General features: G+C 45.1%; 5 protein-coding genes and 3 pseudogenes across 12 annotated transcripts; 5 read left to right on the forward strand and 3 right to left on the reverse strand.

The window, feature by feature from the left end:
* Positions 1 to 652: 652 nt before the first annotated feature.
* On the forward strand, positions 653 to 14193 carry ZNF441 (zinc finger protein 441). Its single transcript, XM_008987323.4, has 4 exons — positions 653 to 850; positions 8229 to 8355; positions 8949 to 9012; positions 10176 to 14193. Exons 1-4 carry the CDS (start codon positions 848 to 850, stop codon positions 12061 to 12063), a joined length of 2082 nt encoding a protein of 693 aa, XP_008985571.2. The 5' UTR covers positions 653 to 847; the 3' UTR covers positions 12064 to 14193.
* Positions 14194 to 23915: 9722 nt separating this feature from the next.
* LOC103789795 (uncharacterized) lies at positions 23916 to 48008 on the forward strand. Of its 6 annotated transcripts, none has more exons than XM_035286503.3 (5): positions 23916 to 24954; positions 27479 to 27597; positions 42847 to 42973; positions 43178 to 43238; positions 44708 to 48008. In XM_035286503.3, exons 3-5 carry the CDS (start codon positions 42940 to 42942, stop codon positions 47316 to 47318), a joined length of 2706 nt encoding a protein of 901 aa, XP_035142394.1. In that variant the 5' UTR covers positions 23916 to 24954; positions 27479 to 27597; positions 42847 to 42939; the 3' UTR covers positions 47319 to 48008. The 6 variants fall into 6 exon arrangements, with proteins under 6 accessions (XP_035142394.1, XP_035142391.1, XP_035142390.1 ...); XM_035286500.3 differs by lacking the exon at positions 27479 to 27597 and having other exon boundaries at positions 23916 to 24077; positions 24746 to 24954; XM_035286499.3 differs by lacking the exon at positions 27479 to 27597 and having other exon boundaries at positions 23916 to 24077; positions 24765 to 24954.
* A 5812-nt stretch (positions 48009 to 53820) lies between these two features.
* On the forward strand, positions 53821 to 53933 carry LOC118150323 (U6 spliceosomal RNA; annotated as a pseudogene).
* Positions 53934 to 57395: 3462 nt separating this feature from the next.
* On the reverse strand, positions 57396 to 58620 carry LOC100411396 (large ribosomal subunit protein eL19 pseudogene; annotated as a pseudogene).
* A 2150-nt stretch (positions 58621 to 60770) lies between these two features.
* On the forward strand, positions 60771 to 115892 carry LOC144576525 (uncharacterized). Of its 2 annotated transcripts, none has more exons than XR_013531072.1 (4): positions 60771 to 60960; positions 88418 to 88506; positions 92751 to 92920; positions 110746 to 115892. XR_013531072.1 is itself a non-coding variant. In XM_078360663.1 (4 exons), exons 1-4 carry the CDS (start codon positions 83068 to 83070, stop codon positions 110891 to 110893), a joined length of 414 nt encoding a protein of 137 aa, XP_078216789.1. In that variant the 5' UTR covers positions 82645 to 83067; the 3' UTR covers positions 110894 to 115892. The 2 variants fall into 2 exon arrangements, 1 of the variants encoding a protein (XP_078216789.1); XM_078360663.1 differs by lacking the exon at positions 60771 to 60960 and adding an exon at positions 82645 to 83074.
* Positions 71228 to 92929, reverse strand: LOC103789773 (uncharacterized). Its single transcript, XM_017967322.4, is given in 6 exon segments — positions 71228 to 71432; positions 71434 to 72812; positions 72814 to 73150; positions 74629 to 74689; positions 74914 to 75040; positions 92734 to 92929. Coding segments are annotated over 6 exon segments (2013 nt in total). The 5' UTR covers positions 92737 to 92929; the 3' UTR covers positions 71228 to 71326.
* Positions 95084 to 96949, forward strand: LOC128928106 (polyadenylate-binding protein 1 pseudogene; annotated as a pseudogene).
* On the reverse strand, positions 101818 to 110891 carry LOC103789771 (uncharacterized). Of its 2 annotated transcripts, none has more exons than XM_008987327.5 (4): positions 110729 to 110855; positions 106356 to 106482; positions 105806 to 105866; positions 101818 to 104647 (listed from the first exon to the last, which is right to left on the reverse strand). In XM_008987327.5, the coding sequence occupies exons 1-4, from the start codon at positions 110729 to 110731 to the stop codon at positions 103324 to 103326; spliced, it is 1515 nt and encodes a 504-aa protein (XP_008985575.1). In that variant the 5' UTR covers positions 110732 to 110855; the 3' UTR covers positions 101818 to 103323. The 2 variants fall into 2 exon arrangements, with proteins under 2 accessions (XP_008985575.1, XP_017822812.1); XM_017967323.4 differs by having other exon boundaries at positions 101819 to 104644; positions 110729 to 110891.
* Positions 115893 to 116099: the final 207 nt, after the last annotated feature.

The following is a 116099-nucleotide window of genomic DNA, read 5'->3' on the forward strand; positions in this document are numbered from 1 at the left end:
CCATTTCAGGAATTATCGTCTGCCCTCCAAGCTTTGGAATGTGTGTGGTCTCCTGAAAGGGGTTACTTGTGAACTGTGGCTGCAGCAGGCTGCTTATCTGAGCTAGTTTAAGTTTTTGCCTTATAGAATATTGCCGCCATATAATTCCAGTTTTTCCACACATTTAACTATTTTATTTTGTCGGAGTGTTTTTATCTTCTGCACTGAAAATTAGTAGATTGAGAGATAAGGTGGTAGAAAGGCTTGGCCAATGCAGCCAACAGCCTCATCCAAAACTCCTGATCCCTGGAGGACATCAGGCCCTCTTTGCTGCTGCAGTGTGTCCTCAGCTCCCTTCCTGCTCTCAAATCAGGGGACAGCTCCACTTGACAGTGAGTCAGGAATTTCCTGCATAGACTTGTGAGTCCCTGTCCAGGAGGAAGGAGAAAGGCCCCTTTGAGTACAGTCAGGACATACTGCCTAAATGCAAATGTCCCCTGGGAGGGGGTCAGGTCACAGCGCAGGGAGGAAGCTGGTCCTGTCAAAGCTTCGGTCTAGAACCTGTTTATCAGACTACTCCGCAGCGGGAGATCGCTTCTTCCCTTACTCAGTCCCCGGGGGAGGGACCTGGCGCACTATCCAATCAGGGCCGCGGGGCGGGGTCGTGGGAACTGTCAATCAGGCGCGCTACCCGGAGGAGGGTGCAAGGTTCAAAGAGCCCGCCGAGTCTTCTCCACGCCCCTGCGCTGGGCCCCGGGTTCCGTCGTTGAGAAACGCCCTGGAACGTCTGTGGCAGCCTTTGTTGCGCTGGGACCCGCACTGACAGCGGGGAGGTAGAGGGAGGAACCTGGACACCGGAAGCCGGGAAATGGTGAGTGTGTGAGGTCCGGTGTCCCGACGCGTGAGAAAAGAGACTGGTTGGAACCGGCCGGGACCGGCTGTGGTGGCACCGGGGCTTCCCCGCCGGCGACACCCTGGCGCAGCTCGGCCCTCGGTCCCTTCGGCCGTTGGGTGGGGCTGGGCTGGCAGCCGGGACCCCGGGCGTCCTGTTCTGTCCCTTCGCGGCGACTGCGGCCCTGGTCCCCGCGCCCGTAGCCCCGCGTCTCCCCAGATTGCCCGGCTGTAACCAACAGGTTCGCGGCCCGGGTCACTGTACCGAGACGCTGAGGGCTGCAGCAGAAACAATAGGGGGAGAGGGAGGGCACCCCAGATCCGCCTCCCTGAGAGATTTGGGGATGGGGTGTTTAGAGGTCTGGACGGGGGCGGCTGGGGTGTGGGGTCGCAGATTGGTGGGGAATGAGGGGTGAATCCTGGGACGGGAGGTGAAGAAACCGCATTCTCCTGCTGAGTGGGCTTCCTCGTGGGGTCTTCAGCCTGCTTCGCGCCACCCTTTCCGCTGGAATTCAGGTTCTCAGAAAGAACTCAGGCGACTCTTGAGCAACTGTCAGAGACCTTATGAAGCCGGTGGTCAGCGTCTGCTGTGACCTGACACTCAGGGAGGCGGCCCAGTGAGGTAGCGGGGCTGAGGGCACCTGGTTAATACCTAACTGCAATCTCGCCTCCCGCCTGTGAACCCAGTGAGGAGGCTGCACGGTGACGATGGTAGGGTCGCCAGGCAGAATCCAGACTCCTGTGTGGGGTTTGTGGGTGGGAGGAGCTGTGGTTTGTGTGGTCCCTTGTCCCTTCTTTCGTACGAAGGGCGATCGGTTCCCCTCCAAGTCTTCCAAAGATATGAGCAGCAGGGTCTCAAATCTATCACTGTGTTCTCTCATTCTGACTCCTCCTAGGGCCGACAGTAAATCCCTTGGCTTCCAGAGCCTTCCTCAGGCTAACTTTCTCTCCTCAATCCACAGCAACTTTATGAACTATTTGTCCCCCAGTTTATATTTCAAACAGAGGCTAGTATTTTCATTGTCATTTTGTTTATGCATAGCAATATGTGGCTCTTTATAAAAGGTTCTGTGTTTGTGAACATTTCACATGTGAGGAAGCAGAGAAAAACCACCTGACACTTTGCTGTAAAAATAAATAAATAAATAAACAAAACTTTTGTGACTGTCCTCCCTTCCTCATCCCTAGACAGAGATTCTTTTTGAGAATGTTTTTAGATTAAGGTTGTTCCTCTTTGGAAACATTACAGGGTGAAGAGTCCTCAGCCCATCCTCTGTGGCTTCCTGGTCCTGGGTTTCAGAACGGCCTGAGGCTACCCCAGGATGCCCACAGCTGCCAAGTCTCTTTTGTCAAGTGAATATCAGTCCCTGTGTCACTCCTCCCAGAGGACAGCTTCAGGTGGAGATGATGGGACCTTGTAGGGAAGCAGCATGATGCTCTGTGGTGGGAGGAGTCTCCTGGTATACTCTTCCTCAAGAAGCTACTTCCTTAGGACACTCAGCTTTTCTTCCCCCATCCCTTCCTTGGGGATATATGGCTGGTCAGCCAGTTGGATGGCAGTATTAATGGGAGAAGACTGAAATGATTCTTCCCTTCTGATGCTCTCAGACTAATGAAGGGAGAAAACTATTCCTAAAGACAGGAAAACCAGCCCCATTGAGGTGGTACAAGAATCTGAAAAGCAAACAATGTAGTGTCGCTTGGGATCATGGTTACTGAGCACTTCAGTGAGCAGCATGGGGATGGGGGATGTTCTAGGTGACAGGAGGACCTCACTTGACACACTGTGCACCCATAGGGAGATGGTGAAAGGAGATGATGCAATAAGGAATGCATATGGATCAACCAAATTGAAGAATTGGGAGAAAATAGAGAACTCGAAACTGTGTCAAGGGTCATAAAACCCCTTTTTGGTATGAAAAACATAAAACCACATTCAAAGTGGAAGCTTAGATAGCAAACTGAGTAAAAATTAATGAAAACTGGAAGGTCTGTAGTTAGTTGATCGTTGTATATGGAAATGCTAGGCAGAAGATGGATTATTCTCCTGTAGATAACCATTTGTCCCTGTCATTTTTGTTGAAGTGTCTCTCATTAGTATCACTGCCTGGCAATACCTGCTATGTCATAGGTTCTTGTACCTTCTTTTCTTCTTCTTCTTCTTCTTTTTTTTTTTTTTTTATTGAGACGGAGTTTTACGATCTTGGCTCACCGCAACCTCCACCGCCTGGGTTCAAGCAATTCTCCTGCCTCAGCCTCCAGAGTAGCTGGGACTACAGGCGCGCACCAACATGCCCAGCTAATTTTTGTATTTTTAGTAGAGACGGGGTTTCACCTTGTTGATCAGGATGGTCTCAATCTCTTGACCTCATAATCCACCCACCTTGGCCTCCCAAAGTGCTGGGATTATAGGCATGAGCCATTGTGCCTGGCCCTTCTATTTTTTTTTTAAATTAAAGCTATCCAAATGGTTCTTGTACCTTAAGTAGATGCTCTTGTTCCAGAATTTGCTGTTTTCCAATGGTTTATGGATCCATCAGTCTGCTGATATCATACTCTCCTGATTGTTACAGTCTTCAAAGGCTTGGCATGTGGTAGAGAAAGACCCTTCCTAACCTAGTCACTTTGGGCTGCTATAACAAATTACTATAAACTGAATGCCTTATACAACAGATATTAATTTCTCAAAGGTGTAAAGGCTGGAAATCCACTTTCAAGCAGATCTGTTGTCTAGTAAGGGCGTCTGTCTTGATTTGCAGATGGCAGTCTTCCCCTTATGCCCTCACATGGTGGAGATAATGTCTATAATGCCTGTTTAGTTTTGGTATTAAGGCAGTTGTATTAGTCCATTTTCACACCACTATAAAGAGCTGCCAGAAAAGATGTTTAATTGACTCACAATTCCTTGTGGCTGGGGAGGCCTCAGGAAACTTACAAATATGGCAGAAGGGGAAGCAGACTCTTCTTACCTGGTGGCAGGCGAGAGAGCATGTGAAGGAAGAACTGTCAAACACTTCTAAAGCCATCAGATTTCATGAGAACCCACTATTTTTTTTTTTTTTTTGAGACGGAGTTTTGCTCGTTACCCAGGCTGGAGTGCAATGGCACGATCTTGGCTCACCGCAACCTCCGCCTCCTGGGTTCAGGCAATTCTCCTGCCTCAGCCTCCTGAGTAGCTGGGATTACAGGCACACGCCACTGTGCCCAGCTAATTTTTTGTATTTTTAGTAGAGACGGGGTTTCACCATGTTGACCAGGATGGTCTCGATCTCTTGACCTCGTGATCCACCCACCTCGGCCTCCCAAAGTGCTGGGATTACAGGCTTGAGCCACCGCGCCCGGCAAAATGGTTTTCTTATGCACATTGATGGGCCTTCTTTTTCATTATACTCTGCCAGTCCCTGCCTTTTTACTGTTGAATATGGGTAATATACATTCTATGTCATAACTGATGTAACTGGATTAATGTCACATATATATTATTGTTTTTATTATACATTATCTGTTTTTTCAACTTTCTCCTTTCTGCCTTCTTTCATTTTGACTGAGCATTTATATGATACCATCTTCTTGCTTCTATGAGTATAGTTAATCTATTTGTTTCTTACGTTTTATTCATGAATTCACTAGAGTTGGTAAAATATCATTCACAACTAATGAGCCTTTAGTTTCAAATAACACTATCCTGGCTTTGGGGTAATGCTGGTGTAAGAAACTGTTCTGAATTCCTTTATTGTATTGCCCAGTACATTGCTGATATTATTATGTTGAACAAACCTGTGTCTATCAGATCAGATCAGATAGGTATAAGAAAACTAAAGAACTTCAAATATCTTCATTTCGTTCAAAGACTCTTCATGTATGTGTGTGTGATCCAAATTTCTAATCTATATAATTTTTTTTCTCTCTGATGAATTTCTTTTGATATCACTGGCAAGGCAGTTATTATCCATCATACATTCTCTGGATTTCATTCCTTTTTCTTTTTTTCTCCTCAGTCTAAATAACTTCAATTGTTCTATCTACATTTTAGCTGATTTTTTACTTTGGTTGCTCACATCTGTTGAACATCTATAGAGAAATTTTTATTTTAGATGTTGTCCTTTGCAGTTTCATAGATTAAATATGGTCCGATTTCTAATTTTTTATTGACATGATTTTATCTGTACATCATTTTTCTGATTTTCTTTTAGTTCTTTGTTCAGCCTTGCCTTTACCTCATTGAGCACATTTAAGACAGTTTTCTTTTCTTTTCTTTTGAGATAGAGTTTTACTCTTGTTGCCCAGGCTGGAGTGCAGTGGCACAATGTTGGCTCATGGCAACCTCCACCTCCTGGCTTGAAGCAATTCTCTTGCCTCAGCCTCCGGAGTAGTTGGGATTACAGGCATGCACCATGACGCCTGGCTAATTTTGTATTTTTAGTAGAGATGGGGTTTCTCCACGTTGGTCAGGCTAGTCTCAAACTCCCGACCTCAGGTGATCCAGCTTCCTTGGCCTCCCAAAGTGCTGGGATTACAGGCGTGAGCCACCGCGCCCGGCCAAGACAATTGCTTTAAAGCTTTCATCCAGGAAGTGTAATGTCCGAGGTTCTCAGAAGGGGTTTATCTAAATTAAACTTTTTTCATTGATGAGCCATATTTTCATGCTCTTTTATTGTCTTTGTGAATGTTTTGTGTTGTGAAGCAGACATATGAATGCTATAATCTGAAAATCAGATTCCCCTTCACTGTTTGCTCTTCTGGTTTGTGGAAGGTTTTAATGATTCCTTTGTTTAGTGACATTTTGGAGTATGTTTGCAGAGACTGTTCTCTGTCCAGTGTAGTCACTGAAGTCTCTGTTCCCTTTGCTTGTGTTCATCCAGCACTCTGATAGATTTCCTGAGTGCCAGCACTAAAAGCCAAAAAGACATGCCAAACACAAACCTGACCTCTTCCAGTCTCTGTGGGTGGCTCTGTGATGCAGTATTTCTTTTTTTTCTCTCTTTTTTTTTATATTTTCATTTTTTCTTTGTGTTTTGAAAAAATATCTGTGATGTAGTATTTCTTGAACACTTAGCTAGACTGTTTAAAATTCTGCTTTAGCCTTCCTTTTCCGTTTTACTAAATCGAAAGATGATGCAAAGCTGAAAATGAGGGCCTCCCCAGGTCTTTTGTGAAAATGTGTTCTTTCCAGTGCATTCTCAATTCCCCAAAACACCTGAGTGCTTTTGAATGCTCTAATTCCTTTTTTTTTTCCTTTTGAGACGGAGTCTCGTTCTGTCACGTAGACTGGAGTGCAATTGCTCGATCTTGGCTCACTGCAACCTCCGATTCCCAGGTTCAAACAATTCTCGTCCCTCAGCCTCCTCAGTAACTGGAACTACAGGTGCCCGCCACCACACCTGGCTAATTTTTGTATTTTTAGTAGAGACAGGATTTCACCATGTTGGCCAGGCTGGTCTGGAACTCCTGACCTCAAGTGATCCGCCCTCCTCAGCCTCCCAAAGTGCTGAGATTACAAGCATGAGCCACCGTGCTCAGCCTGAATGCCCTAATTTCTGAGGCAATTGTTCTCTCCTTTTTTATTCCCAGGACTTAGATATTCTACCACATCTTTTTTTTTTTTAAATAAAGACAGGGTTTCACCATATTGGTCAGGCTGGTCTTAAACTCCCGACCTCAGGTGATCCACCCGCCTTGGCCTCCAAAATGCCTGGATTACAGGCATGAGCTACCACGCCCAGCCTCTACCACATGTCTTAATCATAATTTGTTGTCCCAGTTGTTTGAAGGTTTTTTATGTATTTTGCAATATTTGGAAGCAGTTCCTGCCAAGCTTGGCCTAATTAGGCACCATCATTGATGAAATAAAAAAGAGCTTTCTTTCAGACCTTTGGATAGTCCACAGATGTATGAAAAATACAAAGGTGCAATAACTTTCAAAGAAGATCTGATCTGCTCTCTCTAGGGATTCACATTGGAAACTTGGTCTGCTGTCTTCAAGACTGGCTCTGATGTGAGGACGGATTGGGACAAGGACAAATAAAAACTCCACAAAGCCTTCCTACTGTTTTTTGCCTTCCTTATTCTATTTGTTTATCTCTGTGTTAATAGTACAAGGTGCTGAATGCTGAATATTATATATTTACAATCCTTTATCTGTTTTTGGAAAGCTGTTGCTTTCTTGGTTAGAAGGTTTTTAGCATTTTTAGATGTTTGTGACTTCTGTTAGATTTGGTCATATAATTTTTAATGATGACAAAAAGATCTGTTTCGGGATTTAGGGACTATTATAGATATTCATGAGAGGTGACATTGAGGTTTTTTCTAAGAACATATGCAATCGTTGCCCTTCTTGTTCTTTGACATTATTTAATAGAGCTTAAAATTTTTCCATTGGGATGGTAAAATATCCTTATTAGTCTTTTGTCATACTTAACTACATTTGTTCTACAGTTGCTACCTTCCAAATACTCTCTCTTAGTATAGTCCCATAGCACAGTCTAAATCCCCCAAGGCACAAGGGTCACTCATTACAGATACAGTGACCACAGTGTTTTTTTCATGGCTGTCTGGCTGTCTTAGTCTTTTATTGTTGTTGTCACTTATAACACAATACTTTAACCTGGGTAATTTATAAGAAATGATATTTATTTTTTACATTTCTGGAGGGTGGGAAGCCCAGCATCAAGGCTGGGCATCTGGTGAGAGCCTTTGTGCTGGTAAGTCTCTTCTGCACAATAGGGAGTAAGACTTTGTCATGACAAGAACTACAGACTCACTGTAGAAATAGAAAGTAGGAGTGATTCAGGCAGTAAGACTCACTTTGTTAACTCACCAACAAGAGCTGTGTTCCTATTCAACTGTTACTTTATAAAACATGCTCAATTCTAGCATCAGAATTGTTGCATGGGATAAAATGAGTGTAAAGAAAGAATAAGAGTCTGGGCGCGGTGGCTCAAGCCTGTAATCCCAGCACGTTGGGAGGCTGAGGCGGGTGGATCACAACGTCAAGAGATCGAGACCATCCTGGTCAACATGGTGAAATCCTGTCTCTACTAAAAATACAAAAAATTAGCTGGGCATGGTGGTGGGTGCCTGTAATCCCAGCTACTCAGGAGGCTGAGGCAGGAGAATTGCCTGAACCCAGGAGGCGGAGGTTGTGGTGAGCCGAGATCACACTATTGCACTCCAGCCTGGGTAACAAGAGCGAAACTCCACCTCAAAAAAAAAAAAGTAAGAAAGAATAAGAATGGGTTTACTATGTCCTTGAATAAATGCTTGGAAATCACACCATCATGTGAAGGTTATGAAGTGAATATCAATTCCCAGTGCCTTCAGTTTCAATCTTCCTCCTTTGCACATGTGGAATGTTTCAGGACTCAGTGGCGTTTGAGGATGTGGCTATAAACTTCACCTGTGAGGAGTGGGCTTTGCTGGGTCCATCACAGAAGAGTCTCTACAGGGATGTGATGCAGGAAACCATCAGAAACCTGGACTGTATAGGTAAGGATGATGTCATGCCTTCACTTAGTCAATTAGAGGCATTTGCTTCTTGGTCATCAATGCTGTCCAGTGATTCGAAATATGGAAAGGGGGATATAGTTAACCCTTGAACCAGCCACCCAAGCAGTCATACATCTTCTCCCCCACAACTTAACCCCTAGTAGCCTACTGTTTATTGGTAGCGTTATTGGTGACATAAACAGTTGATTAGTATGTGTTACATGCCATATGTATTACATGCTATACTATACTATTCTCACAGTAAAGTAAGCTAGAAAAAGAAAATATTCATTATAGGGAAGTAGAACATTATTTAGTATTCATGGAAAGTGCATCATAACAAAATTTTCATTCTCATTGTCTTTACATTGAGTAGACTGAGTAAGAGGAGGGGTTAGTTTTACTGTCTCAGGTGTAGCAGAGACTGAAGAAATTTATATGTAAGTGGACCTGTGCAGTTCAAACCTGTGTTGTTGAAGAGTCAACTCTAGTTTGGTGTGTGAATCATGCATTCTTGCACTGTACATAAAATCTTACAGTCTTTCTGTAATTTTGTAATCACCTATACACATTTTTCTGGTTCTAACTTTTAGGAATGAAATGGCAAAACCTTGATATAGAGGAAGATAAATACAGAAATCCTGGGAGAAATCTAAGGTAATTTGCACTCACCAGAGAAAGCTGTGTCCTTGGAGTGATTCACAGTATGCCAGAAATTTTATTTTATTTTGTTTGTTTTAGAGACAGTGTCTCACTTTGTTGCTCAGGCTAGAATACAGTGATGTGATCATAGCTTACTGTAGCCTCAGACTCCTGTGCTCAGTGGTCCTCCCATTTCAGCCTCCTGAGTAGCTAGGTTATAGGCATGCTGGAACCACTACATGTGGCTAAATATTTAGTTTTTGTAGAGATAGGGTCTTGCTATGTTTGACCAGGCTCATCTCAAGCTCCTGCCCTTAAGCATTCATCCCACCTTGGCCTCTCAAAAGGCAGGTATTGCAGGCATGAGCCACTGTGCCCAGCCCAAAATTTTAAAAAGAAGCAAGGAAAACTAACAAGCCCACCTTAAATTTATTCTTAAAAAATTTTCTTCAGGCAGGGCGTGGTGGCTTACGCCTATAATCCCAGCACTTTGGGAGGCCAAGGCGGGTGGATCACGAGGTCAAGAGATCCAGACCATGCTGGTCAACATGGTGAAACCCCGTCTCTACTAAAAATACAAAAAAATAATTTTTTTCAAAAACGTATACTTAAATACTTAAAATCTGACATAGCTATTCAGTGCTTGCAAAATAGTTCCCTTGGAAACAGTATTAAGAATCCCCATATGAATGTCACTATCTTCAAAACAGCTGGGATTGAATTATCTTACACATCATTCTGTCCATTCATGTTCAAAGGGACATGAAGCCAACACTTTGCATGATAATGTTAGAAATGTAAATCCAGGCCAGGTGCCATAGCTCATACCTATAATCCCAACTATTTAGGAGGCTGAGGCAGAAGACTGCTTGAGTCCAGGTGTTTAAGCAGCCTGGGCAATATGGCAAGACCCCTCTCTACAAAAAATACAAAAATGAGCTGGGCATGGTGGCATGTACCTGTAGTCCTAGCTATTAGGGAGACTGAGGTGGGAGCATGGTTTGAGCCCAACAGGTGGAGGCTGCAGTGATCTGAGATCGTGCTGCTGCACTCCAGCCTGGGCAACAGAGTGAGACCCTGTCTCAAAAAAAAAGAAGAAAGAAAGAAGTCTGAATTTAATACTTATTAATACAAAATCATTAATAAACCTTTACTAATGTACTTCTTATTTTTTACAGATATTATATGGTAAAGAGAGCCCGTGAAATTAAAGATAATAGTCAATGTGGAGGACCCTTTACCCAGATCCAAGATGATATTGTGAATGAGAAAATGCCTGGAGTAGATCTATGGGAAAGCAGTGAGCATACAGAAGTCCTCCTGGGTCGTTCATCTCTTAATTGCTACATTAGAGTTGACAGTGGACACAAACCATGTGAGTATCAAGAATATGGAGAGAAACCATATACACATAAACAATATGGGAAAGCCTTCAGTTATCAGCCCTACTTTCAAATACATGAAAGGCCTCAGCATGGAAAGAAACTCTATGATTGTAAGGAATGTGCAACCTTTAGTTCTCTTGAAAACCTTCAAAGACACATGGCAGCACACCATGGAGATGGACCTTGTATATATAAGTTATATGGAAAAGCCTTCATTTGGCCTAGTTTATTTCATATGCTTAAAATAACTCACACTGAAGAGAAACCATATGAATTTAAGCAGTGTTCTGCAGCTTTTCCTGCTTACAGTTCCTCTCTAAGACATGAAAGAACACACAGTGGAGAGAAACCCTATCAATGTGAACAATGTGGGAAGGGCTTTAGTTGTTCCTGTTACACTCAACTATATGAAAGGATCCACACTGGAGAACAATCCTATGAATGTAAGCAATGTGGGAAAGCATTTTATCATCTTGGAAGCTTTCAGAGACACATGATAATACACACTGGAGATGGACCTCATAAATGTATGATATGTGGAAAAGGCTTTCTTTCTCCCAGTTCAGTTCGAAGACATAAAAGAACTCACACTGGAGAGAAACCCTACGAATGTAAGCATTGTGGGAAAGCATTCTCTGATTGCACAGGTTTTCGAAGACACATGATAACACACACTGGAGATGGACCTCATAAATGCAAGGTATGTGGGAAAGCCTTTGATTCTCCCAGTTTATGTCGAAGGCATGAAACAACTCATACAGGGGAGAAACCCTATAAATGTGAATGTGGGAAAGCCTTTAGTGATTTCTATTATTTTCGAAATCATGAAAGTACTCACACTGGAGAGAAGCCATATAAATGTAAACAATGTGGAAAAGCCTTCATTTGTTGCACTTACCTTCAAATACATGAAAGAATTCACACTGGGGAGAGACCCTATAAATGTAAACAATGTGGAAAAGCCTTCAGGTCTTCCAATTACACTCGAGTACATGAAAAGACTCACACTGGAGAAAAGCCCTATCAGTGTAAGCAGTGTGGAAAAGCACTTTCTCATCTGAAAAGCTTTCAGAGACACATGATAATGCACACTGGAGATGGACCTCATAAATGTAAGATATGTGGGAAAAGCTTTGATTCTCCCAGTTCATTTCGAAGACACGAAAGAATTCACACTGGGGAGAGACCCTATAAATGTAAACAATGTGGGAAAGCCTTCAGGTCTTCCAGTTACATTCAACTACATGAAAGGACTCACACTGGAGAAAAACCCTATGGTTGTAACCAATGTGGGAAAGCATTATCTGATCTCTCCAGCTTTCGAAGACACATGATAACGCACACTGGAAGTGGACCTCATAAATGTAAGATATGTGGGAAAGGCTTTGATTATCCCAGTTCAGTGCAAAGACATGAAAGAACTCACACTGGAGAGAAACCCTATGAATGCAAGGAATGTGGTAAAGCCTTCAGTCATTCAAGTTACTTACGAATACATGAAAGAGTTCATACTGGAGAGAAGCCCTATAAATGTAAGGAATGTGGGAAACCATTCCATTGTCCCAGTGCCTTTCATAAACATGAAAGGACCCACAGTATAGAGAAACCCTATAAGTGTAAAGAATGTGGGGAAGCATTTCATTGTATCAGTTCCTTTCATAAACATGAAAGCACTCACTAGAGAAAACCCCTGTGAGTGCTGGACATGTGGGAAAGCCTTAAGTACTTTCAGCTTCTTACAGATACACAAAAAGACTCATGCTGAAAAAAGTTAGATGAATATAAAAATGTACTAAAATCTTACATTTTTTTCAGTATCTTTTGAAAACATGACCAAATTCATACTTCAAAAATAATACAGTGAATGTGAGGAATATGAAACAGCCTTTCTTTCTCTAGCAAACTTTCAAAGGTGCATGTTATGACATACTAGCAATGGATACTACTGTAGGTAATGTAGAAACGCATTTACTAGTCCTATTCATTTCAGTTACATGAAAGATTTCAAACTGCAGAGAACCACTATGAAAGTAAACAATGTGGTAAAGCATTTAGTAGCTTCAGTTTCTTTTGAATACAGACCTCTCTAGCTTCTGAGGTGAATTGATTCCAGCGCCCTCAGGAGTACCTATATTCAGAGATACTCAAGTCTCCGACATTAACGGCATGTTTGCATAGAACCTAGGTGCATTTTTCTGTATATTTTAAATCATTTCTATACCTCTATAATACACAATGCATTGTAAATTCTGTTTTTTATTGTTTAAGGAATCATAACAAGAAAAAAGTCTACATGTTCAGTACAGACACAACTGTCATTGTCCCAAGAACATGTACATGTCAGCAGCAATGTTAGCATCTGTGGAGTTTGTGAGTATTAGACCTTTAAGTGTTGAAGGTCCCGTCTCTATAATTGCAGCTGCTTTAGCTACAAATATTATAGGAAGCTGTTTCTTCGTTCCCTTTACATCGCCAAATCTTCCGGTGGTTGTAGGCATTTTGTTATCCTTCAAGTGACCTAGAGCCTTTGTTGTATGACAGGATTGTATCTGAAGATCACATCATTTAACAATTGTAGCTATTGAATCTGTAAAACTCCTAGAAGAAAACATTGAAAATACTTCAGGACATTGGTCTAGGTAAATATTTTATGGCTAATACCTCAAAGCATAGACAACAAAGACAAAAATAGACAAATGAGACTATATTAAACTAAAAAGCAGCTGCAAAGTAAGGGGAGTTTGCAACAAGAGTGCAGAGAAAACCTGTTGAATGTGAGAAAACATTTGCAAACTATGTGACAAGGGACTAATATGCAGAATATACAAGGAACTCAAACATCTCAACAGGAAAAAATATAAATAATCCCATTAAAAGTGGGAAAAGGACATGAACAGACAGTTCTCAGAAGACATACGAATGGCCAAAAGGTATATGGAAATATGCTTGACATCAGTAACGATTAGTAAAATGCAAATTGAAACCACAACAAGATACCCTGCTTAGAATTGTTCGTACTAAAAAATATTTTTTAAAAAAATGCTAATGAGGATGTGGAGAAAAGAAAATTTTCACTATTGGTGAAAGTGTAAATTAGTACAACCACTGTGGAAAACAGTATGTAGATTTCTCAAAAACCTAAAAATAGAACCCCCATATGATCCAGCAAACCCAGTGTCTATCAACAGGAAAAAAAATCAGCATATCAAAGAGATACTTGCTCTTGCATATTTTTCACAGCACTATTCACGATAGCAAAGATATGGAATCAACCTAAGTGTCCATCAGTGGACTCATGGATAAAGAAAATATGGTTTATGTACACAGTGGAATAGTATTTGGCCATAAAAAGAATAAAATGTTATTTCTAACAACATGGATGGAACTTGAGGTCATTATGGTAAGTGAAATAAGCCAGGTACAGAAAGACAAACACCACATGTTCTCACTTATATGTGGGAGGTGAAAAACTTGATCTCATGGAGATAGGGAATAGAATAACAGATATCAGAGGCTGAGAAGGGAAAATGAAGAAAAGTTGGTAAACAGGTCCAAATTTCCATTTAGAGCAAAGGAATAAATTCTGATGTTAGCAAGCAGACTAGAGTGACTATAGTTAGCAACAATATATTGCATATTTCAAAGTAGTTAGAAGAGAGGACTTGAAATGTTACCAACACATAGAAATGATAAATACTCAAGATCATGGATACCCCAAATACCCTGACTTGACCATTACACATTCTATGCATGCAACACATACTCATGTGTACCTATATATATATATATAATATGTATCAATAAAAGAAAATATATAAAATAGTTTTTAAGTAACATTATTGTCAGGTGTCTGTGGGCTGAGAAACAGCCCAAGGTGTAAATTTAAGTTCTTCTCAGGTCTTTTCTTAGTTGCACTTGTCCCTGGACATGTGTAATAACTTTCTAATTTTCTCTGTATGTATGGTTATTTTTCTACAACCTAATCTTCAGTGGCTCTCAACAGGAGAGAAATAAAAACATTAAGGGAAAAAAGGCATCAGCCTGGAAGTCACTTCAGATGGAGGGGAAGGGCCTTCAAAAAATGGGGAGAGATGCAGTAGCAACCATCACCACCCAATTCTTTGTAACTCTGTGATCAGAAGCAGCAATTATCAAGCAGTGCACAGATCCCCAATATTTGGAAGACAGGTCCTTTTTGCTCACCCTGGCCCCCCAAAACTGCATGCAAACTGCTGTTAGAACTTCTGCATAGCCACCTGTCATGGAGCTGAGGAGGTGAATGAGTCAAGGCTGCTGACTCAACTAAGAGTTGAAATTGACCAAAATTAACCACATTTTATTATCCTATCATTCCCTGGAACCTGCAAGCTTTTAATAGTATCTACAGTTTCAAAATAGCCCCATCAGTTGGATTCTGCCAGTGCAATTGTCTAGGTGGGGATACAGATTCTCCGTGATTTTTATCCTGCCATCTTCCCTGAATCCTCTGACCTGACTTTTTATACTAATGCATTAATTCAGGTCCCATCCCACATGTCATCTCCTCAGCAAGTCTTTCTGTCACCTCAGCTACTCCTTTCTGTTATGTACATTTTTTTCAATGCACTTTTCATAATCAGGGAAATCCAATGTAGGTTTACAGAATTTACTGCTTTCTTAACAACCTATGAAAGCCAAATTATATAAATGAACCAAATTGAATAGTGTCACTGTTACTTTTATGAAGTGTTATCCCTTAGATTCAAACAACCAAAAAAACTGCTTTGCACCGATTTGCAGAAAACGAATGACAATGAATTCCCTTTTGTGGTGAGGATGGCATTAGCATCCACACATACTCCTTTAGGGTGTGGATTTCTGAGTTGTGCTGAGATCTTCAGTATTTACAGCAAGTGATGGTCAATTTAAAATATTCTGTGCCTTCAATGAGCAGGTAGTATAGCAGGTTAAAGAGAAAAGAAGCAAATAAAATGGATGAGGTCCTCAGGGTATCACAATCTCTCCTGGAAGACAATTTTAAATGAATAAATCAAGGAACATGAGAGAGCCACAAGGGGGTCTAACCTGGGTCCAGATAGACTCCTTGAAAGGGAAAGCTATTTACACAGTTCTTAGGATTTAGCAGCAGAGATGATTGGATGGGTCAGTGGTGAAATAGGGTTGAGACAGTTTCAAATAGGTGACCTAAACATGTAAAACCTCAGACACAGAGCCCTTGGTGTTAACCATGATCTGTTGAAAGTCAGAGAGAATGAAGCAGAGAATTGTCAAAAGCTTACATTTGATTAGCTCTTTTACTATAACAATGTGTTAACCTAGAAGTAATTATATATTGACATCTTTTTATCAAAATAATAGTTATTTGGAAGAGTTTTTTTTCCTACCGTGTAAACATAACCAACTCCTAGGAGCTTCCATGTGTATATTTAAATGTATAATATGTGTAAAAGATCTATCAGGCTTATATCATTCATTTATCACACTTTAAACACCTATGAATGACCAACCTGGGCAACATACCAAGACCTCATTTCTACCCCCCAAAAATTTTTTTCTTAATTATCTAGGCATAGTGACATGCACCTGTAGTCCTAGGTACTCCAGAGGCTGAGGTAGGAGGATTGCTTGAGCCTAGGAGGTTGAGGCTGCAGTGATCCATGATGCTGCCACTGCACTCACTCCAGCCTGGGTGACACAATGACACCCTCTCTCAAATTTTTAAAAATGTCAGGCCGGGTGCAGTGGCTCATGCTGGTAATCCAAGCACTTTGGGAGGCTAAGGTGGGCAGATCATGAGGTCAGGAGTCGAGACCATCCTGGCTAACACCGTGAAATCCCATCTCTACTAAAAATACAAAAAATTGGCTGGGCGTGGTGGTGCGTGCCTATAGTCCTAGCTACTTGGGAGGCTGAGGCAGGTGAATCACTTGAACCTGGGAGGCAGAGGTTGCAGTGAGCCAAGATCGCACTATTGCAACTCCAGCATAGGCAACAGAGTGAGACTCCGTCTCAATATATATATATATATATATATATATATATATATATATATATATATATGTCAAATAAGATGAATGTCATTGCTTAAACTCTTCCACACAGAAGAATTTATCAAGATGGTCTTCGGAGGTAATGTCATGAAGAAGCAGTACAGTGCAATGAAGAAAAAACAACAAAAAAACAAGTGAAGGGGGTAGAAAAACTCAGTTCTACTCCTTACTCTTCCTAGACGTGAAACAGCCTTGGGCAAGTCACTGCACCTCTTTGAGCCTGTTATTTCAGTTGTAAAAAGCTGAGATAATTAATATATCCTAGATAATGCAGTGCTCTCAGTAGAAACTGAAACCACACCCTGAAATCAAAAAGCCAATATATAGCCTCTTCCTTTTTGTTTTTTGAGACAATGTCTTGCTCTGTCCCCTGGCTGGTGAGGTAGTGGTGGCACATGCCTGTTGCAGTGGCACGATCTTGGCTCACTGCAACCTCCACCTCCTGGGTTCAAGCAACTCTTCTGCCTCAGCCTCCCAAGTAGATGGAATTACAGGCATGCACCACTATGCCCAGCTAATTTTTTGTATTTTAGTAGAGATGGGGTTTCATCATGTTGGCCAGAATGGTCTCGATATCTTGACCTTGTGATCCACCCACCTTGGCCTCCCAAAGTGCTAGGATTACAGATGTAAGCCACCACACCCAGCCCAGCCTCTTATTTCTTGATGTCAGATTTGTGCCCACCTTACAAAAAAAGTTTTCAGAGCTTTTCCATTCTTAGAACTGAAAAGGGACTGTAGACTTACGGAAGTGTCTAAAGACAGAAAGTCAGACTTGTCAAAGATGAATTTCTGAAAACATTTTATTTGGGAAGAAATACTTGAAGTTAGGGCATACACACAGACCAAGTGGTCTTTGGTATGTCTGAAAAACAAAGAGAACATTGAACATTTCATGAAAAAGAGTTACATATGACTCTTCAAGAAAGTTCATTGGCACTAGTAAGATTCTTGGGAGTTGGAAAGTTCTGATCTGTAAGTGACAGCAATGAGTAAAACTATTCTTAGAATCACAACAAGTTGTTTCAGTAACTTTTAGATAAAACTGGTTTCAGGATACAGCTGGCAATTACAGTAGCTTGACAGAGAATGACATGCTTGGAGCATTGGTGTGTGCCCTGAGTGTTTTTCCCCCTTGATCTATTGACTCTCTTGTAGTTGAGTTTGACAAGACTGACCCAATTTATATGATCAACATTCAGTTTGCTAATACACTACAAAACAATTTTCTGCCACTTCACAACTAATGTTTTTAAATAGCCTTCAGCCTTTGACTTGAACTTACCAAAGGACTTTTCAAACCAAACAATGTCCACTCTTTTTTTTTTTTTTTTTGGTAACAGTCTCGCTCTGTCACCCAGGCTGGAGTGCAGTTGTACAATCATGGCTCATTGAAGCCTTGACCTCCCAGGCTCAGGTGATCCTCCTGCCTCAGCCTCCTGAGTAGCTGAGACCACAGGTGCATACCACCATGTCGAGCTGATTTTTATAGATACAGGGTTTTGCAATGTTGACCAGCCTGGTCTCAAACTACTGGGCTCAAGCAATCCACCCACCTCAGCCTCCCAAAGTGCTAGTATTATAGGCGTGATCCAAACATTTAAAGAACTAATACCAATTCTACTCAAATAATTCTGAAAAATAGAGGAGGAAGGAATATTTTCAAACTCATTCTATGAGGCCATTATTACCCTGATACCAAAACCAGGCAAAGACACATTAAGAAAACTATTGATCAGCTGGTCCGAAGGTAGTGAGTTACCACAATTGATTGTTCACAGTCAGTTACAGATTGAACTCCTTGTTCTACTCTTTCCCTCCTTCTCACTACTGCACTTGACTAGTCTTTAAAAGAAAAAAAAGAAAACTATAGGTCAATATCCCTGATGAATATTCATGCAAACATCTTCAACAAAATACCAGCAACCAAATTCTATAACGCATCAAAAGATAATTCATCATGACCAAGTGGGATTTATCCCAGGGATGCAAGGATGGTTTGACATATGCAAATCAATCAAGGGGATACATCATATCAACAGAACAAAGGACAAAAACTATATGATTATTTCAATGATACTGAAACATATTTGATAAAATTTAACATCCCTTCATGATAAAAAAAAAGTCTTCAAAAAAACAGTATACAAAGAACATACCTCAACATAATAAAAAGCCATATATGACAGACCTACAACTAGTATACTGAATGGAGAAAAAAAGCCTTTCCTCTAAAATCTGGAGCAGGACAACAATGCCCACTGTCACCACTATTATTCAACATAGTACTTGAATTCCTAGGTAGAGCAGTCAGACGAGAAAGAAATAAAGGGCATCCAAACTGGAAAGGAAGAAGTTAAATTATCCTTCTTTGCAGATTACATGATCTTATATTTGGGAAAAACTTAAAGGCTTCACCAAAAAACTATTAGAACTAATAAATTCAATAAAGTTGCAGGAGACAAAAATCAACATATAAAAATCAGTAGCATTTCTTCGGAACAAGGATCACTGGAAGAAAAAAATAAAAAGCCAAAAATTTGTAGCATTTTTATACGCTAACAGTGAACAATCTGAAAAAGAAATCAAGAAAGTCTTGATTTTCAAGACTTTAGCTGTTTACAATAGCTACAAATAAAATAAAATACCTAGGAATTAATTTAACCAACGAAGTAAAAGATCTCTATAATGAAAACTATAAACCATGGATGCAAGAAATTGAAAAGGACAAAAAATGAAAAGATATTTCCTGTTCATGGATTGAAAGAATAAATATAGTTAAAATGTACATACTACCCAAAGCAACCTACAGATTAAATGCAATCCCTATCAAAATACCAATGACATTCTTCATAGAAATAGAAAAAATAATTCTAAAATTTATATGGAACCACAAAAGACCTGGAATAGCCAACACTATCCTGAGCAAAAAGAACAAAACTGGAGGAATCACATTACTTGACTTCAGATTATACTACAGAGCTCTAGTAACCAAAACAGCATGGTCCTGGCATAAAAACAGATACATAGACCACTGGGACAGAATAGAGAACCCAGAAATAAATCTATACATTTACAGTGAACTCATTTTTGACAAAAGTGCCAAGAATGTATATTAGAGAAAGGACAGTCACTTCAGTAAAAGGTGCTGGCAAAACTGAATATTCACATACAGGAAAAAGAACCTAGACCCTATCTCTCACCATATGCAAAAATCAAATCAAAATGATTAAAGATTTAAACCCAAGATGTCAAACTATGAAACTACTAAAATAAAACATTAAGGAAAGTCTCCAGGACATTGGAGTAGGCAAATATTTTTTAGGTGTTACCCTACAAGCATAGGCAATGAAAGCAAAAATGGACAAATGGGATCACATGAAGTTAAAAAGGAAAAAACACAGCAAAGGAAACTATCAACAAAGTAAAGAGCCAAGCCACAGAATGGGAGAAAACATTTGCAAACTATTAATCTGACAATAGATTAATATACAGAATATATAAGGAGTTCAAACAACTCTGTGGGGAAAAATCTAATATTCTAATTTTAAAATAGGCAAAAGATCTGAATAGACATTTCTTTTTTTTTTTTGAGATGAAGTTTCACACTTGTTACCTAGGCTGGAGTGCAATGGTGCGATCTCGGCTCACTGCAACCTCCGCCTCCTGGGTTCAGGCAATTCTCCTGCCTCAGCCTCCTGAGTAGCTGGGATTATAGGCGCGCACCACCATGCCCAGCTAATTTTTTGTATTTTTAGTAGAGACGGGGTTTCACCATGTTGACCAGGATGGTCTCGATCTCTTGACCTCGTGATCCACCCGCCTTGGCCTCCCAAAGTGCTGGGATTACAGGCGTGAGCCACCGTGCCCGGCCCTGAATAGACATTTCTTAAAAGAGACATACAAATGGCAAACAGACATAAAAAGTGCTCAACATTGCTAATCATCAGAGAAATGCAAATCAAAACTACAATAAGATATCTCACCTTAATTAAAATAGCATTCACCCAAAAGACAGGCAGTAACAAATGCTGGTGAGGATACAGAGAAAAGAGAACACTTGTACACTGTTAGTGGGAATGTAAATTAGTACAACCACTATGGAGAACACTTTGGAAGTTTCTCATAAAACGAAAATAGAGCTATCATATGATCCAGCAATCCCACAACTGGGTGGGATTGGAAATCAGTATATCAAAGAGATATCTGCACTCCCATATTTATTTATTATAACGCTATTCACAATAGCAAACATATGGAACCAATTTAAGTGTCCATCAACACATGGTTGGATAAGGAAAATGTGTTGTTATATATACACAATACAATGATATTCAGTTATAAGGCCGGGCACGATGGCTCATGCCTATAATTCCAGCACTTTGGGAGGCCAAGGCGGGTGGATCACGAGGTCGAGAGATCGAGACCATACTGGTCAACATGGTGAAACCCCATCTCTACTAAAAATACAAAAACTTAGCTGGGCATGGTGGCAGGTGCCTGTAATCCCAGCTACTCAGGAGGCTGAGGCAGGAGAATTGCCTGAACACAGGAGCCGGAGGTTGCGGTGAGCCGAGATGGCACCATTGCACTCCAGCCTGGGTAACAAGAGCAAAACTCTGTCTCAAAAAAAAAAAAAAAAAATCAATCTATGAAAAGTAAAATTGGCCATGCATGGTGCCTCACACCTGTAATCCTAGCACTTTAGGAGGTTGAAGGAGGAGGATAGCTTGAGGCCAGGAGTTGGAGAGCAGCCTGGGCAACATGGTGAAACCCCAGCTGTACAAAATACAAAAATTAGCTGGGTGTGGTGGTGCACACCTGTGGTCCCAGCTACTTGAGAGGCTGAGGTGGGATTATTGCTTTAGTCTGGAAGATCAAGGCTGTCGTGAGCCCTGTTTGCCCCACTGTACTCCAACCTGGGTGACAGAGCAAGACCTTGTTAAAAAAAAAAAAAAAAGGAATCATGTAAATGAAACCAAATTCACTGGTGTTACCTTAACCTTTTTCTTTTTCTGGTAGAGACAGGGTCCCACTATGTTGCCCAGACTGGTCTCAAACTCCTGGCCTCAAGGGATCCTCCTACCTTGGCTTTCCAAAGTGCTAGGATTGCTGGTGTGAGCCACCACACCTGGCCTATCTTTATTTCTAACAGCTGTTATACCTTACATGAAAAAATCCTTGAGAAAACAGCTTTGAGACATTTTCCAGAAAGGGGAAGTCAATGAAGCTCCCTCCTTGTGAGGGCGATATTAACATCCACACACCCTGTCTGGGATTGGATTTCTGAGCTGCGCTGAGACCTGAGAGTGGAAAATAAGTCACTGTTTTTCCTCTGCTCTCACACAACAGGGAATACTTCTGTGACCAAATGAAAATAGTTGAGGCGTGTTCTCCACATACCAAGCAAAGTATGTATTCTGCAACTGACTCCAGCTGGATGTCTTCTAACACTTCCTACCTTTATATAAGGTATGAAACTACTTCAGAAATCATCTGTCCATGTCTCCTGATTTGCGAACAATAATTCTCGATTGTATCTGTTGTCCCAACATAATTTTTCGTAGCACCTCATTTCCTTGCCATAATTATCCGTGTCTGAACAACGAATATATGTGAGTACTTTCACACATAGCGAAATTAGGTTTATTAAGTGAAGCTTCTGGCCGGGCACGGTGGCTCACGCCTATAATCCCAGCACTTTGGGAGGCCGAGGGGTGTGGATCACGAGGTCAAGAGATCAAGACCATCCTGGTCAACAAGGTGAAACCCCGTCTCTACTAAAAAAAAACAATACAAAAATTAGCTGGGCATGGTGGTGCGTGCCTTAGTCCCAGCTACTCAGGAGGCTGAGGCAGGAGAATTGCTTGAACCCAGGAGGTGGAGGTTGCGGTGAGCCGGGATCGCACCATTGCACTCCACTCTGGGTAACAACAACGAAACTCCATCTAAAAAAAAAAAAAAAAAAAAGTGAAGCTTCTAGGAATGCTCAAATCTCAACACCTGATTTGCCTTATCACTAGTTATGGCTGTGCTTATTTCTTCAGGCAATATTCGCTGAATATTGAATTACCCATTGTAAGGTGTGAAGCAATGAAGATGCCCAAGAGGCCGGGCTCACACCTGTAATTTCAACACTTTGGGAGGCTGAGACTGGAGGATCATTTAAGCACAGGAGTGCTTAACCTGAACAACCAAAGGAGACTCCCACCTCCACAAAAAATAAAAAACTAGTCAGGCATGCTGGCACGCACCTGTAGTCTCACCTACTTGGGAGGCTGAGGTGGGAGGATTGCTTGAGCCTGGGAGGTTGAGGTTGCAGTGAGCAGTGATCGTATCAGTGCACTCCAGCCTAGGTGACAAAGTGAGACCCTGTCTCAAAAAGAGATGCCTACGACATAATTTCTATGACAGAATTTCTGATTTACAGCTTCCCCTGAGACCATCTTTCATTTCAGTTAACCCTGCTCTTTGGGGGTTAGATGTGAGATGACAGTGCCATGTTGGCCGAGCGCGGTGGCTCACGCCTATAATCCCAGCACTTTGGGAGGCCGAGGCTGGTGGATCACGAGGTCAAGAGATCGAGACCATCCTGGTCAACGAGGTGAAACCCCGTCTCTACTAAAAATACAAAAATTAGCTGGGCATGGTGATGCACGCCTGTAGTCCCAGCTACTCGGGAGGCTGAGGCAGGAGAATTGCTTGAACCCAGAAGGCGGAGGTTGCGGTGAGCCGAGATCGTGCCATTGCACTCCAGCCTCGGTAACAAGAGCAAAACTCCGTCTCAAAAAAAAGAAAAAGAAAAAAAAAAAGAAAGTGCTATGCTATATAATAATGTTCCCTGGCTCAGACCTACACAGCGTGTCCTGAAAAATGGGTCTTCAGTCACTGTCAGTGTACCAGGGATAGATATACATAGTACTGAGAGACGCTAAATATTTACTAAGTTCTGGCTTGGTTAGCTCCCTTACAAGGAAAACCTTGCAGCAGTCCATAGCAGTGTGAGGAAGCCTTGGCCATGCCTCATCCTATTTTCCGCCCCCTAGAGGACATCTGCCTCTCTCTTCTGGTGCAGTTGTGCCTGGCCGTGTCTGGGCTCCCCTCCTGCTCTGAGGCAAGCGCATGTCCCCATTGAACACTGCGTCTGAAATTCCCTGCACACGCTTGTGATCCCGTGCAGAAGGAAGGAGCAGGGACAGCCCCTTGACTGAGGAAGCTAACAGTGCCCCATCTAACAATAAGGAACAAGTCTGGCTTAAATGCAAATATCCAATGAACAGGGGGCAAGGAGGGCGCTTGCTTAGAGAGGCTGTTCGCTTAGAGACGCTGTGGCCATAACAGGTCCGACTTGATCTGCAGAGCCCCGTTACCCGGGGCTTCTGCTGTCACTCAGGATGGGGAGGCGGGGCCTGGTGCCCCATCCAATCAGGAGCGCTTGGGCGGGGCCCTGTCTATTGTCCGTCCCAGAAAGGAGGAGGGGTCCACTCCGCTGTTGCTGCGCAAGCTGGTGTTGGGCTCTCGGCTTTCTTACTCCGAGAGGGTCCCTTCTGCCAGGGCTTCTGTTGCTCTCTATCCTACACTGTGACCTACACTAGTCGCAGGAGACACACAGAGGACGCCGGAACGTTCTGGAAGCCGAAAAATGGTGCGTGTGAGGGACCTGGCGCCCGGGCGACTGGGAGGAGGGGCTGGAACCGGCGGTGGCGGGTCCCGGGCCTCCACGCGGTGACACCGGGGTCTGGGACCGAGTTCCGCGGCGCAGCTAGGCCCTAGGTCCCCTCGGCCGCAGGGTTTGGCTGGGCCGGCAGCTGGGACCCCTGGCGTACTGTCCCGTACCTGCGCAGCGACTGCAGCCCCGGCCCCAGAGCCCTCTCTGGGCAGCTCCGCGCCCGCAGCCCCTAGTCTCCCCACATTATGCCGGGGCCATGGGGGGAATCCCGCCTCGGGTGTGGGGTTCGTGTGGGAGGAGCAGAGGTCTGTGGGGCTCCCATCCCCCACTTTCTTCTGTTAAACATTAAACTGGCCGGGCGTGGTGGCTCACCCCTGTAATCCCAGCACTTTGGGAGGCCTAGGCGGGTGGATCACGAAGTCAGGAGATCGAGACCATCCTGACTAACACGGTGAAACCCCGTCTCTACTAAAAATAGAAAAATTGGCGGGGCATAGTGAGGCAGGAGAATCGCTTGAACTCGGGAGGCGGAGGTTGCAGTGAACCGAGATCGCGTCACTGCACTCCAGCCCGGGCGACAAAGCGAGACTCCCATCTCAAAAAATAATAACTATATATATATAAACTGAGATATGATAACAAAGATTTGATTTGAGCAAACAGCGATTCACGAATGAGAAACACCCAGTCCTGGCTTGTGGTTTGTCAACGGAAAAAGCCAAACTATGTAAAATAAAGAAGTTTATTCAGACCTTGTTGGAAATAAGAGCTGGAGTTGGAAATAAGAGCTCGGAGTCGCAAAGAAAACTAGCGCTCAGCAAGGCAAATGTACTTCTGCAGGCGGATGCTACTCGTAAGTCTGGCCACCACGAGAGCACCCCAAACAAAGGAGGGAAGGGGTTCTTACACTAACACAGTCAGTGCATGCTACCGTGTACTGTCTCCACTGGCTGGAGTCAGAAGACACAATCTAAGCTGATCCCGATTGGCTATTTCAAAGAGAGCACTCGGGTTGTGGGTCACAGCGGCCGGAACGGCAGTTTCGGCAGAAGGAGCTCTTTCAGAGGCAGTAACTAAGGGCAGAGGGGACTCTTTCCCAATAAGAAACAGGTGTAGGTTACAGATTAGGACTGGTGGGAAGGTTGTTTACTGTAACTAGGGGCGAAGAGGAACAAAGAACAAGGAAGTTAGGCTTTGAAAATAAAAAACGAAGAACAGGGAAGTGGAACGAGCTGAACCTTTGAAGAGGAATTTACTATATCTAACAGCCAAATAGAAGAGACCTTGGACCAGGGAAACACAACCCCAAGAAGCCTGGAGTAAGTGGTCCCTAGGCAGCTCATGATAGTTTGGTTTTATTCATTTCAGGGAGACAGGACTTGTAGGAAAATCATTAATCAATGCCTGGAAGGTGTAAGTTACTTACACCAGCCTGGGTGACAGGAGACTTTCAAACAAAAGCAAAAGTACTGGCCGGGCTCGGTGGCTCAAGCCTGTAATCCCAGCACTTTGGGAGGCCGAGGCGGGTGGATCACGAGGTCAAGAGATCAAGGCCATTCTGGTTAACATGGTGAAACCCTGTCTCTACTAAAAATACAAAAAATTAACTGGGCATGGTGGCGCGTGCCTGTAATCCCAGCTACTCAGGAGGCTGAGGCAGGAGAATTGCCTGAACCCAGGAGGCGGAGGTTGCGGTGAGCCGAGATCGCGCCATTGCACTCCAGCCTGGGTAACAAGAGCAAAACTCCGTCTCAAAAAAAAAAAAAAAAAGCAAAAGTACCTTCCCAGCTAAGTGAGGTGACAGGCTCTTGGCCAAGGAGATCTCCACGAAACCCTGAAAATTGAGTTCCTCTGTATGACAGGCTGGGAGGTGAGACAGGCCTTCTTATACCCTCTCCCTTTAGGAGTTTAGATGCAGCAACTGATTCATTCATGTAAAGATAGACATCATCAGACTGGAAAAACAGACTCCTTGGGGCAATAAGATATCAAATTACAAGTAAGACCTAAGTCAAGCCTTAGAATTCTGTTTTTGTTTGTTTGTTTGTTTTGAGACGGCGTTTCACTCTTGTTACCCAGGCTGGAGTGCAATGGCGCCATCTCTGCTCACCGTAACCTCCGCCTCCTGGGTTCAAGCAATTCTCCTGCCTCAGCCTCCTGAGTAGCTGGGACTACAGGCGCGTGCCACCATGCCCAGCTAATTTTTGTATTTTTAGTAGAGACGGGGTTTCACCATGTTGACCAGGATGGTCTCGGTCTCTTTACTTTGTGATCCACCCGTCTCGGCCTCCCAAAGTGCTGGGATTATAGGCATGAGCCACCACGCCTGGCCCCAGAATTATAAAATCTAGAGAAACAGATCTGGTTTTTGGCTGGGATGGAATCACGTGGCAGATAACAGACCCCCTTCACCACTCCTTCCTACTTCTTCCAAATTTTATTAAAATATATACATTTAGGCCAGGCGTGGTGGCTCACACCTGTAATCCCAGCACTTTGGAGATCAAGGCGGGTGGATCACCTTAGGTCGGGAGTTCAAGACCAGCCTGACCAACATGATGAAACCCCATCTTTAAATATATACATACATATATATATATATATATATATATTAAACTTTTTAAAAAATAAAAATAGAGACTAGGTCTCACCATGTTGCCCAGGGTAGACATAGCCCAAACTTTTGGGCTCAAGTGATCTACCCGCTTCGGCCATCCAAAGTGCTGGGATTAAGGTGTTAGAAACTGTGCTATCCAAAGAAAAGAAATTTAGTCGGAGTTCAGGCATGGTTGCTCACACCTGTAATCCCAGCACTTTGGGAAGCTGAGGCAGGCAGATCACCTGAACTCAGGAGTTCAAGACCAGCCTGGACAACATGGTGAAACCCTGTCTCTACCAAAAATAAAAAAAAAAATTATCCAGGCATGGTAGCCCCGTTCTCACAGTCACAGGAAGGTTCTTTCTTGTGGATTCCACCTGCTGGAAAGGATAATACACTGCTAGCATTTGTTCAATTTCAAGAGTGTCTGGTTTCATCTCCATGTCATCATTACAACTAAAATCCTAAAGGGACTAATTTGCCACAGTGTGGTTGCCATAGGGCCCAATTTGTACCCTCAGCAGCAGCTGTAACATCCCAAGTCACAGATCTACCCTCTAAAGGTGTGCCTGAGGCTTGTGCCTGCCATACTAACACATTAACCTGTCCAAAGCTTCCTGCAGAGCTGTGTTTCAGTCCCAAAGTGCTCCTTTCTAATAAGTCTATATATTGGGCTTAGACGTTGGGCTGTCAGATAAATGCTTTCCAATAATCCAAAGACCAACAAATGTCTGGATTTCTTTTTCTTTGTTTCTTTCTTTCTTTTTTTTTTTTTAAGACACATAGTACGGCTCTGTTTCCCAGGCTGGAGTGCAGTGGTGGGATCACAGCTCACTGCAGAAACTCCTGGGCTCAAGAGATCCTCTGCCTCAGCCTCCCAAGTAGCTGGGAATAAAGGTACATGCCACCATGCCTGACTGTTTTTAAATTTTTTGTACAGATGGAATCTCACTCTATTGCCCAGGCTGTTCTTGAACTCCCAGGCCCAAGTGATCCCCCCACCTGAGCCTCCCAAAGTGCTGAGATTACAGTCATGAACTAATGCACCCAGCCCTGAAAAGGATGGGAACTATCATTAGGGTCTATGGGATTTTAGGACACTAGGTGTGAAATAAATATGAGGAAGGCCAGAGAACAAGCTGACATAATGATTAATGCCAAAGGCGCTGCAAGCTTGGTTGAAGTTTTGCTCCTCCATTCCTCCCTGATGAATTTGATAAAGTTTAAAGGGATGGCTTCACCAGGGGCCTTTTCCGTTGACTGCAAGAAGGTCGTCCCTCCTGGTAAATCCTCAGTCGGCCAAGCGTCTTACGTGGTTAGAATGATCCAGTCCATAAAGAAATATCACCACCCTCTGTGTTTCACAATTAGACCATCCAGGGGGGTCAGCATTTCCCCAGGCAGTTTGGTGGGATTTTTATGTTTTTTTGACAGTGTCAGCCTGATCATAGCTCACAGCAACTTCAAACTTTGGGACTCAAGTAATCCTCTACCTCAGCCTCCTGGCTAATTAAAAAAAAAAAATTACAGAGATGGGAGGGTCTCACTTCACTGCTCAGGGTGGTCTCCAACTTCTGGCTTCAAGTGATCCTCCAACTTTGGCCTCCCAGAATGTTGGGATTATAGGCATGAGCCATGGCACCCGGCCTCCCAGGCTGTTGTTGAAAGGTCTTTGCAATCTCTAAGAGTTCTGCAGCAGTCTGTTCCCTGACACCGAGAGTCTCATCCTTTAAACCCATTTTGCCACAGTAGTTGAGCATTCACTTTTCTTTCCATAAGGGGGCGAGCTTGCCAGTGATCCTCATCTGCCTCCTCATCAATGACTTCTTTGTCATCGAAGCCTTTCTCTTCATAAATTGCCATGGAATCCAAGTTTTGACGTCCCAGTTGGGCTAGGTTATGATACTTATGATAGCCACTGGCCCACACCAGCTGCCACAGCACCCCCTCCCCATGGAAGCTACCAGACTCTACTCTATCCTCCCCAAGCGTCCTGTCCTGGGAGCCCCCATCTCTGCTCTCCAGGGCTCCAGGCTTTAGAGCCCAGTTATCAGGGCTGCTCCCTCCACCTATCCACATCCAGCTCCAGCTTTCCACCCTCTCTCCGACCAGCCAGGCCTGGCGGTGCTGCAGCATCTCTGAACGCAGGTCCCTGAACTGCCACCTCCACCACGATCTAGAATTATTTTAAATGCACTTATCTTAGAATTTTCCTCCCCCACTTTATACATAAACATAGGAGGAGAGCAGGGACTCTGCTGGTGTCTTATTCCCACAGAGGGTCTGAGGGTGTTTGTCTCGTGGAACTGATTGAAGGGGTGAGAAGTAGCTGAATAACCTGCAGGGGGCAGCAGAGCCCGAGGCTAGTGACTCCTCACTGAGGCCGGTGGAGCCTGCAAAGGGAGGAAAAAGGAGCTCCCCTGGGGGCTTGGTGGGTAGCCCGCCCTCCCCCAGAGATGACCTCCAGCTGCTCAGAGCAGCTCTAGGAGTGTGGATTCCAAGAAGCTGCAGAGCCCTGGAAAGCAGAAGACCAGGTGCAGATGCATTTGTGGGGTTCTGTTCTTTCGGGTGCTCTACCTCGGGAGCCTGGAGTTGTGTTTTGGGCAGGGTTTGGGATTTGACATCCATGGGGTCTCCGGGATCAGAGTTCTTTGTATATATAAAGAAAATAAATGAAGATCAGGCAAGAGATAGAATTGTTTGGGGGCGTCACCTGGACAAAGGGTTAATGAAGTTGACTATTTAGAAGAAGAAGCTTAAATAATCCTAGGTGAGAGTTTCGTGCTGTTGAAAATAAAGATATAGAAGGAGGGAACATTTTACACAGTGAGGCGGGGATGGTGGTGTGTGAGCAAGGCTTGGCCATGCCTCATCCCCAATTCGGGCCCGCTCCGGGACATATGCCTCTGCTACTGGTGCAGCCGTGCCTGGCCTGGTCTCGGTTCCCCTGCTGCTCGGAGGCCAGCAGATGGCTCCTATGGACACTGAGTCTGAAATTCCCTGCACAGTCCTGTGACCCCCGTGCAGAATGAAGGAGCAGGGATAATCCCTTGAGTGAGGAAGCGCTAGTGTTCTCTTCTATCAATAGCAAGTTGGGCTAAAATGCAAATATCCAATAACAAGGGTGCAGGAAGTAGCTCGTCCTTAGAAAAGCTGTGGCTAGGATCTGTCAGTCTGGCTCTGCAGGGCCTGATACCCAAGGCTTCAGCTGTGACTCAGACGTGGGGGGCAGGGGCTAGCATTCCATCCAATCAGAGGCGCTAGGGCGGGGCCCGCCCATTGTTCATCCGGGCACGGAAAGGATCCCATTCCTTCCCTCACCTTGTCGTTGTGCGGGCGGCCGTTGGTATCCAGTTTTTCCAACCCCGAGAGAGACCTGGTGCCTCTACCCAGGCTTCTGTCGTTCTGTCACCTGCGCTGTGCCCTGCTGTAGTCACAGAAGCTGTAGAGAGGACTCTGGGACATCTGAAAACTGGGAAATGGTGCGTGTGCGGGACAGCGGGGGGGGGTCCCAAGAGGGGGGAGGGGGCTGCCTGAAACCGTCCGGAACCGACTGTGGCGGGACCCGGGCTTCCCTGCGGGCGACTCTGAGGTCTAGGACCGAGTCCTCCTGGAGCAGCTCGGCCCTCTGTCCCCTTGGCCACTGGGCGGGGCGGGGCGGGCAGCCAAGATCCCGGGCGTCCTGTCACGTCCTTGGGCGGCGCCTGCAGCCTCGGCCCCCGAGCCCTCTCTGGGCAGTCCGTGCCGCAGCACCGCGTCTCCCCAGATTATGCGGGGGCCACGGTAGGGTCATGGGGGAATCACGACTCCGGCGTGGGCTTCGTGTGGGAGGAGCAGCGGTCTGTGGGGTCCCCAGTTCCGCCTTTCTCCTGTTAAAAATTAACCTGAGTCACGTTAGCCTAGAGTTCATTTGAGGAAACAATGATTCATGAAAGAAATACGCAGTCCTAGGTTTGTCTATGGAAAAAGCCAGTCTGTAAAATAACTTAAAAGTTTATTCAGAGACGAATGTGAGAGACCGAGGCCAAGGAAGAAAACACAATCCCACGAGGCCTGGAGTTAGAGGTCCCGAGGTGGCTAATGGCATTTTGGTTTTATTCATTTCAAGGAGACAGGAATTGTAGGAAAATCATGAATCCGTGCCTGGAGGGTGTACAAGTTCCTTCGGCCAAAAGGCGGGAGCTGTGGGAGCGGGGTTAGAAGGCGCAGGAGGTTTAGGGATTCTGTAGGTGGCGGTTGAGAGTGTGAAGCTTTGTCAAAAGTTTGGAGGAGATAGGAATGAATGGTGAGGGAAGGGAGTCTGTTATCTGCCATGTGATTCCATTCCAGCCAAAAAACAGACCTGTTTCTCTGGATTTTATGGATTCTGAGGCTTGACTTAACCGTTGCCTTGTATGGCCTCGGGTCTTGTTTGTAATTTGGTGTCTTATTGCTCTGTTTTTCCAGTCTGATGTCTATCTTTGCACGAGTCTCAGTTGCTGCATCTTAACTCCTAAAGGGAGAGGGCAAGAGGAGGCCTGTCTCACCCCCCAGCCTGTCATACAGAGGAACTCAATTTTCAGGGTGTTTTGGGGGTCGTCTTTCCCAAAAGCTGCTCACGTCACTTAGCTGGGACGGTACTTTTGCTTGTTTTTGTTTTTCTTTGAGACAGAGCCTCCTTCTGCCGCCCAGGCTGGAGTGCAAGGGCTCGGTGTTAGAAATAAAGCTGGAGATGTGTGGAAAAAGGAGTGCGTAAAGGATTTTTTTAGCAAAATAAATTTACTTTTGAAGAAGGGTGTGTTTGGTGTATGGAGGAATGGTGAGAGCATACAGAATAAAGGAAAATAGGATGTTTTATTTTGTTTTTTATTTTTTGAGATAGAGTCTCACTCTGTAGCCCAGACTGGAGTGCAGGGGCGCCATCCCAGCTCACTGCAAACCTCCCATCCACCTCGGATTCAAGTGTTTCTCCTGCCTCAGCCTCCTGAGTAGCTGGGATTACAGGTGCGACCATGCCTGGCTAATTTTTGTATTTTTGGTAGAGATGGGGTTTCATCATGTGAAACCAGTCAGGCTGGTTTCAAACTCCTGACCTCATGATCTCACCTCAGCCTTCCAAAGTGCTGGGATTACAGGCGTGAGCCACTGCACCCTACCCGGTTTTTATTATTTTTAATGTAACTTGTTTGTGTGTGTGTGTGTGTGTGTGTCTGGTTTTTTTTATTGGTTAGGGTTGGATTGTATAATTTAAACTAGACCTGGTTAGCTAAATATTTAAACTTTTTAAGATAAGGTGGATGCATGATGAGAGAGAGGGGAGAGGAGGAAGGGATTGTTTGTGTTGGATTAGAGAGCTAGTCCTTTCCTAAATAAGTAAAGGAATGTGAGCTGGTGCTGTGGCATGCCTGGGCATGTAGCAAAATAAGAAAGAAGAAAAGGAGATGGAAGAAAGTGGGGGTACTTGGAATTAAGTGATAAAAGGTTGAGCAAGCTGTTTGAAGAGAAACTTTGTTATACTTTTAACTTTTTTTATTTTTTATAATTCTTTTTTTAAACTTTTTAAGTATATTTTGACTGTGCTGTTTGGCTTGATTTTTTAGAAGAAAAAGTTTATTTGAATGGGGGGGGAGGGTTGAGGAAAGTTTTGATGAGAATTGTTTTAACAAGTTTTTCTATTATTCCTTTTTTTTTTTGAGATGGAGTTTCACTTCTGTTGCCCAGGCTACAGTGCAGTTTTTTTATTATTTATTTATCATTATTATTTTATTTATTTTTTTTTTTTGAGATGGAGTTTCGCTCTTGTTACCCAGGCTGGAGTGCAATGGCGTGATCTCGGCTCACCGCAACCTCTGCCTCCTGGGTTCAGGCAATTCTCCTGCCTCAGCTTCCTGAGTATCTGGGATTACAGGCACGCACCAGCATGCCCAGCTAATTTTTGTATTTTTAGTAGAGACGGGGTTTCACCATGTTGACCAAGATGGTCTCGATCTCTTGACCTTGTGATCCACCCGCCTCGGCCTCCCAAAGTGCTGGGATTTCAGGCGTGAGCCACCGCGCCCAGCCCTTATTTATTATTTTGTAGTTATCTACTGGAACAATGTGGATTGAAACCTTGTAGCTAATTGGTTTTGGGCTTTGAATTTATTTGTCACTCCTTGTGGAACTTTGATGGTATTTATATAAACTTCAGGATTAGAGGACTTATTAGTGGGGCTTTTTTGAGGGGTGTTGTTGAAATGTTAAGGTGAAAGGGATGGCTAATTGGACTAGAACACGAGTTTTGCTCTAGTTGCTTTGTAGTGTTTAGTAAAAGTCTGCTGCAATACTGTTACATATGTGTTCTGGGATGACTAAGGGCACATTGCTGGGTAAGCTTTCGGTGCGGGGAGAGAGAGCTCGAGTGCTTGTGAGTGCACTTGGCATGATTTATTATTCTAGGCTGTGGGATTTTGGAAAAGAGTCATTATATAGATTATATAGCTTATATAAGATAATTATATTATATAAGCTATAGGATTGTATAGTTTATGCCCTGTCGCCAGAGACCATTTAAGTGGAAAGGAGAGTCTGGGCCTCTGGCCTCCTGTGCACATAGTGTAACCGTTGCTTTTGTTTGACGTGTGGATGGAATATTTGTTTTAGCCAGGTCTTTGTATTTTGGTATTGGCTTTGATTGCTAAGGTTTGTTTTAGGTTATTTACTTTGATAACGGACACTTTTTCAGGTTCAGGAATAACAGGTGTTTGGTTTAAAGCTGAAACTTGGAGGAGGAGAAGGAATCATGTGCATTTTAAAAATACTTCCAGGATTTTTCCCATTGGCCCAGGCTTAGGGTCAGTGGAGGTAGAGGTGGTCATAGAAATAAGGATAGGGGTGTATTGGTGAGATTGGTAATTGGGGGAGTAGGTTTTTTTTTTTGGTAAATTGGAGGTGGGGTTTTATTTTATTTATTTATTTATTTATTTATTTATTTATTTATTTATTTTGAGACGCAGTTTTGCTCTTGTTACCCAGGCTGGAGTGCAATGGCGTGATCTCAGCTCACCGCAACCTCCGCCTCCCGGGTTCAGGCAATTCTCCTGCCTCAGCCTCCCGAGTAGCTGGGATTACAGGCACGCGCCACCATGGCCAGCTAATTTTTTGTATTTTTAGTAGAGACGGGGTTTTACCATCTTGACCAGGATGGTCTCGATCTCTTGACCTCGTGATCCACCCGCCTCGGCCTCCCAAAGTGCTGGGATTACAGGCTTGAGCCACCGCGCCGGGCTGGAGGCGGGGTTTTAAATGGACATAAACTCTATTTGTAGAGGTTTAATTTTGGTATTGGGTGGTTTAAAGGACATAGCCCCAATTACTACAAGGTTGTTAGCCTGTGGGAGTAAAGGAATGTGTTTTGACTGTAGGTGATTATAACGGTGAGAACTAGGGGTAACTGTGGAGATTAGAGGGACAGAGATACAGGACAGAGAAACTGGTTGTTTTTGGGTCTTCACATTTCCCCAAGGTATAAGAAGACAAGCATTAAAAACAATGGTTTGGGGCGAGTCAGACCTGGTTATGTAATAACGAAATAGCTAGCAACAGAGTGAGGAAAGAGGGAGAAATAATATAAAAGTTATAGAAGAGTTAAGCTTTTTTTAACTTTAATTTCATAGGGCTTCATCCTGAAATAACGGCCCAGGATTTTGGAGGTGGCAGTGCTCTTTGGACTTGGGTGTGGACTTTCTGCTGTTTGGACTGCACTTTCAGTAGTTAGGAGCTCTAAAGTCCTTCCCAAGCTGGTTTCAGGTTTTTTTCTTTCTGCTTTTTTTTTTAGGCTAGTCAAGTGAAGCAGTGGGAGTGGAGAAGGAACAAAGAAATCTGTAACTGGTTGTGGTCAATTAGTTGTAAACACCACTACACTGGGACCAGCCTCTTTCAGTCTTTTGATGAGGGCTCTATCTCTAGGTTGGTGTTGATGTGTCGGGAACTTTAGGGACAGTGCCTGTGCTGGGAGACTTTTGGTTTTAAGAGGAGAAAGTAGAAGATAGACTCAGTATATAGTTTTTTAGGAACTGATTTTTGGTTTGTTTTGAGACAGAGTTTCGCTGTTGTTACCCAGACTGGAGTGCAATGGCACGATCTCAGCTCACTGCAACCTCTGCCTTCTGGGTTCAAGCAATTCTCCTGCCTCAGCCTCCCGAGTAGCTGGGACTACAGGCACGTACCACCATGCCCAGCTAATTTTTGTATTTTTAGTAGAGACGGGGTTTCACCTCATTAACCAGGATGGTCTCGATCTCTTTTTTTTTTTTTTTTTTTGAGATCGAGTTTCGCTCTTGTTACCCAGGCTAGAGTGCAATGACGTGATCTCAGCTCACCGAAACCTCCGCCCCCTGGGTTCAGGCAGTTCTCCCGCCTCAGCCTCCTGAGTAGCTGGGATTACAGGCATGCGCCACCATGCCCAGCTAATTTTTTATATTTTTAGTAGAGACGGGCTTTCAACATGTTGACCAGGATGGTCTCGATCTCTTGACCTCGTGACGCACCCGCCTCAGCCTCCCAAAGTGCTGGGATTACAGGCGTGAGCCACCGCGCCCAGCCACATAATTATTTTATATCCTTCCTGAGACTTTTTTAGACTTCCAGAAAATTTGTTTTAATAGAAATTAGTCCAGCCTGGGCGGCATGGCAAACCTTGTCTATACAAAAAATTACCTGGTCATTGTGATGTGTGTCTGTAGTCCCAGCTACTCAGGATCTGTTGAGTCTAGGAGTTCGAGGCTGCAGTGAGCTATGATTGCACCACTACACTCCAGCCTGGGCAATAGAGTGAGACTTTCAAAAAAAAAAAAAAGAAAAAAAAGAAAAAAATAGTTTCAATAGGCTGTGCTGTCTTTTAAAAATTACATTCAACAGGTTGTTGCTGATAATTAAAATTCACTGAGATTTATTTCTGTATAAAGTGTGTATTCTAGGTCAGGCACAGTGGCTCACCCCTATGATCCCATCACTTTGACAGGCCAAAGCAGGCAGATCACAAAGTCAGGAGTTCGAGACCAGCCTGACCAACATGGTGAAACCCCATCTTCTAACAATATAGTAATTAGCCAGGCTAATAGTGTGCACCTATAATCCCAGCTACTCAGGAGGCTGAGGCAGGAGAATTGCTTCAACCAAGGAGGTGGAGGTTGCAGTGAGCTGAAATCATGCCACTGCACTCCAGCCTGGGTGATAGAGTGAGACTGTATCTGGAAAAATTTTTTAAATGTGCATTCTAGAAATTTACTAAAAATATTACATCTGCTGGGTGCGGTGGCTCAAGCCTGTACTTTCAGCTCTTTGGGAGGCCGAGGCGGGTGGGTCACGAGGTCAAGAGATCGAGACCATCCTGGTCAACATGGCGAAACCCTGTCTCTACTAAAAATACAAAAAAAATTAGCTGGGTATGGTGGCACGTGCCTGTAATCCCAGCTACTCAGGAGGCTGAGGCAGGCGAATTGCCTGAATCCAGGAGGCAGAGGTTGTGGTGAGCCGAGATCAAGCCATTGCACTCCAGCCTGGGTAACAAGAGCGAAACTGTCTTAAAAAAAAAAAAAAAAAATTACATCTGCACAAAATACTTAAAACAATTGCACAGTGACTCCAAATATTGATGGAGCCAGTATTGCGAAGAAGATAATTGCCATACTTTCACAACCTGGGTATGCATCCCCATCAGTATATTTTATTTTTGCATGTTTTTTATGCAAATGATAACTAATATGTGATATTTTACATCAGATTTTATTTTAACTCAGTTATGAATCTTAATTGACTTTCTTATTTAATGTATTTTATTATTTAGAACAGTGGTTTTTTGCCCAAAACATTGAGCAGATAATCCACAGAGTTCCCACATTTTTCTTCCAAGCTCATAGTTCCCCCTGTTTTAAACGTCTTGACTGGCCAGGTGCTGTGCCTCATACATGTAATCCTACCACTTAGGACACCGAAACAGGAGGATAGCTTGAACTCAGGAGTTGGAGGCCAGCCGAGGCACAATAGCAAGACCCTATTTCAAAAAAAAAAAAAACTGTTTTAAACATATGAAACCATATTGACTGCGTGTAGTATATCCTACAGTTGATGGCAGAATATATTACACTTGAACATGATGGAAATTGAAGAAGCCAGTATTATTACCTAAAGTCCATCTTTTACATTAACCTTTACTCTTTGTGTTCTGTGGTTTAAGACAACTAAATGTGTTATGTATCCACCATCACAGTCTTACACAGAAGCATTTCATTGTCCTCAAAATCCCCCCGTGCTCCTCCTAATCATAGCTCTCCCCTTCCTCTTTTGCCACCCCTGTTTATCCCTGGCAACAAATGATGATGTTCCTACCTCTAGAGTTTTGCATTTCCCAGAATATCAGTATTTGGAATGATGCTGTAAGTGGCCATTTCAGACTTGCTTCTTTCATGTAAAATATGCACCGAAGAGGCCGGGTGTGGTGGCTCACGCCTGTAATCCCAGCACTTTGGGAGGCCTAGGTGGGCAGATCCCGAGGTCAAGAGATTGAGACCATCTTGGCCAACATAGTGAAACTGCGTCTCCACTGAAATACAAAAATTAGCTGGGCATGGTGGCCCGCGCCTGTAGTCCCAGCTACTTGGGAGGCTGAGGCAAGCAGAACCCAGGAGGCTGAGGTTGCAGTGAGACGAGATCGCACCACTGCACTCCAGCCTGGCGCTTGGCGACAGAGCAAGACTCTGTCTCAAAAAATATATATATATGCATTTAAGGTCTCTCAATACCTTTGTTGATTGACAACTCATTATTTTTATTTTTGTTTTTATTTATTTATATTTAAAAAACTTGTTTTGGGGCGCAGTGGATCAAGCCTGTAATCCCAGCGCTTTGAGAGTCCGAGGCGGGTGGATCACGAGGTCAAGAGATCAAGACCATCCTGGTCAACATGGTGAAACCCTGTCTCTACTAAAAATACAAAAAATTAGCTGGGCATTGGTGGCATGTGCCTGTAATCCCAGCTACTCAGGAGACTGAGGCAGGAGAATTGCCTGAACTCAGGAGGCGGAGATTGCAGTGAGCCAAGATCACACCATTGCACTCCAGCCTGGGTAACAAGAGTGAAACTCCGTCTCAAAAAAAAAAAAAAAAAATTATTTTGTTAGAGACGGGATTTCAAGCTACCAAGTTCAGATGATCCTCCCACTTCAGCTTCCCAAAGTGCTGGGATTCCACTTGTGAGCCACCATGTCTGGACACTCATTTCCTTACATCCCTGAATAACATTCCATTCTATGGGCGTACAATAGTTCATTTTGTTATTCACCTATTGAAAGGCTTACCTTGAGCCTGGTGTGGTGCCTCATCCCTGAATTCCCACCTACATGGCAGACCGAGATGAGAAGATTGCTTGAGCCCAGGAGTTAGAGACTAGCCTGGTAAATACGATGTGAATCCTTGTCTATTTAAAAAAAAAAAAAGAGAGACAGACTCACCTTGTTTGGTTCTAATTTTTGGCAGTTATGAGTAAAGCTGCTAAAAACGTTTATGGGAGGACTTTTGTGTAGACACCAGATTTCAGAACATTTGGGTTAATATGTAGGAATGAGACTACTGAATCAGTAAGACCATGCTCATTTTCTTCAGCAGACTGTCTTCTAAATTGGCTGTAGAATTTTCCATGCACATCAAGAGTGAATGAGAGTTCACTGTCACCAGCATTTGGAAGTGTCAGTATTTTGGATTTTAACTACTCCAAGTATTTGCTGGTGCCTCATTGTTGTTTTCTCTTTTTTTCCTTTTTTCGTTTTTTTTCGGAGATGGAGTTTCGGTCTTGTTGCCCAGGCTGGAGTGCAATGGCGCGATCTTGACTTACTGCAGCCCCTGCCTCCCGGGTTCAATCGATTCTTCTGACTCAGCTCTCCAAGTAACTGATTACAGGCGTGCACCACCACATCTGGCTAAGTTTTGTATTATTAGTACAGATGATGTTTCACCATGTTGGCCAGACTGGTCTTGAACTCCTAACCTCAGGTGATCCACCTACCTTGGCCTCCCAAAGTGCTGGGATTATGGGCGTGAGCCACCGCACCTGGCCTTTTGATTGGTTGGTTGCTTTCCTATAGAACTTTAGGAGTTCTAGCTGGGCGTGATGGCTCATGCCTATAATCCCAGCACTTTGGGAGGCCGAGGCAGGTGGATCACGAGGTCAAGAGATCGAGACCATCCTGGTCAACATGGTGAAACCCCATCTCTATTAAAAATACAAAAAATTAGCTGGGCATGGTGGCACGTGCCTGTAATCCCAGCTACTCAGGAGGCTGAGGCAGGAGAATTGCCTGAACCCAGGAGGTGGAGGTTGCGGTGAGCTGAGATCGCACCATTGCACTCCAGCCTGGGTAACAAGAGGGAAACTCCATCTCAAAAAAAAAAAAAAAACAAAACAAAAACTTTAGGAGTTCGTTCTTCATACCTTTTGGGTACCAGTCCTTGATCAGATGGGTGTTCTGCAAATGTTGTCCCAGTCTGCAGCCTGTCTTTTGATACTGTTAACAGAGTCTTTTCCAAAATAGTTATACTTAAAATAAAGTCCAGTTTATCGATTTTCTCATTCACATATCATGCCTTTTGTGTTGTGTGTGAACACTTATTGTCAAATCCAAGGTTATCTTTGTTTTCACAAGTGTTATTTTTAGAAGTTGAGAGTTTTGCATTTTCCATTTAAGTAAATGATTCATTAGGAGTTAGTTTTGTAAAAGGTGAACTTCTATATCTAATTCATTTCTTTGCATTTGCTAATCCAGGTGTTTCAGTACCATTTGTTTTGTACTACCATGCCTAATTTTTGGTTTTATTATAGAAACAGGGTCTCCCTATGTTGCCTATGCTGGTCTCAAATTGCTAGGTTCAAATGATCTGTCTGCCTTGGCCTGGGCCTTTGGTTTTGCTTTTTTTTTTTTTTTTTTGAGACAGAGTCTCACTCTGTCACCAGGCTAGAGTGCAGTGGTGCAATCTTGGCTCACTGCAACCTCCAACTCCCTGATTCAAGCTATTCTCCTGCTTCAGCCTCCTGAGTAGCTGGGATTACAGGCGTCTGCCACCACACCCAGTTAATTTTTTTTTTTTTTTGAGACAGAGTTTCGCTTGTTACCCAGGCTGGAGTGCAATGGCGCGATCTCGGCTCACCGCAACCTCCACCTCCTGGGCTCAGGCATTCTCCTGCCTCAGCCTCCTGAGTAGCTGGGATTACAGGCACGCGCTACCACGCCCAGCTAATTTTTTGTATTTTTAATAGAAACGGGGTTTCACCATGTTGACCAGGATGGTCTCGATCTCTTGACCTCGTGATCCACCTGCCTCAGCCTCCCAAAGTGTTGGCATTACAGGCTTGAGCCACCGCGCCTGGCAATTTTTGTATTTTTAGTAGAGACAGCGTTTCACCACATTGGCCAGGATGGTCTTGATCTCCTGACCTTGTGATCCGCCTGCCTTGGCCTCCCAAAGTGCTGGGATTACAGGCGTGAGCCACTGCGCCCAGCCCAGTTTTGCCTTTTTAATACGTGTCTTTATAGTAGATTTTTCTTTTTTTTTTGTTTTTTGTTTTTTGTTTTTGAGACGGAGTTTTGTGCTTGTTACCCAGGCTGGAGTGCAATGGCGCGATCTCGGCTCACGGCAACCTCCGCCTCCTGGGTTCAGGCAATTCTTCTGCCTCAGCCTCCTGAGTAGCTGGGATTACAGGCACGCGCCACCATGCCCAGCTAATTTTTTGTGTATTTTTTAGTAGAGACGGGGTTTCACCATGTTGACCAGGATGGTCTCGATCTCTTGACCTTGTGATCCACCTGCCTCGGCCTCCCAAAGTGCTGGGATTACAGGTTTGAGCCACCGCGCCCGGCCTATAGTAGATTTTTCTATGTTCCTAGTGCCTCTCTTGTCACCTTATGGAATCTTCTCTTCTACATTTAGTTTATTGAGTGTTTTTAATTAGGAGGAGATATTAACGTAGTTATGCCAGTGGTTGCAGTTTTTTGAATTGCAGACGTGAAAAATCAGACTTGGCAATCACCTTGAGCAGTTGGATGTAAATAACTTCCACATGCTTAGCGTTCCAAAAATGGAACATCAGGCAAACATAGGTTACAACTTGTCACATGCCTTTTCTACCTCTATTAGGACATTCTTGTGGCTTGTTTGTTTGTATAATTGTTTGTTTGTTTAGAGATGGAGTCTCACTCTGTTGCCCAGGCTGGAGTGCAGTGTCACAATCTCGACTCACTGCAACCTCCACCTCCCAGGTTCAAACAGTTCTCCTGCCTCAGCCTCCCAGGTAACTAGGACTCCAGACATGTGCCACCACACCCAGCTAAGTTTTGTATTTTTAGTAGAGATGGGGTTCCACCACGTTGGCCAGGCTGGTCTCAAACTGCTGACCTCAAGTGATCCACCTGTCTCTGCCTTGCAAAGTACTGGGATTACAGACATGAGCCACCACACCCAGCCCCATCATGATTTATTATCATTACTTATTGTAAAACCAAAAACTTACCAGTTTAAGGAATTTTACATGTACAGTTGAGATAGCTTGACAAATCTATATAACTTCTCTAAGATGAATCGTATTGTATTTTGCTTTTTGCAATTATCCTGAGGTTTTGTGCATGCTGTAGTATGAGCCAAGATGTTTTTTCCTAAAACTAAATAATATCCCATTGTATCTATATGCTTACCACATTTTTTTAATCCAGGCAGCCATTAATGGATATATGGGTGGCTGCATTGCTCATTACTGCTACCCCAGGAAGGTCGTACAGTGGTTAACTCTGTGCTTATTACACCTTGACATCTCTTAGGAGTTTCTTGTTTGCCCTTTTGCCTACCTACAGTGCCAGGTTTTTCTTAGGAATGTCCCCTTTGCCCTTCTTATCAGCATTTGTCTAGCTTGTCTAGCTACATTCTGGCAGGATAACTGCAAAGCAAATGATTCCTGGTCATCATCATGGATGTTTCTTTTACCTACGTGTTTCCCCTCCTCTCTGCTTATATCTAGTATGCATGTTTTGGGTGGTTCCTGGGGGTGTGGGATTTCCCAGGGGCTCCCCTCCTGCTCTTGGCCAGCTGTCTGCCTTCTCTAACAATGTTATAAAAGATTATACTTTGGGAACAGGCATTTTCAAGGATAAACAGTCTCAGGACTGTTTCTTTTTTCTTTTCTTTTTTTTTTTGAGACAGAGTCTTGCTCTGTTGCCAGATGCCAGGCTGGAGTGCAGTGGCACAATCTTGGCTCACTAGAACCTTCACCTCCCAGGTTCAAGCAATTCTCCTGCCTCAGCCTTCCCAAGTAGCTGGGACTACAGGTGCACACCAGCACACCAGCTACTTTTTGTATTTTTTTTTAGTATGGACGGGGTTTCACCATGTTGGCCAGGATGGTCTCGATCTCTTGACCTGGTGATCCTCCCACCTCGGCCTCCCAAAGTGCTAGGATTACAGGCTTGAGCCACCGCACCAGGCCTTTTTTTTTTTTTTTTTTAATAGAGACATGGTTTCATCATGTTGGCCAGGCTGGTCTCGAACTCCTGACCTCAGGTGATCCACCCGCCTCGGCCTCCTTAAGTGCTGGGATTACAGGCATGGGCCACCGCGCCCAGCCTCAGGACTGTTTATTTAATCATCTATTGAAAGGCTTATGTTAACTTTTTTCTGTGTATTAGTTCATAGGACTTTATCATGACAAGTGCTACAGACCCACAATCCCAAGAGAGCCCAGGCAGCTCAATTTTCACCCTGGATTCACTGAAAACACACATTTTCCTATCCCGCTGTTGCTTTACCCCTTGTTCAGTTCTAGCATCACAATTGCTTTATTAATTAGCTAGGTGTGGTGGCACATGCCTGTGGTCTCAGCTACTTGGGAGGCTGAGGCATGAGAATTGCTTGAAACCAGGAGGCAGAGGTTGTAGTGAGCAAAGATCATGCTACTACACTACAGCCTGGGCAACAGAGTGGGACTGTCTCAAACAAACAAAAAACTATAGGCAGAGAGAAGGGGTCTGATGACCAAAGCAGAGAATAGACGTTTGAAGTTTACAGCATCATGGGAACTTCTTGGGAATATAATCTAGGCTCCTAGTGCTGTCACTCTCACCCGTCCTCCACACACGTGGAATGTTTCAGGACCCAGTGGCCTTTGAGGATGTGGCTGTGAACTTCACCCAGGAGGAGTGGGCTTTGCTGGATATTTCCCAGAAGAATCTCTACAGGGAAGTGATGCTGGAAACTTTCAGGAACCTGACTTCTATAGGTAAGAATGACAATATTACTTCCCTCACTGTATTAGCAAAGCAATGTTTCTAGCTCATCAGTGCTGTTGAGTAGACACACATAGACAGGAAACACTTTGATGAATAAATGAGGCATGGCCACAGCAAATAACGAACATAGAATCTAATAGTTTTTTCACAATTTTATACTGCTTCAGGATTATTTTTCTTTGTCTGTGTTTTAGGAAAAAAGTGGAAAGACAAGAGCATTGAAGATGAGTGCCAAATCCATAGGAGAAACTTAAGGTAATTTGCACTTATAAGATAAAACACTGTCTCTCTACGTGATCTTAGAATATGAGAATATGTTAAAAAAGAAGGAAAACAAAGAATAAGCCCAGGATCAAATTCATTTATTCTTAGAATATTTTCTCAAAAAACATACTTCAATGTGACCTAGGCTGAGGGCTTACTCCTGTAATCCCAATCCTTTGAGAAAGGAGATGGGAGGATAGCTTGAGGCCAGCAGTTCAAAAACAGCTTGGGCAACATAAAAAGACCACATTATCAGGCCGGGTGTGGTGGCTCTTGCCTGTAATCCCAGCACTTTGGGAGGCCGAGGTGGGTGGATCACGAGGTCAAGAAATTGAGACCATCCTGGCCAACATGGTGAAACCCCGTCTCTACTAAAAATACAAAAATTAGCTGGGAATGGTGGCATGCACCTGTAGTCCCAGCTACTCGGGAGGCTGAGGCAGGAGAATTGCTTGAACCCAGGAGGCAGAGGTTGCAGTGAGTCGAAATCGCGCCACTGCACTCCAGCCTTGCACCTGGCAACAGAGCAAGACTCTGTCTCAAAAAAAAAAAAGACCACATGTCAACAACAGCAAAAATTAGCTGGGCATTGTGGTATGCATATTTAGTCCCAGCTGCTCAGGAGACTGAGGCAGGAGGATCACTTGAGCCCCCAGGAATTAAAGGCTGCAGTGAGCTATGATGATATCACTGCATTCCAGCATGGGCAACAGGGTGAAACTCTGACTCAAAAGAAAAATGTCAGAGAGTATTTGTAAAATAGTTTCATGGGAATAGTATTAAGATGCCTCATATGCATATTTTTTTAAATAATAGGTATGCCTGGTCTCCTTGTAGAACATGTTATGCGGTCACCTTCAAACAATTCTGACAGGGTAGAAAGCCTACATTTTGATGGACAATATTAAAAATGCAAGTGCAGGCCGGGCGCGGTGGCTCTCGCCTATAATCCCAGCACTTTGGGAGGCTGAGGCGGGCGGATCACAAGGTCAAGATATCGAGACCATCCTGGCCATGGTGAAACCCCGTCTCTACTAAAAAAACAAAAATTAGCCAGGTGTGGTGGCATGCGCCTGTGGTCCCAGCTACTCGGGAGGCTGAGGCGGAAGAATCGCTTGAACCCAGGCGGAGGTTGCAGTAAGCCGAAATTGCGCCACTGCACTCCAGCCTGGCAACAGAGTAAGACTCTGTCTCAAAAAATTAAAATAAAATTAAAAAATGCAAGTGCAAGAAAGAAAAAAAAGGAAGAAAAAGGCCGGGTGTGGTGGCTCACACCTATAATTCAGGCACTTTGGAGGCCAAGGCAGGCAGATCACCTGAAGTCGGGAGTTCAAGACCAGCCTGACCAACATGGTGAAACCCCGTCTTTATTTAAAAAAAAAAAAATGCAAGTGCAACACTTGTTGATGAATATAAAATTACTTATAAACAAACCATAATGTGCTTCTCATTTTTTACAGGAGTCTTATAGAAGAGAAAGTCTATGAAATTAAAAAAGACAGTCATAGTGAAGAAACTTTTATCCAGGTTCCAGATGACAGGCTGAACTTCCAGAAGAAGAAAACTTCTCCTGAAGTAAAATCATGTGAAAGCTTTGTGTGTGGAGGAGTTGGCATAGGTAACTCATCTTTTAATATGAACATCAGCAGTGACATTGGACAGAAGCCATATAAGTGTCAACAACCTAAGAAAGCCTTCAGATATTGCCCTTCCTTTAGAACACAAGAAAGGGATCACACTGGAGAGAAACCCTTTGCTTATAAAAAATGTGGAGAAACCTCTGTTTCCCATTCAAGCATTCGAAGACACATGGTAATGCACAGTGGGGATGGACCTTATAAATGTACGTTTTGTGGGAAAGCCTTCTGTCATCTCAGTTTATATCTTTTCCATGAAAAAATCCACACTAGAGAGAAACTATATGAGTGTAAACAATGTGGTAAATCCTTTAGTTATTCTGCTACCCTTCGAATACATGAAAGAACTCACAATGGAGAAAAGCCTTATGAATGTCAGGAATGTGGGAAAGCGTTCTATAGTTCCAGTTCCTTTCAAGCACATGAAAGAACCCACACTGGGGCAAAGCCATATGAATGTAAACAATGTGGCAAATCTTTCAGTTGGTTTCGTTCCTTTCAAATACATGAAAGAACTCACACTGGGGAGAAGCCCTATGAATGTAACAAATGTGATAAAGCATTCCATAATCCCAGATCCTTCCGTAGACATGAAATGAGTCACACGGGAGAGAAGCCTTACAAATGTAAGCAATGTGGAAAAGCATTCACATGTTCCAGTTCTGTTCGTAGACATGAAAGGACCCACTCTGGGAAAAAACCCTATGAATGTAAGCAGTGTGGGAAAGCATTCTCCTATCTTACAAGTTTTCAAACACACATAAGAATGCACTCTGGAGAAAGACCTTATAAATGTAAGATATGTGGGAAAGGCTTTTATTCTGCCAGTTCATTTCAAATACATGAAAACACTCACACTGGAAAGAAACCCTATAAATGCAAGCAATGTGGTAAAGCCTTCAGTTATCCCACTTCCTTTCGATATCATGTGAGGACTCACACTGGAGAGAAACCCTATGAGTGTAAGCACTGTGGTAAAGCCTTCAGTTGTTCCAGTTCCTTTCGAAATCATGAAAGGATTCACACTGGAGAGAAACCCTACGAATGTAAGCAATGTGGGAAAGCCTTGGGATCTGTCAAAAGCCTTCAAATTCATGAAAGGACACACACTGGAGAGAAACCCTATGAATGTAAGCAATGTGGTAAAGCCTTCAGTTGTTCCAGTTCCTTTCGAAAACATGAAAGGACCCACACTGGAGAGAAACCCTATGAATGTAAGCAATGTGGGAAAGCCTTGGGATCTGTCAAAAGCCTTCGAATTCATGAAAGGAGACACACTGGAGAGAAACCCTATGAATGTAAGGAATGTGGAAAAGCGTTCAGTGATTTCTCTTATTTTAAAATACATGAAAGGATGCACACAGGAGAGAAGCCTTATGAATGTAAGCATTGTGGGAAAGCATTCAGATCTGCCAAGTTCCTTCAAATACATGCAAGAACACACACTGGAGAGAAACCCTGTGAATGTAAGGAATGTGGAAAAGCATTTGCTTCTTTTTCTTCTCTGTATATACACAAAAGGACTCATACTGGAGAGAAGCCATATAAATGTAAGGATTGTGGGAAAGCATTCAGCTTACCTACTTCCTTTCATAGACATGAAAAGACTCATGCTGGAAGGAAACCCTATGAATGCAAACTATGTGGCAAAGCTTTCAGTTCTTTCAGTTCTTTTCAATATCATGAAAGGACTCACACTGGGGAGAAACCCTATCACTGTAAGCAATGTGGGAAAGCCTTCATTTCTTCCGCTTCTTTTCAGTATCATGAAAGGACTCACACAGGAGAGAAACCCTATGAGTGTATGCGATGTGGGAAAGCCTTTGTTTCTCCTAGTTCCCTTCACAGACATGAAAAGACTCATGCTGGAAGGAAACCCTATGAATGCAAGCAGTGTGGCAAAAGTTTCACTTCTTCCAGATCTTTTCAACATCATGAAAGGACTCACACTGGGGAGAAACCCTATCAATGTAAGCAGTGTGGGAAAGCCTTCATTTCTTCCGCTTCTTTTCGATGTCATGAAAGGACTCACACAGGAGAGAAACCCTATGAGTGTACACAATGTGGGAAAGCCTTCATTTCTTCTAGTTCCCTCCATAAACATAAAAAGACTCATGGTGGAAGGAAACCGTATGAATGCAAGCAATGTGGCAAAGGTTTTGCTTCTTCCAGTTCTTTTCAATATCATGAAAGGACTCACACTGGGGAGAAACCCTATCAATGTAAGCAATGTGGGAAAGCCTTCAGATCTGCCTCACAACTTCAAACACATGGAAGGATTCACACTCGATACTCTCAAGAGAAATCATATAAATGTATAAATGTATGGGAAAGCCTTCCGATCTGCCAAGATTCTTTGAATACAGACAATGAACATAAACAATTAACTGTTTATAATTACTATATACTAACAAATGTTATTCTTTTTAATTAAGAAGTTATAACAAAATATCCTGTTGCTGTCATGTACTAGATCAAGTTTATAATGTTACCATGTTATTATTTGGACATTGTGAGTAATTTCTACCATGTGGATAAAATGCCAGGCATCTTTTTCCTCATGGAAATTTTACTTTTCATGCCTATGTACTTAAATTTTTATCTCTACCCTATTCATTCACAATACCAAAAGTTATCTCATGTACCTCTGAGTGCCTTCTTCCCCCAAAACCACCAGTGCCATACCTGTTGTCACCAAGGGTGCAATACACCATAGTGATAAATATGACCAAAAGCCATAAATTACTATGTGACATATGAGATTTATAAGTTAGTCACATTAGTAAGAAGAGAAAAATTTTAGTTATGTTTATGATTTGAAATCTGTTTTATCACCAGGCACAGTGGCTCACACCTGTAACTGCAGCACTTTGGGGGGCTGAGGCAGGCAGATCACCTGAGGTTGGGAGTTCACAACCAACCTGACCAACATGGAGAAAACCTGTCTCTACCAAATATACAAAATTAGCCAGATGTGGCAGCACATGCCTGTAATCCCAGCTGCTCTGGAGGCAGGAGAATCTCTTGAACCCAGGAGGCGGAGGTTGCAGTGAGCCAAGATTGCACTATTGCATTCCAGCTTGGGCAACAAGACTGAAACTCCATCTCAAAAAAAAAAAAGAAATATATTGCTTTGCATTATGACCCGAAAAAAAAAAAAATGTTTTCTCAGCCTGGTACAATGGCTCACACCTGCAATCCCCAGCACTTTGGGAGGCCAAGGTGGGAGGATCATGAGATCAAGAGATTGAGACCATTCTGGCCAACATGGTGAAACATCATTTCCACTAAAAATACAAAAATTAGCTGGGTATGGTAGCGCACACCTTTAGTCCCAGCTACTCAGGAGGCTGAGGCAGGAGAATCATTTGAACCTGGGAGGTGGAGATTGCAGTGAGCAGAGATTGTGCCACTGCACTCCAGCCTGGTGACAGAGCGAGACTTTGTTTCAAAAAAATTTTTTCTTCTATCACATTTAGAAATCATAGTTTTAAAAAATGCCCTTGTTTTTGTCCTGATCCATCATGGTCACTTAAGAACAATGTCTCAAGTGTCTGGTATATGACATGTGTCTCTCCTGTGGTAAAATATTTGGCCTTGTGTTGAGGGGAGACTAGAATCTGGACCTGTTTTTGCCTTACTTCTCTAAAGACTAAAATATTTCCTAAAATGTATTTGAAATATGTTCCAAGGCAGCTGCTCTTCAGAAACACTTTTTTTTTTTTTTTTTTTCTGAGACAGAGTTTCACTGTTATTACCCAGACTGGAGTGCAATGGCACGATCTCAGCTCACCGCAACCTCCACATCCTGGGTTCAAGCAAGTCTCCTGCCTCAGCCTCCCGCGTAGCTGGGACTACAGGCACGCACCACCATGCCCAGCTAATTTTTGCATTTTTAGTAGAGACAGAGTTTCGCCTCGTTGACCAGGATGGTCTCGATCTCTTGACCTCGTGATCCACCCGCCTCAGCCTCCCAAAGTGCTGGGATTACAGGCGTGAGCCACTGCGCCCAGCCAGAAACGCTTATTTAAAAGTCCCTAAGGTCAATGTCCAGGCATCACAGGATGCAGCATCAATCACTGACCAAATCCTGTTTATGATTTGAAGTATGTTTTCTTGCCGGGTGCAGTGGCTCACACCTGTCTTCATGTGGAGATGACGTACCCAGACCCAGATAATGTATCCACATCAGTGAAGGGTGGAGTCATTGATTGTCTCTACTAAAAAGACAAAAAAATTAGCTGGGTGTGGTGGTGCTTGCCTGCAGTCCCATCTACTCAGGAGACTGAGGCGAGATAATTGCCTGAACCCAGGAGGCGGAGACTGCAGTGAGCCGAGATCACTTACCAGAAGCATTTTTAAATTAAAACATATAAATTGGCCAGGCGTGGTGGCTCATGCCTGTAACCGTAGCACTCTGGGAGGCTGAGTTGGGTGGATCACCTGAGGTCAGGAATTCAAGACCAGTCTGGCCATCATGGTGAAACCCCATTTTTATTTTTTAAAAAAAGTAAAACAAAAAAAAAATATATATATGTGTGTGTATATACACATATATATACATGTATATATACACATATATGTATATATACACGCATATATACACATAAATATTGATTTATGCCTTACAAAGCTATGTAATATTTTTTCAACTTGCTTTACTGAGTCATATGAGGCTAATAAATTTGTGTAAATTATCTAAACATAAGCCTTTTTTTCTCTGATAATGTGTTAGTGATGCTAAGTTGCCAACAGTCTGCTGATCTCAGCAGTGTAAAGTTAATGGTGACATTGAAAGTTACTTTTCTATACTATGCAATGACATAGAACAATTTAGTCACTTCCTTTAAGGTACCAAGGAAGCTGCTCTTGAGAAACGCTTATTTAAAACTCCCTAAGGTCAGTATCCAGGCACCACAGGATGCAGCATCAATCACTGATCAAACCCTGTCTTCTTGTGGAGATGACATACCCAGTACCAGATAATGTATCCACATCAGTGAAGGGTGGAGTCATTGTCAGATCGCACAAAGTGATTCGGAGCAGGGAAGACGGCAGTGGCAGAGGTGGGTGCACTGGCCAGGCTCAGTGGCTCACACCTATAATCCCAGTGCTTTCGGGGGCTGAGGTGGGTGGATCACTTGAGGTCAGGAGTTCAAGACCAGTCTGGCCAATGCGGTGAAACCCTGTTTCTACTAAAAATACAAAAATTAGGCTGGGCACGGTGGCTCACGCCTGTAATCCCAGTACTGGGGAGGCCAAGGCAGGTGGATCACAAGGTCAGGAGATCGAGACCATCCTGGCCAACATGGTGAAACCCCATCTCTACTAAAAAGACAAAAAAAATTAGCCGGGCATGGTGGTGCATACCTGTAGTCTCAGCTACTCGAGAGGCTGAGGCAAGAGAATTGCTTGAACCCAGGAGGTGGAGATTGAGGTGAGCCGAGATCATGCCACTGCACTACAGCCTGGGTGACAGTGTGAGACTCTGTCTAAAAAATGCTTATTTTAGATATACATGTTTATTTTTGTACTTTTTTTTTTATAAAACAAGGTGAAAAAGGAAAAAAAATTTTAGATCAAGGAACTTAGGTGGATTAATAGTAGGAAAGTTATACAGATTTATTTAGCATGTTTATATGGGAGCCTTCAGAATGAAGACACACCCAACAATGAGAAAGCTTATGTACTCCAAGGCCAGGAAAGAATGCAGACTTGGCATGGCCAAATACTCGGAGGTTTGGTGGGTAAGTGAGTTTTAATGGCAAGATGCATTACACAAGAGGAAAGGAAGAAGCATGGCTAGCAAAGGAGACCTTGCTATGTAGATGAAGGCTCCCTCAGAGATAAGAGGTGGGAAATTTTGCTTTTCAGACTTATTTATTTTTCCTTTTTTTATTTTTTCCACGTAATACCTTTGACCATATCAGACTTTTATTTAAAATTTTAAGTAATAGAGACAGGATTATGCTACGTTACCCTTGTTGTTCTCTAATCTTTGTCTCAAGCAGTCCTCCCAGCTCAGCCTCCCAAAGTGCATGAGCCACCATGCCCAGAGAGGGTTTGTCCCCTTGTAAAGAATTATGCATTGCTGGACACAGTGGCTTACATCTGTAATCCCAACACTTTGGGAGGCCAAGGCAGGAGAATCACTTGAGCCCAGGAGCTTAAGATCAGTCACGGCAATATGACAAAACCCCCTCTCCTCAAAAAATACAAAAAAATTAGCTGAATGTGGTGGCACGTACCTGTGTTCCCAGCTATCTAGAAGGCTGAGGCCCTGAGCCTGGGTGTTTGATGTTGCAGTGAGCTGTGAATGTGCCACTGCATTCCAGCCTGGGGAATAGAGTGAGAGCCTGTCTTAAAAAAAAAAAAATTCGATCGAGACCATCCTGGTCAACAAGGTGAAACCCCGTCTCTACTAAAAATACAAAAATTAGCTGGGCATGGTGGTGCACGCCTGTAGTCCCAGCTACATGGGAGGCTGAGGCAGGAGAATTGCTTAAACCCAGGAGGCGGAGGTTGTGGTGAGCCGAGATCGCGCCATTGCGCTCCAGCCTGGGTAACAAGAGCAAAACTCCGTTTCAAAAAAAAAAAAAACTTCACTTATTGCAGCTTCAGATTTTTTAAATTAATGTAAGTTGCATTTTCTCTACAATTGGAAAGATAAGAAAATTTTGCACAGAGCCCAGATAAGCATAGATTTCAGGGGAAAAAAATCATTAGTTGTATATAGTATTTGTTTTAAAATTTTTATTTTTTTTTTATTTATTTTTTTCAGACCGAATCTCTCTCTGTTGCCCAGGCCTGGCGCAATCTCAGCTCACTGCAACCTCCACCTCCTGGGTCCAAGTGATTTTCAGGCCTCAGCTTCCTAAGTAGCTGGGATTACAGGCATGCGCCACCGTGCCTGTCTAGTTTTTGTATTTTTAATAGAGACAGATCTCACCATGTTGGCCAGGCTGGTCTTGAACTCCTGACCTCATGATCCACCTGCCTTGGCCTCCCAAAGTGCTGGGATTACAGGCATGAGCCACTGCACTCAGCCTAATTTTTTGTTTTTAGTACACACAGGGTTTCATCTTGCTGGCCAGGCTGGTCTTGAACTCCCAGACTCAGACTATCTGCCCAACTCGGCCTCCCAAATTGCTGAGATTACAGGTGTGAGCCACCGCGCCTGGCCTACCTATTAACCTTAAAAATCAGGCCAGGTGCAGTGGCTCAAGCCTGTAATCCCAGCACTTTGGGAGGCCAAGGCGGGTGGATCACGAGGTCAGAGATCAAGACTATCCTGGTCAACATGGTGAAACCCCGTCTCTACTAAAAATACAAAAAAAAATACACCAGGGCATGGTGGTGCGTGCCTGTAATCCCAGCTACTCAGGAGGCTGAGGCAGGAGAATTGCCTGAACCCAGGAGGTGGAGGTTGCGGTGAGCCGAGATCGCGCCATTGCACTCCAGCCTGGGTAACAAGAGTGAAACTCCGTCTCAAAAAAAAAAAAAAAAAAAAAATCAAAACAAGTTATTTACTTTGTTGATACAATGGGGGTACACACATTAGGTAAAGGTTCCCATTCCAGAAGGAAGAAATTGGCCAAAAGAAAGGAACTTCAGGCCCCACCGAAGTATAAAACCCAGCAGGACAGTCATTAAATCTTAAAATTCCCAAATAGTCTCCTTTGACTCCATGTGACGCGTCCAGCACACACTGGTGCAAGGGATGGACTCCCAAGGCCTTGGGTAGCTTCACCCCTCTGGCTTTTCCACACTCAGGTTGCAAGCTGCTGGTGGCTCTATTATTCTGGAGTCTGGAGGCTTGTGAGTGCCTTCCCACAGCTCCACTAGTCTGTGCACCAGTGGGGCCTCTGTGGGAGATTTAACCCATTTTCCCTCTGCTCTGCTCTTTTAGAGGTTGTCTGTGGGAGCTCCTCCCTTGCAGCAGGCTTTTTTACCTGTGCAGGAAGCATGGCACCAGCATTTGCTCAGCTTCTGGTGAAGGCCTCAGGAAGCTTTCAATGATAGCAGAAGGTGAAGGGAAAGCAGGCATCTCACATGGTGAAAGCAGAAACGAGAGAGAGAGTGGGGTAGGAAGGTGCAGCTCACTAGAACTCATTATCACAAGGACAGCAGTAAATCATGAGAGAAACAAGCCATAGGTCCCCCCATGACCCAAACAACTTTCATGAGGCCCCACCTCAACATTGGGGATTACAGTTGACATTGGGTGGGAACATAACCTACATTCAAACTGTATCACATGACAATATTACTTCCTTCAGTGTATTAAAGAACAAGTGTTTCTAGCTCATCAGTGCTGTTCAGTGATTTGGAATATGGACAGGGAAATCTTGATAAATCAGCCATGGCTGCAGTGAGCCATGAACACAGAATCTAATAATTTTAAAAATAATGTTATCATAGCTGGGCATGGTAGCTCATGCCTATAGTTCCAGCACTTTGGGAGGCCGAGGTGGGTGAATGACTTGAGCCCAGCAGTTTGAGATCAGCGTGGGCAATGGTGAAACTCCATCTCCACAGTCTTTTTAGCCAGGATAGTGACATGCACCTGTAGCCCCAGCTACTTGAGAGGCTGAGATAGGAGAATCACCTGAACCCCGGAGGTTGAGGCTGCAGTCAGCTGTGATCATGCCACTGCACTCCAGCCAGGGTGATAGAGCAAGACACTCATCTCAAAAAAGAAAAACCATAATTTTATAATTCAGAACTATTTTTTATGGATCTGTATTTTAAGAAAAAAATGGAAAGACAAGAACATTGAAGATCATTATGAAAATCTCGGGAGAAATCTAAGGTAATTTTCCCTCACAAGATAAGCATTATTTCTCTAGAAAATTGTAGACTACCTGAAAATGTATAAAATATGCAAATAAAAGAAATAAGCATCAAATTTATTTATTCTTAGAAAATTTTCTCTAGTGCTCACTTCAGCAGCACATATACTAAAATTGGAATGATACAGAGAAGATTAGCATGGCCCCTGCACAAGGATGACACGGAAATTCGTGAATAAAAATTTAAAAAAATTTATTTTTTCTCTAAAAACATTTGAATGTAATATAGGCCAGGCACGGTGGCTCACACCTCTTCTCTCAGCCCTTTGGGAGGCCAAAGCCAGATGATTGCTTGAGGCTATGAGTGAGACCAGCCTGGGCAACATGATGATACACCACCACTTCCACAAAAAAGTTAGCTGCGCATGGTGTCACTTGCCTGTAGTTCCCACTACTTGGGAGGCTGAGGCAGGAGGATTGCTTGAGCCCGGGAATTCCCAGCTACAGTGAGTCATGCTCAATTAGACTCCTGTCTTATTGGAAGGACCGAGGGCTTTCTGTATCCTGAGGTTCTTTTTTATTTTTGAGATGGAGTTTCACTGTTGTTACCCAGACTGGAGTGCAATGGCATGATCTTGGCTCACCGCAACCTCCACCTCCTGGGTTCAAGCAATTTTCTTGCCTCAGCCTCCCGAGTAGCTGGGACTACAGGCGCACGCCACCATGCCCAGCTAATTTTTGTATTTTTAGTAGAGACGGGGTTTCACCTTGTTGACCAGGATGGTCTCGATCTCTTGACCTCGTGATCCACCCACCTCGGAGTCCCGAAGTGCTGGGATTATAGGCGTGAGCCACCGCGCCCGGCCTGTATCCTGAAGTTCTTACCTTGGTGTACCAGAAGAATTTGATCACACGTGGCAGGGAGAATGAGTGCAAGGATTTTTTTGTTTTTGTTTTTGTTTGTTTTTTGATTCAGGGTCTCACTCTTGCCCAGGCTGGAATACAGTGGCTGATCTCGGCTCACTGCAACCTCTGCCTTCCAGGCTTAAGCAATTCTGCCTCAGCCTCCCGAGTAGCTGAGATTACAAGCGTGCACCAACATGCCTAGCTAATTTTTGTATTTTTAGTAGAGACAGAGTTTTGCCATGTTGGCTAAGCTGTTCTTGAACTCCTGACCTCAGGTGATCGATCTGCCCACCTCAGCCTCCCAAACTGCTGGGATTACAGGCTTGAGCCACCATACCCAGCCTAGAGTACAAGGTTTGATTGAGTGGAGGTAACAGATCGGCAAGGAAGCCAGAAGGGCATGGAGTGGGAACAAGCCTGACCTCTGCTATGAACTTTACAAACCTTGTGCCCTTCCATGCTCCCTCCATTACACACACAAGGATGCCCCTAACCCCAGCACTATCACCTCACTCCCCTCAACCCCAAAGCACGAACTTTTTTTTTTTTTTTTTTTTTTTTTTTTGAGACTGAGTTTCACTCTTGTTATCCATGCTGCAGTGCAATGGCGCGATCTCGGCTCACCACAGCCTCTGCCTCCTGGGTTCAGGTAATTCTCCTGCCTTAGCCTCCTGAGTAGCCGGGATTACAGGCACGCGCCACCATGGCCAGCTAATTTTTTGTATTTTTTTTTTTTTTTTTTTTTTTTTTTGAGACGGAGTTTCGCTCTTGTTACCCAGGCTGGAGTGCAATGGCGCGATCTCGGTTCACCGCAACCTCCGCCTCCTGGGTTCAGGCAATTCTCCTGCCTCAGCCTCCTGAGTAGCTGGGATTACAGGCACGCGCCACCGTGCCCAGCTAATTTTTTGTATTTTCAGTAGAGACGGGGTTTCACCATGTTGACCAGGATGGTCTCGATCTCTCGACCTCGTGATCCACCCGCCTCGGCCTCCCAAAGTGCTGGGATTACAGGCGTGAGCCACCGCGCCCGGCTAATTTTTTGTATTTTTAGTAGAGACGTGGTTTCACCATGTTGACCAGGATGGTCTCGATCTCTTGACCTCGTGATCCACCTGCCTGGGCCTCCCAAAGTGCTGGGATTATAGTCGTGAGCTACCGCGCCCAGCCAACTTTTAATTTTTTTGACAGAGTCTTGCTCTGTCACCCAGGATGGAGTGCAGTGGCACGTTCTGGGCTCACTGCAACCTCGGCGTCCCGGTTCAAGTGATTCTTCTGCTTCAGCCTCACGAGTAGCTGGGATTACAGGTGTGAGCCACATGCCTGGCTAATTTTTGTATTTTTAATAGAGATGGAGTTTTGCCATCTTGGCCAGGCTGGTCTGGAACTCCTGACCTCAGGTTATCCACCCACCTCAGCCTCCCAAAGTGCTGGGATTACAGACATGAGCCACCTCGCCCGGCCGAAAACGCAAACTTTCTACTTTGGTTACCATTACCTTGGCGGGCATCAGATCCTCCATCCCCAAGCTCTATGGGTGCTGCCGCCTCTCTGCACCTCAGGCGCCACATCCCAGAAGCCCCAATCCCCACACCTGGCTTGTGCTTTAGAGCAGCTGCTGCTTCAGAGCCCTCAGCTGCCACCAGCGACGTCGTGATTTGGAAGTCTTTTAATGCAGTTAAATATCTTAGAATTTATCTTCCCCATTTTATACACACAATCATGAGGAAAGCAGGGACTCTACTGGTGTCTTATTCACACAGTGGGATTGAGAGTTTTTGGCCTCTGAAACTGATCAGTGGAGTGAGAAGCAGCTAAATAACCTGCAGAGGGCAGCAGAGCCTGAGGCCAGTGTGGAGCCTGCAGAGAAAAGGAAAGACAGTTCCTTGGAGACTTCCGGAGAACCCCACCCTCCCCTGCAGATGGCATCCAGCTGCTCAGAACAGCTGCAGAGAATGTGGATTCTGAGAAGCTGCAGGGCCCTGAAAAGCAGGAGACCCACATGCAGATGTGCACAGGAGGGGTTCCATCCTTTCTGAGGTTACCCTGCTGGAGCCTGGGAACATTTTCTGGGAAGTGTTTTGCTTTTCACATGCATAGGGTTGCTGGAGTCAGACTGTAATTTTTACACAGGAAGAAAATCTGTGAAGGTCAGCCTCAGTGAGATTTGTTTGATTTGTCTTATAACAGAGTTTAGGCCAGGCGCAGTGGCTCACGCCTGTAATCCCAGCACTTTGGGAGGCCGAGGTGGGTGGATCTCCTGAGGTCAGGAGTTCAAGACCAGCCTGGCCATCATGGTGAAACCCCATCTTAAAAAAAATTAAAACAACAACAACAAAAAAAGAGTTTAGGCAAGGCACAGTGGTTCAAGCCTATAATCCCAGCACTTTGGAAAGCCTAGATGGGTGGATCACCTGAGGTCAGGAGTTTGAGACCAGCCTGACCAATATGGTGAAACCCCATCTCTACTAAAAATACAAAAATTAGCTGGGTGTGGTGGCAGACGCCTGTAGTCCCAGCTACTCAGGAGGCTGAGGCAGGAGAATTGCTTGAACCCAGGAGGCAGAGGTTGCAGTGAGCTGAGATCACACCACTGCACTCCAGCCTGGGTGACAGAGCAAGATTCTGTCTGAAAAAAAAAAAGTTTATGAAGTTGACAGTTTATTTAGGCCAGAAGCTTAAATTGTCACCAGGTGAGAGTTTCCTGCTGAGGAAATGAAGATCTGGAAGGAGAGAGCGTTTCTACACTGTGAGGGGGCATTGGGAGCATGGGGTGTGAGGGGAGCGAAGATGAGGAAGCCTTGGCCTTGCCTCATCTCCAATTCTGGCTCCCTGGAGGACATCTGCTTCTCCCTCCTGGCGCAGTCAATCTTGGCCTGGTCTGGGTTCCCCTCCTGCTCTGAGCAAAGAGGGTGGCTTTGTGGGGGCAATAGGTTGTTGATGTCTGTACTAAAGGTTTGCTGAAAACTCACTGACATGAGGCAGTTGGGTTAACTCTGAAAAGGCATACAAATTTATTGTGTGTACACACAGGAGCCTTCAGAATGAAGACACCCTCCCCCCAAACAATAACACGGAAAAGCTTATATACCATCCTGAAGCCAGGAAGGAATGCAGACTCAGCATGGCCCAAAAATCCCAGGCTATGTTGTGAAGCACATCAGGTTTAGTGGCAATTTCTCCTGACAGAGGGAAAGAAAAGGGCTTGGCCAGCAAAGGTGGACTATTACATAAATGAAGGCTGTCACAGAGAGAAGAGTAATGGTTCTTTTCCAACTTTTTAACATTTTTCTTTTTATTTCAACATTTAAATAATAAAGATGGGATTCTCTCTGTGTTGACCAAGCTGGTCTTCAGCTCTTTGCTTTAAGGCAGGGATGTCCAATCTTTTTTTTTTTTTTTTTTTTTTACAGACAAAGGGGGAGCTTTTATTTCTTGGTCTCTTTCTCCCTGGACAAAGTTTTGATGATCTCCTTTTTGGCCTGGAGGCGCTCTTCACGGCGCTTGCCTGCTTCCTTGGTCTTAGACCTGTGGGCCTCAGCCTGGTCAGCCAGGAGCTTCTTGCAGGCCTTGTCTGCCTTCAGCTTGTGGATGTGTTCCATGAGAATCCGCTTGTTTTTGAACACATTCCCCTTCACCTTCAGGTACAGGCTGTGATACATGTGGTGATCAATTTTCTTAGATTCCCGGTATCTTCTGAGCAGCAGGTGCAGAATCCTCATTCTCCTCATCCACGTGACCTTCTCTGGCATTCGGGCATTGGCTGTACCCTTACGCTTACCTATGCCCATGTGCCTGCCCTTCCAGCGGGCCAAGGTGTTTTACCGGCAGCGAGCCCGGGAATGGACCGTCACAGGCTTTCGGATGATCAGCCCATCTTTGATCAGCTTCCGGATCTGCTGACGCGAGTTAGCACTGGCGATTTCATTGGTCTCATTCGGGTCCAACCAGACCTTCTTCTTACCACAGCGGAGGACACTAGAGGCGAGCCTCTTCTGAAGCCTGAGCATACTCATGGCTGAGGCCGCAGCAGCGAAAGGCTTTTTTTTTTTTTTTTTTGAGACGGAGTGTCGCTCTTGTTACCCAGGCTGAAGTGCAATGGCGCATTCTCGGCTCATCGCAACCTCCGCCTCCTGGGTTCAAGCAATTCTCTTGCTTCAGCCTCCCGAGTAGCTGGGACTACAGGCACGCGCCACCATGCCCACCTAATTTTTGTATTTTTAGTAGAGACGGGGTTTCACCTTGTTGACCAGGATGGTCTCGATCTCTTGACCTCGTGATCCACCTGCCTCGGCCTCCCAAAGTGCTGGGATTATAGGCATGAGCCATCGCAACCGGCTAGAACTCCTAAAGTTCTATAGGAAAACAACCAGCCACCTCGCCCGGCCGGGATGTCCAATCTTTTGGCTTTCCTGGGGCACATTGGAAGAATTGTCTTGGGCCACACATAAAATACAGTAACACTAATGATAGCTGATGAAGAAGAAGGAGGAGGACGATGAAAGAAGAGGAATAAAAAGGAGGAGAAGGAGGAGGAGGAGGAAGGAAGAAGGAAGAAGAAAAGAAGAGGAAGACAGGAAAAAAAATCGCAAAAAGAAATCTTATAATATTTTAAGAAAATCTACTAATTCGTGTTGGGCCCTATTCAAAGCCGTCCTCGCCAGCGGGTTGGACAAGCTTGCTTTAAGGAGTCCTCCAGCCTCGGCCTACCAAAGTGCTGGGATTCGAGGCCTGAGTCACGGCTTCCTGCCTGTGTTCAGGTTTTAAAGATGTCAGACTCGGAATCACTACTAGTTCCGGTGAAGGGAAATAAGCAGGGAGAGGGCCGTTGGCTTCAATAACGGAGATTCTCTACAGATGCAAATTTTCCTCCCGAAGGCAGCTTTGCAAGACTTTGCAAGCTTTGTTGGCCAAGCGGCAGCGATTTCAAAATCTATCAAAGGAATGACCGGGAGCGGTGGCTTACGCCTGTAATCCTAGCAGTATGGGAGGCCGGGGCGGTTCGCCTGAGCTCAGGAGTTCAAGACCAACCTGGGGAAACCCCCGTCTTTACTAAAAATACAAAAATTAACAGAGGTGGTGGAGCACGCCTGTAATCCCAGCTACTAGGGAGGCTGAGACAGTAAAATCGCTTGAATCCAGGAGGCGGAGATTGCAGTGAGCCAGGATAGCGCCACTGCACTCCAGCCTGGGTGACAAAGTGAGACCCAGTCTCAAAAAAAAAAAAAAAATCAACGAAATATATTTTGGGGTAAATAATTTACTTCATCTCCACTGGACTCTTTTTTTTTTTTTTTTTTTTTTTGAGACAGAGTGTCGCTCCGTCGCCGGGCTGGAGTACAGTGGCACGATCTCGGCTCACTGCAACCTCCGCCTCCCGGGTTCAAGCAATTCTCCTGCCTCAGCCTCCGGAGTAGCTGGGACTATAGACGCGCGCCACCACGCCAAGCTAATTTTTTTTTTTTTTTTTTTTTTGAGATGGAGTTTCTCTGTTGTTACCCAGACTGGAGTGCAATGGCACGATCTCGGCTCACCGCAACCTCCGCCTTCTGGGTTCAAGCAATTCTCCTGCCTCAGCCTCCCAAGTAGCTGGGACTACAGGTGCACACCACCATGCCCACCTAATTTTTGTATTTTTAGTAGAGACGGGGTTTCACCTTGTTGACCAGGATGGTCTCGATCTCTTGACCTCGTGATCCACCCGCCTCGGCCTCCCAAAGTGCTGGGATTACAGGCTTGAGCCACCGCGCCCGGCCCTGATTTTTATATATCAGTAGAGACGGGGTTTCACTATGTTGGCCAGGATGGCCTTGATCTCTTGATCTCGTGATCCGCCCGCCTCGGCCTCCCAAAGTGCTGGGATTACAGGCTCCACTGGACTCGAGTCTGGAATTCCCTGCACACATTAGTGACCCTGTGCAGGACGAAGGAGCCATTGAGTGAAAAAGACAACAGTGTCCCTTCTAGCAATTAGGAGCAAGTTTGGCTGAAATGCAAAATAACGAAAGAGCTGGGAGCTGAAAGGGAGCTCACTTAGAGAATCTGTGACTGGAACCGGACCGACCCGCTCGGCAGGGCCCCGTTACCCAGGGCTTCTGCTGTCGGTCAGGTCTGAAGGGGCGGGGACTGATGCTCTATCCAATCAGAGGTGCTGAGGCGGGGCCCTGCGAGCCGTTTATCCGCCGGAAGGAGGTAGCCGCGTGGCCACTCTCCTCACCGCCCGACTGCTCTCGTCGAGGCGAGGTTGGGATTTCTTCTTTCCAGCTCTGACAGGGACAACGTCCCTCTTCCGTAGCTTTTCTCTCTGTTGCCTGCACCAGGTTCTGGACTGCTCGCGGGAATTCTGCAGGAGACGCCAGAATATCTAGAAGCTGAAAAATGGTGAGTGTCCGGAGTCGGAAGTCCCGAGGTGGGGTGTGGGGGTCAGAACGGAATGGCTGTGGAGGGACCCGGGACTCCCCGCGTGACTCCTGGGTCTGGGACCGAGTCCAGGTGCAGCTCAGCTTTCCGTCCCCTCGGCCTCAGGGTGTGGGTCTGGGCCGGCGACCAGGACCCCGGGCGACTGCGGCCCCGGCCTTCTCTGGGCAGCTCTGCACCCGCTGCTCGTGTTTCCACAGACTGCGCAAGTCATGGGGGAAATCCCGCCTCGTATGTGGGGTTCCCAGTCCCACCTTTCTTCTGCTAGAAATTAAACTGAGACGCTGTTAACAAGTAAAGAGCATTTTGGGCGAACAGCTAATCATGAAGGAGAAACACCGGGTCATGATTTGCTTGTTAACGGAAAAAGCCAAACTAAAATAACTTGAAGAAGTTTTATTCTGGCCGGGCACAGTGGCTCACGCCTGTAATCCTAGCACTTTGGGAGGCCGAGGTGTGTGGGTCACCTGAGTGGGGTCAGGAGTTCGAGACCAGCCTGACCAACATGGTGAAACCCTGTGTCTACTAAAGATACAAAAATTAAGGGCTAGGCGCGGTGGCTCCCCGCTGTAATCCCAGCACTTTGGGAGGCCAAGGCGGGCAGATCACGAGGTCAAGAAATCGACACCATCCTGGCCAACATGGTGAAACCCCCAAAATTAGCCGGGTGTGGTGGCACGCGCCTGTAATCCTAGCTACTCGGGAGGCTGAGGCAGGAGAATCGCTTGAACTCGGGAGGTGGAGGTTGCAGTGAGCAGGGATTGCGCCACTGCACTCCAGCCGGTGACAGAGTGAGATTGCGTCTCAAAAAAAAAAGCCGAGTGTGGTGGCAGGCACCAGTAGTAATCCCAGCTACTCGGGAGGCTGAGAGACAGGAGAATTGCTTGAACCCGGGAGGCGAAGGCTGCAGTGTTAGGAGAGACCTTGGCCGAGGGAAACAACCCCAGGAAGCCTGGATTAAGTGGTACGGAGGCGGCTCATGACACTTTGGTTTTATTCATTCCGGGGAGACGGGGATTGCAAGGAAAATCATGAATCAGTGCTTGGAAGGTGTAAGTTCCTTTGGACAAAAGGTGTGACTTGTAGAAGCAGGGTTGGAAGGCACAGGTGCTTGAAGGATTCTGTGGGTGGCAGTTGGTTGAGAGTGTGAAGTTTTGGTCTAAAATTTAAAGGCAGATAGAAAGGAGTGAATTAATGGCATTCGCAGCAACCTGGATGGGATTAGAGACTATTATTCTTAGTGAAGTAACTCGGGAATGGAAAACCAAACATAACTTATGTTCTCACTTATACGTGGGAGCTAAGCTCTGAGAATGCAAAGGCATAACAATGATACATTGGACTTAGTGGACTGGGGAGGATGGGAAAGGGTGGGAAGGGGGTGAGGGATAAAAGACTACAAATCGGGTTCAGTGTATGCTGCCCCAGTGATGAACTTACTCATGTAATTGCATACCACCTGTTCCCCAGAAACCTATGGAAATATATATAAATGCATATTTAAAAAAAATTTTTTAGAGGCTGTAGGAAGGAATACTGTAGAAAGAGGGCCTGTTCTGTGTCACCTGATTCCATCCCAGCCCAAAAAACAGGCCTGTGTCACCAGATTTTATGAATTCTGAGGCATGAATTTCCATTTTCTTTAAGTCCCCTTAGAAGGTGCTTGTAATTTGTCTTACTGCCACGGAATCTGTTTTTTTTTTTTTTTGAGACGGACTTTCGCTCTTGTTACCCAGGCTGGAGTGCAATGGCGCAATCTCGGCTCACCGCAACATCCGCCTCCTGGTTTCAGGCAATTCTCCTGCCTCAGCCTCCTGAGTATCTGGGACTACAGGCGTGTGCCACCATACCCAGCTAATTTTTGTATTTTTAGTAGAGACGGGGTTTCACCTTGTTGACCAGGATGGTTTCGTTCTCTTGACCTCGTGATCCACCCGCCTCGGCCTCCCAAAGTGCTGGGATTATAGGCCTGAGCCACTGCACCAGGCTGGAATCTGTTTTATGAGTCTGATGATGTCCAATTAACATGAATGTAGGTCAGTTGCTATGTCTTAACTCTAAAAGGAAGAAGGTGTAAGGAGGCTCCTCTGATCCTCTCCCTTTTTTTTTTTTTTTTTAGATGGAGTTTTGCTCTTGTTGCCCAGGCTGGAGTATAATGGTGCAATCTCAGCTCACTGCAACCTCTGCCTCCCTGGTTCAAGTGATTCTTCTGCCTCAGCCTCCTGAGTAGCTGGTACTACAGGCATGCACCACCATGCCTGGCTAATTTTGTATTTTTAGTAGAGACGGGGTTTCTCGGTGTTGGTCAGGCTGGTCTCGAACTCCAGACCTGAGGTGATCCACCTACTTCAGCCTCCCAAAGTGCTGGGATTATAGGCATGAGCCACCTCGCCTGGTTTGGCTCCTCTGATCTTCCTGTCACAGCAGGGAACTCCATTTTGAGCTTTTTTTTTTTTTTTTTTTTTTGAGATGGAGTTTCGCTCTTGTTACCCAGGCTGGAGTGCAATGGCGCCATCTCGGCTCACCACAACCTCCGCCTCCTGGGTTCAGTCAATTCTCCTGCCTCAGCCTCCTGAGTAGCTGGGATTACAGGCACGCGCCACCATGCCCAGCTAATTTTTTGTATCTTTAGTAGAGACGGGGTTTCACCATGTTGATCAGGATGGTCTCGATCTCTTGACCTCGTGATCCACCCGCCTCGGCCTCCCAAAGTGCTGGGATTACAGGCGTGAGCCACTGCACCCGGCTCTTTGTTCTTAGTGTATCTCTTAGAATTTCTATTGTGGGGTTTTACTATTGTTGCTCAGGTTGGAGTACACTGGTGCCATACGGCTCACTGCAGCCTCTGCCTCTAGTGTTCAAATGATTCACCTGCCTCAGCCTCCCGAGTAGCTGGGATTACAGGCATGGACCACCACACCCAGCTAATTTTGTGTTTTTAATAGAGACAAGGTTTCTCCATTTTGGTTACGAGGGTCTCGAACTCCTGACCTCAAGTGATCCACCTACCTCCGCCTCCTAAAGTGCTGGGATTAGAGGCGAGAGCCATTGTGCCCAGCTACTTTATTGTTTTTAATCATGAGATGTTGAGGTTTGTCACATGCTTTTTTTTTTTTGCATCTACTAGGAACATTCATTTGGTTTTTGATGTTGATTTTTTTTCTTTGTCTTTTTTTTTTTAAGATGGGGTCTTTTAAGATGGGTTTTTTTTTTTTTTTTTGAGACGGAGTTTTGCTCTTGTTACCCAGGCTGGAGTGCAATGGCGCGATCTCGGCTCACCGCAACCTCCGCCTCCTGGGTTCAGGCAGTTCTCCTGCCTCAGCCTCCTGAGTATGCCACCATGCCCAGCTAATTTTTTGTATTTTTAGTAGAGACGGGGTTTCACCATGTTGACCAGGATGGTCTCAATCTCTTGACCTTGTGATCCACCCGCCTTGGCCTCCCAAGGTGCTGGGATTACAGGCTTGAGCCACCGTGCCCGGCCAACTTACTGCTTACATATATCTAGCTTATATAATCATATTTAATACTTACATCTCTAACATACTTAGTCCCATATTATCTTTCTATATAACCAATAGGAATTGTATGTAGTCAGAGCTGTACTGACACATTTAGTGCTGATTTATATAATTCTTCCATATAACCATGTAGTAGTTTGTAGTAGGAGGAATGCCTAGAGAAGTCACAGAACAGAAGCAGTACATGGTAAAACAGCCAGACCAGGACAAGAACCAAGGACCCAGGCGGTGGCGTCCCTGCCTGAAAGGGAAGGTCATATGCTGTATGGCAGGCTTGGAGCAAGAGCCTCTCCTGATAAAGGAGTTGTAGTACCTTGCATCTAGTTCCTGTGGAAAGTAGACCTCAGGCCTGAGATCCTGGAAATAGCCGAGGTCACACCCTCTGGTGTGACCAGTCATGGCAGCTGTACACCCTGTCAGTCTTTTCTTGAGTCTATGCTAGCTCAAATCATCCTCCCATAAATATCTAAGAGAAGAGCACAAGTCTGTCAGCTCCCACTGCATTGGCTTACAGTATCCTTCTATTAGAAATGCTTTAAAGTCTCTAGCCCCCGATAATAAGTGTTGCATATGACACCTGTTGCACACAGCCCACCTCCTTGCCTCGGTGACCTAACAGGGGTGGACTCCTTTTCTGTATGCGATCCTCTACTGTGCATGGCCCTCCTCTCTGCCCAAGTGACATAATGGGGTGGCCCCCACGCTTGTGACTCACGTGATTATGTATGCCCTATCACTAAGCTTATAGATGATGACCTCACTTACGACCCTGCCCCCTGCTTGTACCTAACAAATACAGATGCTTCTGGGCATTTGAGGCCCCTGCTGATCTCTGCTCATAGGTTTCATGGCCCCCCAAGTCCAGCTTCTCTTCACCAGTTCTTCAGTGTCCTGTCTCTACTTCTCGGATCCTGCACTTCAGTACAGCATAAGGGACACCCCACAACCCTTGGGACCCAACAGCCCTACACAAGATAGAATAATTCATGCAGAGCTGGATGTGCAGGAGACCAGAGTTTTTTGTTTGTTTGTTTTCAAGATTGAGTCTCAAAATATAATTTTATATATGAGACAACTATTACAGTGAAAAGAGATCTGACCTGACTCCATCTTGCTTCCAACTTCCAAGCTGTCCTTGTTCATTCCTGGGCATAGACCAAACTAACCTTGGAAAGGAATTTAGCTTACAGTTTAACTCTGAAACAAAAATGAAAATAGCCCTTCCCCTCCACTCTCACCCTGCCCCCCAAAAAAACCCTTCTTGCCTAAGGACCAGTCTGGACTGGTCTAATTTTTTTTTTTTTTTTCGAGATGGAGTTTCACTCTTGTTACCCAGGCTGGAGTGCAATGGCGCATTCTCAGCTCACTGCAACCTCCGCCTCCTGGGTTCAAACGATTCTCCTGTCTCAGCCTCCCAAGTAGCTGGGATTACAGGCATGTGCCACCATGCCCGGCTAATTTTTTTTGTATTTAGTAGAGATGGGGTTTCACCATGTTGGCCAGGATGGTCTCGATCTCTTGACCTCGTGATCCACCCGCCTCGGCCTCCCAAAGTGCTGGGATTACAGGTGTGAGCCACCGCGCCCGGCTATGGTCTAATTTTTTATAGGACTAAAAAATTAGCTACAAGATTAGAAAATATGATTTAGGGGCCATGTAGCCTCTGGCTATGAGTCTGAACCTTCCCAAATTGCTCCTGGGAACAACATCACTGTTGTAAAACCTAAGATCAGCGCTTAAGATATTTTTTACAGACCGTGTGTTCTGAAGTACCACCAGCCGAAAATACCCCGAATGGTAATCTGGTTCAGATAGTTTTGTGATCCCACCCAGGAACAGAAGATAGCAAGAAAAACTCAATTTGACTGCCTATGATTTCATCTCCAACCTGACCAATCAGCAGTCCCCACTTTCTGATCCCCCACCTGCTGGATTATCCAGGGAGACTGATTTCAGTAATAATAAAACTCTGGTTGGCCTGGTGCGGTGGCTCATGCCTGTAATCCCAGCACTTTGGGAGGACAGGGTGGGTAGATCACCAGGTCAGGAGATTGAGACCATCCTGGTCAACATGGTTAAATCCTGTCTGTACTAAAAATACAAAAATTATCTGGGCATGGTGGTGCACACCTGTAGTCCCAGCTACTCGGGAGGCTGAGGCAGGAAAATTGCTTGAACCCAGAGGTGGAGGTCACAGTGAGCCGAGATCGCGCCACTGCAATCCAGCCTGGCAACAGAGTGAGAGTCCATCTCAAAAACAAACACACACACACAAATCTGGTCTCTGCACATCTGGCTCTGCATGAATTACTCTCTCTTGCAATTCCCCTGTCTTGATAAATCTGTTGTCTGGGCAAGGTGAACCTGTTGGGCAGTTTCATTGAAACCCAGTCTGTAAGAAAAGAAAAAAATAAAGGCCAGGCATGGTGGTTCACGCCTGTAATCCAAACACTTGGAGGCCAAGGCGGGCAGATCACCTGAGGTCAGGAGTTCAAGACCAGCCTGACCAACATGGTGAAACCCCGTCTTAAAAAAAAAAATAATAATAATTGTGAGAGAGAATTGTATACAATACAGTGTATACCATAGCCAACCATGTAGAATATTTGGTTTTCAAAAAGGTACTTCTGATGCAGCAAGTCTGACTATGGCACCTCTGTTATCCCTCACTTTTAGGTATTGGGCTTTTGATCGGAAGAAACTTGTTCTGAACTTTATATATGTATATATACACACATACACACATCCCTGCCACCTTGCCCGGTAACCGTTATATTTTCTGATGACAGAGCTGGATCCTAAGGCCTTACTGGAAGTGTTGTTGCTTTTCAGAGTATTTCCAACTCTAAGCCCTAGGTCTCTGAGTGACGGCTCTGTCAAACTGAGTCCACAGCTTTTTGCTCTTGGACTGCTGGCATTTATTTCTGAGTGCCGTCAGGTGACAGTGTAATCCCAGCACTTTGTGAAGCCTAGCCAGAAAGATTGCATTAGCTCATGAGTTCCTAGCCAGTTTAGGCAACACCGGGAGTCCTCATCTCTACCAAAAACTTTTTTTTTTTTTTTGAGATGGAATTTCGCTCTTGTTACCCAGGCTGGAGTGCAATGGCGCGATCTCAGCTCACGGCAACCTCTGCCTCCTGGGTTCAGGCAGTTCTCCTGCCTCAGCCTCCTGAGTAGCTGGGATTACAGGCGCGCACCACCATGCCCAGCTAATTTTTTATATTTTTAGTAGAGACGGGGTTTCACCTTGTTGACCAAGATGGTCTGGTTCTCTTGACCTCGTGATCCACCCGCCTCGGCCTCCCAAAGTGCTGGGATTACAGGCATGAGCCACTGCGCCCGGCCCTAACATTTCTATTTTTTTCATACAATTTCGCTCTTTTTGCCCAGGCCAGAGTGCAATGGCGTGATCTTGGCTCACTGCAACTTCTGCCTCCTGGGTTCAAGTGATTCTCCTGCCTGAGTAGCTGGGATTACATGTGCATGTGACCACACCCAGCTAATTTTGTATTTTTAGTAGAGACAGGGTTTCACCATGTTGGCTAGGCTGGTCTTGAACTCCTGACATCAGGTGATCCACCCGCCTCGGCCTCCCAAAGTGCTGGGATTACAGGTGTGAGCCACAGTGCCTAGCCATATGTTTTATTTCTTGAGATGGAGTCTTCCTCTGTCACCCAAGCTGGAGTGCAGTGGCACAGTTTCAGTTCACAGCAGCCTTTGTCTCCTGTGTTCAAGTGATCCTCCTCCCTCAGTCTCCCAGGTAGCTGGGATTACAGCCATCTGCTAGCACATCTGGCTAATTTTTGTATTTTTAGTAGAGACAGGGTTTTACTATGTTGGCCAGGCTGGTCTCAAACTTCTGACCTCAAGTGATCCGCCCACCTTAGCCTCTGAAAACATTGGGATTACAGGTGTGAGCCAACATACCTTATGGGAGGCCGGGATTTGAACCTTTACCTTCCTGATCCTACGTGCCTGGGCCCTGCAATAAAAGCCTTTCTTTCTATCCCATCAAGCCTCAGTGTAAATACCTAGTTTTCCTGGGTAACGTGAGTGGACTCCAGTTCTGTCAGTTCTGTTCTACATTCTTTTTTTTCTTTTTTGAGACATGGTATAGCTCTATCACCCAGGCTGCAGTAGTGGAATAATCAGACCTCACTGCAGCCTCAGTGATCTTGAGCCTCAGTATCCCGGAGTGCATGGATTATAGGCATGAGCCACTGCACCTACCTAGCCCCTAGTCCTGTTCTATAACCTCAATCTCAGGGCTCTGGACAGGTGGCTGGAGACACACTACACCTAACCCTCAGTCCTGTCTATAAACTCCTTAATCCTGGGGTTCTGGACAGGTGGCTGCAAACAGGCTTTCTCCCTCATTTTTCCCACTCTCATATAATGAGAAACAGTTTCTTTTTGTTTTAATTAAAACTTTTTTTTTTGAGATAGAGTCTCCCTTTGGTGCCCAGGCTGGAGTACAGTGGTACAGCCTTGGCTCACTGTAATCTCCACCTCCCAGGTTCAAGCAATTCTTGTGCCTCAGTCTCCCAAGTAGCTGAGATTACAGGCTTGCACCACCATGTCTGGCTAATTTTTTTGTTTATTTAGTAGAGACAGGGCTTCACCAAGTTTGCCAGGCTGGCCTCAAACTCCTGACCTCAGGTGATCCACCTGCCTTGGCCTCCCAAAGTGCTAGGATTATAGGCATAAGCCACCATGCCCAGCCAAAACTGTTTTATTATAAGGAAATATAGGTGAGTGGACAACATAAAACGAACTTTTCTTAATATTTTTGTCAGTCAGGCATGGTGGCTCATATCTGTAATCCCACCATTTGGGAGGCCAAGCTTCGGACCAGGAGCTCAAGACCAGGCTGGGCAACACAGTAAAACCTCATCTCTACAAAAACATGTAAAAGTTACCTGGGCAAGGGGACACATGCCTGTAGTCCTAGCTACTTGGGAGGCTGAGGCGAGAGGATTACTAATGCCCAAGAGTTCCAGGCTGCAGTAATGTATGATCATGCCACTGTACTCCAGCCTGGGCAACATAGCAAGATGTGGTCTCTAAGAAAAAATACATACACACACACACACACAGAGTAAGACTGTCTCAAAAAAAAAAATTTATCCACACTCATATACATATATGTATGTATGTGTGTATATATAGGTATGGATATACTTGTATATATACACACACACATATATGTCCACATTTCTTTATAATTGTGAATTGACAGTTACATTCCAATATCCTTTGGAGAAAAAAATCTTAAAATTTATCTTCCCTAAAAAGCTTGTAGTTGGATCTTGGGAGCAAGCAGGCGGACGGTCCGCCCTGAGGCGAGCCACCACCCATCCCCAGTTAAAAAAAAAAAAATTTATCTTCCTGTGCTGCAGGTGCTATTTTGAAGTGGTGTATTTTTTCATTAAGCATTAAATAGATAACATAAAATAAGAAATAAGAGGAAAGGAAAAATAAAAAACAAGAAATAGAGATAAGAATAATTAGTGGGATCAAAAATATTACATGAAACATTAGATTGCTGAATGACTTGCATAATTTAACTAGAAACACTATATTCTCAAGTAGAAAAGGTATTTGCTTTAGATAATTTAATCATCTGTTATTTGTTCATAAACGTTCCCTCTGAAGGGCTCTGACCTCTCCCTCCAGTGTGAACCTAACTCCTAAAACTGAATATTTGCTTGCTGCCTTTTTCACAAACACACGTGAATGGGTCAGATATGTCTCCTTTTCCTCCACCTCATATGGAGGATGAAGCATCTCTGAGCATAGCACAGAGATGATCCAACCCGAATTACTATAAAGTGTAAAGAGAGTAACATGGCTTCTCCAAACAGGACAGCATTCGAAATCCTCCCAATGGTACAAGCAGAGCAGTTAGGACAGAAGGAAACATTACGTGAAGACTGTTTGGGCTAGTAAAAATGGTTAATTGAAAATCTAAGCAAGAATTTAACTCTTGTCTTGGGACCACTGTGCCCATTTCCCTGGAGTGTGTGTTTTCCTGAATGGCCATTTCCAGCTTTTCACTTCAATAAACTCTTCCAACTCACTCCTACATTTTTGTATGATATAAGGTTGACAGGACACATACCTACTATCCATGGACTTTATGCTCCCTGTCACCCTTCCTCTTCCCTCCTAGGCTGTACACATGTCTGGGATCCAACCCTTCACTCTGAATCCCCCTAACTCCCTGTCTGGCTCCAGTCATACTGGATCCCTCAACAGACCCATACTCAGAAACTCTCTGGCCTGTCCCCCAAACCTGGCTTGACTCTCATGCCCTCCCAGGCACCTTCACCCTCAGCCTGAACTGGCCTCAGCCATGATTTGAACTTCACCCTGTGCCCCTTCAGGCTCCCTCCCCAATCCACACAAAGATGCCCCTCCATACCTACCTCCCTCAGGTGCCACTGCCCCCAGTAAGCATCAGCTCCCCCCAGGGCCTCTACCCAAGGACATCACTATGTTTCTGGCATTGCATCCTGGGAGCCTTCACTTTTTCCCACTCCTCCCTGGCCTCTAAAGTCATTGCTGCTGTGGGACCCAGACCACCATTTGTTCCAATAGCCCACCCATTCTCCCTCTGTGACTTCTCTGCCCTGCCCAGCAGATGCCATTGTATCCCAGCCGTGGATTTCTCAGCTGCCATTACCACCAACTGCAGATCTTTTTAATTAATTAATTTATTTTTATAATAGAGTCTATATATTGCCCAGGCTGGTCTTGAACTCCTGGGCTTAAACAGTTCTCCCAACTCAGCCTCCTAAAGCCTGGGATTATGGGGTGCCTGTGAAGTGAGTCCTTTCATGCACTTGAAGTTGTGAGGAACATCTAAAGATTTTACCACATTGCTTACATTTATCAGATTTCTCTCCAGTGTGTCCTTCCATGCCTTCGAAGGTTTGAGGGACATCCAAAAGCTTTCCCACATTGCTTACATTTATATGGTTTCTCTCCAGTGTGAGTCCTTCCATGCATTTTAAGTCGCGAGGCACATCCAAAAGCTTTCCCACATTGCTTACATTCATACGGTTTCTCTCCAGAATGAGTTCTTTCATGCATTCGAAGTTGTGAGGCAGATCCAAAGGCTTTCCCACACTGCTTACATTCATAAGGTTTCTCTCCAGTGTGAGTCCTTCCATGCATTTGAAGGTGTGAGGCAGATCTGAAGGCTTTCCCACATTGCTTACATTCATAGGGTTTCTCTCCAGTGTGAGTCCTTGCATGATATCGAAAGGAACTTGAACAGCTGAAGGATCTGCCACATTGCTTACAATCATAAGTTTTCTCTCCAGTGTGAGTCCTTGTGTGTCTATGAAAGATACTGGGCAAACTGAATGCTTTCTCATAATCCTTACATTCATATGGCTTTTCTTCTCTGTGCATCCTTTCATGTATTTTAAAGAAAGAGAAATTACTAAATCCTTTTCCACATTCCTTACATGCATAGGGTTTCTCTCCTGTGTGAGTCCTACCATGCGTTTGAAGGACTGAGGCAGATCTGAAGGCTTTCCCACATTGCTTACATTCATAAGGTTTCTCTCCATTGTGAGTCCTTTCATGATATTGAAAGGAACTGGAAGAATTGAAGGCTTTACCACATTGCTTGCATTTATAGGGTTTCTCTCCAATGTGAGTTTTTTCATGTGTTTGAAGTGAACTGGAAGAATAAAAGGCTTTCCCACATATCTTACATTTATGAGGTATCTCTCCAGTGTGCATTCCCAGGTGGTTTTGAAAGCTTGTAAGATAAGATAATACTTTCCCACAGTGTTTACATTCATAGGGTTTTTTCCTAGAGTGGGTTCTTTCATGTCTACAAACAGAACTGGGACACTTGAATGCTTTTCCACATTGCTTACATTCATATGGCTTCTCCCCAGTGTGAGATCTTTCATGTATTTGAAAGGAATGGGAAGAGCTGAAGGCTTTGCCACGCTGTTTACATTCATATGGCTTCTCCCCAGTGTGAGTTATTTTATGTGCATGAAGGCATGTGGAACTATGGAATGCTTTCCCACATTCACTGCATTCATAGGGCTTCTCCCCAGTGTGTGTTCTTTCATGTATTCGAAGGCTACCAGAATGACTAAAGGCTTTACCACATTGTTTACATTCATACGGTTTCTCTCCGGTGTGAGTTCGTTTATGGATGAGATATAAACTGAGAAACATCAAGGCTTTCCCACAGAATTTACACTTATAAGGTCCATCTCCACTGTGCATTATCCTGTGTCTTTGAAGGGTTGAATGGGAAATAAAATGTTTTTCCACATTCCTCACACACATAGGGTTTCCTTCTACTATGAGCTGTTTCATGAGTCTGAACAGAGGAGATACAGTTGAAGGCTTTTTTACAGTGTTTACATTTATATGGCTTCTGTCCATATTCTTGATACTCATATGCCTTGTGTCCAGTGTCATCTCTGATGTGCCTTTTAAGAGATGAATGACCACTGCCTACTTCCCCACACACACTGCTTTCACATGATTTTACTCCAGTAGTTTTCTTCTTCAGCACGTCATCTGGAACCTGGGTCAAAATTTCTCCATGCTGATGATCTTCTTTACTTTCAAAGAGTCTCTTTCCCATAAGATTTCTGTGAACAATGAGAAGTACATTATAATGGGTTTGCTTATCAGTGATTTTATATTCATTCACAAGTATTGCACTTGCATTTTCTTTTTCTTGAGATGGAGTCTCACTCTCTTGCCCGGGCTGGAGTGCAATGGTGTGATCTCGGCTCACTGCAAGTTTCACCTCCCGGGTTCCAGCAATTCTCCTGTCTCTGCCTACCAAGTAGCTGGGACGACAGGCGGCACATGCCACCACACCTGGCTAATTTTTTTGTATTTTAGTAGACACAGGTTTCACCATGTTGCCTGGGGTGGTCTCAAACTCCCGAGCTCAGGTGATCCACCCGTCTCAGCCTCCCAAAGTGCTGGGATTACATTAATTGTTGTATTTTTAGTAGAGATAGGGTTTCACCATGTGGGCCAGACTGCTCTTGAACTCCTGACCTCAGGTGATCCACCCACCTCAGCTTTCCAGAATGCTGGGATTACAGGTGTCAGCCACCGTGCCTGGCCTGCACTTCCATTTTTAACATCGTCCAGCAAAGCGTAGGCTTTCTACCCTTTGTGAATTATTTGAATATGAATGGATCACAGGCTCTACAAGATGGCCCAGCCATATCTATTATCAAAAAAGATGATATAAGCCTTCTGAATACTTTTTTTTTTTTGAGATGGAGTCTCAGTCTGTCACCCCTGGCTGGAGTGCAGTGGCACAAACTTGGCTCACTGCAACCTCCTCCTCCTAGGTTCAAGCAACTCTCCTGCCTCAGCCTTCTGAGTAGGTGGGATAACAGGTGTCCACCACCATGCCTGGCTAATTTTTGTATTTTTAGTAGAGACGGGGTTTCACCATGTTGGCCAGGCTGCTCTTGAACTCCTGACCTCAAGTGATCCTCCCTCTTCGGCCTCCCAAAGTGCTGGAATTACAGACGTGAGCCACCATGCCTGGCCTCTCTGAATACTATTTTAAAGTAAATTATTTTACAAATACTAAATATCTGTCTCTTTTAAATTTGTTTTTGAGTCAGGGTCTCACACTCTTGCCCAGGCTAGAGTGGAGTAATGCCACCATGGCTTAGTATAGCCTCAAACTCCTGGGCTCAAGTGATCCTCCAGCCTGAACCTTCCAAAGGGCTGAATTATAGGCCTGAGCCAGTGTGTCCAGCCATTGTATCACACTTCAGTATGTGTTTAGATAACATTTTCTAAGAATAAATAGATTGAAATTGGGCTTATTTCTTTTGTTTCCTTTTTTGTTTTTAACATTTTCTCCCATTCTAACATTTTTTTTTTTTTTTGAGACAGTCTCACTCCGTCACCAGGTGCCAGGCTGGAGTGCAGTGGTGTAACCTTGGCTCACTGCAACCTCCGCCTCCCAGGTTCAAGTAATTCTCCTGCCTCAGCCTCCCGAGTAGCTGGGACTACAGGTGCCACCACACACAGCTAACCCATTCTGACATTTTCTAGAGAGACACTGCTTTGTCTTGTGAGTGCAAATTACCTTAGGTTTCTCCTTAGATTTTTGTACTCTACATATATGTTCTGGGCTTTCCATTTTTTCCCTACAACACAGAACAAGGAAAATAATCTTGAATTAGTATAAAATTATTAAAAAATTACTTGATTCTATGTTCAGGGTACACTGCAGGCATGCTTCCTTTATTTATCAAATATTCCCTGACCACACTGTATATCATTCAACAGTATTCATGAGCTAAAAATACTCATTTAACAAAAAAATTCTTGTTCTTGCATTTACTGAGGGAAGTGATACTGTCACCCTTACCTACAGAGGCCAGGTTCCTGAAGTTTTCTTGCATCACATCTCTATAGAGAGTTTTCTGGGAAGGATCCAGCAAAGCCCACTCCTCCTGGGTGAAGGTCACAGCCACATCCTCAAAGGCCACTGAGTCCTGAAACATCCCACATATATAGAGGAGGATGGGTGAGACTAACACAGTCACATCCTCAAAGGCCACTGAATCCTGAAACATCCCGCATGTATAGAGGAGGATGGGGCCTATACTCTATTCTCAAGAAGTTCCCATGATGCTGTGGACTCAAAACACTTATTCCATGACCATGAGACCTCATACTCTGTCTACACTCAGTTTATTCCATAAAGTAATTCTGATGCTACAATTCAACCAAGTCGTAAAGCAACAGTAGAACAGGAAAATATGTATTTTTGGTAAATCCAGAAAGGTGTGCTGCCTGGGCTGCCCCAATGTTTGTTTTTTTAATTTATTATTTTTTAATTTTTAACTTTTTATAAGATGGGGTTTCACCATGTTGATCAGGCTGGTCTTGAACTCCCAACCTCAGGTGATCCACCTGCCTGGCCCCCAATATCTGTTTGTAATGCGGGAGTACAGCACCTGCCATAACAAAGTCCTCCAAATTCCTATGCGAAAAGGTTAACATTAGCAGTTCTGAGGCTGTGTATCCTTGAAAAAAATGCCTATTCACAAAGTTTTACTTTTGATATTAGAAAGTGAATTTTGTTCTGTTTCCAGCAGCAGTGGATCACCTGAGGTCAGGAGTTCAAGACCAGCCTGGCCAACAGGGTGAAACCCTATCTCTATTAAAAATAAAAAAATAAAAATCACGCCTGTAGTCCCAGCTACTCGGGAGGCTGAAGCACAAGAATCACTTGAACCAAGGAGGCAGAGGTTGCACTGAGCTGAGATTACCCCACTGCATTCCAGCCTGGGCAACAGAGTGAGACTTGGTCTCAAAAAAATAAAAAATACAAAAATGAGCCCAGCATGGTGGCATGTACCTGTAATCCCAGCTACCCAGGAGGCTGAGGCATTAGAATCATTGGAACCTGAGAGGCAGAGGCTGCAGTGATCCAAGATTACGCCACTGCACTCTAGCCTGGGAGACAGAGCAAGACACCGGCACCCAGTCTCAACAAAAAGGCAAGTATTTATCAAACTTAAAAACTTTTGTGGCCAGGCATGGTGGCTTACACCTACAAACCTACTACTTTGAGAGGCTGAGGCAGGAGGATCACTTGAGGTCAGGAGTTTGTGACCAGCCTGGACAATATAGTAAAACACTGTTTCTACTAAAAATATAAAAATTAGTTGCCGGGTGCAGTGGCTCACACCTATAATCCCAGGACTTTGGGAGGCCGAGACGGGTGGATCACGAGGTCAAGACATCAAGACCATCCTGGTCAACAAGGTGAAACCCTGTCTCTACTAAAAATACAAAAATTAGCTGGGCATGGTGGTGTGCGCCTGTAGTCCCAGCTACTCGGGAGGCTGAGGCAGGAGAATTGCTTGAACCCAGGAGGTGGAGGTTGCGATGAGCCGAGATCGTGCCATTGCACTCCAGTCTGGGTAACAACAGTGAAATTCCGTCTCAAAAAAAAAAAAAAAAATTAGGTGTGGTGGTGCACACCTGTAATTCCAGCTATTTGGGAGGCTAAGGCAGGAGAATCACTTGAACCCAGGAGTTGGAGGTTGCAGTGAGCCGAGATCATGCCTCTGCACTCCAGCCAGGGCAACAGCAAGACTCCTTCTCAAAAAGAAAAAACAAAACACTTTGGTGGATCAGATGACACCATCAACGCGGAAAAGGCAATCCTTGTGCTCTGTTTCTATGGAAACAGTACAGTAGTGCCTAAAAAAACAAAACACAATTACTGTATTTTCCAGCATCCCACTTTTGGACCTAGTTATATTAAATTCAAAAAGATTGAAAACTGAAACTTGAAGACGTATTTGAAAACCACTGTTCACAAAATCAAAGAGCTGGATCAATCCACATGTCCATTGATGGCTGCACGCACAATGAAAACATGCTAGGCATATATATACATTGAAATATTATTTAATCTTATAAAATAACATCCTGTTTCATGCTACAACAATCACAAAAATTCAGAATGCTGTGGTAATTGCAAAAAATTAGTCACAAAAAGAAAATCACAGTATAATTCACCTTAGATAAGTTATGTAGTGTACAACTCTATCAACTATACACTTAAAACTGCTTAAAGGCTGGGTGCAGTGGCTCACGCCTATAATCCCAGCACTTTGCGGGGCCGAGGCGGGTAGATCACGAGGTCAAGAGATCGAGACCATCCTGGTCAACATGGTGAAACCCCGTCTCTACTAAAAATACAAAAAATTAGCTGGGCATGGTGGTGCACGCCTGTAGTCCCAGCTACTTGGGAGGCTGAGGCAGAAGAATTGCTTGAACCCAGGAAGCCGAGGTTGCGGTGAGCCAAGATAGCGCCATTGCACTCCAGCCTGAGTAACAAGCGAAACTCCGTCTCAAAAAAAAAAAAAAAAAAAAGGCTTAAGCTGGTAAAACTGAAGTTTATTATTTTACAGTAATTTAAAAAATAAATTATGGTACCAAGTAAAAAAACTAATTGATATTAATGAAAAGAAGGGCATAGCCCAGGCGTGGTGGCTCAAGCCTGTAATCTTAGCACTTTGCGAGCCTGAGGTGGGCAGATCACTTGAAGTTAGGAGTTTGAAACCAGCCTTGTCCAACATGGTGAAACCCCATCTTTACTAAAAATACAAAAATTAGCTGGGCATGATGGCACATGCCTGTAATCCCAACTACTTGGAAGGCTGAGGCAGGAGAATCACTTGAACCTAGGCAGCAGAAGCTGCAGTCAGCCAAGATTGTGCCACTGCACTCCAGCTAGGGCAACAGAGCAAGACTCCATTTCAAAAAAAAAAAGGAAAAGAAGTATTTGAATGACATTTCTCCAATACATAGAAATGATCAACAAGTATATGATGAAATCGTGATGATGCTACAATTGAACCACGTGGTAAAGCAACAGTAGAATAGGAAAATGTGCGAAAGTATTTTACAGTGTAGTTTCAGGTGGTTATTGAGCACTCTCATGAAGAGTATTCATAAATAGATGGGCACAGTGGCTCATGCCTGTAATCCCAGCATTTTGGGAGGCTGAGGTGGGCAGATCATGAGGTCAGGGGTTTGAGACCAGCTTGACCAACATGGTGAAACCCCATCTCTAATTAAAAATACAAAAATTAGCCAGGTGTGGTGGTACACACCTGTAATCCCAGCTACTTGGAAGGCTGAGGCAAGAGAAACCCGTGAACCCGGGAGGCAGAGGTTTCCGTGAACTGAGAGCGCACCATTGCACTCCAGCCTGGGCGATAGAGCAAGACTCCATCTCAAAAAAAAAAAAGTATTCGTTGGGTGCGGTGACTCACGCCTGTAATCCCAGCACTTTGGGAGGCCGAGGCGGGTGGGTCATCTGAGGTGGAGTTCGAGACCAGCCTGGCCAACATGGAGAAACCCTGTCTCTACTAAAAATACAAAATTAGCAGGGTATGGTGGGGTACATGCGTTTAATCCCAGCTACTCGGAAGACTTGAGGCAGGAGAATTGCTTGAACCCAGGAGGCAGAGGTTGCAGTGAGCCATTGCACTCCAGCCTGGGCAACTATATAGTGAAACTCCATTTCAAAAAAAACCCCAAAACAAAAATCCTGTAGCTTAGCTCTTAGGAATGACACGCTCGCTACATTCCAAACCACTCACTTCTCTCTCGAAAGGACGTCTTCAGTTATGTGTTTCTCATGATACATTTGAAACAGCTGCAGTATTTAAATTTTTTACTGCCATAAATGGCTATATTAAAATTTTATTATTTTATGAATACTTTTTTTTTTTTTGAGATGGAGTTTCGCTCTTGTTACCCAGGCTGGAGTGCAGTGGCGCCATCTCGGCTCACTGCAACCTCCGCCTCCTGGGTTCAGGCAATTCTTCTGCCTCAGCCTCCTGAGTAGCTGGGATTACAGGCACGCGCCACCATACCTGGCCACTACGAGGTCTAAAGGACTCCTTTTTTTTTTTTTTTTTTTGGGGGGGGGAGGAAGGCAGAAAGGAAGGGAATAAGGACGGTAGGGAGGAAGGAAGGAAGGGAGGAAGCGGGGAGGGAGGGAGGGAGGGAGGGAGGGAGGGAGGGAGGGAGGGAGGGAGGGAGGGAAGGGAAGAAAGGAAATCAAGCAATGAAAGAGACATTGCCGACCTGGATCTAGAGGTTTACAAGTTGATTTCTTTTTTTTTTGAGAGAAGGAAAGAAAAAAAAAAATAAGGAGAGGAAGAAAGAGGGAGAGTAAATGGAAATATTGCTTTATTTTGAAAAAAATTGGGTATTAATAATGGCCAATCAATGTTTCATTTAAACTAATGGGTAGGTGTGATGTGGTATTGACAAGAATGTATATTTTGTGTATTTGAAGTGGGGAGCTCTATAAATATTTATTAAGTTTACTTGTTCTGGATCTGAGTTCGAGTCCTTGATATCCTTATTAATTTTCTGTCTCATTGAATCTAAGTCTCCTATCTGGGTGTTAGGATCGTTAGCTCTTGTTGCATTGATCCTTTTACCACTATATCTTTGTTGCTTTAAAATCTATTTTATCCGATACAAGAATTGCAACTCCTGCTTTTTATTTATTTATTATTTATTTTTGCTCTCCATTTGGTTGGTAAATCTTTCTCCATCCCTTTGTTTAGAGTCTTTGTGTATCCTTGCATGTGAAACAGGTCTGGATGTAACATGCCGTTGGGTTTTGGCTGTGTCTTTGGATTGGGAATTCAGTCAATTTAAATTTGGGGTTACTGCCATTTGATGTTGACTGGCTGTTTTATCCATTTGTTGGTGTAAATTCTTCTTTATGTTGGTGCTCTTTACTTTTTGGTGTATTTTTAGAAAGGCTAATACTGGTTGTGTCTTTCTGTGTGTAATGCTTCTTTCAGAAGCTCTTGTAAAGCAGGCCTGGTGGTAATAAAATCTCTGAGTTCTTGCTTGTTCATAAAAGATTTTATTTTTCCTTCAGTTGTGAAGCTTAGTTTGGCTGGATATGAAATTCTGGGCTGAAGGTTCTGTTCTTTGAGGATGTTGAATATCGGCCCCCACTCTCTTCTGGCCTGTAGAGTTTCTGCCGAGAGATCTGCTGTAAGTCTGATAGGTTTGCCTTTGTGGGTAACCTGACCTTTCTCTCTGGCTGCCCTTAGTATCCTCTCCTTCGTTTCAACCCTGGTGAATCTAACGATTATGTGCCTTGGGGTTGCTCTTCTTGAGGAATATCTTTGTGGTGGTCTCTGTATTACCTGGGGTTGAATGTTGACCTGCTTTGCTAGTTTAGGAAAATTTTCCTGAATAATATCCTGAAGGGTATTTTCCAGCTTGGATTCATTCTCTCCGTCGCATTCAGGTACACCTATCAAACGGAAATTTGGTCTTTTCACATAGTCCCACATTTCTTGGAGACTTTGCTCATTCCTTTTTATCCTTTTTTCTCTAATCTTTTCTTCACGTTTTATTTCATTAAATTGGACTTTGACCTCTGATATCCCTTCTTCTGCTTGAACAATTCAAGTGTTTAAACCTGTGCATACTTCTCGGAGTTCCTGTATTGTATTCTTCAGTTCCATTAATTCACTCATACTCCTCTCTAAGTTGTCTATTCTCAATAGGATTTCATCAAACCTTTTTTCAAAGTTCCTAGTTTCTTTACATTGGGCTACAACATGTTCTTTTAACTCACCGAAGTTTGTTATTATCCATTCCTTGAAGAGTGATTCTGTCATCAGGAGGCGCTCGTTCTCCATCAAGCCTTGTTCCATTGTTGATGTGGAACTGTGATCATCTTTAGAGGGAGAGGCGTTCTGACTTTGAGTATTCTCAGCTTTTTTACGCTGGTTTCTTCCCGTCATTGTAAATTTATCCTCCTGTCGTCTTTGAAATTACCAACTTTCAGATTAGGTCTCTTGAGTGGACGTCCAGGTTGTTAGTTCCCAGGGCCAGAGCAGCGGCGTTAAGACTGATGGTGCTTTTCTGCCCAGGATTCTCCTGTCGGGCTTCCTTCTTGTGTCGGTAGTAGGCGACTCTGCCTTCCCGGGGCTCCAAACCTCGGTCAGAAGGGGAACCGGTCCCGTTTACTCTGCGCCGAGCGCTGCCGTGTCGAGGTGCCGGCGGAACCGCTGCGCTGACCACGAGAGTCGCGCTGGCGACCCGTGTGTTTCCACCACTGGGGGATCTTCTGCTCCATGAGCGACCAGACTTTTTCTGAAAGTGTGGCGTCCTCTAGTTCTTCGCGCCTTCCCTGAGAGCTGCAATCCCGGGATGTTAGCGATCGGCCATCTTGGATCATTCTCCTCTCCTTTTTTTTTTTCTTTTGAGACAGTCTTACTCTGTCGCCTGGGCTGGAGTCCAGTGGCGTGATCTTGGCTCACTGCAACCTCTGCCTCCCGGATTGAAGTGATTCTCCCTGCCTCAGCCTCCCGAGTAACTGGGATTACAGGTGCCTATCACTACGCCCAGCTAATTTTTTGCATTTTTAGTAGAGACAGGGTTTCACTATGTTGGCCAGGCTGGTCTCCAACTCCTGACCTTGTGATTCACCCGCCTCGATCTCGCAAAGTGCAAGCCAGGACTCCTTCTTTGACCAAATTTGAGCTCACAGCCCTCTTCTTGTCTAGGCTTTGAGCTTCTCCTGCAGGACCCAGTAATAGCAAAAAGCCTTTTAAGGCAGTTCACAGAGAACCCGCCCCCCCCCCGCCCAAACTTGGTATTTCCAGTAAGTTCAATTTCCCCCACTCATGATAATTCATCAACTTTCTCTTCCCTAACTGTTGATACCTCACCAAGTTCTATCCTTTCCCTGTAATAGAGGAGGGAGATTAAACTCAGGGAGACAGCCTATTATGTGTAATGAGAACTGTAATATATAGAACTATAATCTCTCTCCTATATTACAGTTCTCACAACTCCTACTACGATTGTGCTGAATAAAGCCTTCCTTGATATTTTAAACACATTTTCATTACAGTCTCCCTTTACAAAGGATAGTCACTTAGACTGCAGACTCTGCTTCAGAAGTCTAGAATACATAGGGGATAACAGACTCTCCCTGTGGGGAGAAAGGAGGGTGTCCCCAGAATACCTCCCACTCAAAAAACCAAAACACCAGGTCAGATTTCTCTCCTGATGACCACTCCCTGTTGTTACCCCATAAACTTAGTAAGAGAGGGGACTGTGGGTGCACTATTTCCAAGACAGGGTACTAGGGTAGAGCTCACCAACTGCAATGATGACACAGGATGCCTGGCAGTATTGACTGCCAATTCAGCCATCACACTGTGATAGAGACGTATGTCAGGACAAGGTATATGATTTGCATGTTTTTCTTCTATTTGGTGAATTATTGCAATTTCTTTTTTTTATAAGCCTATAGCAAGCAGTATTCCCAGGAATTCTACAAACTATACTAACCTGGCCTGAACCTGCTTAACTGCTAAGATCAGGTGCATTCAGAGTGGTATAACCATATACTTGTTTATCTTTTTTTTTTTCTTTTTGAGGCAGAGTTTTGCTGTTGTTACCCAGACTGGAGTGCAATGGCGCGATCTCGGCTCATGGTAACCTCCGCCTTCTGGGTTCAGGCAATTCTCCTGCCTCAGCCTCCCGAGTAGCTGGGACTACAGGCACGCGCCACCATGCCCAGCTAATTTTTGTATTTTTAGTAGAGACGGGGTTTCACCATGTTGACCAGGATGGTCTCGATCTCTTGACCTCGTGATCCACCCGCCTTGGCCTCCCAAAGTGCTGGGATTACAGGCATGAGCCACCGCGCCCAGCCTTATCTTTTTTTTTCAATTTTGTTTTTTTGAAACAGGGTCTCACTGTCAGTCAGCCTGGAGTGCAGTGGAATGATCGTATTTCACTGCAGCTTCAATCTCCTGGGCTCAAGTGATCCTCCCACCACAGCCTCCCCAGTACCTGGGAACTCCATTATTAAAACAGGAAGAACTATGACCTAAGAAAAAAAGTAGGACCAAGGAAGATTATCTGCTCAACGTTATGGTGAAATGACTACTGCTGTAAAAAACAAAATCCGTTAATCAAGAAAGTGAACTACCATTCCATGGAAGGTTTGTTACTAAGGAAAAACAAAATATGATATAAAATATCGTTTATCTGATATCAACTACATAAAAAGATGTAAATATAAAATATACTGATAAGGATACATACCCAGGTTGTGAAACTATGAAAAAAGTAAGAAAACAATAATTATCATTCACAATACTGGCTCCATCAATATTCTGGTTCACTGAAATTGTTTTATGTGTTTCGTCCATATGTAATATTTTTAGTTTCTAGAGTGGAAACTCTACAGAAATAAGTATCAGTGCCCTTGAAAATACCACCGACAGCCTGTTGAATATAATTTTCAAAAAGACAACATAGCCTATTAAAACTAATTTGTATTACAATTTCTTTTCTTTCTTTTTTTTGAGACGGAGTTTCGCTGTTGTTACCTAGACTGGAGTGCAATGGCGCGATCTCGGCTCACTGCAACCTCCGCCTCCTGGGTTCAAGCAATTCTCCTGCCTCAGCCTCCTGAGTAGCTGGGACTATAGGCGCGCACCACCATGCCCAGCTAATTTTTGTATTTTCAGTAGAGACAGGGTTTCACCATGTTGACCAGGATGGTCTCGTTCTCTTGACCTCGTGATCCACCCACCTCGGCTACCCAAAGTGCTGGGATTATAGGAATGAGCCACCGCGCCCAGACAATTTATTTTCTTTTTAAAAATGTTTTTATTATTTTTGTTTTGTTTGGATCCCTCATGAATGGGATTAGTACTCATAAGACACACATAGCTTATTTCCTCTTTCTCTCTGTCATGAAGAAATAAATAAAAGGATGGCATCTGCAAACCAGGAAGCAGGCTCTTACCAGGCACTTGATCTGTCAGCACTCTGAACACGGACTCCACAACTTCCAGAACTGTCAGAAATGTTTATTCTTTTTTTTTCGAGATCAAGTTTCGCTCTTGTTGCCCAGGCTGTAGTGCAATGGCGTGATTTCAGCTCACCACCACCTCCGCCTCCCAGATTCAAGCAATTCTACTGCCTCAGCCTCTCGAGTAGATGGGATTATAGGCATGTGCCACCACACCCAACTAATTTTGTATTTTTAGTAGTAGAGACGGGGTTTCTCTATATTGGTCAGGCTGGTCTGGAACTCCCGACCTCAGGTGATCCACCCGCCTCAGCCTCCCAAAGTGCTGGAATTATAGGCGTGACCCACTGCCTGCCCAGAATATTTATTCTTTAAGACACCCAGTCTATGGGAATTTGATATAAAAACCCAAGATGACTAAGATAGACAGGTACTATCCCCAGTATACATTACAGCTTTGAAATCTATACTGAAAAAGAGAAAATGATATTAACAGAGGGATGGAAATATAGACCAGTGGAGAGGGTCCATGGGTACAAAAACATAGAAAGAATGAATAAGACCTAGAACACAAGCATAACAGATTGACTGTAGTGAAAAATAATATAGGTGAGGTGGCTCACGCCTGTAATCACAGCACTTTGGGAGGCCGAGGCAGGTGGATCACGAGGTCAAGAGAACGAGACCATCTTGGTCAACATGGTGAAACCCCGTCTCTACTAAAAATATTTTAAAAATTAGCTGGGCATGGTGGAGCGTGCCTGTAATCCCAGCTACTCAGGAGGCTGAGGCAGGAGAATTGCCTGAACCCAGGAGGCGGAGGTTGCCATGAGCTGAGATTGCGCCATTGCACTCCAGCCTGGGTAACAAGAGCGAAACTCTGTCTCAAAAAAAAAAAAAAAAAAAAAGTATAATTGGATTGTTTGTAACACAAATGATAAATGTATGCAGTGACAGATACCTCATTTACCCTGATGTGATTATTATTTTATTTGTTATTTATTTGAGATGGAATCTTGCTCTTTAGCCCAGGCTGGAGTGCAGTGGTACAATCTTGGCTCACTGCAACCTCTGCTTCCTGGTCCCAGTTCGAGCAATTCTCATTCCTCAGCCTCCCTAGTAGCTGGGATTACAGGTGCACCATCATACCCAGCTAATCTTTGTATTTTTAGTAGAGATGGGGTTTCACTATGTTGGTCAAGCTGGTCTCAAACTCCTGACCTCATTATCCACCCACCTTGGCCTCCCAAAGTTCTGGAATTACAGGGATAAGCCACCATGCAGCCTATCCTGATGTGATTATTATGCATTGCATGCCTGTTTCAAAAGATATCCTGGGCCAGGCACAGTGGTTCATGCTTATAATCCCAGCACTTTGGGAGGCTGAGGTGGGCAGATCACCTTAGGTCAGGAGTTCAACACCAGCCTGGCCAGCATGATGTGAAACCCTGTCTCTACTAAAAACATACAAAAATTATCCAGCACTTTGGGAGGCTGAGCCAGGCGGATCATGAGATTGAGACCATCCTGGCCAACATGGTGAAACCCCGTCTCTACTAAAAATACAAAAATTAGCTGGCCGTGGTGGCAGGTGCCTGTAATCCCAGCTACTCAGGAGGCTGAGACAAAAGACTCACTTGAAACCAAGAGGCAGAGGTTGCAGTGAGCCAAGATCGTGTCACTATAGTACAGCCTGGGTGACAGAGTGAGACTGTCTAAAACATATATATATACACACACACATATATATATATTATGTCACACACACACATATACACACACACACTCCTACAATGAACCCACAAAAATTCAAAATGAAAAATACATCAATGAAAAATGGCAAATTCTGAAAATGGTGAAACCATGAAGTTAGAAGTATTGCCAGCAATGATACAAGTGGTGAACACTTAACAGAAGTAGCAGGAACAAATGGTTATATACAGCAGAATAATCAGTCATCTACCAATCACTACGCGTCTCCATCTGCAATAATGAATTAATTGTAGAATTGCCTATTATAATGAGTTCCTCCCTCTCTCTCTCTCTCTCTCTCTCTCTCTCTCTCTCTCTCTCTCTCTCTCTCTCTCTCGTTTTTTTCCTTTTTGTGGAGAACGGGCTCTCACTATATTGCCCAGGCAGGTCTCAAACTCCTGGGCTGAAGCTATCCTCCCGACTCTGCCTCCCTAAGAGCTGGGGTTACAGGCATGAGCCACAGTGCCTGGCCTTTATGAGTTCTTATAATAATTACATGTTGCGTTAGCATACATTTTCATTACAGAGGATACTTTTTGAGAACAGAGGAAATACTTACTCAGCCTTAGAAAAGTTTGTAGTTCTTCACTTCCTTCCAGTTCCTCCATGTGTTCAACCCACATATGTGACTTACAAGACCGCCTTCTGGTCACCACCACCCCATGTGTTAACTAGATACAACCAACTTGACTCACCCCACTGACCTCTACATGCCATATGGATGTCACAGACAGGCTGCAGGGATCACCTCTTAATCACACAACATGACATCACAGAACTAGCACCTGCTTGCTCTAAAGCCACCAAAACAACACCCAAAGGAAACCTCCTTGGGCAATGTCCTGGATCCCAAGGAATACTTTGGCATAAAGGTCTCTGCCTGTCTTACTCCCCACCTTTGATTCAATGTGCATCCTGAATGTTCCCCCACAAGGTGTGCTGCCCTCATCTCTCTGGGATTAGTGAGTAACGCACTTATCTAACAGGTTTTACTGTGTTGTCTCCTCTGTGTCTCACCTGACACACACACTGAAACATAATTCATTGCTGGAGTTGGCTCTAATGAAACATGCAATTTACGTCAGGCATGGTGGCTCATGCCTATAATCCTAGCACTAGTGAAAACTGCAATTTAGAGCAAGGCACGGTGGGTTTCAGCACTCTGGGAGGCCGAGGCAGGTGTATCACGAGGTCAGGAGTTCAAGACCAGCTTGGCCAGGATGGTGAAACCCCATCTCTACTGAAAATATAAAAATTAGCCAGGCATGGTGGTAGGTGCCTACAGTCCCACCTACTTGGGAGGCTGAGACAGAGAACTGCTTGAACCCAGGAGGCGGAGATTGCAGTGAGCCCAGATTGTACCACTACACTCCAGTCTGGGCATCTGAGTGAGACTCCCATCTCAAAGAAAAAGAAAAATGCAATTTAGGCCAGGTGTGATGGGTCATGCCTGTAATTCTAGCACTTTGGGAGACCGAGACAGGTGGATCACCTAGGACAGGAGTTCAAGACCAGCCTGCCCAACATGGCGAAACCTTGTCTCTACTAAAAATATGAAAATTAGCCAGGTCTGGTGGTGGGTACCTATAGTCCCAGCTACTTGGGAGGCTGAGGCAGGTGAATCACTTGAACCTGGGAGGCAGAGGCTGCAGTGAGCCAAGATCGAACCATTGCACTCCAGCCTGGGCAGCAGAGCTAAACTTTGTCTCAAAAACAAAAAAGGGGGCCGCGGTGGCTCCAGCCAGTTGTCCTGGCACTTGAGGAGGCGAGGCCATGAGTTCAAGGCCAACCTGAGCAACATAACAAGCTCTCACTGATTAACAACAACAACGACAAAAAAGCCGGCACGGTGGCTCAAGCCTGTAATCCCAGCACTTTGGGAGGCCGAGGCAGGTGGATCACGAGGTCAAGAGATCGAGACCATCCTGGTCAACATGGTGAAACCCCGTCTCTACTTAAAACACAAAAAATTAGCTGGGCATGGTGGCGCGCACCTGTAATCCCAGCTACTCAGGAGGCTGAGGCAGGAGAATTGCCTGAACCCAGGAGGCAGAGGTTGTGGTGAGCTGAGATCGTGCCATTGCATTCCAGCCTGGGTAACAAGAGCAAAAACTCCATCTCAAAGAAAAAAAAAAAAAAAAGGCGGGGCATGGTGGTTCACATCTGTAATCCCAGCACTTTGGGAGGCAGAGGCAGGTAGATCACAAGGTCAGGAGTTCAAGACCAGCTTGGCCAAGATGGTGAAACCCCAGCTCTACTAAAAATACAAAAACTAGCCAGGTATGGTGGCAAGCAACTGTAATCCCAGCTACTCAGGAGGCTGAAGCAGGAGAATCGCTTGAACCCAGGAGACGGAGGTTGCAGTAAGCCGAGACAGTGCCACTGCACTGCAGCCTGGATGACAGAGCAAGACTCCGTCTCAAAAAGAAAAGAAAACTGAGGTTGGGGGAGAAAAGCTGAGCACCCCAAGAAGTTGGCTATCTAGATGAAGAATATAGCAGGAGTCTCCTCCCAATCAGGGCATTGAGCTGCTTCGTGGGGAGGCCCCATTTCCCTGTCTTGTGTGGTCCTCTGTGAGGAGTTACCAGTCAGCTAATGCACACTAGATCCTCCCAAAGACATGGTAGTGTAGGCATACTGGGCCAGCCCTAGTTCTGAAACCCAGGACCAGGAAAAGATAAGAGGGCGCACTGAGGACACATCATTCCATAATGTTTGTTGCCTGAGGGGAACCATAAGCCAAGAAACATTCTGATAAGATCTCTGTTTTCAGGTCAGATAAACAGTAGAAGCACAAAGGATTTTTCAGTGGAGTGGCCCATGGTTATCCTTTCCTTTCTTCTGATGCTTCACAAACAAAATGTAAGTATATATATATATTGATTAATTGACTGATTGTTTTTTTGAGACAGAGTTCCAGTCTTGTTGCCCAGGCTGGAGTGCAATGGCACAATCTCGGCTCACCACAACCTCTGCCTCCTGGGTTCAAGTGATTCTCCTGCCCAGCTTATTTTGTATTTTTAGTAGAGATAAGGTTTCTCCACATTGGTCAAGGCTGTTCTCAAACTCCTGACCTCAGGTGATCCGCCTGCCTTGTCCTCCCAAAGTGCTAGGATTACAGGTATGAGCCACCGTGCCCAGCCAATATGTAATTTTTTAAAAAATAATCCCATTATCTTTTTTTTTTTTGAGACGGAGTTTCGTTCTTGTTACCCAGGCTGGAGTGCAATGGCGCAATCTCGGCTCACCGCAACCTTCGCCTTCTGGGTTCAGGCAATTCTCCTGCCTCAGCCTCCCGAGTAGCTAGGACTACAGGCGTGCACCACCATGCCCAGCTAATTTTTGTATTTTTAGTAGAGATGGGGTTTCACCATGTTGACCAGGATGGTCTCGATCTCTAGACCTTGTGATCCACCCGCCTCAGCCTCCCAAAGTGCTGGGATTATAAGAGAGAGCCACCGCGCCCGGCCAATATGTAAATATTTTTAAAGAGGAATCCCTTTCTCTGTGAAAAAATGCTAAACAATAAAAGTACTGCATCTGGGTTGGGTAAAGTAGCTCCTGCTGGTAATCCAAGCACTGTGGGAGACCAAGGTAGAAGGGTCACTTGAGTGCAGGCATCCAAGACCAGCCTGGATAGCACAGTGAGAACCTATCTCTAAAAAAAATCAGCCCTCCCCTCCTGGGTATCATGGTGAAACCCTGTCTCTCCTAAAAATACAAAAATTAGCCAGGCATGGTGGGCACCTGTAATCCCAGCTCCTCAGGAGGCTGAAGCAGAATGGCTTGAACCCAGGAGGCAGACATTGCAGTGAGCCAAGATTGCGCCACTGCACTCCAGCCTAGGCGACACAGGGAGACTCATCTCAAAAAAAAAAGAAAAAATCAACATGGGGCTAGGGCAGAAAAAAAAATAAAAATAATAAAAATCAGCCCTGCATAGTGGTGTATCCAAGGAGTCTCAGCTACTCAGGAGTCTGACACGGAGAATCACTTGAGCTCAGGAAGTCAAGGTTACAGTGAGCTGTGTTTGTGCCAGTGCACTTCTGCATGGGTAAAAGAACAACACTGTCTCAGCTGGGTGCAGTGGCTCACACCTGTAATAGCAGCACTTCAGGGTGCCAATGCAGGCAGATCACCTGAGGTCAGGAGTTCAAGATCAGCCTAGCCAACATGGTAAAACCCCTTCTCTACTAAAAACAAAACAAAATTAGCTGGATATGATGGCAGGCACCTGTATTCCCAGCTACTTGGGAGGCTGAGGCACGAGAATCACTTGGACCAAGGAGGTAGAGGTTTCAGGGAGCCAAGATCGCGCCACTGTACTCCAACCTGGGCAACAGAGTGAGACTCTGTCTCAAAAAATAGAATCACCAACCGAGGAGGCGAAGGCTGTGAGCCTAGGTCATGCCACTGCACTCCAGCCTGGGCAACAAAGTGAGACTCTTTCTCAAAAAAAAAAAAAAAAAAAAAGAAGAAGAAGAAAGAAGTCCTCCATCCTGCAAAGGAGAAGAAATGTTATTTTGGGTACTCTCTGTATTTCACCAATCTATATATCTACCATACTTTCTTGTGGAAATTATTTCATTTTTCTCCAGTTATAATAGTAAACTTTCCCTGTTTTTCTCCAGTAGCATTCCTAAAATTAGTCCCTGTAACTCCATTGGAAGTCCCACAACAAGATTTCACCCTGTTGGCCAGGTTGGTCTTGAACTCCCTAAGTTCCTTAGCCTCCCAAAGTGTTGGGATTACAGGCATGAGCCACTGTGACTAGCCATCTTTTTTTCTGAAATCTACCTCCTTCTAGCCTGTGCATAAAATTTTCTAACATTGTAAGCTCTAGTGAAAAAATGCAATTTTCAATTAATAAAAAACTGAAACTGCAATAAGTGAACAATTCTTTACAAAAAGACAAACCCACAAAGAGAAACCTACAGAGGGCAGTGCTGACTGGAACACAGTGATGTGTGACTCCAGTGTCAGCACAGGCCATCCTATCACATGGGACATTTCTCTGTGCCCATCCTGCTCACTGAAAGCGCTGAATAACTATTTTCCAACAACACTGCACTGTGCCTCCATGTGCCCCAAGTGCATTTTCTGTTTGTTTTTTTTCTTTTTTCTTGAGGCAGAGTCTTGCTCAGTTGCCCAGGCTGGAGTACAGTGGTGTGATCTCTGCTCACTGCAGAATCCACCTCCCAAGTTCAAGCAATTCTTGTGCCTCAGCCTCCAGAGGAGCCGGGACTACAGGTGTGTGCCACCACATCTGGCTAATTTCTTTTGTATTTCTAGTAGAGCCAGGTTTCACCATGTTGGCCAGGCTGGTCTCAAACTCCTGGCCTCAAGTGATCCACCCACCTTAGCCTCCCAAAGTGCTGGGATTGTAGGCGTGAGCCACTGCACCTGGCCAGTTTTCATTCACAGGTTATTGCTACATTTTGTTTGGAGTGGATTTACCAGTCCTTAAAAATAGTTTTCTCCCCTCATAGTCTGAGAGCATCCAGAGGACAGGAGTCATTTGTCACATAACCTTGTAAAATCTGCAAGGGGGAACCTCAGAATCAAGAAATGCTGCTAACGTGTCTGTGCCTAGGAAAGATAAAAGGAGACAAAGGTTTATTTCAGTGAAGTATCTGGTGGTGATTCTTGGCTTTCCCCTCCTGTGAAATGTTCAGAAACAGAATATAAAATTTGTGGCCGGGCGCTTCACTTAAGCATTCCTTCCTACCACCTTGAAATTTTAGACAAAGCTTCACACTCTCAACCAACGTACACCTACAGAATCCCTCTACCACCTGTACCTCCTAATCCCTCTTCCACAAGTCCTGCCCTTTCCACCAAAGGAACTTACACCTTCCAGGCGTAGATTCATGATTTTCCCTGCAATTCCTGTCTCTGAAATGAGAGACAGGAATAGCCACGTCATAGCCACGTCCTAACCACTTACTCCAGGCTTTCTGGGGCTGTGTTTTCCTCAGCTGAAGTCTCCCCTATTCAGCTCTGTCACCTAGGCTGGAGTGCAGTGGCCCAATCTAGGCTCACACAACCTCTGCCTCCCGGGTTCAAGCAATTCTTCTGCCTCAGCCTCCTGAGTAGCTAAGATTACAGGTGCCCGTCACCATGCCCGGCTAATTTTTGTATTTTTAGTAGAGACGGGGTTTCACTATGTTGGTCAGGCTAGTCTTGAACACCTGACCTCGTGTTCCGCCCGCCTCAGCCTCCCAAAGTGCTGGGATTACAGATATGAGCCACCGTGCCCAGATGAATAAACTTTAAGTTATTTTACACAGTTTAGCTTTTTCTGTTAATTTCGAGTAATCTGTTATTACAAATTACAATGACTGGGTGTTTATTATTCAGGACTCTCAAAGGAACTCTCTATTAATATATTTTTTAAAACCGTATTCTGAGAAGCAAAACTACTTGTTAACATGTCTGTTTAATTAATTTTTTTTTTTTTTTTGAGACGGAGTTTCGCTGTTGTTACCCAGACTGGAGTGCAATGGCGCGATCTCGGCTCACCGCAACCTCCGCCTCCTGGGTTCAAGCAATTCTCCTGCCTCAGCCTCCTGAGTAGCTGGGACTACAGGCGCGCACCACCATGCCCAGCTAATTTTTGTATTTTTAGTAGAGACGGGGTTTCACCTTGTTGAGCAGGATGGTCTCGATCTCTTGACCTCGTGATCCACCTGCCTCGGCCTCCCAAAGTGCTGGGATTATAGGCGTGAGCCACCGCGCCCGGCCTGTCTCAGTTTAATTTTTAACAAGAGAAAGGAGGTACTGGGGACCCCACAGCCTATTGCTCCTCCTACACAAACCCCACATCCGAGGCAGGATCCCACCATGACCCCCCGGTGGTCCCCGTACAATCTGGGGAGACTCGGGGCAGCGGGCGCAGAGCTCCGCGGACCGGGTCGCAGTCGCCGCGCAGGGGCGGAACAGGACGCCCTGGGGACCGAGGGCTGAGCCGTGCCAAGGGGACTCGGGTCCCAGACCCCTGAGTCGCCGCGGGGGGCCCTGCCACAGCCGGTTCCGTCGGGTTCCAACCAGCCCCTCCCCCGTCTCCAGACCCCTGGCCCGCACGCTTACCATTTCTTGCCTTTCAGGTGGCTCCCACAACCAGTGCAAGTCTCAGCATAGGCGACAGAGTGACAGAAGCTATGGCAGAGGCACGTGGAGCCTCTGGGAGGGGAAAGCCGGACTCCCAACCTCAGAGCGCCGCCCGGAGCCAGGGAGTGAAAAAAGCGGAGCCTCCTCACTCCCCGATGGACAGTTGGTAAGGCCCTGCCCCAGCAGCCCTGATTGGATGAAGTACCCGGCCCCGCCCCGTCAGCCCTGAGTGACAGCAGAAGCCCTTGGTAACGGGGTTTTGCAGAACTGTTGTGACCGGATCCAGCGACAGATTCTTTAAGCCCGAGGTCTCTAACCTTTTTTTTTGGGACGGAGTTTCGCTCTTGTTACCCAGGCTGGAGTGCAATGGTGCGATCTCGGCTCACCGCAACCTCTGCCTCCTGGGTTCAGGCAATTCTCCTGCCTCAGCCTCCTGAGTAGCTGGGATTACAGGGGTGCACCACCATGCCCAGCTAATTTTTAGTAGAGACGGGGTTTCACCTTGTTGACCAGGATGGTCTCGATCTCTTGGCCTCGTGATCCACCCGCCTCGGTCTTCCAAAGTGCTGGGATTACAGGCGTGAGCCACCGCGCCCAGCGGGGTCTCTAACCTTTTTAGCACCAGAGACCGGTTTCTTTGGAAGACAATTTTTCTAGGGGGCAGATGGTTTCAGAATGAAACTGTTCCACCTTAGATCATCAGACATTTGATTATCGTAAGGAAAGCCCAACCTAGATCCCTCGCATGCGGAGCTCACAATAGGGTTCGGGCTCTTATGACACACTAATGCCTCTGTTGCTCTGACGGGAGGCATAGCCGGGGTTGGGGACCCCTGCTATAGGGTACTGTTGAAATATTTTCTTGTCCGGCTTGTAGCTAATGCCTATAACCCTACCACTTTGAGAAGCCAAGGCAGGCAGATTGCTTGAGCTCAGGAACTTGAGAATAGCCTAGGCAACATAGCAAAACCCCATCTCTACAAAAGATACAAAAATTAGCCTAGCAGGGCAGGAGAGGTGGCTCTCGCCTGTAATCCTAGTACTTTGGGAGGCCGAGGTGGGTGGATTGCCTCAGCTCAAGAGATCAAGACCAGCCTGGCAAACATGGTGAAACCCCGTCTCTACTAAAAATACAAAAAATTAGCCGAGTGTGGCGGTGTGCTTGGGAGGCTGAGACAGGAGAATCGCTTCAACCCGGGAGGTGCAGGTTGCAGTGAGCCGAGATAGCACCGTTGCACTCCAGCCGGGCTACAAAGTGAGACTCCTTCTCAAAAAAAAATAGCCTGGTGTGGTGGTGCATGCTAATAGTCTCAGCTATTTGGAAGACTGAGCTGAGAGGATTGCCTGAGCCCTGGAAGGTCGAGGCCACAGTGAGCTGTGATTACACCAGCCTGGGTGTCAGAATGAGACCCTGTCTTAGAAAAAAAAAAAAAAAAAAAACAGAACAAAACTATAGGCAATTGCAATAGAGTTTAATATACATAGAGCCGGCTACATGAAAGACCACAGTTTTATTTTTACTCAATTCTGCCTCCCTACAAATTGGGAGGCTAGGGTTTTTAAAGATAATTTGGTGAGCAAGAGGCTGGAAAATGGGGAATGCTGATTGGTTTTGAATAGGATAATATCATAGGGAGTCTAAGCTGTCTTCCTGCATGGAGTCAGTTCTTGGCTAGGGACTACAGGAGCAAGTGAGCCAGTTTATTGGTCTGTGTGATGCCAGCTAATCCAACAGAATGAAGGGTCTCAATAATACCTCAAATACCAATCTTAGGTCTCAGAACAATAATATTACCCACAGGAACAAGTGGGAAGGTTAGGAATCTTGTGTCCTCTGGCTGCATATTTCCTAAACCATAATTTCTCATATGTGGCTATTTGTTAGGTGTTTTTTGTTTTTTTTTTTCCCCCCTGAGATGGAGTCTTCCTCTTGTTGCCCAGGCTGGAGTGCAATGGTGTGATCTCAGCTCACTGCAACCTCCACTTCCTGGGTTCAAGTGATTCTCCTGCCCCAGCCTCCTGACTAGCTAAGATTACAGGTGCCTGCCACCACGCCCAGCTAATTTTTGTATTTTTAGTAGAGACAGGGTTTCACCATGTTGATCAGGCTGGTTTTTAACTCCTGACCTCATGATCCACCCGCCACTGCCTCCCAAAGTGCTGGGATTATAGGCGTGAGCCACCTCGCCAGGCACTTTGTTAGTTTTATAAAGGCAGTCTGGTTCGGAACCAAGCAAGCAGACAATTTGTTTTGGGAAGCGGCAGTTATCACTTTTGTTTTAAAGCTGAACTAAACACCTCCCCATGTTACTAAGACCTATGCCCAGGAATGAACAAGGGTATCTTGGAGGCTAAAGGCAAAATGGGGTCTCTTAGATTCTCTTTCAGTCATAATTTTCTCACTGTTACAATTCTTGCAAAGGGGTTTTTAGATGTGGAATCATAATTTTAGCTCCTGGTAGCAATTATGTGGGAATTCATATACAGCAACTAAATCAGTGGAGCAGGATAATTGGTTGAAGGATTTACTAAGTGCTCCATCACGTAGACGTGACGCTCCTAGCTCTCCCACAGACTCAGAACCGTGCTGCATACTATCCTCCTAGTCAAATTGCTCAACTAAGACCAAGTCCTCGCTGGACTGCTCAGGGTGCCAGACCTCATCCATTCCAAAGTATGCCCGGTGCTATCCGCCCAGCTGCTCCCAGACCACCATTTAGTACTATGAGACCAGCTTCTTCACAGGTTCCACAAGTCATGTCAACACAGCGTGTTGCTAACACATCAACACAGACAATGGGTCCATGTCCTACAGCTGCAGCTGCTGCAGCTACTCCTGCTGTCCGCACCGCTTCACAGTATAAATATGCTGCGGGAGTTCACAGTCCTCAGCAACATCTTAATGCACAGCCACAGTTACAATGCAACAGCCTGCTGTGCATGTACAAGGTCAAGAACCTTTGACTGCTTCCATGTTGGCATCTGCCCCTCCTCAAGAGCAAAAGCAAATGTTGGGTGAACGGCTGTTTGCTCTTATTCAAGCCATGCACCCTTCTCTTGCTGGTAAAATCACTGGTATGTTGTTGGAGATGGATAATTCAGAACTTCTTCATATGCTTGAGTCTCCAGAGTCACTCCGTTCTAAGGTTGATGAAGCTGTAGCTGTACTACAGGCCCACCAAGCTAAAGAGGCTGCCCAGAAAGCTGCTAACAGTGCCACCGGTGTTCCAACTTTATAATTGATCAGGGACCACGAAAAGAAACTTGTGCTTCACCAAAGAAAAATATCTAAACATCGAAAAACTTAAATATTATGGGGAAAAAAATTGCAAAATATAAAATAAATAATTTGTACGGAGCAAATGCCAGGTCTAGCAAACCTTATTACTTATTGATTTAAAACAAAAAAAAAATAGTAAAATCAATAAGCCCTAGATTACTTATTGATTTAAAAACAAAAAAAAATAGTAAAATATAAAAACAAATTAATGTTTTATAGACACTGGGAAAAAGAATTTTCAGCAAAGTACAAAAATTTAAAGCATTCCTTTCTTTAATTTTGTAATTCTTTACTGTGGAATAGCTCAAAATGTCAGTTCTGTTTTCAGTAACAGAATTGAAAACTGAGCAAGGAAATGTAATTTGGATTATAAAATTCTTGCTTTAATGAAAATTCCTTAAACAGTGAAAAAAAAAAGAAGTGCCACTCCTTATTGATCGAACTAAAAGCACTATTTCCTAAGCTGTGGACACTGAGTATAGCAATATGTGATCCAAAGAAGTTCCCACTCTGCTTCTCTCTAGTGAAGTCCTGCCAGGCACCTTACCACTTCCACTGCCACTTTTTCCTCCTCCAAATGTGGCTAAGCAATTATTTTCCCTATGGAAAACTCCAAAGATGGGAACATGGCTAGGCACATTGGGGCCACGCTGAGAGAAAGCAGACCTAGTTATACTTTTTGCAAAGGTGACTTCAGATATGGAATCATAATTTTAGCTGCTGGAAGCAATTATGTTGGAATTCACGTAAGACAGTAAATGACTCGAAAAGGACAATTGGTTGAAGGTTTATTAATTGTTCCTTCAAGTGGAAAAGTCTTGCCCTATTGATTTAATTGACAGCACTGTTTCCTCAGCCATGTTGACTAAGTACAGCAATATGTTATCTAAAGAACTATCCACTCTGGGCCGGGTGCGGTGGCTCATGCCTATAATCCCAGCACTTTGGGAGGCCGAGGTGGGTGGATCATGAGGTCAAGAGATCGAGACCATCCTGGTCAACAAGGTGAAACCCCGTCTCTACTAAAAATACAAAAATTAGCTGGGCATGGTGGTGCGTGCCTGTAATCCCAGCTATTCAGGAGGCTGAGGCAGAAGAATAGGAGAATTGCTTGAACCCAGAAGGCGGAGGTTGCAGTGAGCCGAGATTGTGCCATTGCACTCCAGTCTGGGTAACAACAACGAAACTCCGTCTCAAAAAAAGAAAAAAGAAAAAAAAAAAAGAAATATCCACTCCGAGGCCCAGGTGTGTGGTGGCTCACACCTGTAATCACAGCACTTTAGGAGGCCAAGGCAGGTGGATCACTTGAGGTCAGGAGTTCAAGACCAGGATGGCCAACATGGCAAAACTCCATGTCTACTAAAAATATAAAAATTAGTTGAGCATGGTGGTGCCCACCTGTAATCCCAGCTACTCGGGAGGGTGAGGCAGGAGAATCGCTTGAACCTGGAAGGTGGAGGCTGCAGTGAGCTGAGATTGCACCACTGCCATCCAGCCTGGGCAACAACAGTGAGACTGTCTCAAAAAAACAAAACAAAACAAAACACTTTGTTCTCTGCTGCTTCTCTCTGGTAATGTTCTGCCAAGTACATTAGTACTTCCTTCCACTGATACTTTTTCCTCCTGCAAAGGTAACTGAGCAATTGCTGTTTCGCTTATGGAAAACTGAGTATAAATTGGAACATAGCTAGGCCAATGGGGTCATTCAGAGTCAACAAATATTATACAGCATGTTTTCTTTTCAGTAGCTTAATTTTTACTTCAATTTTTTTTTTGGAGACAAGGTCTCACTCTGTCATCCAGGCTGGAGTGCACTAGTGTGATCTCAGCTCACTGCAACCTCCACCTCCTGGGTTCAAGCAATCCTCCCACCTCAGCCTCTTGAGTTGCTGGGACCACAGGCGCATGCCACCATGCCTGGCTAATTTTTGTTATTTTGTAGAGACAAATTTTCACTATGTTGCCCAGGCTGGTCTTAAACTCCTGGGCTCCAGCGATCCGCTTACCTTGACCTCCCACAAAGTGCTGGGATTGATTATAGGCATGAGCTACTATGCCTGGCCCTCATTTCTAGTTTTTGATTATTTAAAAATTTTGTTTGTTTATTGGAGACAGGGTTTCAACCGTGTTGCCCAGGCTGGTCTCGAACCCCTGAACTCAGGCAATCAACCCACCTTGGCCTCCTGAAGTGCTGGTATTACAGGCGTGAGCCACTAATCCAGCTACTCAAGAGGCTGAGGCAGGAGAATCACTTGAATCTGGGAGGCAGAGGTTGCAATGAGTGGAGATCCCGTCACTTCACTCTAGCCTTGGTAACAGAGCAAGACACACACACACAAAAAAATTGTACCTAAATGTGATTTGAGACTTTCTACCAGATCTATATAATAGAAATTCTCGTTTGTTCTCATTTTTTAATAATTCCCAAACCCACGTTTTTTGTTTTTCTTTTTAAGGAAGAGTCTTGTTTTGTCGCCAGGCGCCAGTCTGGAGTGCAGTGGCGCCATCTTGGCTCACTGCAATCTCTGCCTCCTGGGTTCAAGCAATTCTCCTGCCTCAGCCTCCCAAGCAGCTGGGACTACAGGCGCGCACCACCACGCCCAGCTAATATTTTTATTTTTAGTAGAGACGGGGTTTCACCTTGTTGACCAGGATGGTCTCGATCTCTTGATCTCATGATCCACCCGCCTCAGCCTCCCAAAGTGCTGGGATTATAGGCGTGAGCCACTGCATCCGGCCCTAATTTTTATATTTTTTTAGTTGAGACGGGGTTTCACCATGTTGGCCAGGATGGTCTCGAGCTCTTGACCTCGTGATCTGCCCGCCTCAGCCTCCCAAAGTTCTGGGATTACAGGCCTGAGCTGCCACGCCCGGCCAGATGTTTTAAAAAACATTCATCTTTCCCAGAAATTTTTCTTTTTTTTTTCAAAGATGGGGTTTCACCATGATGGCCAGGCTGGTCTTGAACTCCTGACCTCAGGTGATCCACCCACCTTGGCCTCCCAAAGTGCTAGGATTATAGGCGTGAGCCACCGTGCCTGGCCTTTCCCAGAAATTTCTAATACAGAGGTAGATACGAGGTTTCTGCAAAATGAACAAGTCATGTCTTTTCTTTAGAGTGTCCCACAGCCCTTGCCTGGACAGGCAAATTCTGAAGCTTTTGTGTCTTGCAGTAATTTTTGACCTGGACATTAAAGTGGTACTTGGCCTTTGAATTCCTGTCTTATCCTTGCGCAGTTTTTTCTTATTTTTTTCTTTTCCACCTAACCAGTGTGCTGCACAGGTTTTTGATGATATTCCCAAACACAAATCATGAGACGAGTGTGCCATCTTGAGTAAAAAATTGTTTCTAACTCAAAAAAGTAGAACCTTTCTCACTGGACTCCTCCAAAGGCAAGCACCAGTCTAGAAAAGGAATAAAGTGGCACTCAGCAGCCTGGGAGCTGCAGCACATCCACCGCTCTCGGCAAGAATGATGCTATGACCTCACTGAGTACTCAACACATGGGGCAGAGGGATGGGTTTACCTCTGCTGGAGCCGTTCTTAGCCCTAGAGTGCCACTCCAGATGTGTGGCAGTAGAAGAGTAATTTTATGAAAGCCTAAAGCAGCACTACCTCCCACAAGACAAAGCAGCAGAGCTGAAATTAACTCAAGGCTGCAGAGCAAAGCCCCCTACAGAAGAGAGTCCACTGGGAGCTTGAGGGCTCTCCTTAAGATAAAGCTGTGACCTTCAATTTAAAGGCCAGGGGAGGCCAGGTGTGCTGGCTCACACCTATAATCAGGAGTTCGAGACCAGCCTGACCAACAGTGAAATCCTGTCTCTATTTAAAATACAAAAGATTAGCTGGGTGTGGCGGCGGGGGGGCCTGTAATCCCAGCTATTCAGGAGGCTGAGGCAAGAGAATTGCTTGAATCCGGGAGGCAGAGGTTGCAGTGAGCTGAGATCACACCACTGCACTCCAGACTGGGCAATAAGAGCGAAACTCTGTCTCAAAAAACATATAGGCCAGTGGATGCCAAGCCTTAAAACTTTAACAACTTATAAAATTTCTTAATAAGAAATTCCACATACCAGCCAGGAACAGTGGCTCAGGCCTGTAATCCCAACACATTGAGAGGCCAAGGTGGGTGGATCACAAGGTCAGGAGTTCAAGACCAACCTGGCCAAAATGGTGAAGCCCTGTCTGTACTAAAAACACAAAAGTTAGCTAGGCATGTGTGGTGACGGGCGCCTGTAATCCTAGCTACTCAGGAGGCTGAGGCAGAGGTTGCAGTGAGCCAAGATCGCGCCACTGCACTCCAGCCTGGGTGAGACTCTGTCTCAAAAAAAAAAAAAAAGAAATTCCACATACCAAACTAGTCCCAGAAATAAATATGCAACTTACTAAACAATAAAATAATAGCTTAACACAATAGCCAAAAAAGTTAAGAATTCAGAAATGTTTGCTTTCCCTATGAAAACTTAGGATAGCTGGCATGGTGGCTCTTGTCTATAATTCCACCACTTTGGGAGGCCAAGGCAGGAGAACTGTTTGAACTCAGGAATTCCAGAGCACTGTGGACAACATAGGGAGACCAGGTCTCTACAAAAAATTATTAGATAGATGTGGGGCCGGGCATGGTGGCTTATGCCTGTAATCTCAGCCCTTTGGGAGGCCGAGGCGGGGTGGATCACAAGTTTAGGAGTTCAAGACCAGCCTGGACAAGATGATGAAACCCTGTCTCTACTAATCCCAGCTACTTGAGAGGCAGAGAATCCCTTGAACCCAGGAGGCAGAGGTTGTAGTGAGCCATGATCTTGCCATTGCACTCAAACTTGGGAGACAGAGCAAGACTATGTCTCAAAAAAAAAAATTAGTTGGGTGTGGTGGCTCACACTTGTAGTCCCATGGACCTGGGAGATGTAGGCTGCAGTGAGCAGTGATCAAGCCACTGCACTCCAGCCTAAGTGACAGATGGAGACTTGTGTCAAACAAAACAAACTAAGCAAAAAAACTAAGGATAACACCCTTGAATTTGTCCCTAAGTTGTCATTCAAAGCCTTGGACTCCCACTGAAGGAATTCCCTAGTACTGAGACACTAGATAAAGCAGAAGTGGCCGGGAGCGGTGGCTCACGCCTGTAATCCCAGCACTTTGGGAGGCCGAGGCGGGTGGATCACGAGGTCAAGAGATCGAGACCATCCTGGTCAGCATGGTGAAACCCCATCTCTACTAAAAATACAAAAAATTAGCTGGGCATGGTGGCGCGTGCCTGTAATCCCAGCTACTCAGGAGGCTGAGGCAGGAGAATTGCCTGAACCCAGGAGGCGGAGGTTGCGGTGAGCCGAGATCGCACCATTGCACTCCAGCCTGGGTAACAAGAGCGAAACTTTGTCTCAAAAAAAAAAAAAAAAAAAAAAGCATAAGTGAAGACTGCACTCTAATTTTCCTCCTTTGTTCTGTGTTTCTTCTGAAGGGCTGGTAAAAAATCACTTCCTCTATCCAGGAACATTTTTCTACTGACCCCCAAATTTTATTTTATTTTATTTTTTTGAGACAGTTTTTGCTCTTGTTACCCAGGCTGGAGTGCAATGGCGCAATCTCGGCTCACCGCAACCTCTGCCTCCTGGGTTCAGGCAATTCTCCTGCCTCAGCCTCCTGAGGAGCTGGAATTACAGGCACGCGCCACCATGCCCAGCTAATTTTTTGTATTTTTAGTAGAGATGGGGTTTCACCATGTTGACCAGGATGGTCTTGATCTCTTGACCTCGTGATCCACCCGCCTTGGCCTCCCAAAGTGCTGGGATTACAGGTTTGAGCCACCACGCCTGGCTTGACCCCCAAATTTTAAGCAAAGCTTTTCTTCCCTAACCAATTGCAAATCATAAAATCTTTAAGCCCCAGCTTTAAAATATCCTTCCAAGCCTAAACCAATGAGTAAACTCCATGTCTTGATTTTTAATTTTGCCTGTAGCATCTGCATTCCTAAAATTTACCCCGGCTTCTAAAAATCCCTGCCTGAAATCTAGTGGGGGAGGTCAGGATTTAAGACTTGATACCTGTGTGGCCCTCATTTTTGGGGTTCCTGCAATAAAAGCCTTTTTCCACATCACTTCAAACCCCAGTGTAAATGCCTGGCTTTCCAGGACAAGGCAACTTGATCATAGTCCTGGGGCTCTGGTTGGCTGGAAATAGGCCTTCTCCCACATCTTTCTCACTTTCATGTAGGAAAGAAGTAGTTTCCTTTTTTTAAATCAAAACTGTTTATCATAAGGATATATACCTTCACAGATAGCATAAAGTTAATTTTTCAGAATATTTTTTATCAGCCAGGTAGAGTATCTCACAGCTGTAATCAGTATTTTGGAAAATAAGGTGGAAGGACTGTTCAAGGCTAGGTGTTGGCTGAGCAATGGAATGAGACCATGTCTCTATGAAACGAATAAAAAATAAGCTGAGAATGGTGGTACCTGTTTGTAGTCCTAGGTACTCAGAAGGCTAAGGTAGGAGGGTAATTTGAGCCCTAGAGTTCAAGGCTATAGCAAACTGATTGCACCACTGAACTTCAACCTGGGTAACAGAGGGACACCCTGTCTCCCAAACAGACACACACACACACGCACACACACACACACATACACACACACACATACATGTATGTATATAAATATCCCATATATTTTACTTTTGCATTTTAAATGTTATGTTTCAAAATATATATATTTTTCATTTTATTTATTTATTTATTTATTTTTGAGGCGGAATATATATTTCATTTTATTTATTTATTTATTTATTTTTGAGGCGGAATTTCGCTCTTGTTACCCAGGCTGGAGTGCAATGGCGCCATCTTGGCTCACTGCAACCTCTGCCTCCTGGGTTCAGGCAATTCTCCTGCCTCAGCCTCCTGAGTAGCTGGGATTACAGGCATGCGCCACCATGCCCAGCTAATTTTTTGTATTTTTAGTAGAGACAGGGTTTCACCATGTTGACCGAGATGGTCTTGATCTCTTGACCTCATGATCCACCTGCCTCGGCCTCCCAAAGTGCTGGGATTACAGGCTTGAGCCACCGCGCCCGCGCCCGGCCCTATTTTATTATGTAATGGAGATACAGTCTCACCATGTTACCCAAGCTGTCTCGACCTGTTCAGCTTAAGCAATCCTCCTGTCTTGGCTTTCCAAAATGCTGAGATTACTTACAGGTTGTCTCTAAAGTAAGTCCTTCCATGTATTTGAAGTTTTGAGTCCATATAAAGACTGTTTACTTTCAAAGAGTTTTACCATATTGCTTATATCCATAGTTTCTAGCCAGTGTGAGTCCTTACATGCTTTTGAAGGATTGAGGCAGATCTAAAGGCTTTACCGCATTGCTTACACTCATAGGGTTTCTCTCCAGTGTGAATCCTTTCATGATAGAGAAAAGAGTTGGAAGAAATGAAAGCTTTTCCACATTGTTTACATTTGTAGGGTTTCTCTCCAGTGTGAGTCCTTTTATGATAGCGAATGGAATTGGAAGAAATGAAGGCTTTTCCACATTGCTTACACTCATAGGGTTTCTCTCCTGTGTGAGTCCTTTCATGCATTTTAAGTTGTGAGGCAACTGTGAAGACTTTACCACATTGCTTACATCCATATGGTTTCTCTCCTGTGTGAGTTCTTATGTGCTTTTGAAGGATTGAGGCAGATCTGAAAGCTTTCCCACAGTGCTTACACTCATAGGGTTTCTCTCCAGTGTGAGTCCTTTGATGATAGTGAAAAGAATTAGAAGAAGTAAAGGTTTTCTTACATTGTTTACATTCATAGGGTTTCTCTCCAGTGTGTGTCCTTTCATGTACTCGAAGATCCTTGACATAACTGAAGGCTTTCTCACATTTCTTACATTTGTACGGTCTCTCTCCAGTGTGAGTCTTTTCATGATAGCGAAAGGAAGTGGAAGAAATAAAGGCCTTACCACATAGCTTACACTCATAAGGTTTCTCTCCAGTGTGTTTTCTTTCATGCACTCGCAGGTACTTGACAGATCTGAACGCTTTCCCACATTGCTTACACTCATAGGGTTTCTCTCCACTGTGAGTCCTTTCATGATATTGAAAGGAACTGGGACAATTGAAGGCTTTACCACATTGCTTGCATTTATAGCGTTTCTCTTCAGTGTGAGTTTTCTCGTGTCTTTTTAATGAACTCGGAGAAAAAAAGGCTTTCCCACATATGTTACATTTATGAGGCCTCTCTCCAGTGTGCATTCTCATGTGTGTTTGAAAGCTTACTAGATAAGATAATGCTTTCCCACATTGCTTACATTCAAAGGGTTTTTTTGCAGAGTGGATTTTTTCATGTCTACGAACAGAACTGGGAAACCTGAATGCTTTTCCACATTCCTTACATTCATAAGGCTTTTGCCCAGTGTGAGTTCTTCCATATATCGCAAGGCTACTGGAATAATTGAAGGCTCTGAGGTGCCTATTAAAGGAAGAAAGACCCATGCTGATTTCTCCACACACACCGTTTTCATATGATTTTACTCCAGGAGGAGTTTTCTTCCTCCACATGTCATCTGGAACCTGGGTCAAAACTTCTGCATGCTGATGACTTTCTTTACTTTGAAAGAGTCTCTCTCCTATAAGTCTTCTGTGAACAATGAAAAGCACATTATAATGGATTTATCACTAATTTTAATTCACTTCTAAGTATTGTACTTGCATTTTTTTTTTCTAAGATGAAGTCTCGCTCTGTCGTCCAAGCTGGAGCGCAGTGGCACGGTCTCGGATCACTGCAACCTCTGCCTCCCAGGTTCAAGTGATTCTCCTGCCTCAGACTCCTGAGTAGCTGGGATTACAGGCACCCACTACCACACCCAGCTAATATTTTGTCTTTTTAATAGAGATGGGCTTTCAACCATGTTGGCCAGGCTGCTCTCAAACTCCTGACTGCATGATCTGCCCACCTCGCCCTCCCAAAGCACTGGGATTACAGGCGTGAGCCACCATGCCCAGCCCTGCACTTCCATTTTTAACAATGCCCAGCAAAGTGTAGGCTTTCTGTCCTGTCTGAACTGTGTGAACATGAAGGGACCACATGCTATACAAGAAGGCCCAGCCATCTCTTATCAAAAATAGTTAATATTGAGGCTGGGCACGCTGGCTCACACCTGTAATCCCAGCACTTTGGGAGGCCAAGGCAGGTGGATCACCTGAGGTAGGAGTTCAAGACAGCCTGGCCAACATGGCAAAACTCTGTCTCTACTAAAGACACAAAACTTAGCGCACACCTATAATCTCAGCTACTTGGGAGAGTGAGGAAGGAAAATCATTTGAACCTGGAAGGTGAAGTTTATATGCTTTACATGTTTTTAGGGAAACTTTTCTAAGAATAAATATGCTGAAACTAGGTTTATTTCTTATGTTTTCTTTTCTACTTGAGACAGAGTCTCACCCTGTCACCCAGGTTGGAATGCAATAGCGCAATCTCGGCTCACTGTAACCTCAGCCTCCTAGGTTCAAGCTATTCTTCTACCTCAGTCTCCCAAGTAGCCGGTATTATAGGCACGTACCACCACACCTGGCTAATTTTTGTGTATCTTTAGTAGAGATGGGGTTTCACCATGTTGGCCAGGCTGGTCTCAAACTCCTGACCTTGTGATCTGCCCGCCTCAGCCTCCTAAAGTGTTGGGATTACAGGCATGAGCCACCGTGCCCGGCCAGTAGTGTTTGCTTCTTTTTAACATTTTCTTCTTCCATTCTAAGATTGTCTAGAGAGACATTATTTTCTCTTGAAAGTACTAGTTACCTTAGATTTCTCCTGGGATTCTGATGCCTTTCTTCAGCATTCTGGTTGCTCCATGTTTTTCCTAAAATGCAAACCCAGAAAAATAGTCCTGAATTAGTATAAAATTATAAAAAAGTTTCTTGATTCTATGTTCATCGCTCATTGCACCAGTGCCTCATTTATTCAAAGCATGGTGGCTCATGCCTGTAATCCAAGCACTCTGGGAGGCCGAGGTGGGGGGGATCATAAGGTCAGGAGTTCAAGACCAGCCTGGCCAAGATGGTGAAACCCCATCTCTACTAGAAATACAAAAATTAGCTGGGTGTAGGGACAGGTGCCTGTAATTCCAGCTTCTCGGGAGGCTGAGACAGGAGAATCACTTGAGCCCAGGAGGCAGAGGTTGCAGTGAGCCGAGATCACGCCACTGCACTCCAGCCTACACGACAGAGGGAGACTCTGTCTCAAAAAAAACAAAAAGTATTCCCTTTCCGTATTCCAAATCACTCCACAGCACTGATGAGCTAGAAACACCTGATTTCTAATTCACTGAGGGAAGTAATTCACCTCTTACCTATGGAGGTCAGGTTCCTCAAGGTTTCCTGCATCACTTCCCTGTAGAGTTTCTTCTGGGAACGATCCAGCAAAGCCCATTCCTCCTGGGTGAAGTTCACAGCCACATCCTCGAAGGCCACTGAATCCTGAAAAATCCCACATGTGGACAGCAGGATAAGTGAGGCTGACAGCAGTGGGGTCCTATACTTTGTTTGTAGGAAGTTCTCAGGATGCCATGGACTCCAAACATTTATTCCATGACTTGGTAATCAGACCCCTTACTCTCTGTTTACACTCACTTTCTTCGATAACATAATTTTCACGAGGCTGGGAGGCGGAGGTTATAGTGAGCCAAGATCATGCCACTGCACTCCAGCCTGGGTGACAGAGCAAGACTCCGTAACAGAAAAATAAATAAAAATAAAAATAGCCAGGCGCGGTGGCTCACGCCTATAATCCCAGCACTTCGGGAGGCCGAGGTGGGTGGATCACGAGGTCAAGAGATTGAGACCATCCTGGTCAACAAGGTGAAACCCTGTCTCTACTATAAATACAAAAATTAGCTGGGCATGGTGGCGCGTGCCTGCAGTCCCAGCTACTCGGGAGGCTGAGGCAGGAGAATTGCTTGAACCCAGGAGGCGGAGGTTGCGGTGAGCCGAGATCGCGCCATTGTACTCCAGCCTGGGTAAACAAGAGCGAAACTCCGTCTCCAAAAAAAAAAAAAAAAAGATAATATTTTGAATCAAAGAAGGGGAATTGGTGTTTGGAAATGTGGTGGAAATGTGGGAAAGGAACTGAAAATGTAGGATTTTACTGCAAGCCCTCAAAGAGGCAGGCAAGACTAACAGGGTGGAGGATTTAAGATACTGCTTCCCATATATTTGGAAAATGCAGAGAAAAAACAATTTCCCCAGGAAGTGTTAAAAATTTAAATAAGAAGCAATTAAACTGAACTGGCTATAGAACACCAAGACCCTCCACAATCATACAGAAGTCAAATTCAAATGTAATTCACATAAATTTCTAATTTATGTGACACTAGGTGGCCTAAGGAAACAATAACACTAATGACTTACTAATTAATTTATAGGGAAATGAAACTTAGGCTTAACCAGGCACAATAGGTCAGTTAATCTCTGACTACATAACCAAGAGTTTTCACCTGTACAGACTGTGAAAACAAGTAATTCAAAAATTTAAGATGCTAGAACTCTTTTTTCTTAATGGAGGCGGGGCTACGCCGCGGACGCCCCGGGCGCTAGCCCCGCCCACGATGCTGGAACTTTATCTTAAGGTTTAAAGGAATTTTATTCTGGGGGTTAGTCATCTAACAGGCAGTGGTAACAAAGGCCGCTGGAACCTTCATTTCCCTGATTACAGATTAGCCTTCTTCCTTATCTGTATTGTTCTGTAAAATACTTTAAATGATTGAAGCAAGTCATCAAAGACCCTTTCCCTCTTACGGATTGAGGATTGACTTCATTAAAGACTAACTTCCCTTCCACAGAAACTGGATTTAAGGAAAAAAACCAACTTCCCTCTTACTTTTCTCACACAAAGACTTTACTGCCATCACATCTTTTGAAGCTAGAAATGTTCAATTCACTTTTTTAAATAAGAAAAGAAATAAAAACCTCTTGCAAAGAAAAAGTACTAACTACAGGGGGCCGGGCGCGGTGGCTCACGCCTATAATCCCAGCACTTCGGGAGGCCGAGGTGGGTGGATCACGAGGTCAAGAGATCGAGACCATCCTGGTCAACAAGGTGAAACCTCGTCTCTACTAAAAATACAAAAATTAGCTGGGCATGGTGGTGTGCGCCTGTAGTCCCAGCTACTTGGGAGGCTGAGGCAGGAGAATTGCTTGAACCCAGAAGGCGGAGGTTGCGGTGAGCCGAGATCCTGCCATTGCACGCCAGTCTGGGTGACAACAGCGAAACTCCGTCTCAAAAAAAAAAAAAAAAGAAAAAGTACTAACTACAAAAAAAAAGAAAAGGGCGGGCCGGATGCGGTGGGTCACGCCTATAATCCCAGCACTTTGGGAGGTCAAGGCGGGTGGATCACGAGGTCAAGAGATCGAGACCATCCTGGTCAAAAAGGTGAAACCCCATCTCTACTAAAAATACAAGAATTAGCTGGGCATGGTGGTGCGCGCCCGTAGTCCCAGCTACTCGAGAGGCTGAGGCAGGAGAATTGCCTGAACCCAAAAGGCGGAGGTTGCAGTGAGCCGAGATCATGCCATTGCACTCCAGTCTGGGTAACAACAGGGAAACTCCATCTTAAAAAAAAAAAAAAAAAAAGGCGGTTCACGCCTGTAATCCCAGCATTTGAAGAGACTGAGGCGGGCAGATCAGAAGATCAGGAGTGCATGACCAGTCTGACCAACATGGTGAATGAAACCCGTCTCTACTAAAACTGCAAAAATTAGCCAGGCGTGATGGTGGGCACCTGTAATCCCAGCTATTCAGGAGGCTGAATTAATGAGCTGGGAGAATTGCTCGAACCCAGGAAGCAGAGGTTGCAGTGAGCCGAGATCACTCCACTGGAACTCCAGCCTGGGTGAAAAAGCGAGACTCTTGTCTCAAAAAAAAAAACTGTAACCAATTAAATTGTATAATTAATGTAGTTGTACCAATGAGTTGTATTAAATTGTACAATTAATTAAGTTGTACTAATTGTTGCACCAATTAAATTTTTTTTTTTTTTGCCTATATAAGAAGGAACTTAACTTTCTTTTTTGATATAGCATCTCATTCTTTCACCATGGCTGGACTGCAGTAGGGTATTCACTCACTGCAGACTCCAACTCCTAGGCTCAAGCGATCCTCCTACCTCAGCCTCCCAGTAGCTGGGACTACAGCCAGGTGCTACAATGCCTGGCTAATTTTTTTGAATTTTTCTTTTCTAGAGACAGCGTCTTGCTGTTATCAAAGCTGGTCTCCAACTCCTGGCCTCAAGGGATACTCCTGCTTCAGCCAGAGTGCTGAAATTACAGGCATGAGGAACTGCACCCAGCCAAGAATTTAATTGCAGAAAACTGAGCCCATGACTTTTTTTCTTTTTTGAGATGGAGTTTTGCTCTTGTAGCTCAGGCTGGAGTGCAATGGTGGGATTTTGGCTTGCTGCAACCTCCCCCCTCCCGGGTCCAAGCAATTCTCCTGCCTCCGCCTCCCAGTAGCTGGGATTACAGGTGCCATCTCAAAAAAAAATTAATAAGGCCGGGCGTGGTGGCTCACGCCTGTAATCCAAGCGCTTTGGAGGCCTAGGCGGGTGGATCACCTGAGGTCGGGAGTTCAAGACCAGCCTGACCAACATGGTGAAACCCCGTCTTAAAAAATAATAATAATAAGGCTGGGCGCCGTGGCTCACGCCTATAATCCCAGCACTTTGGGAGGCCGAGGTGGGTGGATCACGAGGTCAAGAGATTGAGACCATCCTGGTCAACAAGGTGAAACCCCGTCTCTACTAAAAATACAAAAATTAGCTGGGCATGGTGGTGCGTGCCTGTAGTCCCAGCTACTTGGGAGGCTGAGGCAGGAGAATTGCCTGAACCCAGGAGGTGGAGGTTGCGGTGAGCCGAGATCGTGCCATTGCACTCCAGCCTGGGTAACAACAGCGAAACTCCATCTCAAAAAAAAATCTATGTTTTCTAAAAAAAACTCTAATTTTTTTTTTTTTTTGTCAGAGTTCGCTCTGTCGCCCAGGCTGGAGTGCAGTGGCACAATCTTGGCTCACTGAAACCTCTGGCTCCAGGGTTCGAGCGATTCTCCTGCCTCAGCCTCCGGAGTAGCTGGGATTAAAGGCATATGCTACCACGCCCAGCTAATTTTTTGTATTTTTAGTAGAGATGGAGTTTCACTATGTTGGGCAGACTGGTCTCGAACTCCTGACCTCAGGCGATCCACCGCCTCGGTCTCCCAAAATGCTGGGATTACAGGCGTGAGCCACCGCGCCCGGCCCTAATAAACTCTAACTTATAACTGTGCCTCGGTTTAATTTTTCCCTGAAGAAAAAAACGAACCAGGGACCCCACAGCACACCGCTCCTCCCACAAGAAACCCACACCCGAGGCAGGATCCCTTCATGACCCTCCCGTGGTCCCCGCACAATCTGGGTAGACGCGGGGCTGCGGGCGCGGAGCTGCCCAGAGAAGGCTCCGGGGCCGGGACGGGGACCGTAGTCGCCGCGCAGGGACGGGACAGGACGCTCGGGGTCCCGGCTGCCGGCCCAGCCCCACCCAGCGGCTGAAGGGACCGAGTGCGGAGCTGCGCCAGAGGGACTGTGTCCAGACCCCAGAGTCGCCGCAGGGAGGCCCGGGTCCCGCCACAGCGGTTTCCACTCGGTTGCACCCAGCCCCTGCTTTCGCCTTGGGACCCCCAGCCCTGCCTACTCACCATTTCCTGGCTTGCAGGTATCCCGGTGTCCTCTCTAAAGGTCCCGCGAACTGTGCAGGTCACAGTGCAGTCGACAGAGCGACAACAGCTACGCGTGAAGTAACTGGTCCCTCTCGGAGCAGTAAAGCCTCAGACCTCCACTGGCGCGACCAACTCCCGGAGTGAAGAGAGCAGGAATGCAACCTCCCCTTCCCCGGAGGACAGTTGGCAGGGCCCCGCCCCAGCGCCGCTGATTGGATAAGGGTCTAGACCTCGCCGCCTTCGCTGATTGACAGCAGAAGCCCTGGGTGAGCTGGACCTGCAGATCCGAATTAGCGGCTTCTAGCCACACCTTCCAAGGTCAGCTCCCTTCCTGCCTCCTTTTCTTTGAATATTTGCTTTCCGCCAAACTTGCTCCGAATTGGTAGATGGGGCATTGTCGTCTTCCTCACTCCGTGGGCTGTCCCTGCTCCTTCTTCCTGCACAGGACATAATGGTACAGGGGATTCCAGACTCAAAGTCCGGAAAAGGTGAAAGACATTAAAATATTTTGCCCCAAAATACTGCCCTGCCAAAATATATTTCTTTGACAATTTTGAAATGGCTGCTGCTTGGCCAGCAAACAAAAGGTGGCCTTGCAAAACTGTCTTTTGAGAGGGAAATTTGCATCTGTAGAGAATCTCCGTTAATGAAGCACTACCCTCCGCCCCTTCTTTTCCTTTCCCTTATCTAAAAGCTATTGAGAGTTTGACATATTTTAGGCCCGGCGCGGTGGCTCACGCCTATAATCCTAGCACTTTGGGAGGCCGAGGTGGGTGGATCACCTGAGATCAGACCAGCCTGGCCATCATGGTAAAACCCCATCTTTTAAAAATAAATAAATAGCCGGGCACGGTGGCTCAAGCCTGTAATCCCAGCACTTTGGGAGGCCGAGGCGGGTGGATCACGAGGTCAAGAGATCGAGACCATCCTGGTCAACATGGTGAAACCCCGTCTCTACTAAAAACACAAAAAATTAGCTGGGCATAGTGGCGCGTGCCTGTAATCCCAGCTACTCAGGAGGCTGAGGCAGGGGAATTGCTTGAACCCAGAAGGCGGAGGTTGCGGTGAGCTGAGATCTTGCCATTGCACTCCAGCCTGGGTAACAAGAGCGAAACTCCGTCTCAAAATAAATAAATAAATAATAAGCCAGGTGTGGTGGTACATACCTGTAATCCCAGCTACTCAGGAGGCTGAGGCAGGAAAATCGCTTGAACCTGGGAGGCAGAGGTTTCAGTGAGCCGAGATCTCACCATTGCATTCCAGCCTGGGCAATAGAGCAAGACTCCATCTCACAAAAAAAAAAAAAAGGAAAAAAGTCTGTGGAGAGACATCATCTACATAACAGTCCACCTTTGCTAGCTCAGCCTCTTCCTTTCTCACTCTACTAAGCTGTCTTGCTACTAAACCTAATTTACTGACCTCAGGTTGCTATTTAAGCTTCTCTGTTTTATTGCTGGTGGGTCTTCATTCTGAAGACTCCCGAATATACATGTTAAATAAATTTGCATGCCTTCTTTTCTATTAGTCAATCTGCCTCGGATCAATTAGTTTTCAGCAAACCTTTAGGACACCAAGAGTCTATCATCCCCACAAAGCCATCTCGTTTTCTCAGAGCAGGACTCCTCCAGGAGGAGAGACAGATAGCGTGCAGTGGGGCAGGAACTGGGATGAGACATGGCCAAGACTTCCTCACATGTACCATCTTCTCCTCACAGTGTGGAAACGCTTCCTCCTCCAGACCTTCATTTTCATTAGCGGGAAACTCTCACCTGAGGTCAGTTTAATCTTATTAGCAGAAAGGGGTACCAATCTAGACCCCAAAAGAGAGTTCTTGGATCTCATGCAAGAGTGAATTCAGGGTGAGTCCATAAATTAAAAGCAAGTTTATTAGAGAAGTAAAGTAACAAAGGAATGGCTACTCCATAGACAGAGCAGCAGCATGGTCTGCTCGACAGAGTATACTTTTTTTTTTTTTTGAGACGGAGTTTCACTCTTGTTACCCAGGCTGGAGTGCAATGGCGCGATCTCGGCTCACTGCAACCTCTGCCTCCTGGGTTCAGGCAATTCTCCTGCCTCAGCCTCCTGAGTAGCTGGGATTACAGGCACATGCCACCATGCCCAGCTAATTTTTCCTCTTTTTAGTAGAGACAGGATTTCACCACGTTGACCAGGATGGTCTCGATCTCTTGACCTCGTGATCCACCCACTTCGGCCCCCCAAAGTGCTGGGATTACAGGCGTGAGCCACCATGCCCGGCGACAGAGTATACTTATAGTTATTTTTTGTTATATGCTAAACAAGGGTGGATTTTTCATGAGTGTTCTGGGAAAGGGGCAGGCAGTTCTCATAACTGAGGTTTCTACCCCTTGTTATATATACCACATAGGGTAATTTCTGGACATTGCCATGGCATTTATAAACTGTCACTGTGGTGGTGGGACTGTCTGTTAGCATGCTAATGCATTATAATTATTGTATAATAAGCAGTGAAGGTGGGGCACAGTGGCTCACACCTGTAATCCCAGCACTTTGGGAGGCCAAGATGGGCAAATCATGAGGTCAAGAGATCGAGAGCATCCTGACCAACATGGTGAAACCCCATCTCTACTAAAAATACAAAAATTAGCTGGGGGTGGTGGCACATGCCTGTATTCCCAGCTATTGGGAGGCCAAAGCAGAAGAATCACTTAAACCCAGGAGGCAGAGGTTGCAGTGAGCCGAGATTGCGCCATTGCACTCTAGCCTGGTGACAGAGCCAGACTCTGTCTCAAAAAATAATAATAATGAGCAATGAAGACCACAAGAGGTCACTTTCTTTTCCTTTTTTCCTTTTTATTTGAGACAAAGTCTCACTCCCTCCCCCAGGCTGGAGTGCAGCAATCATAGCTTACTCCTGCCTCTCTGCCTTCCTGCAGCCTCTGCCTCCCGGGCTCAAGCAACCCTCCCAGCTCAGCCTCCAGAGTAGCTGAGACTACAGGCACAGTCCACTACAACGGGCTGATTTTTTGTAGAGATGGGGTATCACTCTGTTGCCCAGGGTGGCAGAGGTCACTTTCGTCACCATCTTGGTTTTGGTGGGCTTTGGCTGGTTTCTTTACTGCATTTTATCAGTGGGATCTTTATGACCTGTATCTTGTGATACCAGTCCTGCCGTCCCCCTGTCTCATCTTGTGACTAAGAATGCCTAAACCCCTGGAATGCGGCCCAGTAGGTCTCACCCTTATTTTACCCAGCCCCTATTCAGGATGGATTCTCTCTGGTTCAGACACCTCTGACATTCTAACTTAAAGTCAACTTCATAAACCCTTTGTTCATAACACAACCCAAACAATTCTTCTCTGAGCCTGACCTTCACAGATTTTCTTCATATATACAAATTACAGTCTGTCCCCAGAGACCCTATGCATGCCAAAACCAAAACACTGCCCAGAAAATGGCTCCAGGCTTCCGAGGTACAACCCCAGATAGGACAGAACCCCCGAGCCATCTGCACGTGGGTCTCCTGCCTTCCAGGACTCTGCAACTTCCTAGAATCCACACTCCTTCTGGACCAGTTCTGAGCAGCTGGAGGCCACCTGCAGGAGAGGGCGTGCCTGCCCAGGAAGCACCCTTTCCTACTCTGCAAGCTCCAGACTGGCCTGAGCAGAGTCACTGGCGTCGGGCTCTGCTGCCCCCTGCAGGTTATTCAGCCGCTTCTCACCCCATTGCTCAGTTGCTAGAGACAAACACCCTCAATCCCAATTGTGAATAAGACATCAGCAGAGTCCCTGCTTTCCTCCTGTGTGTATGTATGACCTAAGGAAAAACAGGCAGGGTGCAGTGGCTCAGGCCTGTAATCCTAGGACTTTGGGAGGCTGAGGCTGGCGGATCACTTGAGGTCACGAGCTGGAGACCAGCCTGGGCAACATGGTGAAACCCCATCTCTATTAAATATACTAAAAAATTGCTGGGCGCAGTGGCTCATGCCTGTAATCCCAGTACTTTGGAAGGCTGAGGCGGGTGGATCACGAGGTCAAGACATCGAGACCATCCTGGTCAACATGGTGAAACCCCGTCTCTACTAAATATACAAAAAAAAAAAAAAAAAAATTAGCTGGGCAAATAGCTTGAACCTGGAAGGCCCAGGTTGCAGTGAGCCAAGATAGCACCACTGTACTCCATCCTGGGTGACAGAACGAGACTCCATCAGAAAGAAACGAAAGGAAGGAAAAAAGGAAAGGGAGAGGAGAAAGGGAGAGGGGAGGGAAGGGGAGAAACAATTCTAAGAAAATTTAAATTCACCGGGTGCGGTGGCTCATGCCTGTAATCCCAGCACTTTGGGAGGCTGAGGTGGGTGGATTACGAGGTCAAGAGATCGAGACCATCCTGGTCAACATGGTGAAACCCCATCTCTACTAAAAAAATACAAAAAATTAGCTGGGCATGGTGGCGAGTGCCTGTAATCCCAGCTACTCAGGAGGCTGAGGCAGGAGAATTGCCTGAACCCCGGAGGCGGAGGTTGCGGTGAGCCGAGATTGCGCCATTGCACTCCAGCCTGGGTAACAAGAGCGAAACTCCGTCGCAAAAAAAAAAAAATACAAAACTTAGCCGGGCGCGGTGGAGGGCATCTGTAATCCTAGCTCCTCTAGAGGCTGAGGCAGGAGAATCGCTTGAACCCGGGATGTGGAGGTTGCAGTGAACCGAGATCGTGCCACTGCACTCTAGCCTGGGCCCCAGAGCCCCAGAGCAAGATTCTGTCCCCACCCTCCCCCTACCACACCAAAAAAAAAAAAAAAAAAAAAAGGAGAAGAAGAATAATACTCAGATGGCGACCTCTCCGTGGCAGCTGAGGAATCTGCAGGCGACCTCTCCGTGGCAGCTGAGGAATCTGCAGCCGGAAAACAACTGCAACTGCCAGGCAGGTCCGAGAGTGGGTGCAGACGGGGAATGAAGTGGAAGAGGCTCCCACAGCAACTGTGGCTCTAAAGCCTGGAGCCTGGGAGGAGGGGATGGGGGCTCCCGGGACGCGACTCCTGAAGTAAAGAGAGGAGGTAGCGCCCAGGGAGCCAGGGGGTGGGGGAGCTGATTCTGGCCAGGGCTGTGGCGCCTGAAGGAGAAAGTAGGGGGTTTTGGTGGGAGCAACAAAAAGGATGGTGTTGCAGGGAGGGGCATTCTTTTTTTTTTTTTTTTTTTTTTTTTGAGTTGGAGTTTCACTCTTGCTGCCCAGGCTAGCGTGCAATGGCACGATCTCGGCTCACCGCAACCTCCGCCTCCCGGGTTCAAGTGATTCTCTTGCCTCAACTTCCCAAGTATCTAGGATTACAGGCATGTGTCACCATGCCCGGCTAATTTTTGTTTTGTGTTTTTAGTA

The sequence above is a fragment of the Callithrix jacchus genome, chromosome 22 (genome assembly GCF_049354715.1).
Source record: "Callithrix jacchus isolate 240 chromosome 22, calJac240_pri, whole genome shotgun sequence".
In the NCBI taxonomy this organism is placed as follows: domain Eukaryota; kingdom Metazoa; phylum Chordata; class Mammalia; order Primates; family Cebidae; genus Callithrix; species Callithrix jacchus.

Bases quoted from the DNA above. Each gene is read 5' to 3' on its own strand.
- LOC103789795 (XM_035286500.3), top strand. From the start codon at position 24,928: ATGTACTTCTGCAGGCGGATGCTACTC. The intron at 24,955-42,846 runs GTAAGTCTGGCC...GGAATGTTTCAG, and splicing joins TCTGCAGGCGGATGCTACTC to GACCCAGTGGCCTTTGAGGA. The intron at 42,974-43,177 runs GTAAGAATGACA...TCTGTGTTTTAG, and splicing joins CAGGAACCTGACTTCTATAG to GAAAAAAGTGGAAAGACAAG.
- LOC103789771 (XM_008987327.5), bottom strand. The intron at 105,867-106,355 runs GTAAGAGGTGAA...TTTGCATTTTAG, and splicing joins GAGGAACCTGACCTCCATAG to GAAAAACATGGAGCAACCAG. The intron at 104,648-105,805 runs GTAACTAGTACT...CATTGTTCACAG, and splicing joins AATCCCAGGAGAAATCTAAG to AAGACTTATAGGAGAGAGAC.
- LOC144576525 (XM_078360663.1), top strand. The intron at 88,507-92,750 runs GTAAGTATATAT...CTTGCCTTTCAG, and splicing joins TGATGCTTCACAAACAAAAT to GTGGCTCCCACAACCAGTGC. The intron at 92,921-110,745 runs GTAAGGCCCTGC...CCTGGCTTGCAG, and splicing joins CACTCCCCGATGGACAGTTG to GTATCCCGGTGTCCTCTCTA.
- ZNF441 (XM_008987323.4), top strand. The intron at 8,356-8,948 runs GTAAGGATGATG...TCTAACTTTTAG, and splicing joins CAGAAACCTGGACTGTATAG to GAATGAAATGGCAAAACCTT. The intron at 9,013-10,175 runs GTAATTTGCACT...TATTTTTTACAG, and splicing joins AATCCTGGGAGAAATCTAAG to ATATTATATGGTAAAGAGAG.